The sequence below is a fragment of the Lacerta agilis genome, chromosome 4 (assembly GCF_009819535.1).
Source record: "Lacerta agilis isolate rLacAgi1 chromosome 4, rLacAgi1.pri, whole genome shotgun sequence".
NCBI lineage: Eukaryota > Metazoa > Chordata > Lepidosauria > Squamata > Lacertidae > Lacerta > Lacerta agilis.
In genome coordinates, this window is record NC_046315.1 from 45,089,956 (window position 1) to 45,234,134 (window position 144,179).

Sequence of the window (144,179 nt, forward strand, 5' to 3'; positions counted from 1 at the left end):
CATTAATATTTTCCCCAAGTGGAAAAGCAGAATTTGTTAAATGCACCCCACCCCTGGCAGATGTTTGTTGATATGGTTCAATCTGCATTGATTAATTTCAACCACTGATTTGGGGGAGAGGAGTTGCAGCAGCTATTCTTCTCACAGGAGCAGAAAAGTGGTGGTACATTTTCCCTCCATTCAAATATTAACTGAAAGCTTTCCTCGTTCAATTCCTACGTGGAGTTTTGTCACTTGCCCTCACAAATAAGCTATCAGTTTTTCCTTTTTCTAACACATTAGTATTTAGATTTTTTTAAAAAAAAATCACAGCACCATCTTTCCTTTTCGCTGGACTCTTTATTCTTCTTTTTGCTCAAACCCTCTCAGGCTAGGCATGAATACATTAAACACAGCAAGAGAAGGCAAAGCAAATGCACAGCTCTGCTTATATTCACGTTGCCCGTTCTGAGCTCTGCCGAACCTTCACAGTAGATTCTGAAATGAATACTTCTTTCCTTGGGCAAGCCTGGTGTAACACTTTAGCCTTTGGTTAGCTGTACCTCAACATGAAATTGACAGCCCTAAAACATATGGAACGGACACATGTACTCCCAATTCATTCAAACAAGAAAATACAGTGGTGTCCTCTTGCTTGTAGTTCCTGTTCCCTGCTCTCAAAGCAGGGATGGATTGTTCTGTTCTTCCGACGAGCCTTTCCTGTGATACCTCAGGAAAGGTATGATTTAACAGAATGTTCATCTGAATAAGAAGCCTTTTTGTGCTCAGGGGTGTTAAAATGTGAATAAAAGGTTCGTGTCTAGGGTCTAATCAATTGGTAGAAAGCAAGCATGCCTTTCAGTCACATGTTATTGGGTTCTCTTTTTCTTTCTTTATTTTTGCAAAGTTACAAAGACAACACATCCACCCCCCTTCCCACCCCCCAGCCAAGTCAACCCCACTACACACACATGAACACACTTACAAATGCATCAGCCAACATAATCTGATAGTATAGTTTTAAAAATACAATTAAGTTACTGCACTCTTAGAAAGCAGTAAAGCCCTTATTTTCTGGGCTTGATTGGTCATCTGAAGCTCAGAAATATCTCCATCCTGTGTGTCCAGTGTCCTCCTAGGAGGCCATGTAAATACATCTCTAGGGACACTATCCAGATGAACAATTGCACTAGAACAAGGACTTTTAGCTGTATGATGGAACTTCTCTGCCCTTCCCTCTCCCCATGTGACCCTTAGATCGTCTTTCGTGAAGGAAAGATGTTTAGGCATTGCTGTGAAATAGAATATTCTGTCCATCCAAAGCTTCCAGATTTGGGGAACATGCAAGGAGAGAAGACAGCAGGGAAGTTCCACTGCGCGGCTAAAAGTCCTTGCGCCACCCTATGTAACATATTGGAAAGTGGTAAGATCTGTGATGCAGTATTCCAGCAAAAACAGCAAAGAGTCTTTGTGGCATCTTAAAGACCAACAACATTTATTGACAAAAGCTTTTGTAGACTACAGTCCACTTCATCAGATGTTGTAGATCTGGACACTAGACTTCTGTTGATGCAGCCTAGAATAGCATTAGCTTTTGTTTTGCTGCTGCGTCACACTGTTGACTCATGTTAAGCTTCTGGTCTACTAATACCCCTAGATCCTTTTAACATGTACTACTACTGGTGCTGTGGTCTAACCCACGGAGCCTAGGGCTTGCCGATCAGAAGGTCGGCGGTTCGAATCCCTGCGACGGGGTGAGCTCCTGTTGTTCGGTCCCAGCTCCTGCCCACCTAGCAGTTCGAAAGCACGTCAAGTGCAAGTAGATAAATAGGTACTGCTCTGGCGGGAAGGTAAATGGCGTTTCCATGCGCTGCTCTGGTTTGCCAGAGGCGGCTTAGTCATGCTGGCCACATGGTCAGGGGTACCTTTACCTTTACCTTTACTACTGGCAATCCAGGCGTCCTCTATCTTATATTTGTGCAGCTGGTTCTTCCTGCCTAGAATCTGACATTTCTCCCTATTGAAATGTTTGTGCAGAACAGCTAAAAACAGTCAAAAATTAATATCTCATGGCATCATGTATAATTCAGTCCTATCAAATTCACCCTGGAACACAGTGAGATTATCAGTGCATAAAAATTTGCTTACACAGATTGGTTAATTGAACCAGAAACTTCTTCAATCAAAATTCATTTGGAAATTCATTATTTCAGTTCAGTCAACCTTTGAGTGCGCGTGTGGCTTATCAGGTGTCTATCTTTTTTATATCTGAACAATTTGAAAGTAATAAATTCATGACATACACGTTTCTTGTTTAAAAATCTTTCTAGCTTTTCTTTTAAAATATGAGGGAGCCCTCTAGTGGTGCATAACGCCTTCCTGATGTGTGAAATGTTAAAATGAAATTAACTGAGACTGGTTGAATCTTTCAGAATGGTGTAATAGCTTTACATGCAAAAGATCTCCCTTTCTCTGCCCCACTGTTCACCATACAGCTGAATGGTTTTCATTAATTTTGTTACATGCCTGCAGGCTTGCCAAATACAGATGCACCCAGAGTTCAGGAGCTTTGCTTTCTGCAAAACGTGTTTAAGAGCTCCTTTCAAACTGTTTGCAACTTTCATTTAGTAACAATAAAATATATTGATATACTTTATGCTATATAATCTGTAGTTTTGCAGTGCTCTTTACAATGTCGACCTGGCAATGAGATATTTGAAGCCCATTATCCAAACATTAGGCTGGGCAGAACCACACCATTGCTGAATGTCCAGAAGATGTCAGTGTTTGTCTGTAGAATAGACCTTTTACCTTTTGTATGATAGTGTGGAACTAAAGATCTACCAGGCATTAGCCAACTACAGTGGTACCTTGGGTTACAGATGCTTCAGGTTACAGACGCTTCAGGTTACAGGCTCTGCTAACCCAGAAATAGTATCTCGGGTTAAGAACTTTGCTTCAGGATGAGAACAGAAATTATGAGGTGGCGGGGCGGCGGCAGCGGGAGGCCCCATTAGCTAAAGTGGTACCTCAGGTTAAGAACAGTTTCAGGTTAAGAACGGACCTCCAGAACGAATTAAGTTCTTAACCCGAGGTACCACTGTAAATCATAGTTAGAGTAGATCCACTGAAACAAAGGAAAGTTACATTTCTACTCTGACATAGTCAATTGCCATCCAAGACATTTAGCCATTTTAAAATTCTCTATTTTTAAAACAATGGCCGCTGTGTCAGTTCCTGAAATTCTCCCGTCAAGTTTCAGAGAAACCCCATATACTTTAATGTTTAATATTTCTTTAATAACAGCTGCATTCGGAGATCTCCTTGGCTCATTCTATCAGGGCTAAAGACCCAGTGGACTCTAAATGATATCAGGTGGACACTTTTTACAATCTCCTGGCTCTGAACAAAAAGAAACATACCATGAGACCAGCCAACCCAGGTAAGAACAAATTGGTAAGAGTTGGTCAAATGCCATCTTATGCCATTGTAAAGTACAGGTGTGCCAAATCAGATCAGGGGTAAAACCTGAAGGACGAATAAGTGACTTCAGAAAAATCAGTTAAGGGATAGCAAGAACCATTATTAGTGGAGCAAGGTTTTGATCCATTCTATATAAAACCTTAATATACTGTGACTGAAAGCTGGTGGAAATATCTTGGGGCAGCATTCCCTACCTCTTAGAGCAGAGATAGGCAACTATTTTTTGTTGAAGGTCACAGTACCTCAGGAATAATCTGTCAAGGGCCACATGCCACACTGGGTCGAGTCAACATATTCATCAAGCTATCTATGACCCCAAGATCTTGCTCCTGATCCATCACCTCCAGTTTAGACCCAATGAGCACATATGTGAAATTAAGATTATTATTATTTTGTTCCAGCATGCATCTCTTTACACTGAATTGCACTTGCCATTTTACTGCCCGTTCACTCAGTTTTGAGGAGTTCTTTTGGAGCTCTTCGCAATCTTTTTCTTTTAACAGCCCTGAACAATTTAGTGTCATCAGCAAATCTGGCCACCTCACTGCTCACTCCTAACTCTAGATATATTATTAACCAATAGGTAAGTTAGAGAGAAGCCACATGACTTGGTAGAGTGCCCACAGTGAACCCTTGTTCATGTCAAGCGGAATTCCTGTTCTGAACCCCACTGCCATATAAAGCCAAACTGATGGTCACAAGAAGCAGAGCATTTGTACTGATAGTTGCCTCTATGGAACTTTCTCTTAACAAGAGCCAGCTTTCTCTTAGCATTTAAAGAGCAAATAAAAATGCCTCTTTTATTTTTCCAGAGGTTTGCTTACTGGTTTTCGGTCCTTTACAGTTCTAACTTCATGTTCCATTGTTTGTTTGTATCTGCAGTGTTTATACAGATTCCATCAATGGTGTTTCCGAAAAATTTTACACATCACTTGGGAAGACAGGCAAACTAATATCAGTGTACTGGAAGAAGCAAAGATCACCAGTGTTGAAGGCAATGATTCTACAACATCAACTTCGTTGGACTGGCCATGTTGTGCAGATGCCTGATCATCATCTTCCAAAGCAACTACTCTATTCTGAACTTAAAAATGGAAAGCATAATGCTGGGGGTCAACAAAAGAGGTTTGAAGACTGTCTCAAGGCAAATCTTAAAAAAAATGTAGTATAAACACTGACAACTGGGAAACACTGGCCTGCGAGCGCTCCAGTTGGAGCACACCCTTTACCCAAGGTGTCATGGGCTTTGAAGACACTCAGGACGCAAGGGAGAAACATGCTAAGAGGAAGGCACGCCTGGCAAATCCACACCGTGATCAACTTCCGCCTGGAAACCAATGTCCCCACTGTGTAAGGACATGTGGATCCAGAATTGGCGTCCACAGTCACTTACGGACTCATTGTTAAAACCGTGTTTATGCAAGACAATCTTACTCGGCTATGAGCATAGCTGTCAAGTTTCGGATTTGAAAATAAGGGATCAGCAGCCTCACCTATCCCGGGGACAGTCACATGGCAGTGGTGGGCGGAGCCAGAAGCAAAAGTGGGCGGCACTGGTGTGAACGCATGCAGTAGGCTTACTGTATTTTGGAAACGCTGCCCGTGGGCTACGACGCCTGTAAGCGCAGAAAATGGCTCCCGCTTGCTTTGAGGCTGCCAGGAGGTGAGGTCTTTCCAGTCCCTGGCCAGCAGGGGGAGGGAGAGGACCTGCTTCCTTTGAAAATACGGGAAATTAAAGGGATATAAAAAATAAGGGATAGCAGCAGGAAACTGCTTGAAATAAGGGAGATTCCCGGGGAAAACGGGATACTTGACAGCACTGGCTATGAGTGATCACCAAAGAAGAACTTCTTTTATGGGGAAAGGCCAATGATAGAGCATCTGCTTTGCACGCAAAATAACCCAGGCTCAATCCAGGTAGCATTTCCAGGTAGGGTTGGGAATATTCATTGTCTGAAAACCTGGGAAGCCATTGCCACTCAGTGTAGACAATACTGCGCTGGATGGACTAGCGGTGTAGATTAGTATAAGGCTATGTTCCTCTGTTTATGCAGTTTTGATGTTTTCTTTTTATTATTTGAGGACTGGAGCTAAGTTGAATGGAGAGATTTGAAATTTAAAAATAAATAATAAACAACAAACATTGTATAAGTATCTCCAGATGCTGGGTGCAGGACTTTATCTTTGATGGCACATTCACTCTCCCGGTAGAAAAGACCTGCCAGCTGTGCTGGTGTCTACTTACCAATCTTGTGGTCTAAATTGGGCCGAAAGTTACCAAAGCTGACAGAGCATTGAGTTTAGATTTCAGATAGTTCTGAGAAGGCCAAGGTTTATAAAAACAGAGATGTGAGAAGTGAATTACAGCATTCCTGATAGAAGGAGGTTAGGAATAGTTCAGCCTTTCCCAGAAACGCTAGTCCCAATGGGACTTCTATCAACTCTTCTTTGGTCAGACCTCGGTCCTACTATTTTTACATAGAAATGCAAAACACTTTACATTTGGTTTAGACTCTTAGATTATGTATGTGCCATAGAGGAAAAAGGCTTGAAGCGGGAGGGGGAATCTGATTTGACATTTGCTGCTTAGAACATACATGCAAACATGCAATATAGAGAAATATTCTTGCTAGAACAGACGCCTCAAGGAATTTGGAAGAAATGAGATCTAAGTAGTGCATAATATGACAGTGTATTTTTGTCAGCACTCAGGTATTTAGAACTTCAATGTTATGAAACTTAAACAGGTTATGAATCTGTGAGGCTCAAAGAAGTGATGAAAATGGATTTTAAAAAGGAATGTCCTGTCCCCAGGGGAGGCCCCTGCAAGGGATGGATGCTGAACAATAAGCTGCTGGACACTTTTTTGTTGCATTCTTAATACAAAAATACTGTGATTTTTCACACCATCCCTAATATAACAAAACAGTCTAAATAATCAAATCCAAGGGTAGCAGTAACTAAGAAAGGGTAAGAGATTGGGTAGGAAGGAGGAAAAGACAAGAGTGAACAAGAGTCTTCCTTCCATATTGATTTTTTTCCATTTTCCAACCTTCCCAAAAGATACCGCCATGTCATACAAAGTCAACAAAATACATATTGTAGCTTAGGATGCCCCCGCCCCCCCATTCCACATAAGTCAATGTTGTGTACCGAGAAGGGGAGGGCAAAGTGTAGGGGTGTGTGCACAGTGCAAATGCACCAGCTGAGCAATTCAGATGCTCCTGCTAGTGCATTTGCACCACACCGACTTTCCAGCTGTCTTACAGCTCTCCCTCCTGGTAAGCCATAGCAACTCATCTGCTAGGAAGCTAGCATAGCAGCCCCGCTCCACCCTGCAAACCACTTCTGATCGTTCCTTGGGGCAGCAGGCTAGTGAGTCAGACCTTTGGTTCAGCTAGTTCAGGACTGCCCTAGACTAACTGGCAGCTGCACTCCAGGGATCTCTCCCAATCCTACTTGGAGAAGCTTGGAATGAATCTTGGACCTTTTGCATGCAAAACAAACATGTTCTTTACCACTCGTCTTTCTGCAGATCTGCTTAGCTTCAGCAAAGTCTGAATTTTTAGCTTTCTGAATGAAAGATTTTTATCAGTAGACTAAATGCTACAGAAACACTCACAAATAATGCTGGCAGGCTCCCATCTCTATGCCACGTCTTCTATACAATTTCAGGAACTGTCTCTGAGAAGCTACATTTTTCAATTTCTATTATGGATTGCATATGTATTTGTTACCAAGAGCTTAGCCCATCTGCTGCAGAGCATCTGTGTGGACTTTGGAGGCAGGATTGCAACTGTCTCTGGTTAATTGCTTTGCTCCTATGCCTATTATTGTGCTGTAGAAATTGAGCAACTTTTTAAAAATAAGTTTTAACAAAGGTAAGGGAATGCAATGCTGCTCAAAGGAGAAATGCTGGTCAAAGCGGGTAAGCATACTTTTCTCTCTCTCCAGAGAATAATAGGCTCCTGCTTAGAATCAGGCTGTAGCTCAACAGTGCTCAAGAGGGTCAGTTGTGTATCTGACAACTGACACCTTCCTGCATCAGGAAAAGCAACCTTTGTAGATGAGGATGAGTCAGAGCAGCAGTGATATAAATGGAATATATACGCTATGTCTACCTACACTTGTTAGTGAAAAACTCATAAAGATCTTTATGTTGAAGAATTAACTAGCTCTATTTAGTTTTACAATTAATGGTCATAAATGCCATACTGAAATTTTACGTGTTTTGATTTTGTATATCCAATGTACCAGAGCAGATAGGAACTTGAATGCAAATATCAAGCTCCACCCAGTGACAGATCACAGTTCCCAAAGTTTGGGATCAGCACTTATTAGGCAGGAGGAGCTGCTGTCAGAAGGGAAAAAACCCATCTTCCATGGACATGCAAGACTCTGTACAGCCACACAGAAAGTGAAAACCACTGCTCTTTTTTTAGTTACCGTATATACTCGAGTATAAGTCGACCCAAATATAAGCCGAGGCACCTAATTTCCCTATAAAAATGTGGCAAAGCTTATTGACTCAAGTATAAGCCGGTTCACCTTTGCCACTGTGGTAGAGGAGGAACGAGCAGCCCAAAGCAGCCCTTTGGGCTGCTCCTTCCTCTTCCTCCTTTGCTGCTGTGGAGCTCACCCCGTCGCAGGGTTTCGAACCGCCATTCTTCTGATCGGCAAGCCCTAGGGCTCTGTGGTTTAACCCACAGCGCAATGTTCCCTTGTGTTATACAGAGAAGGCTGGGATCCTGTCCTGTTTAAGCAGGAGCCAGGGAAAGTGAGCACCTGTGGGGTTTTAATACTTCCTTAACTGATAGGCTTTCTGCCTTCTGGGTTCTAACGTTTGCATTTATGTGAGCAGTTCAGGAATGGAACAAGCTGCCTGGGGAGAGTAAAGAACCACCGTTCTTGTACACTTCTTAAGGAATGGTTGACTTGAGTATAAGCCGAGGGCAGCTTTTAAAGCACAAAAAGTGTGCTGAAAAACTAGGCTTATACTCAAGTATATACGGTACCTTTCAACCCTTGTGGTTAGAAATAGACATTACCAGTGCCATTTTCAGGGTCCACGAGTTGTATGCCTTTCTTGCAAGACATTGGTATCAATGGGTTTACACCAATACCACATTTGCAATGCTTTTTTATTATTTCATCCTTCTCTATGTGTTTCTTTTTTATGTATACATTGTCTACTAATGATTAATGGGTGGTACTGTATATAGGATGGCCACGTTTGCAGTTTGCAGAGGACAGTCTTCTGTTCAACAGAGTTTCTTATTTGATAGGCTGTCAAAAAATAAAGAACCCTCAATAGCTAGCACCTGGGCAGCAGATTGAACTGACACATCAAAAGCCACTATAATGAAATGTGATATATTTCTATATAAATCACAATAATTATTTCCGAATTTACATTGGTACATATAAATAGCATATATGGTAATGTGCTTCCTCCCCCTTTTTTTGGCAATGTTTAAGTGGCCACCCTACAGTTAGGCCTTAATAATAATAATAATAATAATAATAATAATAATAATAATAATAATTTATTATTTATACCCCGCCCATCTGGCTGGGTCTCCCCAGCCACTCTGGGCGGCCTCCAACAAATACCAAAATACAATACAAAGTCACAAATTAAAAACTTCCCTAAACAGGGAAGTTGCTCAATAAACAGTTAAATCTGCTTAATTTGGGCTGGTTTATCCCCTCTGTCACCATCTCTTGTGTTATTCCATTAATAAAACATGAAAACATTAAGCAGATTATCTAAGTGCAGAGCAAACATTACAGAGCTGCTAAAACATTGCTGAGTTTGGAATTCAGGCCCCATAAATGCTGTTCAGCCCTTCCAATTTTAACTTCACAATTACCATCAGGCATGAATCAGTGTGGTACAATCATAATTGGTCTCTGAACTAACAGCTATACTCATATATTGGCCCTTCTCTCAGATTAAGCATCCATTATGAACTATTTCAGAGATAACGCTTCAGTTTTTGACTGTTGTCAATGACTGGGATGTGCAAATAGCAATCATTGCTGAGACATTTATCACACAGTTTTGACAAGCATTACAATTTGATCTCATCCCATGCCATTGGAGCTGAGGTTTATGCAACGTGTCTCTGTTTTAAGTCTACTATTTCATCCCAGCTGTTCATGATTTAACATTTAAATACTTTGCTCCCACAAATCTAGGATGCCATACTAGTGAAGGTCAGTAAGCAGAGTTTACTCTTAGATAAATTACAGTTTGTGACTACAGCTGAGATAAAGACTCAGTGTGCCTATTAATGCTTTTAAGTTTAATGGAAAGCTATGTTGATGTATATACAGTTTTAAAATAAACCTAATAATACTAAATATGTATATAGTGTTTCAATGTGGTTTGCATACTAACTCAACAACCTTTATAATAATTCTGTGATTAGATCAGTATTACTACTCCAAAAGGCAGATTGAGGGCTGAGGTCATGAAATAAAATCCAACGAACGTGTGACAGAGACAGCCATGTTTGTTTATTTACGTACATGAGCTGGTCTCTTATATATACATATATTTGCCTTTCATGAAGAGATGTAGCACCACCCTGATGCTTTACTCCATTGTTTCAGGCTCGTTTTTGTCTATTCAGCTCACTTTTGGCATTATGCTAGTTTTTTTTGTATAAAAAAGTAGACTACCACCAACATACAAATGAAAAATTTTGTCTGATTCCATCATATCTAGCTTGACTCTGTTGCTTAATGCTTTTAAGGAATACTTGACTCATTTAAGAAATACTTGAGATTTCAATCAGTCCCTTCCTAACAGAGATGTCAGATAAATCCTCCAAATTAATATTTATGCAGGGTTCATTCTCATATACTGAAGTCTGCTCTGGAATGAACTATTCTGCCTGTTGAGTTTTCGTGACAAATTAATAAGGGACTTTGGCCCTGCCAAAAAATTAAAAATAAATGGTTGGGTTTGTGTGTGTTTTTTTTTAAAGTGTTACTTGTGCTGACTGTTTAAAATTAAAATGACACATCCGGAAATTAGTTACTGTGGCAACAAACCACCTGTATTTGCACAAATACAGAGAGTGTGGCAGACTAGCTACTTAACAACAGAAACTGGTGTTGAATGTGATTCCTTACATAACAAAAGCATAATAAATATGTCTAAATGTAAGCGTGGTAAACAGCACAAAACAACATATAATTTGTTGCAAAAAAGCAACAACAGAAAAAAACTGCTTTCATATGTAGGACGGTGCAGTGGGAGTATGTGCGGTTACTACAAAGCACGAATTCGCACACCCGGTTGCTACTTTACACACCATTACAGCTGCGAGGCCTCCCTTTCTCTTTCCTTCTGTATGCTGAAGGCCAATTGTTAGTGTAGCTCATATTGTTATATTATGTATTTCAAGCATTTTACAATGCTTAGGTCAATTACTTTCTCATTGTGAAGTAGATCTTTATTATTATCACTTGACAGGCGAAGCTTTCAAGCTGAGATAAGCCTCATTCAGGCATTCAGATCTCACATGATGGTCACTGTACGGGGAGAAGAGCAGGCCTGCATTTGCCAGCCCTGCTTCCACCATTGACTCTTCAACCCCTCGCCCAACGATCCACACATGGAAGTGGGGAGGGTTGAGAAGGCCTGGAGGCTCCTGGCACAACTTAGAACCCTGAACATACAGGTTTCTAAATCATGTAGGGAGCCTGAAACAACAGACTCTCCACTTCAGACCTTTCCCCAAAAACGTGGATGAAAGGTGGGAAGGAGAAGACAGGAGAGCTAGAGCCAGTAAGCATGGCCCCCTCCCACATGATTATTACTGTGGGAGATTTGAATACCTGAACAGAACTATAGTGGTTTGTTGGTGTTTCGGGGCATTACAACATTGTTCTGGGATTTACTAAGAATGAGTACAATCTAACCCTCCCCAGTCCACCACAGTGGTGTGTGTGTGGATGGGGTGGAGGTTTTCCTCAGTCCAGCCCAGGACAGCTCCACCAACCTCCATTTGCAGAATGCAGCAAGCAGAAGGACCACCAGTGGAAAGCCCTTGAATCGGGTGCTCCAGGGGAGGGGCTGAGCCACTCCAGGATCTGCTGGGCTGCTCGCTATACTAGCTCCAGGCTAGGAGCAGGCTCTCGCTTGCTTCCTGCCCTCCAGCCTGGCCACTGTAAGCAACATAACTACAGATATGGCAGTTGCTACATCACTTTGTCATGGGAAGTGGGTGGCGCTGTGGGTTAAACCACAGAGCCTAGGGCTTGCCGATCAGAAGGTTGGTGGTTCTAATCTCCGCAATGGAGTGAGCTCCCATTGCTCGGTCCCTGCTCCTGCCAACCTAGCAGTTTGAAAGCATGTCAAAGTGCAAGTAGATAAATAGGTACCGCTCTGGCGGGAAGGTAAATGGTGTTTCCGTGCACTGCTCTGGTTCGCCAGAAGCGGCTTAGTCATGCTGGGCACATGACCCACAAGCTGTACACCGGCTCCCTCGGCCAATAAAGCGAGATGAGCGCCGCAACCCCAGAGTCATCCGCGACTGGACCTAACGGTCAGGGGTCCCTTTACCTTTACCTTTACATCACTTTGTCATGCCCTTCCACTGCTCACTTGATGCTTGGATGGTAGAGTACCCCTTTGACGAACCTTGTGGGTGAAACCATGTGTAGTCCAGAGCAAGGCTGTAATCCTATGACAGAGTCGCATGACCGGTTCAGCCACACTGGGTGCCCTACTGCAGGGGGCGCCACAACAATGTTGCAGAACAGAGCATAAGAGGTGGGGATGCTGAATTTTAGCGCTGCTAAAATTCCAGGGCACTGCTGGAATTTGAGAGCCCAAAGTCCACCAGTGCTTATGCTGATTTACTTGTGAGTAACCCCTATTTATTTCCATGGGATTTTTGCTGGCACCTGTGTGTCTTGAGAGACCATGTAAGAGTGCACCATTGGGGGTAAAGTCAGACCATTGGAGAGTTACAGCGCCCGCTATGGCTTTGGAGGCTGATGTGGGAGAGACATGTTTTATTGCAGCTGGGGTAGATTAAGGTGTCCGGTTTCCCTGTTACAGATGCACTGCACCATGGCATTTCTTTTTCCTGCGCTCCACAGAATTTACTTCTAAATAAATATGCATATAGAGAATCAGGCTGAAGCATCAAATCAGATACAGATTGTACAAAAGAAAGCTGCTGACACAAAAACAACTAATTATATTAGTTGCCCGTGTCCTTCTCCAGCGCAATCCCTCCTACATTTAATTATATACACATTACTTAAAAATGTAGAATTCAAGTTTATTCCATTTTAAATGAACACAACATTTCTTCTCCCTGCACAGGTGGTAAAAAAAATCCTTTACTGAAATGCATAACTGAACTCTGATTTGCGATCACTGATTTACTGTCAATTAAAAGATGGGTACAAATAGCTTCATTGCCCTACACACCTACTCACTACTGTTCTCCTGGGAAATTAACACTTTCAGATGTAATAATTGGTGAAACTTTATTTTCATTCAAAAGAACTACTAAACACAATGGGTAAACAAATAGCATAGTTGGTATGCCATTTAATACTGAGCTTATGCAGTATTTTATTTCTGCATTATATGGTCAGATGCAGATGATGACTGTGTTTCCCCTGCCTGCACTCAAAATAAAACACTCCTAGCCAGAGCCTAAGCAAGTCTGAATGGAAGCAAGTCTCACTGAATTTAATGAGACTTAGGTCATAAATAGATTATACCATTGCCATGTGATCATCTAACGCAGGATTATTATTTTATTTTATTTTTGTAAAGAAATAGCCACAGGCTCCTCGAGAATGGGAGTGTGGAACATGGGGAAATGGTTGCTGATTTTTTCACTCATGTTGTTTTACCACTGAAGATCAGTTTCACCAAAGCTGTTATTTTGTCCTGTTGGTTCCATTGCATGAAATTCCGGGTCTTATTTTTGTGCAAGCATGCTTAGCGGTGTAGTCATTCAATTGCTGTTTAATAAAACAGTTGAAATTAATGCTGTAATGAAGAAGTTCCTGACTTGGCATTTCAAGAGGGCTGTCAGCCAATATATTTCCTAGCTGTATACTTGGTGAAGCATGAAACAGGAGATTAAGAAAGCGATGTGGTACTGCATTTGACACCCTGACTCAGAAGTCCCCTTATGCACAAAAGACAACTTTTAATTCTGACGTAAACCGTCTTCTGCACTTGTAGGCTACAACAGGATACATATTTTTCAGTAATTTCTAAATAGAAAATTGCATAAATACCATGATTGCCATGTGTGACAAACATCATACTTTTGCTCACTTGAGTGGACTTTTGCACGATGAGCTGATTACATTAATTATCCCTGTGTGATTATCCATCGCACAATCAGCTGCATGAGAAGAATTCATACACCTGATCATCAGATTTGTTCCTGTGGCAAACTGTTTGGGGCAGTACTATACATTACATAACCAATTCATCAGGCAAAATTTCTCATCTTACAGACCGCTAAGACACAGTTGCTTCCCTATTTAAATGTTTATTAGACACCTTAACCAAAAGCTGTTACCCAGAGGAATTTACAAGGTCTAGTTCAGCTCTGGTGTGTCTTGGTTTATAATCCTGATCTCTTGTCCTGACTCCTGGCTTGTTATTCTGCCCTGCTTTCTGGTTTGTGCTTCCACCCTGATTACCTTTCAGTACTGGCTTGATAGTTCCTGGCTTCTGACACAACCCTGATACCGTAAAACTTTAAGGACTCCTTCAAATTCCCTCACTGTTCTATCACTGAATTCTATGATTTGGGCCATGATGACATGCATGTTTATTATTATTGGCTTCATTGCTTTCTGATCTGTGGCTGCTGTGGCTGAATGCCAGGTCAGATCAGAGTAAGACTTCTGGCCTGCATCTCTGAGACTTGGGTGGGTGAGTAGGTTGGGGTTGGTTTCACCCAGCTGTGCCCATCTAGGTACTCAGTGCAGCATTGGGACATGCTTGAGGCTCAGGCAAGGGGAGCTGCTGTGGTCTACAGAAATTCTCTCTCCAGGCTCTCTGTCCAGTTGGGGGGGGGGGTGATCTAGGGTGTGTGTTCCTGGCACTGGACAATCGGGACAGATTATGGATTCTGCTGGTTTACCACTCACCTCGTTGCCTAGTAGTCTCCCTGCCTGAGCTGACAGAGCTGGTCTCAGAGGTGATGTTGAAGATTCCCAGACTGCTGATTTTGGGGAACTTCAACATCCATGCAAGAGGCTCTGGGGTAGTTCAGGACTTCATGGCTGCCACGATGGCATGTCATTGACCCAATGCATCGTCATTGTGCTATCCAGCAGAGCTTTTCCAAATAGTGTGCTGGCTTCTATAGTTTGATCCAATGGAGGTGACAAAACCAACAGTAGCTTGCTGTCATTTGTTTTTAAAACACATTGAGGATAAAATTACTTGCATCCACTGGAACCTTGACTCCACTGTTACACCAGATGAAACTTGGGAGTTTTAGTTAGTAAGGTTCAAAGAGGTGAATAAGGTGCTTGGATCTGTAAGGGCCATCAGCTTCAGCTGGTGGGGCAAGCTGTGCTGTTATCTGGACAGGGATAGCCTAACTTCTTTCATCTATGCTCTGGTAACCTCTAGGTTAGATTTCTGCAATGTGTTATATGTGGGGCTGCTTCTGAAAACGGTACAGAAACTTCAGCTCATGCAGAATTCAGCAGCCAGGTCGCTCACTGGGACAAGATGGTTTGAGCATATAACACCAATCTTGGCTCAACTGCACTGACTGCCTACTCAAAATGCTGGTTTTGACTGATAAAGCCTTAAACAGCTCAAGACCACAATACCTCAAGGATCACTTCTCCCCATATGAACTGATGCAGACCCTGCGATCATCATCTGAGGCCCTTCTTCATGTGCCTCCTTCATGAAAGGGCAGCAACACAAGAATGGGTCTTTCTGTGGTGGCTGTCCGCTTGTGGAATGGTCTCAAGGAGGCTCTCCTGGTACCTTCGTCACATATCTTCAGGCTCCAAGCAAAACCACCCATCTTTTCCCAGGCCTTTGGCTAATTAAAAAATTCAAGGCATTTTAAACTGTGCATGTTGGGTTACTGTTTTTGTTTGTTACTATGGCGCTGTGGTCTAAACCACAGAGCCTAGGGTTTGCTGATCAGAAGGTCGGTGGTTCGAATCCCCGCGAAGGGGTAAGCTCCCGTTGTTTGGTCCCAGCTCCTGCCCACCTAGCAGTTCGAAAGCACGTCAAAGTGCAAGTAGATAAATAGGTACCGCTCTGGCGGGAAGGTAAATGGTGTTTCTGTGCGCTGCTCTGGTTCACCAGAAGTGGCTTAGTCATGCTGGCCACATGACCCGGAAGCTGTCTGCAGACAAACGCCGGCTCCCTCGGCCTATAGAGCAAGATGAGCGCCACAACCCCAGAGTCGTCCGCGACTGGACCTAATGGTCAGGGGTACCTTTACCTTTATAGTATGTATTTTTGTGTTCTTGTAAATTACCCTGTGATCCTTGGAGGAAGCGTGGTATAGAAATGCAATTAATAATAATAATAATGTTAAAATGTATTAATGTGTTAATGATATCTGAAATGTGAAAACTGCTTTTGAGGGGGCCGTTAATACCTTTCATGTGGTTCTCACTGTAGTTCACTTAATCTGCAACATGCTCTTTCTCTCTGCCAAATTCAGACTGAGAGAGAGGATAGACAAAGGCTATAACCACATGCATTGCACTTATCTAGGAGTACCGGTAAGTCTTGCTGAACTCAGGCAGGACTGCTTCTGAGTAAATACACATAGGATTGTATATGGAACTACCATTGAAAACAGTTAGGGAACTCCCATTAGTCCAAGACCGAGCTAACTGCTCTATATTACATTAGCTTTTGTTTCAGGTGAGCTGGTTTCCAATCCAGATTCAAAATTCTGCTTTTAATCTTTAAAGCCTACACTTCACTCACAAACACCATCCCATTCCCCAATGCTTTAGGCTAGAATCTCTGGGTGCCTTAGGCTAGAGAAGTGTGGCAAAGGACAGTATCCTGATGGTAGAACATCCTTCCTGAAGAGGTTCATGTGCTATGAATAATTTAAACAAAATAAAAAATAAAAAAATCCTTCCAGTAGCACCTTAGAGATCAACTAAGTTAGTTCTTGGTATGAGTTTTCGTGTGCATGCATACGATGCATGGTATGATACACATACCAAGAACTAACTTAGTTGGTCTCTAAGGTGCTACTGGAAGGATTTTTGTATTTTATATTTTGTTTTGACTATGGCAGACCGACACAGCTACCTACCTGTAACTGGAACTATGAATTATTTGTATTCTTTCTGGCAGTAGGGGAAGACATTCATTCTCTCTGATTTTTTAAGGTTTTCCAAAGGTTTTATAGGATCTCAGAAGTCTGGTAATTAAGATCTGTCTGTGCAATGCAAAGTCTACCTGAATTATTCTCAGTTGTCCAAGGCTCTTTATGTTGTATTTTTATGGTTTAAATCGTTTATAATATTTTAAATATTTTTGGAAGGTGACAAGATAACCTTTGGTTATGGGGCAGCACAGAAATATTAATTAAAAAAACAAACCAGTTGATGTCAGTAATACGTGTTTATTGATTTCATTAGGTGTACCCTGAGCATAACTTCACTGAATATCATGCATTGTTTATTTTTAACCTGCTTTTTGGTCCAAAGTGATGCACATTACAACGTATTAAAAATGATTAAACCCATCATACCACAGAGCCAACCCACTGATAAAAAACCAGCAGTATAATAGCAGCAAAAACCACAGTACAAGGGGGCAAAAATAACAGCCTGTCACATGAGACACTACAGAAAACCATAGCTTTTACCGACTGTCAAAAAGAAAACAGGAAGTGACACCATGGAGATGAATTCAAGAGCCTGGGAGCCAATGTGGAGAAGGCCCTGCCCCACCTATTCATAAAATTAATCTCAGAAACAGGATGTGAAGCAGAAGCCCTCTCAGGAGGAAGGTGGAATTATATGGAAGCAAGTAATCCTTCTAGTACCCAAACCGTTCAGAGCTTTCTGGTATTAGCAAAGTTTCCAAACCTTTCCAAGTCCCAGGGGCTACTGCACCTCCAGAACTTCCTGGAGTGTCTTCACCTGGATAGAAGCACCCATGCATTATTCTCGAATTGTTTCTTGCTAGCCTGGAGGACAGAAAGGGGCGTGGGAGTCCGCTGCAGCCAACCGGTCCCACTATGGTAAAACTTGCAGGGATGACTCGGCCTGCTTTAACCGCTCAACCCGCCCGCCGCCGGTACGCGCTCTTCCCCGGCCCTTGTTCAGAAAGGAAGGTCGCCGTGGAGCTAAAAGGGATCCCCAGAGGCTTTGCAAGCTGGACGGCCGCCGCAGGATAAGAGCGGGAAGAGGAGAAGTTCCTGCTTCCCGTTCAGTCGCCTTTCTCCGGTAGCGGCGGCAGCTGGACGGCGTATTCCCTTCCTCACTTGCCCTCTCGCAGCTCAGGCTGCAAGCCCTGCGCGCCCGCGCTTAGCCGGAACCAACACGGCCAGACTTACTTCCGAGTAGGGAGCGCGCAGGGCTGCGCCGCCAAGGAGGGAGGCGCGGCAGGGGAAGGGGAGGAGCCCAAGCACATTCCTGGGCTGGGCATGTTTGGTTGAGGCGGCGGCGCGTATACTCCTAGCAAACGGCAGGCGCACCGCCGGGCCTGAGCGCGCCCCGCTCCTTTCCAGGGCTGCCACTTGCCGGGACAGGCGCGTCGCGTCACGGCTGCGTGGACCCCGAGCCGCGGCCTCCCCACGACGCGCTCCTCTCCCTCGCCTTCCTCCTCCGGCGGCCCGTCCACTCCGGCCCGGCCTTGCCGTTGCTCCCTCCCCACCCTCGGCTAGCGCCTTCTCCTGCTGCTGCTGCACCTCCTCAGGCCGGCGGGGAGGGAAGCCGGAGTCGGGCCGGGGCCATGACCGTGGAGCAGAATGTGCTGCAGCAGAGCAACTCGCAGAAGGTGAGGGGCGACCTGGCCCACGGGGAGGAGGAGGAGGCGCGGGGTTGGGGAGAGGTACCCTGTACTCAGGCCCAGGCAGGAAGCCCTTGGGCAGGCTGCTGGGCTACGCGAGGGCCTGGCTTTTTGGAGCCGAGTCGGCTCGGCGCCTTCCCTCCAGGGTTCCCTCTCTGTGACCTTTGCGTCTAGCGAGGCAGAGGCGAGAGCGGGTTGGGAGGCTCCTCCAGGCCTGGGACAGGGGGTCGTGGTGGTGGTGGTGGTGGGGCGCTGAGATCCTGGAAGCGACACTGCCTTTCTGTCAGTATTACTTCTCCACCCCGCCCGCGCTTTGAGTTCCTGGAAGCGTGTTCCTCCTCTCGCATTTGCCCTGCTTTCCCCTCCTTACCTTGCCAGAGAAGTGCCCACGGGGGTTGGTATATTAGGGGGACGGAGGAGGAGCCCGGCGTTTCGATCCGCAATTCGCCCTTCCTTCCCTGCCCCCCCCCATCCTCTCACAAAAGTGCCACTTTATTTTTAAATAGAGGGATTGACGTTTTCATCCTCCCCCGATTCTGGCGCCCTGAGAAGCATCTCGGTTCTGTTCATGCCAGCTCTTCCAACCGGTTCTGTAATACTCAGAGGTGTAGGAAGTATAGGCGGGTTTCCTGCTTCAACTATGTTTCATGTACATAATGTAAAGCTTTGGAATGAGTCGGTAAATGTGTATCCCGTGAGGGGTGGTGAAGCATGCTACTGCTTCTGTTTTTGCCCTGAGCCAGGGAATCTGGTTGTTAGCTAAAAGTATAGTGTGGTTGGTAGTGTGAATGCTTTACTTGAATTTTGCAGATTATAATGAAGGTGTTTTGTTAACTATTAATAACAGTGGCCTATGTTAGTAGCTTCTGAGTTGTATGTATGTTTCTTTCGAGGTTATGTCTTTCCTTTGGAGATTTGTCTTGCTATTTCATGGGATACAGGACCCAAAGGATCTAACTCTGGAGAAAGTTTGTGGTACTTTGTCCCAAGGAAAGTTGTCCTTTCTATAACACTTTGGACATTTTGATATAAATAAAGAGTAAGACTGATATCCTTGAATTTATGTGAAGTACATAATCTGTTGGAATGTGTAAATAATCCTACTCCAAAGAAGGCTGCTATACATCGCCCTCATTGCTCTTTTTTTACTTCTGTTTTGTCTTTCCAAAATCCTTGTGTGGCAGGTTAACCTGAGAGGTACTGCCTGATCCAAGGTTATCCAATGAGCTTCAAGGCTTAGCAAAAATTTGAAAGCCTGGTCTAAGCCTAATATTCTCTCAGATAATTTGAAACCATTTATTCACATTTTTGAACAAGTCTTTTTTATAGACTTGTTTCAAGTGCAGATTCTTGTAAGTTAAATAGGTAAAAAATAGATAAATGATCCTTGGACGGTTAAGTCCATCAAAGACGACTATGGGTTTATGGCGCTCATCTCACTTTCAGGCCGAGGGAGCCACAGACAGCTTTCCGGGTCATGTGGCCAGCATGACTAGACTGCTTCTGGTGCAAGAAGCCAGAGCGCACGGAAACACCGTTTATGTTCCCGCTGCAGCAGTATCTTGCACTGGTATGCTTTCGAATTGCTAGGTTGGCAGAAGTTGGGACAGAGCAACGGGGGCTCACCCGTTGCACGGATTCGAACTGCCAACCTTCCGATCAGCAAGCCAAGGAGGCTCAGTGCTTTAGACCACAGTGCCACCCACATCCCTATAAGTTAAATATGGTCATTTTTTGATAGAGTATGTTTATAACTTATCCATTAGAGAGGTGTGTGGCCACTAAATAAAATTGTACTTTTTGTTTTTGACTATCGTGAAATGAAGAGGGACATTCTAAATGCATAGCAAAGGCTTGCAAAGATGCTATGCATTCTTTTACTACAGTGTGTGTCAAAAAATAACTACGGTACTCATTTCTGTTTCCATGTTTACCTCTTTCCACTTGCCTGCTCATTTCTTTTGCATTTTGCATCCTTTTATATCTGCTTCTAACTCCTTCAGAAATGTCTCATAAAATACGTACAAGGTTTAAAGTAAGCAGTACCTGTGTGTTCTTAACATGCTGTTGGTTTATAACAGTTTTTACAGTGATGTTTGAAACAGCTGGGTTCATTTAACAGCAAACAACTGCTTGGTACCCCATAGTGGTGTTTCTCTTTGGTTCCAAACAGCTCAAATGAGTTCTCTAAACTTAAGTGTCTATTATTTTGGGAAGCGCTGTAGCTCAGTGGAAGAGCATCTACTTTGCATGCAGAAGGTCCCAGGTTGAAACCCCAGCATATCCAGGTAGGGCAGGGTCAGGAGAGAACTCCATCAGTATAGACAATTTTGAGCTAGATAGACCAATAATCCAGCTCAATATAACTGTTTCCTATGTGAAAATAATATTTGTGCTTGTGTTGCTGAATGAACCTTTAAATATGCCTCTTGGGATAGATGGATAAATAACCTGTGTGTGTTGAAATAAGAAAGATAAAGTGAAATTATTAAATTAATATTGGGTAAGCAGGATATGTTCTATATTCTTGTGTTTATTCTGAGAGTAAAAGGTCCTGTTACTAGAACAAAGCAGAGCTCTGCAATTTCCAATTATAGTTTCTCATGTTAGTTTTGTCTGTTTTTAAGTGTCTGCCTTTAGTGTGAGAATATAAACATATAGTGCTTGGGAACCATGCCCTTCCGGCTTGACTAATTCTTTCCCATAGTGAACTCCCACAAAAGAATGTTGTCAGATATGTATTGCTACTAGTAGCTGTCAGTATATCTTTTCCTAAAAAAATAATACTTGTTGCCTGTAGTTTACATTAAACAGTAGATTATTAGATGATGGGTGTTGTTACCATGACAGTGACAATTTAAAAGGATAGGCCTTTCCTATGTCTGTATAACACAAGCATAAACAAAAGCATCTCACTAATATAGTTGTCCCCATGGGATTTGCAGTTCCTATGCAACAATTTTGTATGGAATGCTTGATGCAAATAGCAAGTTTTGTCCCTGCTATTCAAGCAGAAGACCCCTAGCTAGCATATCACTAGTGCCTGAAGAGTTTCTGTACTACAGATTTGAAGAAGCTTTGTTCTGTAAGTTTGTAGCACAGAAATTTTTCAGAACTTGATGATATGCAATCCTAGCCATTTCTACTCAGAAATAGGTCCTATTGAAGCCAGGATTCAATAGAACTGCAGACCAAGTGATCTTCTAATTCTATAATTGGGGCAAAACATAGAAAAATGCTGTGTGTGTACTGAACTTAGCATGCAAAACATTCCATATAAAGTTTTCCCATAGGAAAACTGCAAATCCCATGGGGATGAGCTGTTTTTGTTCCAACAGGTCATGATATGGTGAGAGCTTTGAACATTAGGCTTATGTTTTTTCTTTCCCAATACATATGTTTTGTGGTAGCGCCTAGAAACATACTAAGGAGTATCTTCTTGCTAGTACTGTGGCCCGTTAAAATGTATGGAGACTCTTATTGTGTGTAGCACTGGTGGAAGTAGAACTAAGTCGCATAAACAGCTAGAGCGAAATAGTACATTAGTGGTAGGATATTGGTGTAAAATAGCTTGTTATTTGATATGTTTAGGTTTTTAAAATGTCACTTTCTGCACTCATCTACAGTCAAGGGTATTAGAAAAATGTATGAAATGTTATCTTTCTGGTTTTTGCTCCATAGGTCACTTAAGGACAGTTTGCACTTCATTCTTACCAGAAATCACACATGCAGGATGCCCTGTTGAGAAATGTATGGATTGCTAGGTTTGGCTCTTGTACACAAGAAATTCCACTGGCTGCACTTGAGTCCATGTGAGCAACTGGCTTCAGGTGCTGGAGGTGGAGAAGTCTGCTCTTTCCAGACTTCCAGTCTCTTTCCTTGCTACAGCAAAGGCAGTTGTCACTGAAAACACACTTTCAACAGATCTATGTGTTATGTGCGTCTATTTTGTGTATGTTTCATTTTTTCATTCATAGAGATATGTACACCTAATTGGTACTTATGAACTATGACACACTTCTTTAATGTATACTTAGTGGCTTTAATTATTGTTATAATTACTGGTCTTTTTAAGTATATGTCTTGGTATACACAGCTGGTAGAATATGGTTGAATAAGTAAAATGTTTTGACATATGAAGGATTTAAAAATTGTATTATATTAAGTACCAAACAATTGTCATTTTTGAAACTTCATTTTTTGTTATATCTGAATTGATCTTGTATCATAACACAATGATTTTGCTTATAGCTGTCATCTCTTCTTTTTGATTGCAAGTACCAAGAGGTGAATAAAACACGATCTATGGCCAGTTAAGAACACACAAGCAGCAGTCAGAAGCATGATTAAAATGTGCTAAATATATTTTCTAATAGCTCAGTTGGTAGAGCATGAGACTCTTAACCTCAGGGCTGCGGGTTTGAGCCCCACATTAGGCAAAAAGATTAATTCATTACAGAGGTTTGGACTGGATGACCCTCTTGGTTCCTTCGGCTCTACAATCCTATGATTCTAAGTCCTGCATAAAGTGATAATTTTGTAAAAAATCTATAGTGAACTAGTATATTTAAATAATGGAAGTGGGCTGCTGTAATTATGTACTAACCATCTTTGTACTAAATTCATTCAGAAATAGGGATAAATTATTGAAATTCTCCAAAGAGAGGTAAGCGGACATTCTATTTTTCTTGGAACAGTCGTTGAAAGAACTGAAGAGGCTTTGCTCTGCTAGTAAAATCTGTTACTTTGGCTCCTTTAAGCTTTTTTGGGGGGGTGTAGCTCATTGATTGCAGAGAAGAGGGCATGCCTAATAGGAGCCCTTCCCTACAATTTCCTGCCTTAACTCCAGCTTCCTTCATATCTTCAGCATTTTACTAAGCCTTGAGTCTGAAAGGGCGTTCCAATTTTGTCACCCTTTTCAAGCTCTGTGTGTGTAGTGCATTTCAGCAGGTTTGTGAACTAGGACAGCTGTGAACAAGGGCCCTTCTTGGTGCCAGTAGTGCATGTATTTTTGTGTTACTGTGAAGCAGGGAAACCACCACAGTTTACATCTAGTATACACAGTTCATGAAAGCTAAATACACTCATGCATAAAATTTAATTGTTCTCTAGCAGAGATTGCATTTTAGATTCTGGTATCACTGAGCAAGAGGCATTACAAACCTGTGAGATGTTTGTTTTTCAATGAATTTTTCTGTTTGCTTGGAGAAGAGATGCTCATGAATAATGACAATTTATGGAAACTTATCCTGAGGGGCAGGAGAAGTGTGGAGATGCAATGCTTCTTGCTCCAGAAGTGGGGTTTTAAAATATCTGCTGGTTCTTCAATCTCAGTGGAGAAAACATTGAACTTACAATGTAAGTTTAATGTACTAACTACAAAGTATACTTATTCAGGAGTCCAACAGAGCAGAGTGCAATAGTCAGAAATGAAATGTTTCGGCTTCATTCAAGTATGAATTTCAAAATTATGTCCCCTTTGACAGTATACTGGGAACCCCAGTATACTGGGGTTTGGTTTCTCCTCGTTCAGCATCTCTTTTGTAGTCTCATGGTTCCTGCCAGCCTTCTACTGTGGTTGTGTTATATTAGTGGAAGAAGCCCAGGAAAGCCAGGGCAAAAGCTTCTGCCTTGGATGCTGCAGCTTTCCATCATTTCTTTAACCACATAGTTCTGTAAGCAAATTATGTCTCAGTCTCTCTTTAATGTTTAAATAAACTAACTTGGGATAAAATAAATGTTTGGCATTTCTGAACTTGAAAGTCATTCAGCTCTACTCTTTCCCCCTCAAAACCTGTGGAACCTCTGGATCTACACAAGCCATATTCTGCCAGCTTTTTTCTATATTTTTGGAGAGGTCAGAGAGGTAGAACCACAGCTTTTCTGTCTTGCCTATACAACAAAATATGATTCACTAGGAGGTCATTATCACCATCAAGGTCACTTCCTCTAGTAACAAACGTGAATGCTGAGCCAAAACTGTGACATTGAGAAACAACAGGGAAATAATTATATGCTCAGGGGAACCGTAAGATTTGCAGTTGCACACACATTTAAAAAGGAGGCAGCACAGAACAGGCCAGTGGGTATTGAACTTGAGTTTAGTGGCCTCAGAGAGTCATGCACTATTGTCAGTCGGAAAAGAAATGTGGGTAGGGAGTAAGGTACACAGCTTCCATTCATTACAGTTTAATAGTGTTCTGGAATGAGGAGCATGGCTGGCTGGCTGGAACCCACTCCTGTTTGGAAGTGAGGAAGATACACAACAACACTTGCAGTTTCCATTTATTCCTTCTAATAGTGAGATTGAGTGGTGAGGACCCTTTCCCCCCAACTCCCACCCTGAGCAGGCTGCTGATATGCTGACATTTTGTTGCCTACTTATATCCTGTACCCAAATTTTGTTAATTTACTGATCGAATGCAGATAAAAGCAAAGGCACTTGTCCTCCTTTTTACAAAATCTTTATGTAAGGTTTGCGTGATGGTGCCTCACGAGTAATGGAGCAGGAGCCCAAACAGTCTTTTGCAGTTTTATTGTGCAAACTATTTACAGTGCAGAGCTACAAAAGCACGTCTGTCTCAGTCACTGGCAGAATCCGGGAGTGGCCCCTTCCTGCTTCTCCCCCAGCATAATAACTTCGGCACCCCAAGTCTCCTCCTGCCCCCCTTGCGTTTTATCCCTCTGCACAACTGGGGTTCTGGAAATGGCGTGCCTCCCTCCTGACCAGCTGGGCGAGGTTAGCGTAGGGTCTCGGCAACATCCCCAAGCCCTCTCCCCACCAGGCTCCCTGTTTGTGGCTCCTGGCTAGAAGAGGCGCTGGGGCTCTCGGTGGCATCCCTAAGCCCTCTCCATGCCAGGCTGGTTCCTTCCCTCTCCTCCCTACTGGAGGTGTGGTGGCTTTCCCCCCTGGAAGAGGTGCTGCTGCTCATTTGGCATCGGGGCTCTCTGTATGCTAATGGACCCTACCCTCCGTTCCCCTCAATGGGCCAGGAGGCAGTTCCCTGACACTTTAGCAGCAGTAGGTTTGCTCTTTCTCACCTGATGTCTTCCCAGCTTTCTCTTAAAAGTAAGTTTAATGTTTGATTAGGAATGTTTTTCCACTAGCAACTTTTTCTGTTGGGCCTTGACATACTTTCTTTTATCTAATTGTACTAGGGGATCTTCAGGCTCCCCCTGCAAAGTATGCTTATAATTTGTCTCGCATTGGTCACATTTGTGCTTTGGAAAGACTCATAGGAGTCTTCTCTTTCTAAAGTGGACAGTTTTCACTAGTTGTATGGAGAAGGAGCTAGTGTGGCAGTCCATTTGATTGTGTTCACTGTTTCTTTTAAACCTTCCTGATGTGAAACTGTTACTAATTGCAGATAGGTAGCCATATTGGTCTGCCATAGTCGAAACAAAATTTTAAAAAAATCCTTTCAGTAGCACCTTAGAGACCAGCTAAGTTTGTTATTGGTATGAGCTTTTGTGTGCATGCACACGAAAGCACATACAGTACCAATAACAAACTTAGTTGATCTCTAAGGTGCTCCTGGAAGGAATTTTTTTATTTTGTTACTAATTGCTATTGTGATATTTGTAGACAAATCTGTAACAGATCTGTAATCTTTGATCACCATCTAATTTCATAGTATCTACATGAGTGTTTCTTTTTCATAGAGGTATGTTATTTGTTCATGGCAGTATTTATAAACTTGAAAAAGTTTATTTGCTGTTTTCTACATTATTGATACTTTTGCTGGAGAATAGGAGGCCTCATATTGCGACTTGCTTATGTCTGTAAACGCAATGGGATGCAGAGGTGACTATTGAGATGGCATTTAAAAGTGAAGTGGTTGCAAGGTTACAAATGATTTATAGTACTTGGGGTGATTTTTTTTCAATACCTACTTTTTATTGTGTTTTCATATTACAACAAAAATAGAGCAACAATAGTTCATAGTTTTCTCTTTCCTTTTTATGCATTCTCCTATCAGTTTGTGTTCCCGGGGTTACTGGTTTTTATGCCGGTTGTTTTATGCTGCTAGTTGATGGAATCTTTCGAGGAGTTGGAGATGGTGTTTATAAGTGGTCCATATTTCACAAGTATACAGTAAGGTTGGTAGTACAATAGCTTTGTAAGCAAGCATTTTGGTTTCCCTGCGAATGTCCCAGTCCTCAAATACTCTGCACTTCAGTTGGGAGAAAGTTGCACTCGCAGAGTGCAGACGATGCTGGATTTTGGCATCAATGTCGGCCCTTGTGGAAAGATAACTGACCAGGTAGGAGAAGTGAGCAACACCGTCCAATGTTACACCATTCAGTTGGATTTGTGGCGCTGCAGAAGGGTTGTTTTGTGCTTGTTGGTGCAGCACTTTGGTTTTTGGGATGTTGAGCAATAGGCCAAGCTTTTCGTAAGCTTCTGTGAAGATATTTAGGATGATTTGAAGGTCACCCTCTGAGTGTGCACACACTACATTGTCAACAGCATACTGAAGCTCTATGGCGGAAGTTATGGTAACCTTACTCTTTGCTTTCAGCCTACTCAGATTAAAGAGCTTTCCATCTGTTCAATATATAATTTCTACTCCTGTGGGGAGTTTTCCTTCAACAAAGTGTAGGATCATGGCGATAGTTTGTTCACATGCTGCAGTAATGGATATCTTTTAGCTTGGTCCCATGTTCCTCGATGTTATCGGGGAACTCCAAAAGCAGATGGTCCTTAAGAGTCATTTGGAAAAATCCCACTTAATAGGATCTTGAAGGGCTTGAGTTTTCATTTTGCGCCTTGGTTTTCTTCCTTGAGGCCTGCATTGAGGTATACTCTTGAAAGCCATTGTAGTACTCTTGAAAGCCATTGTAGAACGTAATTAAATTTATCAGTGATCTGTCCAGCAGTCTTTGGTACTTGTCATAGCTCTGGTAAGAAGCACACCATAGCGATCTTCTGCTTGGACAATTACATAGTCTAAGAGATGCCAATGGTTCAACTGAGGGTGCCTCCATGATGTTTTACATTTATATTTTTGTGAAAAGGGTGTGTTGGTAATAACAAGGTTATGCACTGCACATATAGTCAAAGGTATGATTCCATTCTGGTTGCTGTTGCCAATTCCTTCTTTCCCAATACTCCCAGCCTCAGATTGGAATCTTGCCCAACTTGCATTAAAATCACCCAGGAGGTTAATTTTACCTTTCTCGTGTGTCTCTGATAGGATGGCATCCAGCTTTTCGGGTTGAGCAGAGTGGATCCTAAATAGGACTGCTCAGTCATGGATACAGCTGCTGAGCTACTCAACTGCCTCATTCCTTGAGTCATAATGACTGAATCTGTATTCACCATCCATGTGCCGGTCCATGACTAGGGGCTTCCAGATTTCATGGAACTGCCCCTATTACAATTTGCTGATTGCCATGGGACTTTTGGGGGTTTGGGTTTAGGATGGGTTTTTGGAAGATGTCTGTTTGTTTTATGGGTGTAGATCAGTGCACGCTGACCAACACAAGGTCTTCACAGTAAGGCTCTATTCTGATGGCACGAGTATCACGATGACCAGTAGATTCTTATCAAGGAGAGGGGTTCAACAGTAAATTTGCTGAATGAATTTAGGTAGGCTACCAGCACTCAGTCTCAGCCCCACTGTTTGGCAGAGTGCGCAGAGAATGTTTCTGAAGCACTTTAAGCCAGGAAAAGTACTATTTAAACCCTAAAGATTATAATATATTCTGAACATTATTTTAAAGTGTTGATAACAATGAGAATAATTCAGGCCTAATTCACAATGCCATGCTAATAAGCCATCTTTTAAAACAAACTATGTTTTAATGTGAATAAGCAGTGTGCGGGTGCCTGCTGCTCAAATGTTCCTGTGCTGTTCCTCCTCCACTTCTACCGCTGTCGTACCACAAGTAAAACAAGCCTAGTTTGGCTTGTTCCATTGTCCAAACCTAGCAGGGTAAGTGGCGCTGGTGGTGGGGTGACATTTTAAATCGGTTTGGTGAATACATGGTTTAAAAAATCATGTTTAATTTAATTTCCTTAGCAGATGCCTATTCTCTGTTCTTCCACTATCTATAATAAATATACTATAGTTATTTTACTGTAATGGAAAAGTTGTCTCAGCATCCCACACAGCCTTGGTGTAGTACATATTGTAGATTTTCAAGATATACCGTATTTCATTATCTATTCTGCATAGTCTAAAATAGCCCTGCAGTGGTCGTGAGTGAAGTGAAATAAAATGTGGATGGGCCTCTCTCTCTCTCTCTCTCTCTCTCTCTCTCTCTCTCTCACACACAGGCTTCCTCTTTATCTCACAATTGTGCATTTCTTTGTTGTTAGTTGTAAAGGGTTATTAGTCACACAGCTCCAGAGAAACATTGTTACTAAGTCTTTTAAAAAATACCGTATATACCCGAATATAAGCCGACCCGAATATAAACCGAGGCACCTAATTTTCCCACAAAAACCTGGGAAAGCTTATTGACTCGAGTATAAGCCGGTTCACCTTTGCCGCTGTGGAGGAGGAGGAGGAGGAACGAGCAGCCCGAAAGCAGCCCTTTGGGCTGCTCCTTCCTCTTCCTCCTTTGGCAAGTTTGCATTTATGCGAGCAGTTCAGGAATGGAACAAGCTGCCTGGGGAGAGTAAAGAACCGCTGTTCTTGTATGCTTCTTAAGGAATGGTTGACTGGGGAGAGCGGGTGGCAGCACAAGCGGAGAGAAAGGGCTTCTTTCTCGCCGCCCCCACCGCCTGCCTCACTCAAGTATAAGCCGAGGGCAGCTTTTTCAGCACAAAAAATGTGCTGAAAAACTAGGCTTATACTCAAGTATATATGGTAAATCCATCTCTAAATGCGCAAATATTTTGGAATCTGGGGAATCAAAGATCTGTTGAGCACTGGTCTTGAATTAAATCACCCTGCTTTGTATATTAAAACATTAGGTATGTTAATAGAAATATTCCATTTGTAAGCAGTTTAAAATCGGCAGCCCACCCTTGCTTTCAATAAGTTAATTTTGATTAATTAACTTTCAAGAATTAGCTTTCAAGAAGTTAATTTTGATTAGTGTAGAGTCAGTATTCTGTATCACTTGTGTTGGGTCGTTATATGATGAGAAGGGGTTGCCTCCCCATCTGCACACTTCCTGCATTTCGGTGTGTGCTTTGACGTGATCAAGTCATGAGGTTACCCCTGCCTGTTTACATGTGTAAAGAACAAGAAAAGGAGCACAAATGACAAGATGCTTCCTTTTTTGTATTTGTTTACACATGTGGAACTGACCAGAAGCATGGAATTAAAAAAGCACAACATGTAAATGATAGTCTTGCCTTCCAGTATGGTGAGCCACTAGAAGAAATATCTACAGATAGAGAGCCAGCATGGTATAGTGATTAGAGTGTTGGACAAGACCTGGGAGACAACAGTCAGACATGAAGCTCACTGGGTGACTTTGGGCCAAGCACTGCCTCTTGGCCTAACTTACCTCACAGGGTTGTTGCGAGGATAAAAATTCAGAGAGGAGAACCATGTATATCACCATGAGCTCTTTGGAGGAAAAGTGGAATATAAACAAATAATTGAAAAAAGAGGTCCATAGATTTAAAGGCTGTCCTAGCAGCCACATATTTCATTACTATTTCGGGTCTTGAATAATAAGGAACTGCAACTCCCTTTCATTGGCAAGTGGAGGAATATGTGAATGGCTCCTTTCAAATCATTGTGCATTGGATACGTGTTTTGTCACTACACTGCACACTTTTCCATTATAATAAGATAACTATAGCTTAACCTTGGGGGTCATTTTGCCCATGAAAAAAATGGTGATAGCTGTATTCCATTTGACTCTTAAGGTGGCTTTTGTAGGTGTACAGACATTGAAAATTGATTCACCAAGATTAGTTTAATGAGGTGATTGAAGCAATTAAACTCTGTTTTGGTTAACAAGAGATAAACAAAAGATGTTTGTCAGTGAGCTGAGAATATTCTATATACTAAGGTTCAAAAGGGCTTCTTCTATAATACAAAGAATACCAACAATTCTTCACATTTTACATGCCAGTACAGTTTAAATTATATATATTAAAAGCTACATATAAAAACATGTTTACTAATTCACAATCTAAGTACACATTTTTAGAGTGCATGGGAAAGGTTTTTATAGATAAAGTTTATAATTTTGTCCAAATTTAACACTACAGGGAACAGTTCCTGACCCCCACATGCGTTGGTGGAGCGCATGAAAACACATGCCACCCCATTACGGCCCTGCCCTGCCCCTGTTCTGCTATCCATTTTGGACCCGTTCTTTTGGGTCCAAAAGGACCTGCACATCAGCATTCACACATAAATTGTACTCACCTGTAATGGTCACTGCCTGTAATAGTATACTGACTAGCATCCATAGTGAATTTGTCTTAATCCTATTGCTTCATATGCTTTAAATGCTTTACCATCTATCTGCCTGAAAATACAGATTCTTAAAGTGATTCTATGAAAAAAGTACAAATTAATGTTTGGTCACTTTACTGTACAATTTATTTTACAATTTTTATTGGCTTGTAAAATTCATAGTGAGGAATCTAATCATTTTGGCAAGAATGCTGCGACATCCTCCAACCCTAGCAGTTTGAAAAGAAATGGCCGAGTGTGAATGACACTAATCTTTACAATTCTGTAGATAGACAAATAGTATTGCATTCTATAATTTTATTTGCACGTCAGACTAGGTTGCCCAAGAGAGTGAAATTTTGTATAAGCCTTGTAATGCCAAAATTGTTCACTGTTTGCTTAGAGTCCTGCTGTAACATGGGATATGTCATTTTATTTCAAACTGTATAAATCTGAATTGCTCTTATGGTAGATTATTATATCTGCTAGAGTTGTCATCCAGCAGTTAAAGATGGAATTTGGCAGTGTTTGATGTGAAGAAGATTTTATATGCAGGTAACTAAAATACAACATGAATACTACAGTAGTGTGACTGCTTGATATAGGTTCATTAGAAGCATTGTTGACTTGAGGATGGTTGTTGTCAGAATTGTAGAAATGTTTTCAGTTGGTTAAGATATTTGGCAGCATTCAAATGTGTGACTGGAAGTGCCCTTCCACGCATACAAGGAAAAATGTATTCTGGTGATTTCCCCATCTGACCGCAGGCAATCCAGGTGTTCCACATCTTATATTTGTGCAGCTGGTTCTTTCTGCCTAACTGTATGTGTAGAACTTTACATTTGTCTCTGTTTAAATTCATTTTCTTAGTTTTGGCCCAGTTCTCCAATCTTTTAAGGTCATCTTGAATTCCAGTTCTGTCTTCAGTGGTTTTGGCTACCCCTCTGAGTTTGGTGTCATCTGCAAATTTGATGAGCACCCCCTCAATACCTTCATCCAAATTATTTATAAAGATGTTGAACAGCAGTTCCAGGACAGAACCCTGTGGTACCCCTCTTGTCACCCCCCCCCGAGTGATGAGGAACCATTAATGAGCACTTTTGGGGTTCAGTCAGTCAACCAGCTACAAATCCCCCTAACAGTTACCTCATGCAGACTGCATTTTACCAGCTTCTTCTTAAGAATATTCTGGGGGACTTTGTCAAAAGCCTTACTGAAATCAAGATACACTATGTGCACAGCATCCCCCTGATCCACCAAGCTTGTAATTGTATGAAAAAAGAAATGAGATTTGTCTGGCATGACTTGTTTATGAGAAACCCATACTGGGTCTTAGTAATCACAGCATTCTTTTCTAAGTGCTCACAGGTGCTTAAGCAACTCATGTGAAGCCCCATATCTTGGGAGCTTTGTGTTCCATGTAGTATTTCTGCATGTTAGGGCAGGAATTGTATTTAGATTGACATATTGTATAGTCATTACTGTAGAAATGGATATAATTCCAATAATCTCAACAAGAAAATAGCAAATTGCTAACCACATATTTAAAAAGTAACTGAAAAGGTACCGGTATGTGCTGATATACTTTAAATCATGGCGTAATAGTTGCAATAATGAAATTTATGTATCTGTGAAAGCTTATATTGTCATTAACAATAAATAATGACATTTGTTTAATCCAAGAAAACGTATATACATTTAAATAAATAAGCATGTTAAGAGCCATGCTGCAAAAAACTAAAAGCCTATAGAGTGCAAAATCCTGTTTCTCACAGAGCTCAGCCAGGAGCCTACAGCAGGACATGAGCACAATATTGCACTCTTCTGCTATTCCTCAGAAGCTGGTGTTCTCTCTGTTTTCAGAGCCCGAACATATTGTAATGTTTTCTGTCACTTCTCTGACCCTGCTTCATGCTGCGTCCAAATGAAAATAGTTAGCATCTAATGAGTCTCTTTTGGCAGCCTATGTGGGAACATTGGTGATTCTCCAGTTCTGAAGGGATAAATGTCCACTTAACACAGTTGACATCCACAGTCTGGGGTTTTGGCAGTCAAAAGTGCAGAATGAGAATTAGCTTGGAAAGGTAAATGCCATAGGGCACCCTCATGCTGTATCGGCACTTTACCTGGCTATATTTATTTATCAGTTCAGATGCTGATTAGTACTGCCTTTGTATAAAGTGCACCCTTTAATAGATTAAGTTTAAAAGGGAGAAATTGGATTTCCATTGTATGCTGTAAGGTCTTTGGTTAGTTGCTCATGAGTAAGCAGGCAAAACTCCGAGTTCTCCTTTAAGAGTTTTATTGTGCATACTATGTACAGTGCAGAGCTAACAGGTTCGTGTCTGTATCAAGCGTCAGCAGAATCCAGGAATGGCTTCTTTCGGTTCTGACCCCAACAAAAGAGTTTCGGTATACGAAAACCCCACCTTCCATCCTTTCGTTTCACCCCTTGACGCCTTTGGGGCGACGGAAATTGCGTGCCTCCTTCATCGCCCCTTGGGCTAGGGCAGTGCAGGGTCTCTCCGACATCCCCAGAGCCTCGACCCTCCGTCTCCTGAGACCCATTCCCCTCCCCGCTAGAAGCCTCACTGCTCCCTCCGCTGCCAGGGGAGGTGCTGCTGTTCAGGTGGGGCCGGGGCTCTCTGTAGCATCCTGAGAGCCCTTCCACCACCTCGCGCTGCGCTGGGGACAGTTCCCTGACATATGCTAAGGCTTGATGGGGGGAAATGTAAATCTGTAAGCTAGATGTAAAGCCGTAAAATTGGGGAAGCTGTAGAGTTCATTCCAGGTACTTCATAATTTTGTTTATGCAAGCCTGCATGCCGGGAAATTCTTTACTAACAATTAGTTCCTGAGGAACTAATAATTTAAACAAGGCACAGGAAGCAGTTACGTACACAGCAAACAGAAGTAACTGTGACATGAGGTGCATAAACAAGACACCACAGCGACACTTTGAGGGCTTTTAATGTATGCCTTTGTTTCTGATTCCATAATGATTGAGTAGCCTTAAACAGATAACACTGCTCATTTCCCAAACATTAGTACAAAATAAGGTCAGGGAAAAGGACAATTCTTCTTAAAAGATAAAAGGCTTGTTTGTTTATAATACATGCTCACATTGCCACCATAACTCAAAAACCTCTCCCACTGCAAAACGTGTGAATTGGAGAAGGTAGCTGTCAGATTCTAAGTTTGTATGGTCAGCAGCCATGCTAATAGCATGGCAGTAGGTTTTAAGCATTACCTTATCTAAGCACTTAAGCCAGGTTCCACAGAGTCATAGAAAATGGTTCTCTGAGCCCAATGAGGCAGTAAGCTTTTTATTTTACTTTTATTTTTAACAGCAGCCCCCTTTCCCACAGAGGAAAACTGCTTTTGAGATTGATGGGATTTCTACTAAATGAAAAAACCTAAAAATCCCACTTGCTTGTCTGCAATCCGTTGTGTGACCTGAAGCAACTCTTGGGATCTGGACTTAGATTGTAGCTAAGCCCTGCTATTATGTTAGTGAACTTCTTCTTTGCTGGTTATGCTGTGGCCAGATAAGCTTTGGGTAAGAGCCTAACACTGAGTACTTCATATAATTCTTTAAGTGTATTTGTGTAAGGGTCTGCCCGCTCCCCAAAGAACTGTAATAAATTTTGCACACATATTCGTGCTTTGTTATCTGGTGACATCAGCAGTGATTTTTGACATGTTCAGCACATGAGGTTTTAAAATACAGTATAAAATTTCAGGCACTAAAGCCAGTAGGATAGATTTTTTTAAAACTCAGTTTTCAGTGTTTTCATATCAGCCTTTCTTTTGTGCAGACATATTATGCAATCGCTGTTTTAGGCACATGGATAGTGGACATCTTGTATTGCATATAACAGTGTCCAAAACCATTGTGTGTGTTGGTAATTATATACTGTCCACATCACTGTTTCACAACTTGCAGCTTGTATTTTATTCATGCAACATTTTTCAAATGTATTTTTTATCAGTACCTGTGTATTGCCATCTGATCAGTTCAGCATGCTCAGTGCCACTGTTTTTGCATTCTGTGAAGCTAAAGGGAACTGTGCTTCACAACTTTTAGGTGTGGGGTTCTTTTTAATGTTGTGAGCCATCCTGAACATTGCTTTTATAGTGGAAAGGTGGTATATAGTATTGAATAAACACCGCAACCCCAGAGTCGTTCACGACTAGACTTAACTGTCAAGGATCCCTTTACCTTTAACCTTATATGGATAGTTTTTCTTGCAAGGAATTTGCCAATACGATTTGATATTATTTTATTTACTGTATTATGTCATGTTTGAATTTGAAATATATGAACCAAAATTAAAGCTCCTGTTTGTTTGTTTTTACAGTCACTTTCCAGGGCTGTTTCATAAGACTTTCTAGTAACTCGACAACATCAGTTCATTTCTAGATGGTTGCCTATGATATTAAAATACTTGACATACATGGTTAGACTGGGGGTACCAACCACCCCCACTCCCAAGATGCTGTTTGACTTCTAATTCCCATCAGCCAGCATGACAAATAGCCAGGGTCCAGCATTCTGTATTGCAGTATTTACAATATTGAGATCCCGAGATAACAATGATTGCTGTTATTGGCTTAGCCCGTGCTTTCACAGTAGTACACTTTGTGGTATTTTTGTATTTAGGGCACTATTATGCTTTGAAGGCTCACTTTCTAATAGGGTATAATGACATGGGAAGATCGAATTGAACCCTTTTCTGTCCCCTAATTCTTTTGTTCTCACAGAAGTATTTTTTTTTTTATAAGATTTTATTATTTTCTATTAAGACAAATGAAAAACATAACATAAACAACAACATTAGCAATACAAAAATACAATGCATAAACACAACACAAAAACACAATCAAACATTTACAATAAAAAGAGACATATACAAACCTTTAAACTAACACTTATCCTCTTATTTTTCTTGTTACTATCTTCTCTGTTTTGGGGGACTTCCCCCATTCCCTCCACTGTCTTCAAAATCATATATACCTTCTAGGTAGCTTTGTATCTTATTCTGTTCACATTTGCTCAATTTTTAATGTGCTTTACTTTACTTAATCATATCTTAACTTAAACACCAAATCTTAACATATTTTCTAACAATTAAATCTTTCACATAAAAATATCTTACTGACAATTTTATCTAACATATACCTGCTAAAGCCGCTATTCTATTTAATTCTGCTCAAATATTCAATTTTACTGACTTAACCAAATAGTCTTTAAATTTCTTCCAATCTCGTGACACCTTCTCCTCCCTCTGGTCCCGGATTCTGGCGGTCAGTTCTGCGAGTTCCATATATTCCATCATCTTCATCTGCCATTCTTCCACCGTTGGTATCTCTTCGCCTTTCCATGTTCTTGCCAATAAAATTCTCGCTGCTGTTGTGGCATACATAAAAAACACTCTATCCTGACTGGGTATCTCTTCATTAGTTATGCTCAGGAGAAATGCCTCTGGTTTCTTACAAAAGGTAACCTTCATTACCTTCTTGAGTTCGTTATAGATCTTATCCCAGAAAGCATTTACCACTGGGCACAACCACCACATATGAAAAAAGGTACCTTTCGCATGTTTACATTTCCAACATACATCTGACATTTTGGTATTCATCCTAGCTATCTTAACTGGTGTCAAATACCATCTGTAAACCATTTTCATTATATTTTCTCTTAGACTATGACAAGCAGTGAATTTAATACCTTTTTGCCACAATCCCTCCCAGTCATCCATCATAATATTGTGTCCTATATCTTTCGCCCAATTTATCATTGACGATTTAACCAATTCATCTTTCGTATGCCACTCTAGCAATAGATTGTACATTTTGGAAAGGTTTTTAAAGTTCGATTCTATTAATTCTGTTTCCAGTTTTGATTTTTCTACTTGAAAACCAACTTTTTTGTCCATTTTGAATGTTTCATATACCTGATGATAATGCAGCCAGTCGGGGACCTGACTTTTCACTTGATCGTAGCTTTTAAGCTTAAAAGAATCCCCTTCTTGCTGCAATATGTCCATGTATCTTAACCAGTTTGCAGACATGTTCGGTCTCTTATAGGCCTTGGCCTCCACTGGAGAGATCCATCTAGGGGTCTTTCTCTCTAACAAGTCTTTATATCTAATCCAGACCTGATACAAGGATTTTCTGACTATATGCGTCTTAAAAGTTCTGTGGATCTTAGCCTTGTCATACCACAGGTATGCATGCCAACCGAACATATTATCATATCCTTCCAAGTCCAATACATCAACGTTCTCTAGTTTGAACCAATCCTTTAGCCAGCAAAAGGCCGCTGCTTCAAAGTAGAGTCTTAAATCCGGCAGGGCAAAGCCTCCTCTATCTTTAGAGTCTGTTAAAATCTTAAACTTGATTCTTGGCTTTTTGCCCTGCCATATAAACCTTGATAAGTCCTTTTGCCATTTCTTAAAGCAATCCAGTTTGTCCAGAATTGGTATGGCTTGGAATAAAAACAGCATCCTTGGTAGGACATTCATTTTTATCACGGCAATTCTTCCCATTAACGACAATTTCAGTCTAGTCCATATCTCCATGTCTTTCTTTATTTCCATCCACAGTCTTTCGTAGTTGTCCTTGTACAGGTTCAGATTCTTGGTTGTGAGATTGATACCTAGATATTTTACTGTTTTGACAAAATTGAGGCCAGTGCCTTCCTGTATTCTTTGGATTTGTTCTGCACTCATATTTTTTCCTAAAACTTTGGTTTTCTGCTTGTTTAATTTGAAACCAGCTACAAGTCCAAATTGTTCGATTATTTCCAAGGCTCTGGGGACACTGCTTTCCGGTTCCTGCAGGGATAGCATTAAATCGTCTGCAAAGGCGCGTAGTTTGTATTCCTTCTCTCCCACACGAATTCCTTTTATCTGTTTGTCCTTTCGTATCATGTTTAGGAGGACTTCCAGGACCGTGATAAAAAGTAAAGGGGAGATAGGGCACCCTTGTCTTGTTCCCTTTTCAACTTCAAACTCCTCCGATATCACACTGTTTACAATTACTTTGGCTCTTTGTTCTGTATAGATGGCATTAATTCCATTCAAAAACTTTTCACCAACTCCCATCCTTTCCAAATTCTTTTTCATAAATGTCCAAGAAACTTTATCAAATGCTTTCTCTGCATCGACAAACAATAGTGCCGCATCTGTATTTATGTTTCTCTCCAGTTTTTCTAAAATGTCCACAATAATTCTCGTATTATTACTAATTTGTCTTCCTGGCAAGAAACCTGCTTGGTCTCTATGTATATAGTCTTTCAACACTCTTTTCAGCCTTGTAGCCAATATATTTGCAAAAATCTTATAGTCCACATTCAAAAGGGATATTGGACGATAATTTTTCATTTGAGTCACATCCATATCTGGTTTTGGAATCAGTGTGATAAAGGCTTCCTTCCACGTCTCTGGTGCCCTATCTCCTTCTAATATCTTGTTGCAAACTTCTCTTAGTGGCTGCGATAGCCAGTCTTTCAATGTCTTATAATATTTTGCTGTTAATCCATCCGGTCCTGGAGCCTTCCCCAATTGCATGTTATTTATTGCATCTTCTATTTCCTGCGTCGTTATTGGGTGGTTGAGAGTAACTAATTTTTCCTCTGGGACCTTTTGCAATCCGTTTTTTTCCAGAAATCGGTCTATTTCTGCTTCATCTATCTTCTCCTCCTTGTACAGTTGCTTGTAAAATCTTTGAAAACACCATCTGATTTCCTCTGGTTTCTCCACGTTTTTTCCGTTTACTACCAAGGTATTGATGACATTTACCTTTTGTCTTTTCTTCAATTGCCAAGCTAGTAATTTTCCACATTTATTAGCCGATTCAAATGTTCTTTGCTTCATCATTTTCACTTTCCATTCAATATCCTGGTTCATTATATTGGCATATTGGGATTGCAAGTATTTAATTTCTTTTTGAATTTTAACACATCTGGGATGTCCTCTTAGTTCTTTTTCCTTTTCTTTGATTAATTTCAACAATCTCTCCATCTCTGCATTTTGTTGTCTCTTCTTTTTTGCTTTTTCACTAATGAGAAATCCTCTCATTACAGCTTTACTTGCATCCCAAGCAATTCTTTTCTCCACTTCGGAGCTCCAATTTATCTGAAAATATTCTTTCATCTTTTTCGCCGCTCTTTCCACTAGCTTGGTGTTTCTCATCAAAGCGTCATCCATTCTCCATCTAAAAGAATCCTTGGAAATCATTTTTAAATTTAACTGTACAGGATTATGGTCTGAAAGAGTTTTGGGGCCAATTTCTGCCTTTTGTATTTTTGGAGCCAATTCATTCGAAATCCAAATATAATCTATCCTCGACCATGACTGCTGAGGTTCGCTGAAGTATGTTGCCTCTGTATCTGTGGGATTTTTTAATCTCCAAGAGTCCACCAAATTCAAATTGTCCACCATTTCGAAAAAGGTCTTTGGGAGTTTCCCATCATTCGTTAATTTAGTTCTTTGAGATCTGTCCATTAATGTGGAAACTGCACCGTTAAAATCTCCAAGGCAAACTAATTTGTAATCCAAATAGTCCAACAGCAAGTCATGTATTTTCTTATAAAAGATTGACTTTCCATCGTTTGGTGCGTAAAGTCCCAGAATCAAAAATTTTTCGCCTTGTATGTTAATTTCAATTGCGATGTATCTCCCTTCTTCATCTTTAAAAAGCTGTCTTGGGCTATATTTCTCCTTTGCGTATATCACTACTCCTCTCTTCTTGACCTTATCCGATGATATAAACTCTTGGCCTAATTTTTTATTCTGTAATAATCTTCTGTGACGTCGGGCTATGTGGGTTTCCTGTAAGCATATTATATCCAAATTCTTCTTTTCTATGCTGTAAAACACTCTGCGTCTCTTTGGTCTCTGGTTCAATCCCCGGACATTCCATGTCATTAACTTGAGCGCCATTTTCCTTTCTCTAGTCTTCTCCTCCAGTTGCTTCTCCTTTCTTGTCTTCCTCTGGATCCTTGCCTGGACTTGGTAGACTTGGTGGTGGTCCCGGCGGTGGTGGGAATACCTCTGGGAACCTGTAGAATTGTGCTGGGTCGAGTGGTGTGCCTTTAAATTGTTCCAGATGCTTGTCCAAAAACTTCTGCTTCTCCGCCAGGGACCTTATTCTTATCTTTTTTCCTTCAAACGTAAATGCCAGGCCTTCTGGAAATTCCCAACTGAAGGGGATTTTCCTTTTTCTAAGCTCAGTTGCCAAATCGTTGTAAGGAACTCTTTTGTCAAGGAAAAATCTGGGGATATCCTTATAAAAAATTACTTTATTCTGCTCTACCACCAGGTTGTTTCTATAATGCCAGTCCAGAAAGAAGTCCCTATCGTGTCGATCGTGACACACAATCAAACAGTCACTAACTGTTTTGTTACTTTTCTTTCCTCTGGAACCTCTTGGACCAAATCTGAAGGCCTTCACTATGCGCGCTGAGACGTTGATTTCTTCTATCTCCCAAAATCCTGAAAATAACTTCACTATGTAGTCTTTTAGGTCTTCCCCTTCCACTTCTGGAAGATTTCTTAGGCGGATGTTGCCCTCTCTTTGATGTAGTTGCAGAAACGCAAGAGACTCTTCCACAGACCTCTGTCGTGTTCCAATATTCTCTATCTGTTCCAAATCTAAATTATCCAATTTTTCCTCCACCTTTTTTATTTTTTCCTTGACCACTTTAATTTCCTCTGAGTCCTTTTTCAAGGTGGTCACCTCTTGCCCAATCCTATTGATCTCTTCTCTGTTCTTCCTTACATTCTCCTCAATTTGCCCAATTGATTTTTCTAGGGTCTGCGTAGAATTTTTAATATCAGCTTTTATATCCGCTTGAAGTTTTTCTATCGCTGAATTCACTGCTGTATTTCCTGATGAGACTTGATCTTGTGTTTGCTTCAGCCCATCAGTAACGCTTTTCAGTCCTGCTGCAATTTCTGCCACACTAGCAACCAATTTCTCCATTTGTTCCTGTAGAGTTAGGGAAACAGAGCCTTTTCTTTTCTCAGAGCCAGTTCCTTTAGATCTAGTTTCCATTCCCTGTGGGCTCTGCAACTGTAATCTCAAGGTCACTCCAGTTGCTGTGGTAACAATCTCAGACATTCACAGTAGAAGGCCAACAGTCCCAAAAGTAAACACCAGGTGGCCAGCAGATCAGTTCTGAGAACAAAGAGACTGCTGAGCCAGGAGCCCACACCAGTCCCAAAAGTCCAACTTTTAGGCAAAGAGTTTAAATTCCAAAGTATAAATTCCTTAAAGCCAAGAAGGGTCCACTTTCATGTAGCCCAAGTCAGTAACAGTTCTTGGCTTGCAGTGTTACCACCAAAGTCTATAGAGTAGCTTGTATCTGGTTACAAAGAAGTCAAAATGTCTCCACTGGTAAACAGTCACTGAGACACCAACAAAGAAAAAATGGCAACAATATATCACAGCCCGCTACTGACCCGGAATCCTAATCCAGAGGGTGAGGGGCGTCTTCTTTTGCCATATCAACTGTTTTTAAGTCTTAAAACAAACTTTAAGCAACTTTTAAACCACTTTTAAGAAGTTTGGCAGAGTTCGCAAAACTTTTCCGTTAGTCGCGGCTTTGATCTTTTAGCGCTACCAAGCTCGCGCAAACAGTACAAAGGGAACAGGCTTCCTTTTGCAGTTTCCTCTGCAAGCAGTGCTCTTTAAACTTGTAAAAATAATCCAATTCTTTAACTTACAGAGTTTCTTTGGAGATTTCTATGCAGGAAGTGCCGGGTGCTCGAGTCTGGCGGGATCGCTGCTTTGATCCTCCGCAGGCAGACGCTTCTTCAGTCCCGTGCCGGCGCTCCGCTCGCCCGATTTTCCCCCTTACGAGGGTCAATCGGGAACGGAGACGGCACGTCTGGGACCCACGAAGCTCAGGTCCACGGGACGCTCTTCCCGTGGCTTTAAGGGACCCGTGGCGCAGGCACGGAAGTCCCTAAAGCCTAGCGGAGGACGGAGCCGTCGGACTCCCGTCCGCCATTGACCGGCACCTAACCGGAAGTTCCTCACAGAAGTATTTTCTTTCATATTAAGCAAATATGTGTTCTCCGGGATTTCCCGTAGTACATGGTTTCAAAGACAAATAAAAATATCACAACAAATCTTTTCTTTCCACAAGCTGAAAGGGTTTTGTTGCCATAATTTCTCTTCGGTGTTTGACCAGCTTTTTTATTTTTCAGCACCAGCAGACGTTTCTGAATCAGCTAAGAGAGATCACTGGCATCAATGACACCCAAGTACTGCAGCAAGCCTTGAAGGTATGGTGGTTTTCAAAGATGATTCTGTGTTTATATCTGTCTGCATCTAAATAAGGTTCCTTCTGATGGACAGAAAGTTTTTAATAGAGTTGCTTTAAAATTATTTAAGTGAGGAATTCAGATAATGTAGAGTATGGCAAAGGCTGGTTTAAAAAACACATACAGTGGTGCCCCGCTAGTCGAAAATAATTCGTTCTGCGAAAATTTTCGTCTAGCGGGTTTTTCGTCTAGCGAAGCGGCAATGACAGCCGCGCTTTCGCTAGACGAAAAGAAAAGGCAGCCCCATAGACAAATTCGTCTTGCGGGGCAGCCTTCCACTAGACGAATGCCTTCGTCTTGCGAGTTTTTCGTCTTGCGAGGCATTCGTCTAGCGGGGCACCACTGTACCTGTATATACTTGAGTATAAGCAGACCTGAATATAAGCTGAGGCACCTAATTTTCCTACAAAAACTGGGAAAGCTTATTGACTCAAGTATGAGCTGTGTGTGCGTATGCCGGTGCCGGCGGCAGAGGAAGGAGCAGCCGAAAAGGAACCATTTTGGGCTGCTCCCTCCTCTGCCGCCTTTGCCGCTGTTGGGACTCCTGTGCCTGTCCCTTGCAAGAGGCGGGTGGCGGCTGCTTGTCCCTCACCCGCCGCTCTCAAGAGCAGGCATAGGAGCCACGATTGGTAGAGGCTCAGCGCAGCACCTCTCCCAAACACGGCTCCTGTTCCTGCCCCTTGCGAGAGGCGGGTGGTGGCAGAGAGGAGCGGTGAGAAAGGTCCGCTTGTCCCTTGCCCGCCGGTCGCAAGAGCAGGCATAGGAGCTGTCGCCCGCCTCACTCAAGTATAAGCCGAGGGCGGCTTTTTCAGCACAAAAAATGTGCTGAAGAACTCGGCTTATACTCGAGTGTATACAGTACCTTCCTTTTGTATCTTGCCTTTGTTTTTTCATCTGGTGAATGCCTATATGTACTAGACATACAGGTATTCACCAGATATAGACTGCCTTAGTTTCAGCAAGGTGGTGGCCTTTTGTACCATCAGACCATTCCCTGGGGACTAGGAAATATAAGGGCTTTCCGAAAAGGTTTATGTAAATAATACTCCTGATGAAAAATGCCTGTAAAATACTTTATTTAACTAAGAAATACTGTGTATGTGGAGCATACCATGCTGAAAACCTTTCTGACATCTGTCTGAGATGCTGACCTTTGACTCCATGCTGCTAGTTCACCAATGCACAATGCAAACAAGAAAAGATCTCTGGTTAAGGTTCAACCTGCAGAAGACCCTGCAGCCTCTTGCTGTTCAGTTGGGAAAAAGTATATTTTATTACAGTCTCTACTGAACTTTAGAGCAGGGAAAAGGCGTGTCTCAAGACCACATAGATGAACACGAAATCTTACCTGCTTTCTCTGTTCTGTTCAGCTTTTATCAATTGTAAGCTGTTTTACTCTTAGATTTGCTACTTGAGAATGTCTGTAACAGAAAAGTGGATTCATCTCAAAATATTTTAAGCCAAATATGTAAAAGAAAGTATGGGCTTCTTTCAGAAATAGCAATCTTGTTGGACTTTTTGTTCTGCTAGTTCACCAAATACTTGTAGTATGGCATGTATGCTTTGAGCTTTTGCATTAGTGTTATCAAATTATTATCCTTGGGGCTGGCAAAATGTTTTTAATTCCAAGTCATCAGAATAAATTTTAAGCAATAAATTTTAATAAATTTTAAGAATAAATTGGAAGACGTGGGTGTGTGTCAACATTCTTAGGCACCTGCATTAGACATCATTGGATGACTAGAATTTTTCTACTTTGCTTAGCTGATTGCTTATTTCAAATATTTTTTATTTTAAATTCTTCTTGGAATCAGCTTAGCCAAGGAACTAAACACTATGAGTATCATCCAACAAGAAGTCAAGCACTTTTAATTTCTGTTGGTTTTCCAGTCATGGAGAGTTCTTCTGCTGAAACTAGTGGGACTGTACACAAATCTATCACCTTCTTTAGTGCGACTTAATTTACATGTAAATAATTTTATGGTAAGTTTCTAATCATGAAATTGTATGCATTGTGTGCAGGTGTAAAGTAATTCGGGTTAGTGTTGGAAGCTAGCTCTGCCCAAATTGGTTGGTTATAAGATGGCATACCAATACGTTTATTCTGTTACATTTAAAGGATAGCAATGGGAATTTGGAGTTAGCGGTTGCTTTCCTTACTGCAAAGAATGCTAAGATTCCTCAGCAAGAAGAGACAACGTACTATCAAACAGCACTCTCTGGCAATGACAGATACATCAGCGTAGGCAGCCAAGCAGATACAAGTAAGTGGTTTTTTTCCCTGTGTTACTGAAGTACCAACCAAATTAAATGCTTGGTCAGACAATCTTCTTGTCACTCCAGTCTGATATTTTATATTAAGTATTTCCTTTATGCCTACAGACATGGGTGGTGCTGTGGTCTAAACCACAGAGCCTAGGGCTTGCCGATCGGAAGGTTGGCGGTTCAAATCCCCGTGACGGGTGAGCTCCCGTTGCTCAGTCCCAGCTCCTGCCAACCTAGCAGTTCAAAAGCACATCAAGTGCAAGTAGATAAATAGGTACTGCTCTGGCAGGAAGGTAAACAGTGTTTCCGTGCGCTGCTCTGGTTCGCCAGAAGCGGCTTAGTCATGCTGGCCACATAACCCAGAAGCTGTATGCCAGCTCCCTCGGCCAATAAAGCGAGGTGAGTGTCGCAACCCCATAGTCGTTCATGACTGGACCTAATGGTCAAGGGTCCCTTTACCTTTACCTTTATGCCTATAGATCTTGGAGGTTTTGGTTAAAGTGATATATTTTTCAAGAAGTTTGTCTTTATTGAAAACACAATAATATAATAATATGACAGAAAATGAAAGGGAAACCACGAGGGTACATCTAGTGCACTTAGCTTTCACCATTTGTATCTGAAAAACAACATTAATATCTGGTAATTATGATTTCACTGCCCTGGAAAATTGCTGACCTAGTATCTTTATACCTCCATCTGTGTACTTTTAGAAATGCCTCAAAATAGGTAATTACTTCAAAATATGCAGCAAGAAAAAATTACTCTGATTAGTGAAGCTTAGCAGTAAAATATCAATCCATATCAAAAAAACCATGTGATAACTATTTGTGTTTGGAATCCATATGTCCCAGTGCAAGCACATTTAACTTGAGAATGTTACAGAATCCCAGAAAACTCAAAATTTGGCCAAATAACAGCACATAGATTGGAAATTAAAAGATAATATATTCTATGATTAACAAAAGTATAATAGTGTTGAGTAAGAGTAGTGTAACAGTAAATTAGTCTGATCTGTAACATTCATATTTAATGCTAGGTGAACCTGAAGCACCTCACACTGTAGATTTCTAAGCATTACAGCCAACCCTTTTGTTAATCTAGACTTGCATTTCATTTTTGTGTTCTGTCATGATTGTGACAGGTATGAGAACTCTGGATGCTTTTTTTCCTACTAGTTGGCAGAAAAACTTGCTGTTCAGGAACAAGGAAAGGGAAAAGTGTATAAGCTTTGGAAGGCCAATAGGGTTTGTCCTTGGCACATTTTGAAGTTTCTCAACATTTAGCAATGGATAGTATTGTCTGAATTGTAATGATAGCGTTCTTGTTAAAATAAAGGAAATGAAAGACTTATTTCCTTGGAACACACCTAGGAGAGAAGTAGACAAACTCCAAACAGTGTGACGGCAGCTGCTTAAAGCTACCTTGTTTTCCATCTCTAAATATATGAAGCATTCTGTGTGGAAAGCTGATGGTCTGCAGCCTCTAGTTTTTTAGCAACCTAACCATTAGCACATATTTTTGAGCAGTTTTGTGGGCATGACGCTGTTCAGATCACCAGAACCTGCAGATGACCGGCTTTCCTATGTTATTAGAACAACCACCTTGACCTTTACTGACCACTGTATAATATGATCTGGTCATACATGCACATCCCAGCTTATTAGACCAAGATATGCATGAGCATTATACCTGCACATTACATCCTGGTACCGTCCCCTTCCTTCCTTGAGTACTGCAGGTGTTTATAGGATAATAAACTATAGTTTCCCATTATTTCCAAACCACAAATCTATGGTTACCAGGTTCTGAACAAACCTGGTAGTTTGAAATTCGTTTCAGCTAATAAGCTGAGCTGCAGCCCAAATTGGATTTATTACCTGGTTAGATTTTTTTTTAAATGTCAGAAATTGATGTATTTATACACTCTAGGGAAATATTATTTCACTGGTTGTATTGGATAATCAACTGAGGTTTCACAAGCCATTGTTTATGAAGTCGTGGCCACATGCTCCTCCTCTGGTCCTCCCCTTTTCCTTTCTTCCATTGTGTACTGGTTTTCCTTGTGGAGATCCTGGCTTGGATTGTCAGGGACAGTAAACCCAGATTCACCCAAGCCTGTACCATGGTTCCGAAACCAGCATGAGATAAGATGAGGGAGGAGCATACCATCACACCACTCACTAATTCATAGCTTCATAAGTCATGGATGATAACTACATGGATGATTGTCCACATATGGCCAATCTTTAATGCTAGTGTAGAATAGAATGTTCAGAGAATGAAGCTACCCTGTTTCTCCTAAAATAAGACATAGCCATAAAATAAGACATAGCAGGATTTCTATGCATTTGCGAAATATAAGCCGTTCCCCAAAAATAAGCCATACCCCGAAAATAAGCCATAGTGACGTGGTACCTCCCATTAAAACAGCCTGGAGAGGCGTGGCTATGCAGCGTACCGATGCGACACGGTTAAAATAAGACATCCCCTGAAAATAAGCCATACTGTGTTTTGTTGAGCGAAAAAAAATATAAGACGGTGTCTTATTTTAGGAGAAACACGGTAGCAAATGTTGGTATAAACTAGCTTTGAGTTATCTGTAGTGGGTTTGCTTTTCATTCTGTTGCATTTTTAATTTTGAGAAATGCATTTTTGCATTTCAGATGTGATTGATCTCACAGGGGATGATAAAGATGATCTTCAGAGAGCAATTGCTCTCAGTTTGGAGGAATCAAACAGGGCATTCAGGGAGACTGGCATAACAGATGAGGAACAAGCCATTAGCAGGTAAGCAAATAAGAATCAAATATTAATTTTCTTTATGTATGATAGTTTCTTTGTTGCGGTGTGCTCTAGATATTAAAAATCACTCTCCATACGTGTGAATTTGTTAGATCTACCTATTTTTGTAATTCTTCAGAGAAGAGTTTGTGAAGGTGAATTTGACATTAAACTTTATCTGAGATATTTCAGTATTAAAATTTATTATGGCTCTGTGTGTGACAGCCACATCCAGCAATTTGCTGTTTTGGCACTGGTTGCTGCTGCAAGCTTCCACTTATATTATGGTCTTCAAAATTAGTATACCATAGTATACCACATGTGGAATTATTTATAATGCTTGTAATATACCTCAGGCACCAGCAATGTATCTTTCAGTCAGGGATGCCTAACTTTTAACCTTCCAGCTATTGCATCATGCTGGCTGATAAGAGTTATAGTTAAGCAACATCTGGAGAACCACATGTCAGCCACTCCTGCTTTAAGTGGAGGCTGCCCACTCCCTACTTCTTCTTCATGCTTGGTTCTGTTTTCTTCCCCTTCCTCCATATGCTTCTGTGCCCTTAAAAGACAGACCCATTCAGTCACTTAGATGTCACCTAAAAATGCTCCATATTTTGCATGGTTTCAAATTGTAATTAAAATTGGAATTGGGCAAATTCCTGCGCTATCAATGACTAATACCTAAATAACATCTCCCATGTTCAGATGCAGTATGCACCTGTGGACTAGTTGCTTGAGACAAAAGCATGTAGGGGCTGCTGCCTTAATTCCCTGCTGGCAGACCTTCTTGAAGCATCTGTTTTACTTTTATGGGAAACAGGATGCTGGATTAGATGAACATCTGGTCTGGATGTCAACATCAATTAGCCTTTGGTTCCTGTAAAGAATAAATAGCTAAAACAAATATATAAACATTGAAATGATGACATTAATAACATTAAAACTTATAATAAAACATTTGCAGAGTATCATTGTTGCTATACTGAACAACAAAGCAACATGTGTGAAATTTTCATGTCTTTGAGTATTATATGCACAAAGTTTCTGACATAACTTACTATTACTTTTGCCATGATGTGCGTGCTGTCTGCTTACATTTGTTATTTCTGGATGTCCTTTGTATCTTTGTTCCAAGTGAGTAGTATTCAACTAGGACTTGCCTTGTCTTGGGGTTTTAAAGTATGCTTCCTGAGTACTGATGTATACCTCTTGGGAATTCCATTGTATATTTTCTTAAAGGACACTAGATGGTATTCTAGGGAAGAAGTAAGTTCTATGAAAAGAAACGTAGGCTTTAGAAAATTCAATTTGCAACTACAGTGGCGCCCCGCTAGACGAATGCCTCGCTAGACGAAAAACTCGCTAGACGAATGGCATTCGCTAGCGGAAGGCTGCCCCGCAAGATGAAAATGTCAATGGGGCTGCCTCGCAAGACGGAATTTTTTTCCCCTTTTGTCGCGAAAACCTCTGCTCTGCATTGGCGCTTCGCTAGACGAAAAATTCGCTCTACGAAGACACTCGTAGAACGAATTATTTTCGTCTAACGGGGCACCACTGTATATGTTATGGTAATCCTATGGTAGGGAGCTATGTGCTAGTTTTAAAGTCAAAGTAAACCAGGTTGTCACCATCACATTTTATAGTTTTATTTATTTTATAAAATATATATGCCACTTGTATGTAAAAAACAAAAAAAATTCCTCACAGCAGTTTACAAAGCAGTGATGGTATCTCCTTATAAAATGTTAACACAATTCTCCTTCATGATTCTTTACTACAGAAGGTTTAATTCAAGCTTTATAACACGGAGATAGGTCTAAATATTGTAGAAATGCAGTGCTCTGGTTCAAATCAAAAATGGTTTTTTAAATATACTTGAATAAGAGGTGATAGTTGTATTAAGCCTATATGCCACTAGATAGCAACTTTAACAAGAAAACAGCCTTATCTGTGGCTAAATTCCTCTTCCTGGCGCTCAAGTGTCGGAAGCCTAAAATCAAATGCCTTGATGTGGGTTATCTGTATAAGGTTTACTAGTGCTGTCCTATTTTATTTGTGTATTCTTCTGATTTTTTTTTTTTTAGTTGTATAGTTTTGTATTGAGAAATGTGTCTTCTGACTATCGGTCAAATAAAGGATATGTATGTATTTAACAAGAAAGTCTTATCGCAGCTGAAAGGCCAACAAATTTATTATTGCATAAGGGCCTCATTCACCCTTGGCTAACCTTCCAGGGGCCACTTGGTAGCAGTGGGTGTGGCCAGCCCACATTCTTACGCACAGAACATATGCATGCAGATCAGATGACGTATAGAAATTTAATAAATAAATAAATAAAATAAAATTGCTCAATATAAGCCCAGTTGCATAATCATTATTTGTTGGAAAAATCTGTACTGATGTATCCTAAGTTTCTGAGCTGTTGTGTTTCCCGTTATGACATGATCTTAATATATTGTTGCTTACTTTCCATTTTCTCATTATTTCCATTGATTTCTAAGAGTTTTAGAAGCCAGCATAGCAGAAAACAAAGCAACTCTGAAAAGGACACATCCGGAAGTGTGGAGTGACTCTCCAAATCCGTATGATAGAAAACGTCAAGATAATTGTCCGGTGGGATTGAAAAACGTTGGCAATACATGCTGGTTCAGTGCAGTTATACAGGTAGAGGATTTATACACTTAAGTAAAAAATTGAACAATGGTATGTACTAAGCACCAATGTATACTGGAGATACACGTAACTGATTTAACACACAAAGAACATGCTGTGCAGAAACATAAGACGAAGCATCAGAAAATGTTCAGTATTATCTACACTTCAATTTGCCATTAGATTTATCACTACAGTACGTGATTTATGCTAAATAAATATTGACTATTAAAAGGATAAGCATGTGATGATGATGATGAAGAAGAAGGAGAAGAATACCCTGTCCATCTGGCTGGGTTTCCTTCGCCTCTCTGGGCGGCTTACAGCACATCTAAAAACATAATAAAGCATCAAGCATTAAAATGAATAAGTTAATGAATTAGTTCGGCTTCATCCAAACTGTTGGCTTGACTTAGTGTGGTATAGTGGTTAAGAGCGGTGGACTCGTAATCTGGTGAACTGGGTTTGTGTCCCTGCTCCTCCACATGCAGCTGCTGGGTGACCTTGGGCTAGTCACACTTCTCTGAAGTCTCTCAGCCCCACTCACCTCACCGAGTGTTTGCTGTGGGGGAGGAAGGGAAAGGAGAATGTTAGCCGATTTGAGACTCCTTAGGGTAGTGATAAAGTGGGATACCAAATCCAAATTCTTCTTCTTCTTCTTCATCATCATCATCATCATCTTCATCATCTTCTTCGCTTTGTGAAACGCATGTGGCACTCCTGTATGGACACTAGGAAGGCCCCTGGAACAATACAAGTTTTATGACACACAGCATGGAGGCAGGTTCCACCCCGTATGGGACAGCTGCATTTTCCTGCATTGCAGGGGGTTGAACTAGATGTTCCTCAGGGTCCTTTCCAATTCTACAATTCCATGAAACCCTGTGATAAAACCACAGTATGTGCTGGAGTATCTCCTTGTAGACATTTGGGTGATCCTTTTCACCTTTATGTAGTCCTTCTTTTCTACTCCTCTGTGATGGTGTTACGCCAATCAAATAGAGGACGAATGAACTTTTCAAATCCTAGTTTTCCTTAATGCTTACAATAGACCATATTTCCAGTAGTTGTGCATGTCCAAGTAGTGGAAATTTAATCTCGTCAAGAGGCTTGAAAACTGACCTTAGTCTTGTGATCTCATATTAATGTCACCCATATGCAACTTTATACCTCTTAGTCATATTATATTGGCTGCTATCTACCACATACATGGAACAAATTTGAAATAAGATGATTGCCTTAAAATTGCTATCAAAATGCTAGGTTTGATACATTACAATTTTGTAGTGACAGAAATACAGATTCTTAAGTTTATCTGTTTTGTTTGACAACCAAAACAGATTATGTTTCAAGTTAGCATCCTCGTTGACTTCATGTGGGATAAATTTGGACATTACCTACTACAGTATTTATTTAACCACAGGATTGATAGGCTCCTTAGATTGCATCCACTGTGGGACAATATTTCATGCTTTCCCTAGGGGTCTTTTGAAATCTGACACATTTTAATAAGAGGTCAACAATGTGCAATGTTGCTTTCATTAATCAATGACGTGCTGCTGTGTGGTATAGTACTACGGTGAAACGAAAACAGATCTTACACTGCTGTAGCAAATTTCCCTTTCAATACTAGTTCTAATAAAAGTTTGGCTATATTGATATTGTCTTTTTATGGATCATTTCTTTGGTTTCCACCATTTGCATCTTAAGCCAAAAGTTTATTTTTGTTCAGTCAGTATCATTTGCCAGAAAAGCAAAGTTGTTTTGAACGTTCTTTTTGACCGTGTGGTAACACAAATCTCTTTGTGGATACAATATTTTCTGGAAACTTAAATTCCATACAACTTCCATGCATGCTAGCTTCAGCACTGAAGGTGATTTTTAAAATATATTTCAGCAGTGCATCTATAAGTGAGCATACTAAATATGAAGACCCCAAGACCCCCACTCAAAGCCATAATAAAATCTGCTTCTTAAAGTTTGTAGAATAGAATATCTATATCCCGAGATTTATTTAGCCCTTTTATTTTTTTCTAGTACTTTTCATCCTTTTTTTGTCCTGCATAGTTCTAAAATCAATAACAGTAACACATCTTCAGTTAACAGCATGTTCATTAATCAGAATATAAAAATATCTGGCATGAATCTCCTTGGTTCTTTTCTAATCATTTGCCACCCTTTTAAGCAGTGCATAGACTCCCATGAAGCTCTCCCACCGTCTCAGCTGTAACATATTGTAGAACGTGCTTTTTGTGTGGTCTGTGCCCTTCCCTTTAATGCCATAGTTTTTGTGAAAGCTAAGTATGATTCAGCCAGCAGCAGTAGTATTGATGCCAAATGTTACATTGCCATTGACTCTTTTATGTGTTGTATCCCTGAATCCGTTATAACCCCCCAAACAAGGAAGAAGCATGAGCACCTCCAGCCTTCTTTCACCTTGCCTCTTCAGTAGTATCTAAAATGCTATTTGTAGGGTTGACCCAAATCGAGATTCAGAAACCATTTGGGTCTCAGCTAGTTAGTCCTGCACTCTGTGCAATGGTAGAAAGTGGAAGAGGGAGAACTGCAAGACTTTGTAATGTTTGAAGTGGCTCTGAGTACTGCTGCCACTTAATTCAGATGCCTTTAAGGCTGCTGTCCTTTGCACAATTACCCAAGAGTGAGTACACTTGGGCATAGCGTGATTTGGTTCTTAGTAAATTTGCAGGCGTTTGAGTTGTATGTCTAACTTCTTTAAATGACTCCCCCCCCCCCCCATGGACCTTTCCCCCGTCAGCTGTGAGCTAGAACTGGTGTGTTGCTAGGAAGCTGCTATTCGTAAAGGTTTTTATGTATAGCTCGTTACCATGGCACTTGATGTCAGTGTAGACTTGGCAGAAAGCAGCAGTCTCAAACCAGAACAGTGAGACATTTGAAATTAGTTTTGAAAAGCTGGGAGCTTGTATAAATGTGTTCAGAAAAAAGGAACAACACTTAAGGTTTGATATGTTAAATATTCCGAAGAGCTTGGGCATATGAAGATTGTTAAGCATAGTATATGACCAGAGGGTATGTTGAAGCTGCATTTGCAATGCCCTCCAACTATCTTTTAAAATACAGTATGGGTAGGATTTCCCCTCCTCATGTCCACAGCTGTACTCCAACAGGGTGAGACAGGATCTCTAACTGGACAAGTAAAAATCTCTACTGTTGGTTAACTCTTGTCAGCAACCTGCAGGTTCTGATACTGGCTATCTTACAGTTCCCAGAGAATGCATGTATTGTTTATACAGTACAATGAACCATTTACATTCCACATTTTGAATACCTTCATCCATTCCTTTTAAGAGAAAAAAACTCTCAGAAAATACAGTTGGAGAAAAGTGATTTCTTCACAGAGCTTTTCAGAATAAAGCAAAAAGCATACAAGGCACTCCATATGGGCTACAACCCACAAACCAGTTCCGTACTTCTGCTAAATTTTTAAGTATGTTAAAGTGTAAATACCAAACACATTAAATGATCTGCAATTTTAAAAGGTTATATAAAATGCCTTTTCTTTTTCAGTCGTTATTTAATCTTCTGGATTTCCGAAGGCTAGTCTTGAATTATAGTCCTCCTGCCGGCGCTCAAGATCTGCCCCGAAACCAAAAGGTATAAGTAGAAATATGCATTATCAATAGACTAACATAATGCTTTTCCTAATGCATAATACCCCACTGTGTTTTGTCCCAGTTTGGGAAAATTCAGATGTGGTATTGAAATAATTGTGTGGAAAGGGTCATATTCAGCAGTGTACAACATTAGCACTGTAGGCAATGAAAACTATTATTTATTAGTTTTCTTACCTGCCCTTAACTGTGAGATCTCAATGTGGTTTACAACAATTCAAAAATGCATTACTAAAATCAGTTAAAACAAATTACAGCCATGAGAATATGGTGGGACCTAATCGATAATTATCTTGGTTGTCAAAGGCCAGCATAAAGGAGTACATCTTCAGCATACAACATAATATGAAGATGCCTGATGCACATCTGTGGGGAGGAAATTCAACCTCTTAGGGACTGCTATAGAGGCTCTCCCAGGCTGCCACCTCCTGAACTTCTGAGGACTTCCCTCTGCCAATCTTAATGCCCAAGAGGTCTGTAGGGAAGGAGGCAGGGGTGTTTTTTTCAGTACATTCTAAGGCCTACAGAGAGGCATCTAAGTTCTTGATAATGCTGCAGACTTTCAGCAAAGCGAATTTTACTTTGCATTTAAAGGCAAGCAAGTAAAACTAGCTTTGTTGCAGATAATAGAATTGAACTTCAAGGGTTGAGGGAAGTCTTCATTTTCATTTCCATCACTTCTAGTGACTTGTGGTGCCATGCTGTGCAGATCATTGGTGACCTTTCCAGGGGTTTAAGATACCAATATATGTGTAACTATTACCTATTTAATGCATGGGAATCCTGGGATAGTTAAAGGGAAGATAGGGGTTTGCCTCATGGCAGAGGACTAGCTCTTATAATGTATCATTTGACAGTAGTATAACTGGTGCCTTGGTTTATCTAGGCCATCAATCCCCTTTCTGTGGAACGGTACAACTGTTATTGGATTTTTGGTAGTAGTAGTCATTCATTGAGCTGTCCCCCCCCCCCTCCGAGAATATGTTTAGTCATTTTTTGAGAGACAAGGTTATGATTGTTATTGCAGTAATTCAGAAATTATAATAAAAGGCAATATAAAGTATAAAAAACCAACCTGCTAACTTTTTGTTTATTTTGTACACAGGAAAATAGAAATTTGCCTTTTATGCGTGAGCTAAGATACTTATTTGCACTTCTTTTTGGCTCCAAAAGAAAATATGTTGATCCATCAAGAGCTGTGGAAATCCTTAAAGATGCATTCAAATCTAATGACTCTCAGCAGGTAATGTTAATATTCTATCTTATTTTGAATAGAAATAACCATACAAATTATAGTTGAACCAAGCATACAAACATGGTGTGTGTAATTTCTGCTACTTCACTATGAGACAAACCACACTTAACCTGCTGTGATCAAATATTATGCATTCTGATAATTGCACGGTCTTTGTACCTATTAATACATCCTGGACTTCATATACACTTTTTAATTTTATTTCAATTTTATGTTCTGGGGTTTTCAAATAGTAAGTAATAATTTTCTTACTGGATGCACATCTGTACCAAGGATAGAAGTTCAGTTATTCAACTGCTGAAGTCCCTCATTTATATAAATTGGTATTTATCTTGGGTTATATTAGAATAATGGAATCTCTAGGAAATAGGTAACAGAAAACATCTTGCCATGCTATAAGTGCATCTGAAGGACTGGCACTGTGTTTGCTATTCACTGAAGCTGCTATGGTTTCACTCTTAATAGACACAGAGCCCTACAGAAGATGGAGAAGTCAATAACGGTTGCAGCAGGCTATTATTTCTGCCTACAGAGCTAAATTTGTAAAGCAAAATATCAGTTTGTAATATAGTAGTGGAATTGAATCTGATTCTTCGGGCTATATTCAACCTAACTTACTCAGAAATGAATGAACCTAAGTTTGCCGTTTCCATTAACTTAAATGGGCATACTCTGAGTAGGACTATTTTATTTATATATATATTCATTTATTTCAGAAAATGTATGTATCACTTGATTTGTAAAAATAATCTCAATGCTGATTTGCCAATCGCCACCCTTTACAATTCATTTATTTATTTAATAAAATATTACATACCACTTGATTGTAAATCGCAGCAGTTTACAATTTTATTTTATTTTTAATATCAATAAGCTGTTGAAAAGTAAGCTAGTACAGTATTATCTCAGGCCTAAGTTTCTTTGGTGGTAATAGGCCACACTACTTAACTAATCTCTCTGTTGTGACCACACTACTTAACCAATCTCTCTGTTGTGAGGTATAGGTATGCCTTCTTAAAAGCCAGATTTAATGTTTTCCCATCAAATGTTTTGAGCAATAGACTTTCCAATGGTCAAATCTCCCCCCTTTGCGACTGTAATACTGGTTCCACAGAATCCTTACAGCATATATTTTTTTGCTGTCCAATTCATTCGGCAGCTCGGTCCAAATTTTTGGTTCCACTTTTGAAGAAAACCCAAGATGGAACTCAGGATGCTAAATTAATCTACTTATTAAATGATGAGGAACCAAATAGAACCCATATGGTTGCTAGGTTTTTGACTAATGTGCTATTTACAAAGAAGAGGAATGGTTCTCTTCCGATTTATGACAATGCAGAAAATAATTAAGACCTATTATTGGGGCGATCCCCTTCATGGATCACTGCCTTGTCGTGGCGAAGGGGCTTGAATTACTCAGGGAAGCTATGAGCTATGCCGTGCAGGGCCACCCAAGATGGACAGGTCATAGTGGAGAGTTTGGACCAAATGTGATCCACCTGGAGGAGGAACTGGCAACCCACTCCAGTATCCCTGCCAAGAAAACTCCATGGACAAAGACAACAGGCATATAAAAGATATGACGCTGGAAGATGAGCCCCTCAGGTCGGAAGGCGTCCAACATGCTACTGGGGAAGAGCGGAGGACAAGTACAAGTAGATCCAAAGCTGATGAAGCGGCTGGGCCAAAGCCGAAAGGACACTCAGTTGCGGATATGCCTGGAAGCGAAAGGAAAGTCCAATGCTGTAAAGAAAAGTATTGCATAGGAACCTGGAATGTAAGAACCATGAACCTTGGTAAGCTGGATGTGGTCAAAAATGAGATGGCAAGAATAAACATTGACATCCTAGGCATCAGTGAACTAAAATGGACGGGAATGGGCGAATTCAGTTCAGATGACTATCATATCTACTACTGCGGGCAGGAATCCCGTAAAAGAAATGGAGTGGCCCTCATAGTCAACAAAAGAGTGGCGAAAGCTGTACTGGGATGCAATTTCAAAAATGATAGATTGATCTCGATACGAATCCAAGGCAGTCCTTTTAACATCACAGTAATCCAAGTTTATGCACCAACTTCCAGTGCTGAAGAAACTGAAATTGACCAATTCTATGAAGACTTACAACACCTTATAGAAATGACACCAAAGAAGGATGTTCTTCTCATTATAGGGGATTGGAATGCTAAAGTAGGGAGTCAAGAGATAAAAGGAACAACTGGCAAGTTTGGCCTTGGAGTTCAAAATGAAGCAGGGCAAAGGCTAATAGAGTTCTGTCAGGAGAACAAGCTGGTCATCACAAACACTCTTTTCCAACAACACAAGAGACGACTCTACACATGGACATCACCAGATGGGCGACATCGAAATCAGATTGATTATATTCTCTGCAGCCAAAGATGGAGAAGCTCTATACACTCAGCAAAAACAAGACCTGGAGCTGACTGTGGCTCTGATCATCAGCTTCTTATAGCAAAATTCCAGCTTAAACTGAAGAAAGTAGGAAAAACCACTGGGCCAGTAAGATACAATCTAAATCAAATTCCTTATGAATACACAGTTGAAGTGAAAAACAGGTTTAAGGACTTAGATTTGGTGGATAGAGTGCCTGAAGAACTGTGGATGGAGGCTCGTAACATTATACAGGAGGCAGCAACGAAAACCATCCCAATGAAAAAGAAATGCAAGAAAGCAAAGTGGCTGTCCAATGAGGCCTTAAAAATAGCGGGGGAGAGAAGGCAAGCAAAATGCGAGGGAGATAGTGAAAGATACAGGAAATTGAATGCAGATTTCCAAAGAATAGCAAGGAGAGACAAGAGGGCCTTTTTAAACGAGCAATGCAAAGAAATAGAGGAAAATAACAGAATGGGAAAAACCAGAGATCTGTTCAAGAAAATTGGAGATATGAAAGGAACATTTCGTACAAAGATTACCACAATTAAGGACAAAAGTGGAAAGGACCTAACAGAAGCAGAAGACATCAAGAAGAGGTGGCAAGAATACACAGAGGAACTATACCAGAAAGATATAGATGTCTCATACACCCCAGGTAGTGTGGTTGCTGACCTTGAGCCAGACATCCTGGAGAGTGAAGTCAAATGGGCCTTAGAAAGCCTCGCTAACAACAAGGCCAGTGGAAGTGATGATATTCCAGCTGAACTATTTAAAATCCTAAAAGATGATGCTGTTAAGGTGCTACACTCAATATGCCAACAAGTTTGGAAAACTCAGCAGTGGCCAGAGGATTGGAGAAGATCAGTTTACATCCCAATCCCAAAGAAGGGCAGTGCCAAAGAATGCTCTAACTACCGCACAATTGCACTCATTTCACACGCTAGCAAGGTTATGCTTAAAATTCTACAAGGCAGGCTTAAGCAGTACGTGGACCGAGAACTCCCAGAAGTGCAAGCTGGATTTCGAAGGGGCAGAGGAACCAGAGACCAAATTGCAAACATGCGCTGGATTATGGAGAAAGCTAGAGAGTTCCAGAAAAACATCTACTTCTGCTTCATTGACTACGCAAAAGCATTTGACTGTGTGGACCACAGCAAACTATGGAAAGTTCTTAAAGAAATGGGAGTGCCTGATCACCTCATCCGTCTCCTGAGAAATCTGTATGTGGGACAAGAAGCTACAGTTAGAACTGGATATGGAATAACTGATTGGTTCAAAATTGGGAAAGGAGTACGACAAGGCTGTATATTGTCTCCCGGCTTATTTAACTTATATGCAGAATTCATCATGCGAAAGGCTGGGCTGGATGAATCCCAAACCGGAATTAAGATTGCCGGAAAAAATATCAACAACCTCAGATATGCTGATGATACAACCTTGATGGCAGAAAGTGAGGAGGAATTGAAGAACCTTTTAATGAGGGTAAAAGAGGAGAGCGCAAAATATGGTCTGAAGCTCAACATCAAAAAAACTAAGATCATGGCCACTGGTCCCATCACCTCCTGGCAAATAGAAGGGGAAGAAATGGAGGCAGTAAGAGATTTCACTTTCTTGGGTTCCATGATCACTGCAGATGGTGACAGCAGTCACGAAATTAGAAGACGCCTGCTTCTTGGGAGAAAAGCAATGACAAACCTAGACAGCATCTTAAAAAGCAAAGACATCACCTTGCCAACAAAGGTCCGTATAGTTAAAGCTATGGTTTTCCCAGTAGTAATGTACGGAAGTGAGAGCTGGACCATCAAGAAGGCTGATCGCCGAAGAATTGATGCTTTTGAATTATGGTGCTGGAGGAGACTCTTGAGAGTCCCATGGACTGCAAGAAGATCAAACCTATCCATTCTCAAGGAAATCGGCCCTGAGTGCTCACTAGAAGGACAGATCCTGAAGTTGAGGCTCCAGTACTTTGGCCACCTCATGAGAAGAGAAGACTCCCTGGAAAAGACCCTGATGTTGGGAAAGATGGAGGGCACAAGGAGAAGGGGACGACAAAGGATGAGATGGTTGGACAGTATTCTCGAAGCTACTAACATGAGTTTGGCCAAACTGCGGGAGGCAGTGAAGGATAGGCGTGCCTGGCGTGCTCTGGTCCATGGGGTCACGAAGAGTCGGACACGACTGAACGACTGAACAACAACAATTGGGGCGATAAAATAGCTGATAAATTAATTTTTAACAGATTTTTATTTTAATTTTAAAAAAACTAGTTCAGTTGGACTACTCAGATCTCAGTGTGATTTAGATGGAAGGGTGCAAATGGGTTGTTTTAAAATTGTTTTCGTACTGTATTGTTTAAGTTTGTTAAACTGTTTTACTCTGTGTGTATTATGATGAATGTGTTTTATGATGTGATATGGGCCACATGGCCGAAATAAACCTACCTACCTACCTACCTCAGGTTAAGAACTTAATTTGTTCTGGAGGTCTGTTCTTATCCTGAAACTGTTCTTAACCTGAGGTACCACTTTAGCTAATGGGGCCTCCCGCTGCTGCCACCACACCGCCAGAGCATGATTTCTGTTCTCATCCTGATGCAAAGTTCTTAACCCGAGGTACTATTTCTGGGTTAGCGGAGTCTGTAACCTGAAGCGTCTGTAACCCGAGGTACCACTGTATGGGAAAATGCCAACTACTTTAATACTGCTTAATAGCCAAAAGCCCTTTGGAAGGTATTTGGACCCACTGCTGTCCTGTGTTTGCACAGCAGTTTACACAATACAGTGAGCTTCCCATTATTTTAGCCATAGGAAAATTAATATGTACAAGTATCATAGCTGATGAATACAATATTTTCTTGACTACTAGATTTGAATGTGTATTTGTTTGCTCTCTCAACAGCAAGATGTCAGTGAATTCACACACAAATTATTAGACTGGTTAGAGGATGCCTTCCAAATAAAAGCTGAAGAGGAACAGTAAGTAGTCATTTTAAGAAACCAGCAGTATCTTCTGATTTCCTGTAGGACAAGTTTTGTTACTTGAAGAAGAAGGAGTTTGCTCAAAATTTTACCCTCGGGAATCTAAATGTGCTTCTCATTTATTCTTAGAAAAATAAATTTAAAATAATTTCCAATAGTGGCAGTACAGATTAAATGTGATTACAGCAGCCATGTAATATCAAGAAAGAGAGAGAGGAGGGCAAGCAAAGATGGCATCACCTATTTTCTTTTTGCCCCCTCCCCACAAGTCAGCCATGTGAAGAACTGCCCTGTGACAGAGCTGGGGGTAGAGGAAGGAGATGAGGAAAGAACCATCATCCACCAGCCCCTGGGTCAGCTTGGCATTGTCCCTTGTTCTGCTTCCCTGTATTTAGAGGAACTGTGCATCCTCCATGTGTAAATTTTGGCTTTTTGCTTGCTTTAAGTGTAATATCTATAGCGAAGCTGTTGTAATTTATTATTATCAGCCACTTTGTGGACTCTGCTTGAAAAATCAGGATACACACCAAATAAATTAATAACAATACATTTTATTTTAAAAAATCACACACCTCAGATTCTCCTGGTTCTTTTAAAAGCATATGGGTCAATAAAATAGGGTCAATAAAATAAGTGTTGGCTCTGTTGAATGCAGACTTTTTACATTTTCTTGAAGCAGATTACTCTTAACAAAATCGAAAATTCTTTCCAGTAGCACCTTAGAGACCAACTGAGTTTGTTCCTGGTATGAGCTTTCGTGTGCATGCACACTTCTTCAGATACACTGAAACAGAAGTCTCTTGTAATTCTTGTGTGTTTTTTTAATCATTGTATTTTTAGGGATGGAGAAAAGCCAAAGAACCCGATGGTAGAGCTGTTTTATGGGCGGTTTCTAGCAGTTGGAGTTCTTGAAGGTACTGCTCTTGAGTGGGAACAGTCTTAAGTTTAATAATAATAATAATAATAATAATAATAATAATAATAATAATAATAATAATAATAAATTTATTTATTTCTATCCCACCCAACTGGCTGGGTTTCCCCAGCCACTCTGGACGGCTTATCTTCTCTCTAATCAAAATGTTAATGATGAACAAAAATAGTGCGTACGAGTCTCTCTGTGTATAGAAGCAGTGAAGTGAAAATATAGGGAAAACATTCTAAATACTCCAGATAATGGTGTGTAAGTGCAGCAGAATTTTGTTGGGCAGTATCTCGTTCAAACTGAAAGCTAAAAGGTGGTGCATCTGTTTACAAGGCATCAGGCTTAGTATCGGTGCTGGGTAGGTCTGCCAACATACTCCCATACTTCCAGAGCTACCCTTGCCACTTGAGATCAGTGGGGAAGTCCTCCTATATATGGGGCTTCATGATGTAACAATAGTGGACTGCTGTGGGTGGGGGACTGGAGTTAGGGAGAAGAGGAAGAGGAAATTGGCCTGCTCGGCCCCTAACCACTAGGAGTAGGTAACCTGGAAAAAGTGGGGAGTGATTAGGGTTGAGGGGAAGTGTGCTGTAAGGCTTAAATGCGCTCCTCCTCTCTGCACAGTGTCAGGATGTTTTAGGGGGATAAAAAGGAGGTTTTCCTTCTTGCTTTTCCACTCTCCAGAGCACAGCCTCCTGCTGCATAGCTCACAACAGACATTTCACATAGCATGCAGATAAGTGAGTTCGTTTTATAAGCAACTTTAAGAGCTGCTATAAAATAAAATGCATCTTCATAGTGTATATGATGATAAATGTTCGTTGTTGAAATCTTAACTCATCCCTCTTCTGATAAGGAAAGAAATTTGAAAATACAGAGATGTTTGGCCAGTACCCACTTCAGGTTAATGGCTTCAAAGATCTACATGAGTGCCTAGAAGCTGCCATGATAGAAGGGGAAATTGAATCCTTGCACTCAGAAAATTCTGGGAAGTCCGGCCAGGAGGTGAGTGATATGCTTGGACTTCTAGAGACGTTGGTAACAGTTTCCATGAAGCTGACCTAGTTTAAAATATAGATGGCACAAATGCAAGTCATTTTGGCAGGTCATTTATTTACGCTGATAAGACTTGCCCACTTTCATCTCAGATATTTTTTTGGATAACCACCAGTTCAGAAAATATTTAGACATGGTAGCTCAAGAGAGGAAATGTTTGGCTGGAAACATTTTAATTATTTCAATAAATGAGTTGATCTAAATTAGTACATTCCAACTGGTTCTACAGTTTATCTTTTGCCACAGAACTGGAAAGGCGATCTGGATTTAGATTATGCTTGCTCTTGGCAACCCAGTAAACTTTATGCTTGAGTGATTCATTGCATCAAACTATGTCAATTAAATTATGCAATACATCTCCTATCCAGGAGGTAGGAAATACGGCTTATTCTTTTCTATGGACTCAGAGTGTCATCTTCAGGTAGTGGTTCTTACACCACAAAATTTCCATATTGCCCTGGTAGAAATATGAGAGTAAATATTTCTGGTGTGTAACAGGATCTTCCACTTGTCAACAGTATGAGAAATAGGACTGGATCATTGGCTATCTAGGGCAGTGTTTTTCAACCACTGTTCCGCGGCACACTAGTGTGCCGCGAGATGTTGCCTGGTGTGCCGTGGGAAAAATTGAAAAATCCAAGAGAATTACTTTATATATAGTCAATATAGGCACAGAGTTAAATTTTTTAACATTTTCTAATGGTGGTGTGCCTCGTGATTTTTTTCATGAAACAAGTGTGCCTTTGCCCAAAAAAGGTTGAAAAACACTGATCTAGGGATGTTCATACATTTATGCTTTGCAGATGGTGGATTTATGTCCTGTTAATATATGGTCCTAAACATTCTAAAATTTTAGAATGTGTGTCAAATTGACAGCAAGGCAGAGTTTGGGTAAAGATTTCACACCTTTGCATGTATTCAGATAAAGAAACATCTCTTGCACTTGACTTTTAAGTTTTAGAAGATACAATTCTCTGCTACAAAACCAAATTCTAGCATTTTAAAATGGAATGGAAAACACTTTCACTTTTAATGAAGGAAGATAAAATAATAATAATAATTGTATCTTCTCACTCAACCTTATACTTATAAAGCTTTCTTACTTGGAGAAGATGTGCAAATCAATTTTATAAAATGAGTTTTCCTTGTGAATAGGAGGTAATTTCTCAGGTATGTCTAGAAATCTTTCCAGAACTATTGGGCTTTCTTTGTAGATAACATCATTTTGTGTTTTTCATTTTTTATTTTTTGTCCTGATCTTCTCTAAGGTTCTAGGATAACATCTTTTCCAAAGAGTTTCTCAATGCAAAGTTCAGCCTAGTGAGTTGGAATAAAGAGAGCAGATCTGTTCATTTTCTAGAAAAGCAGACACTACAAAATTATATGCATCTGACACATTTTGATTATTATATGCCAAGGTCAGTAGTTTGGATTAAATACATGAATAAAGCAAAGATAGTGTGCAATGCTTTTCCAAATTTTCAAATAGGAAAGTAAGCTATTTTTGGATTTTAATCTACTTAATTTTTTGCACTACATCTCAATTCACAGAATTATCAGTGGTAGTAAATAAACTTTAAAAAGAAAGTAATTATGATGTTGGAATACATTGCTGTACAGTTACCAATTACCAGCAATAAAAGATGCCATCAGATTTTAAATCAAAGGAAAACATTTAATTAAATGTGAATGTAGTGATAGCACTATTACAGTGCTTATAAAGTGAGCCCTAAAAAAATACTTAGCTTGAAGAAGGGAAGAAAGAAAGATTATTTTAGAAGAAAGCCTAACAGCAGCGTGTTTGTCTCAGTGGTTGATGTAGTGGGTGCACAAGCCTTAATGTAACTAAACTTGTGTGGTTTCAATTTCTATAGATCTTTTTGATCCCCCACAGCTGCATTGTTTTCAGCATATGCTGAACAGACCTCTTGGCATTATAGAATACTGGAACCTGATAATATATATTTATTGTTTGACCTAAAGCAAATATTTTATTTATTTTTTAGATACAAAACTCTAAAAGATGCGCCATGGAAAGTTTACTTTGATTTGTTCCCTAAAATAGCCCCCCCCCCCACTTGAATGATTAGAGTCGAAAGGCATATTCCTTAACAATTCACTCTTTTTGTGTGTTTTTCCCCCCTCAGCACTGGTTTACTGAACTTCCTCCTGTCTTAACCTTTGAGCTTTCAAGATTTGAATTCAACCAGGCTTTGGGAAGACCAGAGAAGATACACAACAAATTAGAATTCCCTCAAGTTCTATACCTAGACAGGTACAGAAGCTTGTGTAATAGTATATTGCAAAAGATAACGGACAATAATTATAACGTGTAGATAGTAGCAGCCAATTATCTGACATGTTAACTTTTTAGTTTCTACACAGTGAAAAGTTTTTACAGCTCCCCATGTGGAAATGATAGAAGTCAATCCTATGCATGTTTTGTCAGAACTAAATCCTATTGTGTCCAATGGAGCTTCCCGCAGATAATTTTCCATAGGGTTACACTATATATGTGAACCAAAGCCACTGCTTTGAGACTTTTGTAAGTGCAGGAGTTGAATATATTAAATAAACGCAGCTGAATATCAGCTGTATAATAAAATGCACTTCCAGAATCAGCGAGGTGGAAACATTTATATTGTTTTCTTTTCCTCAGAGTGAGCTTTAACTCATATTTTGTTCTCAAATGGCATTTAATGTTTTTATAACAGGTTTTTTAATGGCAGTAATATATTTCTTCATCTGCAAATAGATGAATATTGTAAATATGCTGCCATTAATACAAATATTTCCATCCTCCATCTGCTGTGGCTTCTAATTACATTGCTTGTACTGTTAATATCATTCTTGGACTCGAATTCATAAAACTTTCTGATTCACTTCAGTGCAAGCTGTGTGCCTCAGGGGAACAAATAGATTCAAGGTACAGGAAGCTGATGCTCGAGATAGAGGTTGGTGATACAAAATTGTGGCATCTGGCTTGCCTAACAGACTTCACTACACTCAGAGTGCGTCTCAGGGCAAGACTCAGCATCACACAAGCAGACACAGTGGGACTTCCCCTCCCTTTCTACCCCCTTTAGACCTTGCCTTCCCCAAATCTTCCCCAGAGGGTTGGGACACATTCCAGAAAATATTTGCAAAGGGCATCAGAGAAGGGGGAGAGACAGGGAAAGACCCATTATTTCCACTGGCCTCGAGGCTCACCCAGAATGTGCATGTCAGAAATAGTTGTGATATCTTCTTCAGATAAGGTATAGTAGATGATGACAAGTGCATGATGGTTCTGAGCCTATTGTCTACTCTGCATCTCTCTACACTTGGTAGAATTAAGCAGTATCGTTGGCTATCTTGAACCTTCAGGATAAAATAGAATGGTAGATCATAGCACAATTCTCTGCATAGGTGCTTGGAAATAAGCCACAAAGAGTACAAGAAGGTTTACTCCCAGGTCAGTGTGAATAGGATTGCAGCTTGTGGTAACATTCCTAATGCCAGGGGAAGGAGGGACCTTCCTAAAGTTTTTAAAAATTTGCTTTCCGATAACAGTTCTAGACAAAACAAAATAGAAAATTCTTTCCAGTAGCACCTTAGAGACCAACTGAGTTTGTTCTTGGTATGAGCTTTCGTGTGCATGCACACGAAAGCTCATACCAAGAACAAACTCAGTTGGTCTCTAAGGTGCTACTGGAAAGAATTTTCTATTTTGTTTCGACTATGGCAGACCAGCACGGCTACCCACCTGTAACTAGTTCTAGACAATTAAGTTAGAATCTGACAATGGAAAATAGTTTAGAAATATATACTGTATCTGTATGTGTACATAACTTTTTCCCATGATCAGTAGCCAGTTGATGTATTCACCTGTTTTTCATGCAACAAGAAAACAGTCTTGAATCTCTTTCTATGAAAGTCTGCAATATCAAAATATTGTTAAATTATTACAAGAAAGTGTTCAGATGCTATGTGCTCCTGTTACAGAAATGTAAAACTGAGAAATTTGTCCTCTGTTGACAGATATATGCACAAAAACAGAGAAATTACACGAATAAAGCGGGAAGAAATAAAAAGACTTAAAGAATACCTCACAATATTGCAGCAGAGACTAGAACGGTAATATGTTTTTTTAAATTCTGATATTAATAGTCATGATAAATTTCAGATGTACAAATTCGAACCTGTTTTGCCCTTATATTATTATTTCCCCAGAATTTCTTTCATTTTGCCTTTATTCTACTTTTTTTCTAGAGTCATAAGAAATAGGTAAAGTGGTCTTTTATTGAAATTGGTTTTTCCCCATAGTAGTGAAACCACAGGAAACTGCATTATACCAAGTCAGATCACTGTCCAATCTGTCTCAACATTCTGTAGGATGCATAGGTATTTGTGTGCACTGACTTCCAAGTGTTCCAGGCCTATTGCAACCATGGTAGACAGAAGAGTTTGCTGGCATAAAAATAAGCCAGAATTACTCTCAAATCACTATATACACTTGGTGGCCGGACAGCACACAATCACCCAAATTAGACTCGTGCATGGCAGAGAGCCTAAAAGCTCTTTTCGCACCGGGGTTTTCCCTCACAGAAGGAGTTTTGAACCTCTCCATCCTGTGTGTGGCATAAGGCCCGCTTGGCCCGCCAGCTCCAGAAAGGTACTAATAGTCACAAAACGGCGATTCTGGGGTCATTCTAGCTATATGCAATTTCAGCTTTACGCACAGTGCGCAGAACCTAACCCTGTGCAAGCTGCAAGTCATCCATAGCAGATGAAATAACTTAAAACTTTTTCCTACAATCACACGTGTCAGTGTAGAATATGAGTAAACAAACAAACCCCTGTATTGCAAAATGTGAGTCAGCAGTGACTACATAATTGCATGAACTCTGTTCCAGAGTATTTTTCATTTTCATGTATATTATATCTATTCGAAAAAAGATTGGTTAGTGAAGAAATTACATATCTTTCTACTAACAAGTGTTGAACTAATTCGCTGATGAAGAATTCAGCGAAACAGTACTTGTTACCTGGAAACACTGTTCAGAGTTGGACATTAGTATTGGACATTTGCTGATTATACAAAGCTTCACAGCTTGTTCTCCACCGGGTAAAGTCTGGCACCGTGATTCATTTAAGGACTTTCAGGGACTTTAGTTTGTTAGTTTTGAATGATTCCATAAAGTTTTTCATAGTGTAGAATATGAAGCATGTGTTTTGGAGATAATTTGAGCATGTAATGAGGGTATTAATATGTTTTGGCAGATATTTAAGCTACGGTTCCGGTCCTAAGAGATTTCCCCTGGTAGATGTCTTACAGTATGCTCTGGAGTTTGCATCAAGTAAGCCAGTTTGTACGTCTCCTATTGAGGACCTTAATGCTAGTGCTCTCCCTAGTGGTACTTTGTCAACACAGGCAATACCAAGGTAAAAAATAAAAAAGGATCATATGTGTTCACTCTTTCTAATTATGATTTGCTTAGTTGCAGTTAATTAATCAATTAATGACCAAATAACTATTTTAAAAAAATACTTGAAATTATTTATTTATGCTCCTGCATTTAAATTTTACCTCTCATCTGTCATGAAACCAGTGTAGTTCCCATTCAGTCACCTATCCAGGCACTGACCAGACCCAAACCTGCTTAGCTTCTGCAGGTGATGCTGACTGTTTTAGACCTTGTATGGAGCCATTTGGGAAAATGCTCTGTGGTTTGCACAGCTTTGTATCACAAAGCCATTTAAGATACCTAGAATCTCACTTTAAGCAACTTAATTGTGTACAAATGAGGTGGTTTTACACTGCTTTTGTTATTTGCCTTGTATCTTGCTTGGCAGGGGGTTGGACTGGATGGCCCTTGTGGTCTCTTCCAACTATATGATTCTATGATCTTTTCTTAAATGCTATCTAAGAAAAATGTATTTATTAACATGTATTCCAGAAAATAGTTCATTAGTGAAAAATAAAAGATATTTGCACAATCGATGAGATTTGATATCAAAAGCTCTGAAGACTAGGAGTGGTCCCAAGTCCCACATACTACTTACTCTAGAGGAGTTGATGTGGGAGGTGGTAGTCTGCTTTATAGGCATAATTGGGGGTATTGGAGAACAAAATGTATAAGTTCTTGTGTTCATACCACCAGATTTCTGTCAGATGCAAGGCCCTTTCCACCTGGCCTAGGGAGCAGGGCCCACACTCACCAGCCCTACTATGTTAAATATGTATTCTGTAGTTGACCTCCTTTGTAATGTTTTATTTTGAAATCTTTAAGATAATATTTTAGTTTTCTGTTATGTTGCTTTGACTGTATACTCTACTTTCTTCAGATTGTTTTATCTATGTATTATTGATTTAATATGCTGTAAACCGCTTTGATATTTTTCTTTAAAATATAAAGCGGTATATAATTATTATTTTTTAAAATAATAATAAGACATTGTGTTCTGTGAGGGACATCTTTTAAAGATGGCTTGGAACTGCATTAATTTCAGAACCCAAAGGCCTTTTTGTCTGTGTAGTATCTTTTGAGATAATACATTGATTCAGTTGCTTAGATTGAATGTTTCATATTTTGCAACAAATGTAGCACAACAGAACAACAGGGGCCTTCTACAGATACACAAAATCCATCACCTGCACAGCGGTCGGTAATACACAAGCCATTCACACAATCTCGGATTCCACAAGACCTGCCAATGCACCCAGCACCAAGACACATAACTGAAGAGGAGCTTTCAGTCTTTGAGGGATGTTTACATCGTTGGAGGACGGAAGTAGAAAATGACACTAGAGGTACAGGCTGGGAAGTTTGGCCAAGGCCAAGGGCTTACCATGGTCTTCACTCTTTTCTGGAGCTTAGACGATGCCTTATCCAAAGCACTTGCTTTAGAGAAGCTCAGGTTGGCAGGCCAGAGCCATTGCTCTCCTCTGTCTAGCTTAGAGCATGACAGGGGCTTGAGCTTAAGCCCCATAGTCTAGTTGATGCTCAGTATTATATTGAATGTGACATTCCACTCCTCCCGTCTCTGAAAGGGGATAGAGTTGGCAAGTGTCATTTGGGTTGCTTGCCAAGGCAGGCAAAATTTGCTGGCAGTAGCTGTAACATCCAGCAATTTTCTGTTTTTTTCTTCTGACTTGGTACTTGGCAAAGTATAGGTAGTTTTGATTACATGGAAGCAATTTTTATGTTTAAGCTATGCAGTCTCTCCTGCACAATTGGGGAAGGCAAGCAGTCAGTAAATGGTTGTCAGGTAAACCACTGTCCATCTAAGTCTTATGGGTGATCTGTAAAGCTCTAACCAGTAGATCTCATTTTTATATGTGGGATGTTTGACGTTGTTGGGAGATTTGTGCAAAGCTCTCAAGAGGGAGAGAATATATTTCATGGTCAGTACCTGAATGAATTAAAATTTCTTTTAAAATGCAGGAGGAAGTGATGATTCATAATTATTTGGCATGTAAATGCTTCTCTGGGACTCCTACAGAAGGAAGGATGGAATATTAATTTTAGTAGTAGTAGTAGTAGTAGTAGTAGTAGTAGCCAGTAGTGGAATAATTGTGTTTATCTGTAGAAATGTGAATTTTAATATTGGAGGGAATAACTTCATTTTCCTTTCATCTTAGATTTGCAAGAAAGCATAGCTAGAATACAGCGGACAATTGAGTTAATGTACACTGACAAATCAATGGTGCAGGTAAGTATCATTTCCATATGAAAGAGAATCTGTTACCATAATATAGCAATAATACTGACCAATTGTGTATTTTATGAGAGTTTACATCAGGTTCTCAGCCACCTTTGCACTATATAACATTTTGGAGGTCCAGGGTCTCAAGGAGGTTGGACTGGTCTCGACCAGAGCCAGGGCCTTTTTGGCCCTGGCCACAGTCTGGTGGAACACTCTGTTGCAAGAGACCAGGGCCCTGCGGGACTTCACATCTTTCCACGGGGCCTGCAAGACAGAGCTGTTCCGCCAGGCTTTTGGTCGGGGCTCAGTCTGACCCCTCTCCTTTTACAAGACCCTACATATAAGTGGCATATAAGTGGCCTCTCTAACTCTTCTCACCGGCTCATACAAATAGCTGAGCCTGGTGAGTACTTAAGGTTCCCAACCCCTAGAGTTATAGTTATAATTTGCGGGTAGCCATCTGATCTTATTTAATCCGATTTTAAGCTGTATTTCAATCGATTGCTGAATTTTATGTCTTAATGTATTATATATATTTTCATGTTAGCCGCCCGGTTCTGGCCGGGGAGGGCGGGATATAAATAAAATTTTATTACTATTATTATTATTATTATTATTATTCAAAGTTTTTTTCTAAGGTTTTTACCAATTTCTACAATCCCAGATATGAAAATGCCTAGACAAGTTGTATCCATTCATGCTTTTTCATTATTAGACAGGACCTACTCTCTTATGATCGGTTAACATGAAAAGTTGTACAGTGGTACCCCGTGTTACGTATGCGATCCGTTCCTGGTCGCGGTACGTAATGCGGGCATGCGTATCACGAACGCACGGGGGGGGGGGGGAACCCGGAAGAAGCACGATTTGAGTGCTTTTGCACATCTGGGGATTGCGCACGCTCCGGAAACACTTCCAGGTTGCGGGCATTCACAACTCGAACGTCCGCAACATGGGGGGGTGCATAACCCGGGGTACACTGTATACATAAGCCTGAGACTTGAAACTTTTCTCGGTTGAGCATACAGCCTGCATCCTGGAGCCATATGTAAACTGGTCTAGCCATTAAAGATGCATTGAACAGGAACTGTATTTCACACAGCCCTTTTGCTTTGTAGTCTAAATTGCTTCTTCACCCTTGTTTTAGGTAGATCACAACAGTTGTCTTGAAGCGGAAGATCAGCAATCTGTTTCAGTTCCTTTGAATCACTGTCATGCCCATTCTTTTTCTTTACTTTCCCCTTGAAATTGGCTATTTTAGATACAGAAAGCATAACAGGGAGAACTTGAGACCTACAAAGCTTGCAATTTGTGGAGGTGGGGAGCAAGTTAATGCATTCACACATTTTAGTTGACCCATGTTAAACAACCTTTCAGTTGAGCGTAACTGCAGCTCAAACTCGAACAACTTGCTTTCCTGTAACATACATACTTTATCATTTATATACTCAAATGCAGAATTTTAAAGTGATGGTGTGGGGCTGCTGTCCTATGCATACTTAACTACTTGAGTAGCTGTGAATGTGGAAACGTTTCTGTTAAACTGTGACAAAGTTCAGAACCACACTGGAAGAAACTAGCTACTCATATTTCCTTTACTCCAGAGCAGGTAGAACTGTGCAGGTAAAGCTGGATGCCAAGTACTTTATGGAATTGATGCGAAGAAACAATTTTTACACGAGCATTGTTTTTCTGTTTGATAAGCCTCTGATTAAATCCTTATTCCTGTCTGTTTTTTATTCTTCATCCTTTTTGCTAATTATTGTGACCTAACTTCCCTATTTCCTGTTGATTTTATGTTACTTAGGTTCCGTATCGGTTACATGCAGTATTAGTTCATGAAGGACAGGCTAATGCAGGACACTACTGGGCATATATCTATGACAGTTACCAAAGGAGGTGGATGAAGTACAATGATATTTCTGTTACAAAGTCTACGTGGGAAGAGCTTGAACGTGACTCATTTGGTGGATACCGGAACGCAAGTGCTTACTGCTTAATGTATATCAATGATAAAGAACCATTTTTGATACAAGGTAATATTATGGTGATATGAAATGCAGAATTTGAGTTTTGTTGAATATGTTTAATGTCTCAGTGACTTTAGTTGTTCCTTACACCCAAGGAGGTGTGACACCCCCCAATACATTCTGCTTTGCAAATTGGACACATAAATGTAATTAGTTGGCTGGGTTGGAATTTCTCTTCTTGAGTTTTAACAGGCCTACTATAAAGTAAATACCAAAGGAAGTGGTAAGCGATTTTTAGTGGTGGGTGAGGAGGGGTGTTGGAAACTTCCCACATCCATCTGCAGTTCTCTTCCCCTTTCCCACCACTTCTATCTACGTGACCAGCAAATAAACCTAAGAACCATCAGCTGGGATAAAAGTAGCTGGAGAAAATAAGTTTTTAAACAAAGAGCCAAAACTTGTTTTACTAAAGATCCTGAGCTAACTCCTTTGTGAAACTGATTGAAATACTTGGTTTTAAATGTTTTGTAAAAGAATTTGTGCATGCTTTCATGGTTTTATTTGGTGCATGAAACACATCATATGCTATTACAGAGGAATTCAACAAGGAAACAGGGCTTATGGTTGTTGGAATGGATACGTTACCTCCTGATCTAAGAGATTATGTCAAAGAAGACAATAAGCGTTTTGAAAAAGAGCTGGAAGATTGGGATGCACAGATTGCTGTGAAAGCACAACAGGACAAAACATTAACATCCCCAACACCCGGGGTGCCTATGCCTTCCACTACCCCAGGTCAGTAAAGAAAGCAGCTTCTGTAATGCTTTCTCTTCTGTTAGGGGGTTAAATTATTGATTATTCAAGACCTGCAAAGGGACTACAGCTCATAAGCAACCAGCAACTCCCCAAACCTGTAGATGGAAAGAAAGCAGATACATCAGTTGGACTATGAGCAAACAGACAAATATAGATAAAGGCACTTAATTATTTAGCAAGAAAAATTAACAAATACCCTTCTCACACACCTTAAGGAGCTTAAAAACCTCTCACAAGGTTGGTAAATTAAAAAGCTAATTTAAATTTACACTTCCCTTTCTCCTCCCAGCAAGTAGAATCAGAGAGTGAGAGCATACATAAACCTGTTAAACAAAGAATATCCAGTGCAAGAGTCCTAAACAGTTCTAGAAGTGTCCTCATTTATCCAGATGTATTGCTGCTATTTATCGCCTCTTCTCAGTAGCTGCTTAAGCTTCTGTTGTGAGAGGTAAACATCATGCTGATAACATTAATGTAGGATATTATTCCTTTTTGTTTTTGTCAAGTTTGCAATACAGTTAATCATACAATTAGTATTGGCCCATTGAAAGCAGTAAACTTAACCTAATCAGAAAGGAGTGGACTTAAGTAACATTGTACCTAATTGTAACATTGTAACGTTGTGATATATTGTGTATGTATTTATAACACAAAATATTTACCTCGCCCCTCCCCTTCCCACCACTCAAGGAGAAGAACCTGAATATTTGGAACAACCCTCAAGGACTGATGTCTCAAAGCAATTGAAAGAAGATTCTGTACGAGCAATCACAAAAGCATTCACTGAACAAGAGGATAAGAATCCTGAAGCTATTATGCATTTGGTAAGAAAGGCAAAATATGTGCCTCCTTTATATGCAAAAGATTTATACCTGACTTTGGTAAACTGAAACAAAATAGGAAATTCTTTCCAGTAGCACCTTAGAGACCAACTGAGTTTGTTCTTGGTATGAGCTTTCGTGTGCATGCACACTTCTTGGTAAACTGCTTAGAGGGTTTTTTTTACAATCAAGTCGTAGAGAAACTTTGTTAAATAAGACTGTACTCCTGTACCCATTTGTCTGACAATTAGGATTTAGCTAAAGGTCTTTGTGTTCACTTTTCTGTCCAAAAAGTTTCAGTGTTGTGATACATTGTGCATAAGTCCATCCCTTATATGTTCTGTGTTGAAAGAGTATTCCATTTCAGGAGATGAGTGCTTTATCTGCAGAAGCCTATGCAAACTACTTTTCCAGAAGGAAACATGTGATATCAGGGGAAACTGTTACGCATTAATAACTTTAAGTGTCATCAAAATATTTCTTCCACTTACTGGAAAAACAAGAAATTGCCTTATGTATCCAAGTTTCACCCTAATTTTATTTGACTTGCGGTATAATTCATTACTTTTTAACAGAACACTTTCTTGCTTAGCAGTAAACCAATTATTTCACTGTTACACTTTTCATGCTCTCATACTTTAAGTGTATTTACAATTTACTGAGGGCATAGCAGTTTACAATTTCTTATGATCAAGAACGTGGGTAGGCAAACTAAGGCCCCGGGGCTAGATCCGACCCAATCGCCTTCCAAATCTGGCCCATGGACGGTCTGGGAATCAGTGTGTTTTTACATGAATGGAATGCATCTCTGGGTTATTTGTGGGGCATAGGAATTCGTTCATTTCCCCCCCCCCCCCTCAAAAAAAATATAGTCTGGCTCCCCACAAGGTCTGAGGGACAGTAGACTGGCCCACTGCTGAAAAAGTTTGCTGACCCCTGATCAAGAAGCTTCTGAGACAGTGAAAAATACTGTTGTTTCGACTGACAAATTTCTGACATTTTCCTAGTCAAGCATCCACCTCTGAACATCCATTTAAAATGATATCTCCAGTCCAAAAGGAATGTCATTTTGATGTTTCAGAACTTAAGAGGTGGCCGTTTTAACTTACGGTACACCAATCTAAGGTCAATCTTGACAGCTCCTGCAGCCTCGCTGCTTGCTACATTATACACCAAGGCAACTTGTTTTTAATAAGTATATGCTTGTCCTGCTACAGACCATGAGTGACTTGAAACGTAAATGTTTTTATGCAGACATTAATTTTGTGTTTGGAGAAAATGTGTGTAGCTGTTTGTAAAGTGCAGCCTGCATTCATTTTGCTGCAAATAGGCAGCCAGAAATAAACACACTTGTTGTACTCCACGAGTGACAGTTGTATATACTTTTTAATGCCCTCGCCCCTCATTTGAAGGCTACCTTTGTAATAAGAAAAACAGTGTATAATCAAACTGTTTAAACTTTCTACATGTATTGGGTATTAATCCCTGGGCTATAATTCAGTTTAGATTTTAGATTTTGTTCCATGAACTCAGTGGGAATTTAATTGACCAAAGTTTATGGGGAATAGAATAAGATGCAATATGCCCATATGGGGAAATCGGGCCCAAATCTTCATGCATCTTTTGTTGCAAGCTTACAACTTGAATTAGGGCTTTCTCGCCATTCTGTTTGAATTGGGTGTGGCTGTGCGGGTGCTAAACCAGCTCTTCGAGACAGTAATGGGCTGGATGAGGGCCATTAAACTGTGATTGAATCCCTACAAAATGACGGCACTGTTAGGGGGGCAGTTCCCATGTCTGGGAAGTGGGGAGAAATCCTGAATCCAGTATAGCACCCCATTTATGGAACTCCTTACCTGTAGAGATGTGATAAGTGTCAACAGTTGATCAGTTTCAGTGCCCTCTTAAAACACACCTTTTTCCCAGATGCTTTAAGACACCCTGAAACCCTTTCACCCAATAATTTCTATTTTTTTACGCTTACATGGTGTTTGACTTGTTTTATCCTCGGCTATATTTTGTATTCTGCTTACAGTTGTGTATTATGTGGGTTTTAATTACAATTGTTAAATTGCTTTTACTGTACGTTTTGCTGTGTAAAAAACTCTAGGGATTTTATGAAAAGCAGTATATAAATAATTATTTTTTATAAATTACCTCACCTGATTGTTTCCAGGCTAAGAGAGAAAGCATTGAAATCTAAAGTTACCGAATAATAAGGCTGTCCATGTAAATGAGCGTAAAGTATATGTAACCTACTGTGTTGGCCTTAACTTTTAGTTTTAAACTGTTTACTTGCAATTATAAGAGCAGTGATTTAAAAAATATATATATATTTAAAAAGGAAAGATTTTGCTAGTATTCTCAGAGCAATCTAAAGCCTGTCATGTTTTCATTTCCCCCCTCACAGAATTCTGATAGTGCCCCAGATCCAACAGCTTCTAAACAGAAAGTTGTAGAGGTGCCGATTCCTGATGTAGGGACTTATGTGATTGAGTCAGAGGAGGGAGGTTATGACGATGAGGTACCACCTTCACCGTAATCACATATTTCTGCACCTTTCATGTGCTGCAGACAGCGCCTGATGAGTGGTCTTTGGCATGCTTGCACATGGTTGCACTTACCCAAGTCTCAGCTGATTTCACTGCAATTTGTCAAATCATCGAGAATTGATAAATGCTGCTTTTCTCTTGTTTTTGCACGGTGTGAAATAGATAAATTTGACGAAGATCGTTTGTTCTGAGCGTTTTTAAGCATCATGTTTAGATTCTTCATAGTAACTGAAGACAAAGAAAAGTAATCTTGGTGGCAGACCTGTGGCCCTCCAGATGCCACAAGACTACATCTCTCATCCCCGATCATGGACCATGCTGGCTGGGGATGATGGGAGTTGGAGTCCAGCCACATCCAGTGGGCCACAGGTTAGCCATCACTGCTTTGATTTTTATAAAAGGGATGCCCTGATCGGAAGTGCCCTATGAGTTTAAGCTGATCTTACTGTGAATAATTTATTGGGAATTTACTTAGCACTGTACACATGTTAAAAAGAATACAGTTGCTGCTTGTGGGCCTACAATCTAAAAGACATGGCACAAAGGAAAAGGAGAAGGGTAGGAAAGCAAATGCATTCAGGTCCCAGTTCTTAAATGTTGTGCAGTGTTTTTAATGAGCAGTTCAAATGGAAAGAGTTCAGGGAGAGAAACTAAAGTGGGAGCTGGTCTTGGCAGAGCTGATGCAGTAGCCCTGCAGTTCCCATTGAAAGGCCTAGAAACCAGTCCTCACTGTTTTATATGCCACAGTTTAAATGATGGGTATATTCCGTGACATGACCCCAGGGCATCCATAGAGGCACCAGGCAAGAACAGGCCCTGGCAGGAGGCAGCCACATTCTGGGCAGCCACCACCTGGTTGGTGTTTTGTTTTTTTGTTTTTTGCCTTTTGGATCCATAGAGCTACTAGTCAGCAGGGTGGCAAGTAGTCATTTTAGATCCAAAGATTATAGCAGAAGTTCTCTGATGTGCCCATGTAGGTATGTGTTTTCAGAGTGCAGTCTTCCCTTTAATGTAACTGGGCCCAGGGGAGAATGTGTGGATTCAAATGTGGATCCCTATACACATTGTCTATGTGAACTGCATTACTTGCAGAAGAACATCTATATGCATGTTCCATTGAAAACTATGTACAGTGGTACCCCGCAAGACGAATGCCTCGCACAACGAAAAACTCGCAAAACGAAAGGGTTTTGCGAGTTTTTAGTTGACTCGCGAGACGAATTCGTCTATGGCGGTTTTTCGCAAGACGAATTCGTCTGGCGAGGTACCACTGTGAGCTGCCGGAGCCGCGTTTTAAGGCTGCAGCGAGCGCTGCAGCTTTAAAACGCGGCATCGCGCCATAGCTAAAAAGGCTTACCTTTTGGCTCCGGTGTGTGGGGGGGTGTTTTCCGCGTCGCGTCCGCCATTTTGGATCGACTCAGACATGCGCAGTCGATCCAAAATGGCGGGCGCGACGCGGAAAACACCCCCCCACACACCGGAGCCAAAAGGTAAGCCCTCCCGACCGGCACGGCACTGCGTTTTAAGGCTCCAGCGAGCGCTGCAGCTTTAAAACGCGGCGTCGCGCCGCAGCTAAAAAGGCTTACCTTTTGGCTCCGGTGTGGGGGGGTGTTTTCCGCGTCGCGCCCGCCATTTTGGATCGACTGCGCATGTCTGAGTCGATCCAAAATGGCGGACACGATGCGGAAAACACCCCCCCCCCCACACCGGAGCCAAAAGGTAAGCCCTCCCGACCGGCACGGCACTGCGTTTTAAGGCTCCAGCGAGCGCTGCAGCTTTAAAACGCGGCGTCGCGCCGCAGCTAAAAAGGCTTACCTTTTGGCTCCGGTGTGTGGGGGGGGGTGTTTTCCGCGTCGCGCCCGCCATTTTGGATCGACTGCGCATGTCTGATCCACATCCCTATCAAAAATATTGGCAAGGGAGAAATAATGGTGTAGATAGGTGCCTTTATGTCTTACTAGTGGAGATACGGTAACTGGCTGCTTCCTTGTGTTGGAGACTAGATTCTGAACTAGGCAGCTCTGATCCAGGGGATTTTTGCTGTGTTCTTACGATATACTTAGATTTTCACCCAATTAAAAAAAACTTAGTTGATTAGTCACATGGATTTTAATTGATCAATCATAAGTTAGAAAATGAATAAACAAATGGTAAAAGCATCCATTATTTTTAAGATAGCATGTGTTACAGCAGGTTGCAACATAATTTAATGTTCAAATATTGCAACCTGAGAACATGGAGCTGAAACTTGATATTATTACAAATAGGATTGCAAATTCTCCAAAAGTGAATACCTGTATATATTTGGGCACAGTTGTGTGTGATTTCTACTGTATAATTGCCAATAATAAAAATTAATATGTGGGATATCAATAGTCCTTGACAAAGAAATAACAGTGGGGAAGAGAGCAGTATTAAACATATATAGCATTCTGTGCTTTTAGTCTACTGCTTTAGCATAGGGCCTGAAGTCTCTTTAGAAAAGACCTCCAAGTGCCACCCCCCTCCAGGAATACAGCACATTGGCCCCACTAAGGCAGCCATGCAGATTATACAGGCCCCTTCCAAAGCCACATGCCTCACAGAAATGATTGCAATACTGGTTTGACTTGAAAAAAATAACTTGTGACATACAATGATCTTCGCATGAAATACGTGTGTTCATGCCTTGGAAGCACTTGATAAATCTGTAACAAAGGACAGTTTTTTCTTTCCATTCATCTGTGAAAATGTGGATTTACAGAAAATAACATCTCCTCTCCCTTTCCCTTCTTGACTGCAAGCCTCTGCTGTTGCAGTCCCTTCCATGAACGGAAAGAAACCCTGCTGTTGGCATTATGTATTCCCAGTTTGAAAATATGAATGATTTTTAGAGGGATTTCCCATTTTGCTTCTATCACATGCTTCTAATAGCCATGTTCTGATTGCCTTTAGTTCTATAATGGAAGGCATGCATATTAAAAATATCTGCACAAATAAGTATTAATTTTATTATTAACTTTACAGCAAAAGAAACCCTCCCTCAGCAACTATGATGCAACACAGACTACAGCTATAATGTCCTATAATGCACCAAAAAATAGAGAGACTCTAGATTATCATATACAATAAAAGAAAAATAGCACAATATCATAAATCAAACCAGCCAAAAGATTTTATGTGCTGTAGGAAGTCTGCTGTTCATATGTGTAATAAAACAGTACAATTCTGCCATAAATTTGTCTGTGGCATTTTTAGTTTCTTTTTTACCCTTTGCCATTTTTAGCTTATCTTCAAATGTTTCATTTAAAGCAGTCTGCCACACCTTTTGGTATCATGCTGTCAGAATTGTCTTTTATAGGCATTGGATGCTAATTTCACAGAACTCTGCAAAGTTGAAATGCCAAAATACAGAGACTTTGTTGCATTCCCACCGTAGGAAGGCTCCCTTAACTTTGTGTCCCTCCCAGTACCATATATAAGAATTATGTCATTATGTTTAACTGAAAATAGACTGCTTTGTACCTTACTGGAGAAGCTAGAATCTCTTACATCAACTCAGTCTGCTAAAGCTCATCTTTAAGAGACTAAGTCTGCATGTACATGAAGCTTTGAGCTCTTTTTTCCTCTTAAATGCCATAAGTATTTCTTATTAATCTAGCGTTACTAGTTATATATTTACTACCTTGGAAATGGACAAGAATGTTGTGAATGCCACAGATACAACTCTGAAATGCTTGCCATTGCAATGGGTGCATGCAGTTGCATGAGTATGTAAAGGCACATACTGAGTTGCGTTGTTCACACTTTTCTTCATTCAAAATATAAATGTTAAATCTCCTATAACAGGTCATGCTGACCCCGAACATGCAAGGTATTATCATGGCTATAGGTAAAGCCACGAATGTTTATGACAGGTGTGGGCCAGAAGCAGGGTTCTTTAAGGTACACCTAACACTTTCAACTTTCCTTTTTTCTTACTGTCTTTGAATTCTAATTAAAAGTTGTACTTTTCCTGGAGTTTTCATTTATTTCTACATTTAACTGTGTTCTCTCGAAAGAAAAAGCTAAGGATTAACACAGCATCATCCAATATTTTTGAGGGAATTCTTAATAATAAATTGAACCAATAAAGCTAATAAAAGTGTAACATACCAGTGCTACAGTTGGCAACCCCTACTTAAGGAATACCTTCAGTAGACTTTGCTCCAGTTTTGTGCACATACTAAGATTTATTACTTAAGTGCTGTTTATTTCAGTTGGTATTTTAAAAGTAAAAGTAGGCTTGGTGGTTGCCATACTAGTCTAGTAACCTCTTTGCAAGGAATAATGCATAGTTAGCACATCAGTGCTACCTTAACCATGTGAAACAATTACAGCAACTAAGTTATGCTGTTCATAACAGGGCATGGCTGTATGCCATGCTCCCTGCCTAGCTTCTTCCTCCTCTCTTTTGAAGAAGACATACTTTGATTTTCCAATTCAGCACTTACTAACTGATATAAATAATGTTTCTGATCCTCATGTTTTCTTTCTAGACAACACCATGCTTTACTGACAAATGGGTCAAAGATCTAAACTTTATTGCTTGGAGGCAGGTCATGATTTTCTTGTGGTGTATTGGTAGATTGCCAGCTTTCCTGATATCAGGGGAAAGTAATGATCTGTATTTTGTTACTTAAGACGTGCAATAATTAAAGGGGAAGGACAACTAACTAATAGAAGTTGGCAATATCATGGCAAAATCAGTATTTTTGTGCTATGACTTTATAACTTGTCAGAATTTAAATTGCATTTGTTTTTAAGGAACCAAGATCCCAGGAATGATCTTAAGTACATTCCAAGATAAGTTAACTTAAGGAAGTTGTTCATAGATGGAAAGCTTCCCGACTGATGCCTGTGAACTCAAAAAGTTTCTTTGGAAGGTTTGAGTAGGACTCTGGAACAGTGTGAAATCAGACATGGAGAGCTGCTAGAAGAGAGGAGAAACTTTTCTTCCACAACATTGCAAAATTTAACACCCTAGAATCCAATTCATGCACTTTGTTTTAGAGATGCTCTACCATAGAAGCTACAAAGTAGAGCAGACTTCCCAAACCTTGTGCTTGCCATATGTTTTGGGCTACAAGTCTGATCAGCAGTGGTAGTTGTAGTACAAAACCATCAGGGGGCACTGCATTGGAGAAGGCTAAGAAGTCAGTGAACAGCCTCAATTTAAATTGCTTTCTCTTTTGTATGTATCCTATATTTTTACTGAGTTCAGGCTCATATTTGACCTAAAGTATATTAAAGGGGATGCACTAAACATTGCACACTTGCTGTTGAAATACAGCTGTAAGATGGAAATATAGCTTAGAGGAGGATAGTATTTTTCCATATTGCCTTTTCCCTGCTGTGTTTTCAATAAGATGTTGCCAACCTTGCTTGGATTCCAAGTCTCCGATTATCTGCAGGCCTAATAGATGTGTGTATGTATTTTGTGTTTATACTTTCAAAAATCATGTAATATATAGATATCTCAAAGCTATAACGTTCCATTCACTTTTGAAATCTTTTAGAGGCCAGAACTGATACTTGTTTTGAAAGTGTGCTTTTATTACAAGAATTAAATTGCATGTGAATTTCAGATGTTACTTTATTTGATTAATAAGGACTTTCGCTTGTTGTTGTATCTGTTTGGTTCTCCCATGTGGTAGCTTGTGAAAGAGATATTTTTAGATGGAGCAGTGTTGGAGCTCTAAGCAGTGTGATGAGTAAACAGCGTCAGCCAGATAAACTGCATACTCTGTTATTGCAGTAGCATTCTGAGTTCTGTGGATCACATGTCGTAAGAAAATACAGAAATTGTGATATGCCCTGTTTATAAGCAGTAGTCTTCTTCAAAAGAATTCTTTTGAAGAATTTAATATTTTTAAAAATATCGCGAATGTATGACATTATTATCAAAGTGCTCTTGAATATTTTCTGCCCAGAGTTAATGCTGCCATTGCCCTTAAATACCATGAAAATAGAGCCTTGTGTTAATGTATAACTATAGAGTGAGTTTTGTTGTTGATGGTTAATACAAGGAGGGGTGGGGAAATAGCATGTATCCTAAGCCAGGCCTGTTAATTTTGAATGGGTCTACTCCAAGTAGCATTAAGTTTGATAGAGCCCTTTCATCTGATGTCTTGCCACTTAAAATATTTTCTGTTTTCCTTTAGAAGCTGAATGTTTGCTTGATACTTACTGCAGCAGCACTTTTGCCATATTGCTGAAATGATGTTTTAAAGTTTTATTTCTGTTTTCATCCAGGATAAAGTGTCATTGGAAAAGAGAATCATGGCTTTGGAATTAAATATTCCTGTTTCTTATTAGTGATGCCGATATTTAAATTGTATAGAGCTTTTAACGTAGTTTAAATTTTTCATTTTAAAAAAACTGCCCTGTTAAAAATGGCTGTCATTTTTTTTATGTTTAGGCAATAAAATTGGAATACGCACGATTACTCAAACTTGCCCAACAAGAAACGTCACCTGAGTGTGATTACCGTTTGCATCATGCAATTGTATACTTCATCCAAAACCAGGCTCCAAACAAAATAATTGAGAGAACGTTGCTGGAACAGTTTGCAGATCACAATTTGAGTTTTGATGAAAGGTAATGTATGCATGTGTGTCTGGTCCAACATACTTCAAGCAAAGCTTCTGTAGAATGTTGGGGTTGTTTTTTTTAAAGGAAATAAGGTGTAAATTATTTAGCTTTCTTTCTGCAAATGCAGTTAAGCAGAATGAGTGCTTTTCAAAAAAAACCCTCCCGGTTCTATGAGAAAATACTACATATGTAGCAAAAGTGTTATAGCTCCACCTTGTGACACTTAGAGATAGTTGCTGGCATACACTTGAGCAAAACATGTCTGCACCGTAATCAACAGAAGAAACCAGAGAAAAGTACATGCTGTATATGTTATAATTTAAATGCATTCTAAGGCTGGCTTTGTCTAGTGCAGCAAGTAACACTGCAACATGAAGGCTTCTAAAATGAGAGATTAATAACAAACTGAAGAATTTAAAAAGTGCCCAAAAAAATGAAACCAAAGATGAGTCCTGTGACCCTGCCATTTTTGTAGCAGCACTTTCAGGCAATGCATTAGGCTAGTTCATAAAGCCAAGCCGCCTAAAATAAATCAGCCAGTCCTAATTGAAGTCACAGAAATAATATCTAGTATGTCTCATACCTGAGAAGACATGCAAGATCCAGGTTAAAATACTATCTTCCAAGGAAGCCTGCTCTGAAGAAGAAATAGAAGTGCTATGCCTTTTTAATTTTTTTTAAAAAATGGCAGCCTTACCAAACCTCCCATCTTTCTGCCCATTCTGCATGAACACAGAAACAGTCCCAATTCAGTTTGCAACTGATACAAGAGGGTGTTTTGCAACACATACTCACATGCACCCCAACCCTGAGAGGGCAGGCCCTCGTAAAGTAGGTGTCTGGACAGTGGCAGTTCCCTCTTTTTGTCTGGAACAAAAGGTCACATTCCTGCTCCGAAATGGCTGCAAAACAGGATTTAGAAAGTCAGTAACAACCTTTTCCTTTTTAAAGGTGCCGTAACATAATGAAAGTGGCCCGAGCCAAAATTGAAATGATAAAGCCAAATGAAGTAAAAATGGAAGATTATGAGGTTAGTCTTGTCAGAAACATTTCCTCTTACTCATCCTAAGGTAAAATGAATTTATTTGTGTTTGTTTTAATGTAAGTCCTAAAAAAACAGCAGGTGACAAGTATTGAGCTCAAAAGCTAAGAATTTTCAGGGAAGTGTGGCCTTCTAGTCTGGATTTTAAATGGACTTGCAAGCAGTTTGCATGTAATAGGCAGTGACTGCGCAGAAATGGGGGGGGGGGAGTCAGAAAATTAGTCAGCAGGCAGAGTGCATTGTTCTTAATGACATGTTGAATCTCCATATCCAGAGTTACTCAAGATTTTCTCATTGGCATGGCCATCTAAAGGAGGCAAAAAAGTATTTTGAACTCATAATTTGACAGCACTGAAATTGTATGTTTAGTATTTCAACATAAAAAACTTATGCACACATATATTTATTTTTACATGCAGTGGTGGCACCAAGAGTACAGAAACTTCAGAGATACAACTGTGTACCTCATGGTGGGATTGGAATGTTTCCAGAACAAGAAGTAAGGGAATCTACCTCTTAAAATCTACAAAGAAAGTACTGCAGTGCATTTGCAATTGAATGGTTATATAGGGCACCATATACAGTTGAAAAGCAGTAAATTATACAGATGTGTAAGGATGACTGGGCATGGAAATTCTTTTGTCGGTTGTGCAATCTGTACAATATGCCCACCTCCCCAAAATATTGTTAGTGACATTAAAGTATCTATCTGTAACCCTTAAGGTCCTTAAGGTATTGTGGTCCTGAGCCTTTTAAAGGTCAAAACCAGCACTTTGAATTGGGCCCAGAAGTGTAGCCAGGCCAGGATTGCTGTTATATATACACTTGAACCATCTTGCTCCAGTGAGCAACCAGGTCTGCACTAGATTTGAATTTGATTTTTATTTGAGACTTTATTTTTAAGCTGCTTTGAGTGCCTCTTGGCTCTCACATAAAGCAAGATAAAAGTATTATAAATGCATATGCATTCTGCAATTAGCAGAATTGTCTGCATGGAGGCATTTCCATAACAGGAATAAATTGTTTCTATATTAAGCTGGTTTATCTGTGGCGTAGCTGCTACTGCTTTAACAGAACCATAGGATTGGGCTGGCCCCACTAAATATTTTCTTGCAATGTAGGCAATCTAAATATTTACTGTTCGAGACAGGATTTGATACAATATGTTTTTGAATTTAGATACAATATTGTGTGCCATTAAGATACCATTTCAAGAATCAGATTAAAATGCCTTTCTAGTGCCTTTTTAAAATAATAATAATAATAATAATAATAATAATAATTCATTTTATTGTAGTTTTAAGAATGCCTTGCTGTACCTTCTCTGTGCTTACCATAAGAACAAAGAACTCTTAGCAAAAGGCTTAAACAGAGGTCATGATGAAGAACTGATATCCCATTATAGAAGAGAATGTTTACTAGTAAGTGGAATCCAATTGAATGCCTTTCTAGCAATGCCATTGTTATTTCTTCACTATTCAGTTAGTGTACAATGTTTTATTTTTTGAGGAAAAACTGCAGATTACTTTTTTAAACATGTTGTCCTAATCAGTTTCATTATTATATTTAGTTTCAGGTCTGTGGCTAAGGACTGTTCTGTGCTTTTAGTTATTCTTATGCATCATACTTTAGCATACATTAATGTGTATCCTGTGCAGCTTGTTTCATATGACAAGTGGGTGACATTTGCAGTGGTGAGCAACCTTGGTGCCATATGGCTTAGCAAAACCAGTTGTATCATGGAACGGATGTAAATTGTTTATTTTGTGATTCTGGAAAAAGACTCCCAGAATGCAAATTGAAGTACCAAGGATTTAAAATAACTAGGTTCTAGGAGCTGTTCCAATAAATGATATGTGATAGAAGTTGCATATGGTTCACATGAATATTTGATGGAATAGGGCTCTGTGATTGAAACTGCACAAACATCATTGTTAGCTTATATTAAAAACATTGTTTCACATGTTCTAACACATAGGTAACCTCACTAGAAGTAACTAGACTAACAGGAAAATACCACTGCATAAATCAGCAGTTACATGACATTTTAGAGATTACGCCATGCAAAAGTATTTTATTATACAGTGGTGCCCCGCTAGACGAATGCCTCGCTAGACGAAAAACTCGCTAGACGAAGACATTCGTCTAGCGGAAGGCAGCCCCGCAAGATGAAAAAGTCTATAGGGCTGCCTCACAAGATGAAAATTTTTCATCTTTTTTTTTGTCTAGCGAAAGCGCGGCTTGCATTGCCGCTTCGCTAGACGAAAAACCCGCTAGACGAAAATTTTCGCAGGACGAATTATTTTCGTTGAGCGGGGCACCACTGTATAGGTTGCCCCTGGTTCTCAAATGCTTGGACTAGTAGCTTGGAGCTATTACACAATATGAACACTAACAGTTTGATTTTTCTCTTTATGGTATACATAGAAATTAAATGAGTGTGCTGCAGCACAGTTTGAATCTGGAGATGACCGAGAAGTGAATAAAGGACTGGAAATTATGAATGATCTTATTGTCCCATGTTTGCCTTTGTTACTGGTGGATGAAACAGAGGAAAAGGATATTGTTGCTGTAGAAGATATGAGAAATCGATGGTGTTCATACCTTGGACAAGAAATGGAACGTATGTTATTTACAATTGTACTTTTATACATATACAGCAATAAGGTGTGTTACTAGGAACTCTGAGTAAGTTTGTTTCCGCATATCAGTTATAATCTAAGTAAGGTGCATCTCAACTTTAGATTGGTAGGGTATGCCTGCATTGTTAAAGTTGGAAGAATTATATTGGAAGAGTAAACAAAATAAAAAAGTTGGACGAAAGGAAAGACAAGTTCAGCTCTGTTAGATTGTGATCAGTTTATTAATCTTTAAACACATTTTGAGATGCATAGTTCAGAAATCTGCAAGATAGAGCCTCCTTTACTATAAAAGCAATGCACCTTCTTCATAGATTTTAATCACTGCCCTCAGACCCAGAGTTGCTTCTCTTGGGTATAGTTACACTGGCTACATTTGAGCCTGTTCTTCGTCCAAGTTCTTTCAGTACTGTAGCCCAGAGCTTAAAAAAAATAAAATCAAAAATTCTGTGTAACATTTATGAATTATTACTAAGGGCTGGGTGTGAGTGATGCAATCGCATGTTTCTTTCTCTCACAGTATCCTTCTATTCAGCATGATTCTGATTGCAGTTGAAAGACTCAGTTTGCCCCTTCTTGTTACACAAGCCCCCAAATTAAGCAGTAAGACCTTTAAGCTGCAGTCACTGAGAATTTATGCCAGACAAGTTTAATTTCAGTCCTGTTTGAAATACTCATATAGCAACAACTTGAAACCGTGGAGAGTCCTAAAGTTCCATTGAGCCGCTTTTCTTGCTCCTGTTTAAGAGTAAAAATGTGGTTAAGAAAATAGCTAAGGGCTAAGAGAGTGCATGCTTCCTTTCCTTCTTAAGTGGGACCATGAGAAGGAAAGGAAATCTTTAAATAGAGAAATTTGCATGCAAAGGTAACTTGCAATGTAAGTCACTTGGCCAGTTACAAACAGATAAATATAAATATATACATCTTCTTTACAGCCAACCTGCAAGAAAAGCTGACAGACTTCCTGCCAAAATTGCTAGATTGTTCTACAGAAATTAAAGGTTTCAATGACCCACCAAAGTTACCTTCATATTCCACCCATGAACTGTGTGAACGATTTGCCCGAATCATGTCATCACTCAGTCGAACTCCAGCTGACGGAAGATAAACTCTGAAGACCCTCCTTAAGCACACTGTATAAACTATTTTTAGTTATTTAACCCTTGCCTTCCTGTCACAGGGTTTGCTTGTTGCTGCTATAGTTTTTAACTTTTCCATTTTAATAAATCACAAGGAAAGAAAGAGGACTGTACAGACATTAGCCAGACTGCAGGCAATAAAGCTGAGAATCGCATGGCACTCAGTTTTTGTTATCAGCAAGAACTCATACAACGTTACAAGTCTGATTTATTACGGCAAATCTGCTTTTTGCCATCTACCTGTTACAGTATTACTTTGCTTATGTCTTAAGATCCTTCACTTCATCAACAACAGCTTTCTGTTCAGTCTGGGCCATTCTGTGACTGCATCAATTTTAAAGTGACCATTGTAAAATACATGGTACCTGGTAGCTTGTAAATTACATCAAAGAATAAAAAAAGTTTTATTTATGGCTACTTTAGTTGCAAATGAACTGTATGTTTGTGAATCATAGAGGTCTATTTTACATGAACAGTAAGGCTTAGTGAACTACTGTGGAGAGAGGAGAGTAGGTATTGGCATGTTTTTATGTATACTTTGGGGACTTGGAGTATGTCAGCATGCTGAAAGCTTCCCTGGGCTCTTGTGCTTCTTCATCTGTTACTTATAGTGTTTATCGGCTCCTGCAATTTTCTGACATCATACATGCCATTTGGCATTTATTGCTGTAGAATGAAGCACCTGATGTTTATTTTGAGACTACATATATGACCCATATAGACAATGCAGAAACTATGCAGACTAATAGACTAGGATAATGCTAATTGATCAGGCGGAGTGTTCTGACCTGTAGATGTTTCTGAAGTCTATGCTTCTTTGCTCAGTTTTTGACAGATATCTTGCATCCTGGCCCACAATTGGCACTTTAGGGCAAAGCACAGGCAGGTGCTAGGGAGAAGTGAACACTAGTGAATGTGGCTGGAGGAATATAATAACAGGTTTCTTTCTCTTGGGACAATGGGGGACGATTGCTTACTTTTACGTATTTTATTATGGAAAATAGTGTCTGATACAAGTCAGACATTTAAGGTGACATTTCCAATTATTCTATTTTGTAATGGTGCTGGATTGTGTGCTGCCTAGACACAAGGTACTGTGCTAGATAAGCCACTGGTTTCAGAGTGGCAATTCTACTTAAACACTAGGAAGCAGCTCACTGCATAAATGAGGCTGCAGCTAAATGACAAATTGATGAGGACAATTTCAGTGCCACTTAAAAACAGCAAGATTAGTAAGAAATTAATTTCCATTGACTGTTTTTAGTCCCAGCAATATCAAATTGACCAAAACCTGCTGATCATATTAGACAATAAACTTGTGATGTTCTAATGTGGGTAGGTAATCTTCAAACCTTACTTTGTTTTAGGAATTGTGCTTGATGGCCTACAGTTTGCTGCACTTGGTCAGAAATTGCACAATGAAATCACGTGGCTTCCCCAGCAAATGCTAAATATGTATTTAGAAAAATGCTTGACACTAATAATAAGAGCTCCACAAAACCATCTCCCTTACTAGCCAGAGAGTATCTGCTTGTATCTGCTCTTTTTGCATTTTCTCTGATATAATGGGACCACATTCTTTGTATATGACTTAGACTCTTCCCCTCTACAAATGTATGCTCCCAGCGAGGAAGAAGGCCCCACAGCCAATCCCGACAGCCTATATTTTTGATGCTCCTGCAGGCTGGTCCCTTTAAGAAGTATTTATGTTGGTGTGTAAAATGATTAGCAGTGCTTCGCCACAGGAATTTATTCTGGGTATGCCCCATGTTAAAATGTTGCCATTTCTCCCTCTTCACCTCTTTTGCCTTGCTTTTTGCGAGTGATGGCAGAAGGCTGGCGAGAACTCGGTTCTGGCACAACCAGTATGACTGACTGGCCATTGGACTTGGAGGAGCAAAGAGCTGCCCAATGGAGCTCTTTCACTTCCAGGGCAGCAAGAAGAACCATTCATAGTACTCCTTTTTAATAGGATCTGCTGACAGTCGTAGACTAGCGAGCTGGCAAAGGGTGGTTATACAGATAGCATGGTGGAATTTGGCAGGAGGGGGCAGGGTTCACATCCTTGATCAACCATCTGGCATGACTGCAGTTATAGGAGTAAGCTCCATAAAATGCAGTGTTGCATCATGACTGTATAGGTTTAGCTTTTAAAACACATGGAGCTTTAACAAACAATCTTCAGAAAGCAAAAAGCAAAATTCTTCAGTGGTTTCAGGTTTGGAAGTCTTTACTTATGAAATCCTGGAAAGATTTCCTGGAAGAATTACTCCTTAGCAGCCTATATGGTTAACAGGCTTCTAGCACTGCTTGTTTCCGATCTGTTGCCACACTGTTTTAATTCAATTTCAACAGCATATTTCATTTGCGAGACGGAGCAACATGCTTTCAGGATGGGGCTTGGTGTGTCCAGGCCCCAAAGCCTGAAGGAAAGGATGTTTCTGAGAGGCTGCTTTCCACTCCTGATGCAGCTTCACGGGGCTTGACAGAATTGTAACACGGCCTGTGTATCAAAGCAAAAGAAGCTAGTTAGCACCATTGTTTGGATACATGTATTCCCTCAGGATGAGTTCTTTCCTTTTGGGTTTGGGAGGGATCAGTAGAGAAATGGGGTCCACCCAAGGTTCAGCAACTTTCAGCTGCCTAAACTCACAAGTGTATTCAAAGTTTCCATGTGGCACAGGGAGCAGAGTTTACACTCCATCCCTGGTCCATTGTCTTGCAGCAGTCATAAAACATAATCCTGCAGCAACAACTAGAGCCCACAAATGCCAATAAAGACTGTGATGGGGCTGGACACTGAAAAGTGTTTTCTGAGGCCTTTCCTGTTTTTCCACCCATTTTTTACCTCAGGAATATTAGCAACAGTGTGCTTGCTCAGGCCTGCCTTTTCCTGTCAGTGCCTCACAGAGGCAGAGCAGGCATACAGGGGAAGGATAGTTCATCTAGGCCTTGCTTCTCCTGAAGCAAGAAGGTCCCAATTCCATCTATGTGCATGAGACGAGTTGAATAGCACCAGGCCTTTTTTCCCCCAGCTGGAACTTGCTGGAACTCAGTTCTGGCACCTCTCAGATGGGCGCCATTGCTGTTATAAGAGAACAAGTGATTTCCGGCACCTCTTTTTCTAGAAAAATAGCACTGAATAGCATTAATGAGGTCTATTGTGTATGAGCAGGCAATAGAGCTGATCAGAGTTAATATTTCAGGGAGGGACCATCTGCGTACTAGCGAAGTATGGGGAAAGGCCCCAGAATTCTGGGATTAAGTGTAAGAATACATTTGGGCCTCAATAGTTCAACAGCCAGAATAGTTCCAACAACTGGCTACCTTCCTAAGAAGCTGATGTCTCTCTTCTTTGGTAGCATCTAGGGACCCTCTAAAATTTCATTGCTGTGTTAACATTAAGAGAAATGGCAGTAGCCTCTCCCCTTTTCCCTTACGAGGTACAAGGTCGAAGGGCAAAAGGGCTAGTTCTCAAGATATAAGAACAAAATTGAGATGGAGGGAGCCATCTTCTCTCAGCAAGGTTATTCCCCGCTCATTCCCCTCAACATTTCTCTGAGGTTTCATCTGGCATTTGATGGTAAGACATTACTGGTAGGCTATGTGGCAGCAGTTGGAGAAAGGAAGACAAAACTGCAGCAGCACTTTATTGCTATCAGCTGGTTCTAGTTCTCAGCTGGCAACAATTAAAACATTTTCCAGAAATGTTTACCCTAAACATATATACAAGCAACACAAATTTTATATGTATTGTTTTATTTTACTCTTTTCTCTGAATTAAGCACAGCTAATTTCTTCCTATACTGTGGTGCCCCCCAGAGACCACAACATTAGAGAGTTGATAATAAAATTGAATTAGCCCTTTGTGTGGCAGTATTGATTTGAGAGATGTTACTCTCCGATCTAAAAAGATCCCATGCTTCAAAAACTGAGGAGACATTTTCAGAAGTCAAATCTTATGAAACAATTTACTCCCCAAAATGAGCAAATGCACTTAAGAAGTCTGGATAATCAGATTATCATGAGCCTCACCAGCTAAAAATGACCTGGTAGGACACCGCTCTATAACCCTTTTTAATGGGAGACTAAAACATGCAGCGAGAAGCAGAGCATCTACAATTAGTCTTTAAATTCTGGGCTCATCAGTGTCTTGGGACGGGCTGGTCTCCCAACAAGTGAGCTGGAACCCAGTCGAAGTTGGATTGCACCAGCAATATCTCCACCTTTTAAGCATTTCAAGAGAAGGAAGTGGAAGATAAGGGGGAAAGAGGTGAAATGGAAGAAGGATCGACATACAGTTACAGTATAAAAAAGGAAAAGTGGATCCCTAGTTGCAGGATGCAGCTAAAGGTGAGTCCTACATTTGAAAAGTTTGATGACTGTCCTGCAGGATGTTCAACTTCGATTGTTTTCCTTGCCTTCAAAGGAAAACAAAAGTAACATTTGTTTTTTCTTCAAGGCATTTGAAAATAAAGCCTGGACAGGATTATCACTTCAAAGTTATAGGCTGAAGCCTTCATACATACATACATACATACATACATGATTTTATTTGTATAAAATTAAAATAAAAAATAAAGCACATAACCAAACTGAACAATTTCCACATAAATGATAATAAACATACATAATAAGCATACAAAAATACCAAAAACAGCAACAAGCCACTCACCCCCCCCCAACAACCCTCCCCAGCAATACCCCAGGTCAAGTGTCTGTTTAGCAGCCTCAACTTGTATAGTTGGGGCCCAGCCTTCCTAGGTCAGGTGGACAAAGGCCTGCAAGACAGAGAGCAGATCTTCCAGAACTCACAGCCAAGATGGTTTCTCTTTTATAAGTGGGTTTTAAACTGCCCCAAGTGTGTTAGAACAGTCGGTTTTAAAATAAAACCACCAAGAGGACATTTATTTAAATAACTGTAAAATATAATAAGGCGTGAAAAAATTCTTGCTTGCCGTTCCTCAATTTAGACAATTTTTGGGACCTGTTCAGATACTGCTTTTCAAGAAGGAGTCAGTCATTTAAAACCTGGGGGTTGTGCTGTGTTGAAGACAATCCACCACCACTGGATGCTTTAGCTGAGATTCCTGCATTGCAGGGGGTTGGACTAGATTACCCTTGGGGTCCATTCAAACTCTACAAATTATGATTCTATGAGTTCATAAATAAGTTAACCCATGTAACTTCATGGAGATACACATTTGAATGGATTTTAATCAAACCATGTTAACTGTATAGACTATCCTCATACATTCATTTGGATCTCATCTCATTTATCTTAATGATAAATTCATCTACCAAGTATGCCAGCTTCTGAATTTGGAAGTGCTAGGATTGGGGAGTGACTGTGTCTATTTATGGTGGGGGAGAAAGCTTCATTTTATTTTATTTTATTTTGTCTGTGGAACAAGAGTGACATCCAGTGGCCACTAAGACAACTTCAAAAATTAGGATTTATCTGTAAGGAAAACACTGGGGCCTAATTTGATTAGTAGAATGTGTGTCATCTGGTGGGCGGGGCTTTGTGTTGTGCTCTGGAATTGGCCCCTCCCTTCAGGTGTTCAGTTAAGTTCAGTTAGATCAGGGGTCTGCAACCTTTAAGACCAAAAGAGCCACTTGGACCCGTTTCCGAAGGGGGAAAAAAAATCTGGGAGCCGCAAAACCATTGCGACATTTAAAACAAATATAACACTGCATTTTATTTTTAAAAATCCGATTTAAATTTTAAAAAAATCTGATTTAAATAAAAAAATCCGATTTAAAATCATTCATTTTTATCCACCCTGGGGACCACTACCAGGTCACAGCCTGATCCAAGGTGGGTTGCAACAGCATACAAATATTTGATTTGTTGTTGTTTTTTTTTTAAAAAATGAGTCCTCAACTGCACACTTGTGTTAAATGTTTGTCCCATGTCTTATTGAAGACTGCTGGCTTTTACAATAATCTTAGTGTCTTTTACCCTTAATATTCCAGACCAGAGGCTATGTTCACCTCTTCCAACCTCCTCTCTTGCTAAATAAAGCACAGAATTGCACCAGAGAAGCCTGTGATGTTTGTGCTGACTTGCATACAGGTGGCTGTAGTAGTTCGTAGTGTTCAAACCATTTTAGGGGAGTTCCCTGCCCCCTTAATGACAATGGCGATAGATTTTGCACATGAACACAGATCCAAGTTAGGACTCCTCTCTTCCACGCCAACAGGTGCTTTGTCAAGGCTCCCCTAACACACACTCAGGGCAGAGGAAAAACTGAAAAACGTCCCGGCCTTGCTCCGGGGCAGAGAGAGACACACGCCCGCAAGAGCACGGTCTGAGGCTGCGAGCGGAACCAGGAGCGAAGGAGGCAGCGGCAGGGAAACAGGCGCCGCTTCCTCGACCATTTTTAAAAAGAGGGCTTCCCCCCTCGCCCGCCACCCTCCGCCCCTGGCCCAGCCCGCAGCTGCCTACCTCGTCGTTGCCTCGACGCAGCAGCCAGCAGCCTTCCGAGAGGAACCGCGGCCAGCCCTCCCCCGCGGTCCCACGACCCAGCCGAGGAGTCCTGGCCTCCAGTGCCCGTGTGGGGACGCGTCTGAAGGCCCCCTTCCTGCCCCCATCCCGTCCCGCCTCCCAGCTGCCTCTGGATGCCGCGGGGTCCCACATACCCGCCGACCCCGGAGCTCCCCTGTCCGCCCCAAGGCCGCCTCCCACGCTAGGAAGACTCCCAGAGCTGGGCAGGGTTGGTCCCGCCAGGCAGGCTCGGGGGGCGGCCTCTCCCATGGGCGCCTGCTTCGGAGGCGGAGGCGGGGTCTTCAAAGTTCCCCCTCCCGCTCGCCCAGCTCCATCTCTTCCCGAAGGAGCGTGCGCGCCTCAGGCGCGCTCCCCGCCAGAGCCCTCGGCTGAGCTGCGCCACCTCTACTGCGTCCCCACCTCCTCCCAGCCCCGCTGCCCCACTGTTCAAGGCCAGGTGATCCTGGGTACACCCCTGAGCAGCGCCCTCAGCCTCCGGAGGGCGGGCCGCCGGCCAGCTGGAGGGCGGTCGCTGCCAGCTGGAGAAGTGGGCGGGCATATCCGCCCCGGAGTTCCGGAGCCGCGGCAGCCGTGTAAAAGAGCCGCATGCGGCTCCAGAGCCGCAGGTTGCTGACCCCCGAGTTAGATAGACCAACTGACATTCTTGTCTCATGTTGTAGTTTCTCTCAGACACTATGTTACTGTGTTGCAATTTTCTTTGACATAACGGGAGCTGCTTACTTTGCTGAAAGAAAAGAAACTCTACTGAAGAACGTTGGAATATCTTAAACTGGGTGAGTGAGGGGATATTCCCAGTCAGGAGGATTTATTTTATGAATTACCCCCACCCTCCACAACAATAGGGTTACAGGCCCAGTCTGACGAGAAAGAGAAAAATAATGGCAGCATATATAAAAGCTGTGAAAGCCCTACAGCTTGCTGTGCAAAACTTAGAATGGAAATTTAGAATGGAAATTTAGAATGGAAAATGAGCTCATGAAAACAGACTTGTAGGAAACAATGGAAAAATCTGCACCAGAAGAAGAGGCAGAGAAAGTAAAATGGAAAAAGCTAAGACAACTTCAAAAATTAAGATTTCTCCACATATGTTGTTTGTTTGTTTGTTGATAATTATAGTATTAATAATACTGCACCCATCTGGCTGGGTTTCCCCAGACACTCGACTTACAACATACATAAAACAATAAAATATCAAACATTTAAAACTTCCCAATACAGGGCTGCCTTCAGATGTCTTTGAATGTGTTCTACTACTGTACTAAGAAGGCCCTCTGCCTGGTTCCCTGTAACCTCACATCTTGCAGTGAGGGAACCACCAGAAGACCCTCAGTGCTGGACCTCAGTGTCTGGGCTGAATGATGGGAGTGGAGACACTCCTTTAGATCCTTGAGTCCGTTTAGGGCTTTAAAGGTCAGCACCAACACTTTGAATTGTGCTCGGAAACATACTGGGAGCCAGTGAAGATCCTTTAGGACCGGTGTTATATGGTCCCGGCGGCCGCTCCCAGTCACCAGTCTACTCTCCACAGTACATATAAAGGTGATATATTTCCATTCTTGTGAAATCTAGATCGATGTTCCACTAGACCAGATTTTACTGCTTAACTAGGCTGGATGCATTAGAAGCACTTAGTATGCTACAATGAAGAAAGGCTGCGCAAGATGCTAAAGGGACCATTTTATCCTCATCCACAGCTACCCTATGTGTGGGCCAGGCTACACAGGAGTGACTGGCCAGTAAGCTGTATGACCATCCAAGAAGCTTAATTGTGTTCACTGCCCCTCTGTAACTTATGAAGCACAAGTAGGAAGGCATTTCCTTCTTTTGACTTTCCTTTCAGGGTGAAATGGGCAGTTTGCAAAGTGCTGCACCTGTGAATTCCAGCTACCCACCATCTTAAACTTAATCCTACTCCACTCCCCACCCCACCCCAAAAGGAGAAGGGGCTAATTTGTAAAACAGCAGAAAACAATACACAACCAACACCTGACCCACTTTTCCTATGGGCCATTGATGTCTGAACTTCAGCAGAAATATGTTCACTCTGACTCCCACAGTATTTCATGCCCATCATTTATAAAGCGATGCCTGTTCAGTAAAAGAGGGGGGGGGGGAATCAATGGTGTGATATATACAGGAGAAGGCAAAAAGCTTTAGAAGACTGTCAATATGTTTTAAGCATTACCACATGGCGGTGGTTTGCAGTGTATTAGTTTGAGGTGCTGTCTCAGACTGCTAAGGCTTAATAGAATATTGCTCCATGCCCTTCGATGTGTGTGCATGTGGTTTTCTCCCAAAGAGCTCTCTGAGACATCAGGTTTGTTTGTTCTTTTATCCTTTATCATTACTATGCTTAAAGTTCTAATTGCAACCATAAATTTAAATTTTCATTAAAAGATAGGTTAAATGCTTAGTCAGTATGTTGATAAAATCCTACAATACATATTGTATGTATAGCTGAAAATGGTAATATTAGTTAAATTAGTTTTGGGGGGTCTTTTTACATGAAAGAATTTGTGCCAAAATTCAGCTGTTTTTATTCAGCTACCAATTTTGTCATTTGTTCAAAACGTTCTGGGTGTGTTTGTTTTAATAATTGTTTACATTGGCTGCAACCAATGCCCAATCTGCATATGGGCAAATCCCCAAATTTAAGTGATGTGCATATTTGTGTAAAAAACAAGCTATAATTATGAATACTGTTGGCAAGAGTATATAAAGGATCAGATGCAGAGTTGCAGAAGTGAGGAGTCAAAGGTTGACCTACAGGGTTTCTTAGGCCAGTTTGTAATATATATATCTCACGATATCTAGTACAAAAATCCTAAATCATCAAAAAAAACAGGCTTCAGGATGTTAATTATTTAAAGCTATTAATTATGAAGTTGCTATTAAATGTTCACATGCTTTTTATTGGTTCTTTACACATTTCTAAGTAAGAGTAAGTTAGGAGTTGCCCCTCTTCTGTGTCACCCCCACAGGGAAGTATTTAAATAACCTAATCATATGGAAGTGGTCAATTTATGTGGTCTTTCCTGCTTGATCACCTCCTGCCCATGTGTTTGAGCCATTTAAATTTTACTTACTTATGGATATTTTAATGTGTAAACTGCCCCAGTTTACTTAGAAAACAAAACGTAGACTTTCTCACTAAAGTTTTATTCTCCTGTATCCTGGAATGAGAACCACCTCAGGACACCAGTTCCTGCAGTAGTAGACGAAGTCGTCATGATTGTTAAACAAACTTATAGACCGCTTCACAGCACAAAGCCATCAGAGCAGTTCCTCCTGCCTACTACACGAGAGGTGTCAAAGACATGGCTAGCTCCAGAATTGAGACCCCTCGCCCACCCCCCAAAATGCCATCTGTCAGGTCCACCAGTGCCTGCATCCCAATTTGCCTGTGCTGGACAGCAGCAGTCCTGTAATCTTCAACGGCCGGCTGTAAAACAGGTATCATTTCAGAGTTGGAAGGGACCCTTAGGACCATCTAGTCCAACACCCTGCAATGCGGGAATATGCAGTTGTCTCATATGGGGATTGAACCTGCGACCTTGGTATGATCAGCATCATGCTCTAAGCAGCTGAGCTATCCAATCACTATTGGTCATTGCACTGCTCAAGGTAGAAACTGGTTGGGGCTAGGTCAGGAGGCAGGCAGATAGGTGGACGCAATCTGACACAGGTATCAGTACCCATGACCCCACAACACTTACTCAAGGGTGCTGCAATTGAGCTTCGTCACAAAGATAGCAAGTTGAGATTCATGCCTCCCTCCACCTCCAAGAAGAGGTATTAGGAAGATTTTGTTGCCAGAAAAATGTAGGAAGTTATTTCAGTTCTGTTTTCTTTTAATATAAATTGGCATTTAGCATGAAAATTACAGGATAATGTCACTGCATTGGTGGTTCTGGTGCAGTGTGTGGTATGCAACCATGTTAACAAATTCCTAGAGTCTTTATTTTTAGAGTGTAAAAAACTAAGGTAAATTTTGCCCATTGCTCAGATTTTCTAATTTCACTGGTATGTTTGGAGCTTTTGAAACTCCAAAGCACTGTAAGAACTAGGTAAGCATTAAACAGATAAGCATTAAGCTAGCTTCTACAACTTAAAAGAAGGAAATGATTTACTGCAATATACTTTAATTCAAAAATATCTTTATTACATTACTCTACCCACAGTTTAATGGATATGCCCATTTTAATAACTGTTTGCAGTTTCACTGCCAATATTTTATTGCTCTGTAATACATTTAAATATTGATTTTCTTTAGAAATGAGCACTTATGAAAGTGGAGGTGAAGTTTCATATGTCTTGTTAAATATTGACATTTTAAAGTCTCCACAAATTTGCCTTTAAGAGTGTGTGGGATTTTATCAAGTCTGATATGGAAATATTTTGCTGCATAAACTGTCTTTTCTTTGTCAGTTTATAATTTGGTGATTTTTATTATTTTGAGAAATGTTACATTCATTGCAGCCTGAAACATGGATATAGAACCAAGCCGTTTTCTTCCAACCTGTGCACTTGCACTCTAGGGAAAGAATGGGGGGGGGGGACCTTTTTAACCACGAAAGCCCCATTTCTGAGGGCTACACACAGTTGGTGGTTGGGACTACTCTTGATTGGGCTTATTTCTTTATTCCGCATTTGCATTCTTCCCTATGTAAAGGGTCTTTTATGCTAAGTAAGCTTCTTTTCATCCTTTGATGAAAGGGATTGTGACCCTGTACAGAACAGATATCCTTTCACACCAGGTAATATCTTTTCGCCAACAGTTTGCCATGTCAGGATTCAGCTTCAATGTATTCTTCATACTGCGCCCCAAACAGAGTGTAGATACTGACACTCAGGGATTGGCGCTATACCACAGTCACATTACAAAGTAAAACAAAGCTGGATGCCACCAGCATACTGATGACATCATCTTTGTGTACTAGGACATTATCTGAGTGTACATGGCGCAGTATCTTTGTTGAAGCTAAGAAGTGCTTGGTCTTGTCAATGGCTGGATGGGAAATCACCTGATGCCTTCTTGATTTCTACGATAGGTGTCGTAAACCAACCGTCCTGTAAAAATTGGATGATTAGTTGTATCAAAGGCTACTGAGAGATTCAGAAGAATTATCAAGGTCATGTTCCTATTCCACATCTCCAGACACAGGTTGTTGACCAGGGCCACTTAAGTAGGGTCTGACCCAAGACCGAGTCTGAATGCTTGATTGTTGCTCCCATGGATCTTTTCTAGTGACTTAAAAGGCTACTGTCTGATACCGCATGCATGGGACCTGAGTAAAATGCTGAACCTTTCAGTTTCAATGAGCTTTAACTTCATTATTGGAGTCTGGAGTAATTAGTTGAAAACTGGAATTCAATTTAATCTAAAGGATGGCTATTATAATGCTTTACCTCACCTATAGCTTTCCAAGGCTTTTAGCCTCTTGACAAGCAATCTGTCAAGGAGGAATGTTGAGTGCATTCATTTTTGACTTCCATTCTTCTCTTGCAGCAGCTCAAGTGACTCCAGTCGAACTCTGGCATTTATCACAGACAAAATTAGGTCAGAGAACATAGAGGTACAGAACTGAAAGGGGAATAAATTTGTCCTAAAATGGGAAATGGGAAGAAGCTCTCACATTGTTGTTTAAATCAGCTGCTGCTCACAGGTAAGAAGAGTTCTCTGAGGGAATTTTCAAGTGGAATTGTATTATGTGCTCTTTAAGTGTAGTTTAAAAGGTTTTATAAAGAGAATTCAGCCTGCTATGCAACAAACTTTCTAATCTGAGGTACCTTAAAATATAGCTTGGTCACTTCATGTATCTTGTGAATATGTGTAATTGTTGAGATAATTTAAATTATCTCTTCAGTGAAAGTATTGCACTTTCTTTTTGTTTAAGTGGTAAGAAGCAATTGGGGAAGTTGACAATATACTATTAAATAGGAGAGCATAAGGTTTGTTTTTCAAATTGTATGAATCTCTGTCCTTTATTAAGCATTTAACTATTCTTGTCTGGTGCTTGTTGCCTGCTTTCCAATTTCTGTTTGAGCAGATAATATTGATGCTTGTGCTTTATATGGAACATACTGCCTAACAAATTAGAGAAGCGGAAAGGTGGGATAGTTTCAGTATCTGTCCAGGAGCTGGTCAGTTTATTATCGGAATTACACTGAATAAATTCTTAAGTAGTTTGAAACAAAACTACTTTTGGGATGTGTGGAGCAGAATTGTGGCATATTAATGATTATATTGTGCCATGAGTTATGAAACATCTTAACTGTTTTGATGATGATGATGATGATGATGATTGTGTGTGGATTAGATAATGGTTTTAGACAGATGAGTAGATTAGGAAGGTGGTATACAATGTTATATACAGTGTGGTGTAGTGGTTAAGAGTGGTAGACTTGTAATCTGGTGAACAGGGTTCACATCTCTGCTCCTCCACATGCAGCTGCTGGGTGACCTTGGGCCAGTCACACTTCTTTGAAGTCTCTCAGCCCCACTCACCTCACAGGGTGTTTGTTGTGGGGGAGGAAGGGAAAGGAGAATGTTAGCTGCTTTGAGACTCCTTAGGGTAGTGATAAAGCAGGATATCAAATCCAAACTCTTCTTCTTCTTAACCTGAAATAGCCATACCAAATATGACACCACAGTTGTAGGTGTTGAAAAGGGGTAAGGTAAGTTAAAGGTAAAGGGTAGGAGGTTATTTTATCCAGTTTCTGGATAGCCCATTAAAATAACATTTGAGGAGGTCTAAAGGCCTACTGCCACCATTTTATATTCACCTGAGTGCCCCTAGAATGGCAAAACATTGGGAAATAGCAGAATTCTGAGGAGACATTTTTTTGTGTGCAGGGGTGACTGGCACCCATAGCATAATCTCAAAATTCAAAATGTGCCTACTTATCTTATAATATCTGATGATGTTTTCAGTGTGCAAGCTGGGTGCTTTTCATTTGTAACTTCATTATGAACACCATTTAAATGTGTACATGTTTTGCAGAAGCTGTACTTAGTTGATGGTGCCCATTTTTATCATGGAATCTGGTGCCTTTCCTACAACTCTGTCCTCATAAGTAGACTTTCATATAAACATGAGTGCAGCAATATGCATTAGTAGCTTCGGTATAAACTGTAGAGAGAGGGAGGTAAATATAAGACACAAATATTGGTACAACTTTTAATGGTTGTGTGTAAAACATAGATCTTCAAGGAGTGTCTACATCACTGAGTAAATATTTCAATGTTGTTTTGTTTTTATTTCACCATTGACAGTTTTAAAGTTATCTATGTTATGGGAGAGGATGTGATCTGAATTGTTGGTGACACCTTTGAAGGAAAACAGGAGGCGAATCTTTAGGCACATGCATGTGTTTATGTGCAATATATTATGGGGAAATGTAGGCCCTTCTCCTTGATCTCTAGTTTCTATGTGCTAAGAGAGTTCATGTGTGTATGTGTAAGGATACACACCTATAAATACACATGTAATGACCATTCATCAAAAAACTAAGATCATGGCCACTGGTCCCATCACCTCCTGGCAAATAGAAGGGGAAGAAATGGAGGCAGTGAGAGATTTTACTTTCTTGGGCTCCATGATCACTGCAGATGGTGACAGCAGTCACGAAATCAAAAGACGCCTGCTTCTTGGGAGGAAAGCAATGACAAGCCTAGACAGCATCTTAAAAAGCAGAGACATCACCTTGCCGACAAAGGTCCGTATAGTTAAAGCTATGGTTTTCCCAGTAGTAATGTATGGACGTGAGAGCTGGACCATAAAGAAGACTGATCGCTGAAGAATTGATGCTTTTGAATTATGGTGCTGGAGGAGACTCTTGAGAGTCCCATGGACTGCAAAAAGATCAAACTTATCCATCCTTAAAGAAATCAGCCCTGAGTGCTCACTGGAAGGACAGATCCTGAAGTTGAGGCTCCAGTACAGCAGTTTAGAAGGCCAGGAACACCTCTACCACCCCTTTGCTTTTTGTGTGAAATAGGCATGTGGGGAGCCTTACTGAAGCTCCAAGCTTTCCTGGATCTTCGCAGCATAATTTGGAGTGCTGTGTTGCAGCAGAATGGGAATTTTGGTAGAGCAAAATAAGTCCATCCAGTATTGTGACCTGTAAGCTGTATTCCTTAAACTGGATGAACTATTCTGGAAATGTAACAACTTTGGGCATTTTAAAAATTCACCTGAAACCATGAAACAGGCCCTTCAAAGTGTTAGAAGGACTCATCATAATGTGAGTTATGGTTCAGTGGAATAGCTGCTTCTGTGCTCCAGAACTGAGCCAGCTGCTAATATACATCTTATTTTATAATGTTACTATTAGGAGGACAAATGTTAGTGGTACAAGGTTTGCAAGCAGCAGTCATCTCAGGCAGGAATAAGTGAGATTTATTCTTTTGAAATGAGAAATAGTTTTAAAATGATCTTTCAGTGCTATGTAAAGTTCAGTCTTTCATCTGAGAAATTCAGCATGCTCTCAGCTTCTTAGGAAAACAGTGAACAGTAATGAGAAGAATTCCCGGTTAACTCTAGCCAAACCTTTAACTCTAAGAGAGGAGGAACTGTAGCCTAGTGGTAGACCACAAGCTTTGCATGCCGAAGACCCCGGGTTCAATCCCTAGCATCTCCTGTTAAAACGATCAGGTAGCGGCTGATATGAAGACCTCTGTTTGATATTCCAGGGAGCGGCTACCTGTCAGAATAGTTAGACAGTATCTGGCTTGATAGTTGCTGCTTTACTCTTCCTTTCTTTTCTCTCTGCAATAACCTCCCAGTCACCTTTTGCAACCTCATGCAGCATGCACAAACCTGAGGATCTTGTTACAGGTGGGTAGCCGTGTTACAGGTGGGTATCTGAAGAAGTGTGCATGCACACGAAAGCTCATACTAGGAACAAACTCAGTTGGTCTCTAAGGTGCTACTGGAAAGAATTTTTGATTTTGTTCTGAGGATCTTGTCTCCTTGAAAAGCATCTGCAGGTGACAAGAGGAAAAATAGGTGGGGAAAGGGTTAATCACATACCTCCACCTGCACATGGATTCCCTTGATTTTTTTTCTAGTCAAACCTGAGATATGAGGGGAAATGTGCAGACACTATTCAGCTCATTTGTTTTGCTACAGACTAGCCTGTTCCCAACCTTCAGTGTTTTTTAAATCAATGTATGAAGTCATAGCAATGACTGACACTTAGGAAAGCAGATCTAGTCCATCAGAGACAGAGCTGGCCATAGTGAAACATCCATTGCCTGTAGAATGTCTTGGTTCCTTTTTATGGCTTCTATACTGATCTTCTGTGGTAGAAGAGTGATTGCTGCTTCAGAGAAAACAATTCATGCATCCAGGGTTTTATTGTAGCTGTGATCGGCCAAAAGGTACCCTAAAATGGAAATTAGCAGCAAAAATGGGAGTTAACTGGAGTCTTGTTTCACAGCAAAAAAGGAGTGATTCCTCTGCCCTGAGCTTGTAAAGGTTTCCCTGCTATTGCCAATACAGATAAATTCCATCATCAGGCATAACTAGGAGATATTGTGGGTTCGGTTCCAGACCACCGACAATATCGCAATAAAGTGAGTCACACAATCTTTTTGGTTTTCCAGTGCATATAAAAGTTATGTTTACACAATACTGTAGCCTATAAAGCTGGTGCCCCCAGAGGCAGGAAGGGAAAAACCAAATTGCAGCTCTAGTTAGCTCCACTCCTGGGGTGTCAGCTGTGTGTGTGTGTGTGTGTGTGTGTGTGTGTGTGTGTGTGTGTGTGTGTGTGGCTTCTTTCCCCTGGAAGTGGCTGGGTTGCCTGCAGCTGTACTCATGTCCTCGTAAGGAGCAATATCTCTGAAGCACAATAAACTGAAGCACAATAAAATGAGGCATGCCTGTATTCTATCTGCATCACAGGGAGGAGGGCTGTGCATGGGTTACACAAGTCTTCCAAAGTAACCCAGTATTGTTATACCCATTTTGCTACAGGGACCAGAGAGCTAGAGTATGGCAGGTTGTCCAGTGCTGTTTATCCTGGGTTGTCGTCGTCCACCCCCCACCCCCCCTGTTTTTGGATCAGAAGGTGCAGTGTATAGATGTAAAGCTGATTGTAGTAGTGCTACATGATGGAAGAAGCCAGGGAAAGAACTGAAGGGCATAATTAGGAAAGCAGGTCTATCTGTAGATGAAGAACCAGACTATCCATTGAAAAATAAGGGAGGTGGAAACCTAGAATACTAGCTATTCTGAGGCCTGATCTACCTAGGCCTCATTGTCAATCTGTCACAAATACCAGATCCACACCAAATGGTACAGCAGTTCTCTGATGCTACTCACATATATTTGTTTACATAATTCAAATATTTACTTTGGCTCTCTGTTCCCCCAGGAAAAATTCTTGTCCTGTGCAAATTGTCCCTGCACCCATCTTTCAGTGGAGGAGCAGAAGCTTTCAAAATTTGAATATGCTGCTAAAAGTGTAGATTGTCCTAAAAGTTTATGTTAAATTTATGAGTTTAAAATTTGGTGAGATTTAGCTCTACGTATACAGTTTCTTATATATTTGAGGAATGTGCACAGACTGGTGGTACAACATGATGTCAACAGGCTCCATCCCAACATGTGCTCAGTTGTCCATTCAGAAAACTCTTCACAAATATTCTGAAGAAAACACACAGGCAGAGAGTGGAGCCTGCTGCCTCTATGTCATTCCCATCACCTTTTTTTTTTTAAAAAAAAAAATATCCCCAATGCATTTTGGCATGCTTGCCTTTACCAAGGGCTTATATTAAAAATACATTAATGCAACACTTGATCAAAAAACCTCTGCTACAAAAGAACTCGTTTAATGTGTGCATAAAATGTGTATAGGGCTTTTGCACTCACCTTTCTACTCGTTGGCCTGAGTCAGTTTTGATTGACTTAAGCGTGGCTCACTCTGTGTTAGATTTAGGCATTGATAATTATGGATATTAACATTAGCTCTGGTATTTTAGCAGGTATAGATTATATTATGTTTTATATATTCTGTTAGCTGCCCAGAGTGGATGGGGAAATTCAGCCAGATGGGTGGGGTATAAATAATGAAATTATTGTTATTACTACTACTACTACTACTACTCTACAGTGTGAATTGTATTATTATTACAGTGTGAATTGTATTATTATAAATTACTTTGTGTTTCAATTGTGTCAACTGAGGCTTTTTGATCCATCCTAATTGGCTGTAACTACGGTTTATGTAATATGAGTTGTCCTATGGTTTAGGGCTCACAGTTTGTCCATGAGAGTTAAACCATGATCCCAGGTTTGGATGGCATGGTAAGCAACACACAGAACTGGAGGGAGAGCAAATTGTTGTTACCCTCCTTTCCTGGAGCTTGCGCAGTTGTGCTAACTCATATTTTGGTTTGGTATGGCATGCAAATCAAGCAACTGAAAACAGAAAATAACAAATAGCATGTCATTAAGAAAAACATTCATTTTTCTGCCCAAAAGTCATTAAACATGGCAGTTATCATGGTTTTGCTCACCAAAGTAATTCTAAAGGGCTCTTCACATATATGCTTTCCTTTGTTAAGAGTAGACAGTGAGGTAGAGAGGAAAAGTCTCGTGTGCACCCTCATGTGTGAAAATTCTGCACATGTGTTGATTGTGTGTATACTCTGAGCTGGAGGAGGTCCCAAACCAGTTTATGTGGGGTAAAGCTGATCTATGCAATAATCACTAATAATGGTGTACAAATGTGGGGGTCTTTTCCTTTATTATACCTTTGTAGGAAAAACACACACATCATGAGTGAAGTGGTCCTAACTTGTGCCGCGTTTATCAGTGACAAGCCATTATTGTTCATCAGCTTGCTGTCTTTTACTATTTTGTGCCTCCCCCTCAAGAATAATTGAACAATGTCAGTCTGTGGCCTCTTCTTGAACTCTCTAAAATGGTGGCACTTCTTTGAACTCCCTGCTTTCAGTTGCTCTGACCTTGTTGCTCGTTTATAACTCATGTGCCATTTATCACTCCCAGACTTACAAATATTGTTGGGTGGGGGGAAGAGACCTGAGTGCAATCATTCACACTATAGCCTCTTTGTATTTGAGCTTCATGTCTTCCATATCATGTAACCGATAGGGAGAGATTAGTTAGAAAGCTGTAATTCTTCTGAGGGATTGTGATGATACTGTACCATAAACTGTGAAATGATGCTCAAGAGGTTTGAGATCATCAAAGCCATGAGATTATATTACAGCGTCGACAATCCATCTCTGTCAATATCCATTTTATAATAGTTTTCCTGCAACCTAGGTGTGAAATATTGGTCATTCTATAGGCTATGAAACTCCCAGTTGTATCAAACCTTTCATTGCTATGCTTGTCACCTAGGCTATGACGGAAACCAGGTGTGACACAAATGTGGATGGATGTGCGCTGAGTAATGTTCTATGGAAATCTTCTGTTCTTTCAACATATCCAAGCACATTGTCATAGGCTGCTTGTGGAATGGCACTATTTAAAACATGAACTCTTGCTGAGGCATACATGACAATAATTTTCAAGAGCCAGTCTAATAAGGGAGCATAATAGTACAGCATTTCCTAGAGGTTTAATATCTGAGGCACAAGGTGGTGTTTTTCTTTCTAGATAGATTTTCAGGAGGCACACTTCACTTAGGTTCAAAAAGATTCATATCAATATGAATGAATATGAGTCAGCACTCAGAACAATGGACAGATGCCTTCCTTGCAAACAGTGTAGAAACATTGCCTCCTGTGTTCCACCCACTCTTTCCCCATCTCAGCTCAACATCGTGGGTGGTGTCACACTTTCAAGGCAATGGTAATGCTTCTTGGGAGCCAGTGTGGTGTAGTGGTTAAGAGTGATGGATTCGTAATCTGATGAACCGGGTTCGCATCCCCGCTCCTCCACATGCAGCTGCTGGATCTCACAGAGTGTTTGTTGTGGGGAAAGAAGGGAAAGGAGATTGTGAGCCACTTTGAGACTCCTTAGGGTAGTGATAAAGCGGGTTATCAAATCCAAACTCCTTCTACTTCTTCTTCTCGGATTCCCCTGTTCTTCTCAACTGTATTGAGGGCTACATCACGAAATCCAAGTACATTCTTATTTAATCATTCAAAATGATCTCGTCATCCATATATTGGCAGAGATGCAAGGAGAACAGAAAAGGTCACTTTTGGAACTTCTTAGTGCTCAATATGACTTCACACTGGGTTTATCCACACTTATGGTTTGCCCCACTTTTTTAGGTCTGCACTTTAAAGCTCTGTGTAATTCAGGTTTTCCACAGATTTGCTCCAATTCAGTTTTAAAGTATGGGTTATCGTGGGGAAAGCTCTAAATTAAAAAAGAAAAAAGGGTGGAGGAGGCTAAGCTAGTCCTGTGGTATTTGGAAGTGGGGTGTCCCGCTCATTCTTCTGAGTGGATGCCATTTGAAAAGTCCTGCTCTGAATGCACCACTGTAAAGTGGTTTTCAGATATTCCTTGTAACTCCTACAGTGTCAAGAGAAATAGTGCCATGATCTTTTCTCCTGTGGCACTTGTAAGTGCAGAGCTAAGACCCAAAGTCAAGGTAAGTTTAAATAATGAAAGGCAAGGGCATACAACACAATAATGAGCAGGTCTTGAGCTCCATGACCAGTGCAGTAGTGTAAATGTTTCTGCAGCATGGCTTGGTTAAAGGTAGAGCCCAGTAAGCAAGGGTTTCCTACCATTTCTATTTGATTGGCAGTCTGCATAAAGCTACACTCACCTACATAAAATTCGCCTAAAGCTGCAATCATGTATGTAAAATCCACATAGATTGTGGTCTTTTGTACATATAAAGATGATTTATAAACATACACACTTAAGCTGTATTTGACCAGTAAGAATTTTAACATAGTTTTAAAACCGGGTCTTATAGTACTGTTTAAGGTCTACCATTTTTCAGCTAGTCATTTTGGATACTAATATTTAAGACTGCTCCTCGATATCAATAAATTCAATGGTTTTTGCAGATTCTTTACTTTTTTGCAAGTCCACATACTGGCCAGCAGAGGGCAGAGCAGTATCGGAGCATGAACAAAATTATGGCAAGTAGATGGTAAAACCTTCAACGTTTTCCATTAGAGCTGCATGCAAAACATCTGAGCCTTTTCTTAAAAACACAGCCAAACCATTGTATAATTCTTGTCCCTGTCAGGTTTTATCAGCTGCTTTGTAAAGTCCGATGACAGAGCTGTCAGGTTTCTTACTTGAGAAATTGTGCAAATAAGGGGAAAGGGTGACCCTGAAGAAAATAGCAGTGTCCTGGATTGGTATGTCTCTTGTATAGTTCAATATGTCACAGCTGCATACTTGCATCTCTACATTTCAAGGGGCTCACAAAGCTATTTGGTTTTTTAGCACTTACATTTTCACTTGCAGAGGAATTGCTGATGTTACAGAGGTGAGAGAAATGTTGGAGAGCTATGAATGTGGTGTATATATCGGTGGCCCCTTGCACTTGAAAAGGCAGGCATAGTCTAGCCAAAGCTAAACACCTTTCAGATCCATTGATTTCAATATTAAGAGTTCCTTAATTCCCTCTCTCCTGCTTTTTAAAAATGTGATTTATAGCCCAGTCCATGTTATTTGCCATTAACCTAGCCATGGCCATGCTATTCCAAACTGTAATTCTGCTGTACTTTCTGGTTTTTGTACATTAATTTGTATATTGCATATGAAAGGCAGTGCAGAAATATTGAATCAATACATGTTTTCCTCAGAATTGGGCCCTACTGAGTTCAGTAGGGTCTATTCCTTAGCAAGTGTGGTTAGGATTTCAGCTTTAACTCTGGGCTACTCTATTAATGGAAATGTAAAAACAATCACATGACACCTCTGTTGATGGTTACAAGGACAGTCATTACCAGGATTTGAGGGATAAAGGAAAGGGGAATGAGATGGAGGAAGGAATGTGGAGATACAATTTTTCCAAGAATGTATTGGAAAGTATGTATATGAGAGTCTACTGTGTTGTATCTGAAGAAGTGTGCATGCACACGAAAGCTCATACCAGGAACAAACTCAGTTGGTCTCTAAGGTGCTACTAGAAAGAATTTTCGATTTTGTTTTGACTATGGCAGACCAACACGGCTACCCACCTGTTACTGTGTTGTAAACATTCAAACTAACATAAGTCAATGCAAAGGGATTTGACAGGAAGTCGGAATGGAGGAATTAGAAGTGTGTGAAGAATAAACAGAACAGAATTATTTTTTTCTTTTTCTTTTCTTTTCTTTCCCCCCTTTCTCTCTTCTCTTTATTTATTAATTGATTTAGTTTGCTTCTTAATGTAATTTATGTAAATTTGTTAAATCGAAACACAAACATCCAAAATATTATTGCATGTAACTTTATTTATTTTTTCAAATGTATTGGTTAATGGTTGGATTAAGATAATTTCTTTTTTCTTTTTTTCTTCTTTTGTAAATCAAAATTATGCAATATTTTTTTTTAAAAAAAGGAAATGTAAAAACAATCACATGACACCACACCTCTGTTGATGGTTACAAGGACAATCATTACCAGGATTTCACAGGTGGCACCTACAACAAAATGTTGCAGTATGGCATGCCGCTGTTCTAGATCCAGGTCATGCCCTTGTCAAGGAAATTCCATATTATGCTTCCCCTCCCCCCGTGATATTTTGTCCTCCCACCCTGCTAAAAAACCCAACAATAACAAAACGCAGCATTCTCTGTCCACTGAGCATGCTCAGTCTCAATTTGGTGTTGTTTTTAAAAATAATTTCCATAGGCTTTTGTTAATGTACTTCTGCAAACCTTGGTGTTCCTCCAAGCCTCCTGATGGTCCTTCCTAGTGGGTGGGTGGTGCTGGTTTGGCAACAGAAGAATCCATGCTAAGAAAATGATTTCACTCTTGGTTTGTAGCAGGGCTGGGTGGGGAACTGGTGGCCCTTCAGATATTGTCAGACCCCAGGCCCCTCAGTTTTGATTTATAGGATTGTACACAGAATGAAAGGGGCAAAGTGTTAAATGTATGGGAACACTGCTGCAAAAAACAATGGAAACACTACATTGATTCATAATCTAATCTGCCTCCAAATGCCTGAAGCTTATATTACAGTAATTTTTATGTTAAAGGGTTAGGTGCAAGGGACAACTAGAGGAGATATCAAAAAAATTGTGACCGGGTCTCTTTTGTATGTCATTTTTTATATTTAAAGCCACATGGTGTGGAGGGGGTTGGGTCGGGACCACAGAGGGGCCATTTTTCCCATGAGGAACAGCATTCATCCTTAATGCTCTTTCTATCCTACCCATAGCTGCATTTGCCATTTTAAAAAAGTGGCACTCCTGATATATCCTAGATTGGACCTGCAACTATTTCTAGTTTGAATTTCTTTGGGGGGAAGCATAGGCATTGAAAGTGGTATGATACTGCTTTAAATGTGTGCTGCAGGCGAGGCCCTGACCTGACTTAATTTTAGCATGGACAAGTGACTTTCATGTAACAGTAAAACCTGAGTAGAGGAGATAGGAAATTCATGCACAAGATTGAGACGCAGAGCAAGAGAGGATGCAATGGTGTAGTCCAGTACAGATTCCTATGTGCTGGCTAAGTATTCATTGTGAACCAGGTCTCAGTACTTGCGTGTTTAGACCTTTAAACCACCCCTTAAATAAATTCAGAAAAGGCGAAAGATTTATACGATCTGAAGAGAAACCAGGTGTTCTAATATACTGGCCCAAAGAGGAAGCTCTGGGTCACATGCATGGGCATATATAGGTTGCTCGATCCGTTTGGCTAGTGTCCCATTGGCCTGATCATACCCAGCATCTATGGACCAATAGGGTGTTGTGGCTATCCATTCGTACCCACCCACAACACAGGGTTTGGTTGCCAGGTCACACCTCTTTGAGGAAGGACACGATTTATAGCGACACCTTTTTTTTTGCATTTGTTTGCATAGGTTTCAGTGTGAATGACTTTGTTAGCTTGTTGCACAGCTAATTTATTCATTTTAAATTTTGTTCATTATTGACTATGCTAAGTTTCTGCTAATGCCAGTTTATCTCCACTGTGTATCATTAATACATTACATAAATTAGAAATAATTTTTTCCAGCAATTATATAATTAAAATTTAGTTTAAATGAGGCAGATCAGCAGTAATTACACATTTTATATTGGTGAGAAATACAATTAACTTGCTTATTACCTAACACAAAAGTTAAATATTTTAGTTTTGCGCTTTAATAAGTGGATGGGTACTCTAATTGCTAACTAAAATGTACAATCAGTTGGCAAGCCCCTTCATTGTAACTAATGTGTGAGGAATTTTGTGTGGCTATAGATTTGTCAGTCAATAAATACATAAGGTAATATTCGAACGTCACTGAAAATATTTGCTGTTGTTGTCTGGCCAGTAAATGTGTAGGGCTGCAATCAAATAGTGTAATGTGAGTAGCTTGACCCTGCAACAGTTTTATGTTCTGCTATATTAATTAGCTAACAATTTATAACAAAATATCAGCTTGTGAAAGTTGCAAAATAAATACTGCAAGTGATTAGATTATGAGAAATCTATTATGCATTTTCAGGTGTCATCTTTTCAGAGGCTACTTTAACAACCTGTTAGATATTACTGCTCTGCTTACTAAATGGTTTAATAATATAAGTGCAATCAGAAAAAACTAATTTCAGTAGGAAGAATGGTCAAAGGCATTCCTTACTATCTTTTTTTTGGCTACTTTGGAAAGTAGCTTAAGGAGGCCAGATTTTTTTTTTAAATGTCTGCATTTCAGTTCTGACCATAAAATAATGGAGATGATGGCATTACATTGCATCCCACACAAAACATATTGACTATTTTACTGTACAACTTTTAAATTAATCACATACATAAATGCTTCTGTTTTGCGTGTCGAGGTTATCGGGCAACTCCCCTTATCCCAAATAATTTCAGACATCACACTTAATTTTGGTTTTGGTTTTTGGCATAATTTTGGCCACAACTTTATTTAAATACAGCCAATGTGAGTGGTTGTTTAGGCATTGGTTACGACTACTGTCCCCCGCCGTGGGACAGCTGACTCTCGCTATTGAGCGAAGTCAGTAAGGGTAAACACCTAAGGGAGAACCGGAGCTGGGCTACAAACACACGGTTCTCCCCCAAATGCTCCCAGGGACTCTAGCATGGCCCAATCCCCCCCAAATGAGGTGGGGGTACTGACAAAGCAAGTTGAGTCCCTGGATTCTTTTAACAGAATACCCTTTCTGCAGGGGTAGGCCCAGCCAATCCATACCCCTGCCCAGCGTATTCAGGGGCAGGCCCAGCCAATCCATACCCCTGAAGCAGCAATTTTCTAGGGGCAGGCCCAGCCTATCCTGACCCCTAGACCAACCAATTTAATAACCAATGCCTAACCGCCACACGAGCTACCCCAGCTCGCCGCCAACCACTCACCAACCCAAACCAACCTTCAAACCCACAGCAATATCCTCCAGCCAGATATCGCTCCCCAGGGAAGAAAGGTGGACCCCATCAGCTCTATAGAGCTGGACAGCCTTAAACGAAATCCTCGGGTGCCCAATCAGGTACCCACCCCGCTCCCTAACCAATTTGGAAGCCGCAAAATTAACACGCTTTCTGGCCTTTTCAGTGCCAGCTGGGCGGAGGCTACCCCGCCATTCCCTTCTCTGCAACCATTGAGACCAAAAAAGCTTGGTCCCAGGTACAATGGACAGTAGGTCACCCAGATCCCGTTGAATTGTGGAACGCAAAGAAAAACAGTCCATAACCGGCAAATCATTTTCCCCCAAGTGAATCACTATTGCCTCAGGCCGGCGATCCCAGCTTAAGCGGTGCCGCAGCAGTGGGAGAAGTTCACCCCACCGCATCCCACGCCTGGCCAACCAGTACACCTGGACGTGAGGGGGAAAGCCAAGCCCGGCGCCGAGTCCCGATTCCCTTGCTCGGACGCCAGCCCAATGGACAATGCTGTGTCCCACAATCCATATTCGGGTCACCGCCACACCTGAAGGATCAAACAAAAAAGCATAAGTACCACATTAAAGCCGCTTCCGCACGTACGCTTTGTAGGCGTCCGACCTCCACCGCCCCATGTTCTTAATCCTGTCAACAGACAACCCCCAATGAGCGGCCGTGGTTGCTGCCCCGATCCTAAAAGAATGGGGGGCGAAATTGGATGCCGAAACCCCACAGGCTGCTATCGCCTTACGCATCACCCTGGTGAACTGCTGCCGTGTCAAGGGAGCCCCATCACCGTGAATTAACAAAGGGCCGCCACCCCCAGGTCTGACCGCTAGAAACTTCGCCATGTCCTTGACAGGACACGGACCTGGTAGCCCCGTGGCTGGCAAGGAAATGGCCGTACCCCTACCCAACTGGTCGGTCTTAGAACTTCTAATGATTAGGGTCAATTCCGATGCAGCTAAGCTGACATCCTGCAACAACAAACCCCTGGAGAATGCGGCACTAGTGGTTTCAAAAACCACTTCACCAATCCGTAAAGCGCCAAAAAACGCCACGGAAAAAGCCGCCGAAAAGAGCCTAGCCTCGTAACGGGACCAACAAATGACCCGCAACCTGGAGCGCATGTTGGCCAATAACTCAAATGAGATAGGAGACCTAGTGGCCCCACGGGGAGCGCGAAGCCTGCCCCAACCCTCCATAGCCCTTCGGACTAAGAATGTGGCGCAGGGATCCTCGTCAAAAAGGGACTTACAGAAAAAGGAGATAGCAGCCGACTGAAGCTTAATCGTTTTTGCAGCCCTGCCCAATTGAAAAAGGTGCGCAAGGTACTGCAACACCTGGGATGAAGAGGGGCGCGGCCCCATCTCGGGGGACAAGGACCCCCGATGAAAAGCCAGGAAATCCTTCCAGGCCTTATCGTAAGACCTAAGTGTGGAAGGAGATACCGAAGCAGCTACTCCCTGCCAAACTATATGCTGCCAAGATTCCACAGATGAACTGGAAATGGTTCCGGGAGAAGCTGCGCGTCCGGGGCAAGAGACCTGAATCGCTCCATCTGAAAACGGGATAGGGCGTCAGCAATCTCGTTAGTAACCCCCGGCACAAAGCGAGCCGAAAACACAATGTTAGAACGCAAACAATGCAACACAAAAGCCCGCAAGAGGGCTGAAACCCGGGGTGAACGAGAGGACTGCTTGGCAAGAATAGTCACCACCGCTTGGTTGTCTGTCCAGAAACACACGCGGCGGTCCTTGAAGTCCTCAACCCAAATGTGGACAGCTGCTGCTATAGGGAAAAACTCTAAAAAGGTTAAATCCCGTGTCACAGCCTCCCCCTGCCAGGCCGGCGGCCAATGCTGGGCACACCAACGCCCATCCCAGTACAAGCCAAAGCCTAAAGAACCTGCAGCGTCCGAATGGACTTGAAAGTCATTGTGCAGGTTCTTTACATCCTGCCACAAGGACACCCCGTTAAACTCGTCCAGGAATAGCAGCCACATCCTAAGGTCATCTTTGTCCCCAGAGGTCAAACGAGACCTATGGTGCGGGCCGCGCAGGCCCGCGGTCCGCCGGAACAGCCTTGCACAAAACGGGCGCCCAGGGGCCACCACTCTGCACGCAAAATTTAAATGACCAAGCAATGACTGCAATTGCCGGAGAGTCACCTTCTTCAAGGGAAGAAAGTCCTCAATCACCTTCCGCAAGGCAGCTAACTTATCTTCAGGCAAACGCGAAGTTTGTGACCTCGTATCCAATTGGATACCCAGATAAGTCAGCTGAGTGGACGGGCCCTCAGTCTTCCCGGCAGCCAGAGGAACGCCCAGTTCCTCTGCCAAGGCCGTGAAAGCCTGCATCAAGGTCAAACAGTCCCCAGTATCACCAGATGAGACCAGCAGGAAGTCATCGAGATAATGGGTGACCCCCGACAGGCCAGTTTTATAGCGAAGGGCCCACTCTAGAAACGTGCTAAAGCACTCAAAGGCAGCACAGGCCACCGAGCAGCCCATTGGCATTGCCTTATCAAAATAATAAGCCCCATCAAAGCGAAACCCTAAGAGCCAGAAGTCATGGGGATGAATCGGTAACAACCGAAATGCCGACTCAATGTCGCACTTGGCTAACAAAGCACCCACACCAAATCTACGAATCAATTTTATGGCATAGTCCAAGGAGGCATACTTTACGGAGCAAAGCTCCCGAGGAATAACGTCATTTACTGACGTGCCTCTGGGATGAGAAAGATTATGGATGAGGCGAAACTCCCCAGGAGCCTTCTTGGGCACAATGCCCAAGGGCGACAAATGCAGGTTGGGAAAAGGAGGGGCCACAAACGGACCACCCATGCGATGCAAAGCCAGCTCCTTCTCAATCTTCCTCCTAGCCACATCCTGCATTTCCCGTACAGACTTCTGATTAAGGGGGTTCCGTGCCACGGGCAACGCGGCTACCGGAACCCTGAAACCATGAACAAAGCCGTCTCTCAAGAAGGCAGCCGCTTCAACATTGGGATAAAGCGTCAACCAATGTAGCAGCGCCGGAATCTTGATGGGAGAGAAGGCCAAGGAAAAAAGTACGCTATTTTCCGGCCCCGGCGGCTGATGGAGGGGGGGCGGGCTTGGTAGCCTGCGAGGCCCCCCCCCTCCCACCCCGAAAGGGCCGCTTTCCGCCAAAACAATTAGACGCAGGATGATTTCCTCCACATTTGGCGCACCCGTGAAGGAATTTGCAAGACTGCCGCTGGCAAGACCCCTTGTTGAAATCCCAACAAGTTAGCCTACGAGAAAATTTTGCCATCGCAGCCTTCGGCTTCGGCTGCTCTGTAGGCAACTTCTCAATGGACGGGGCGACATGGGTGGTCCAAATATCCAATTCCCTACGGTCCCACCGGGCCGTGTGGATCCGATGTGCCCTACGCCTAAACTTCTCATCATAAGTTATCGCCGCCGCCTCCCCCGCCATGGAAAAGGCAGAACGAACAATTGATTGATAGACAATCAGATGTAAAGCCCTCCGGGGATACGCAGCTGCTACCACACCTGCGAACACCTGAAAGCAATCCAACCAGCGTTCGAAAGTCTTTTCAACCTTAGAAGAACCAGCACGCTTTTTGGACGCCAAACCTTTTTTATCCTGACTGGGGGCATCATCCTCCGGGGGGGCCAATTTAAAAATGTCAACATAACGTCCATCCAAAATCCTGGCGCGCATTTTGGAAGAAAGGTGACACCCCGGAATTATGTCCCTAGCCCTATTAGTGGACACCGTTACGTCCGGCAGCAACACGCCATTGAGGCAGTCCTGCGTGGCGCCGTATCTCGCCCTGTGGGAATTGGCCCTCCGCTGCCAAGCCCATTTTGGCAAGCCTGGCACCGACTCCCCAAAGCCCCAATAGAGGCCCAATGGGGAATCGGACTCGTCACCTGAACTGTCAGACGACGTACCTGACGAAGATGACGAGGTGTCCCTCCTGCGCCGCTTAGCACGCTTCCCGGAACGTCTCCCGCGACGCCGCTTCCCTCCCAAGGAAACTTTTGATGGCACTGGCAGGCTGTCCTCCGCCGACGACTCGGAGGAGGGGTCCTGGGCCGACGTGCCTGGGAGAGACTGAGGAGAAACAACCGGTGAGATAACTAAACCGGGAGATGACGCCTGCACAACCTTTACCAGCCCGCCAGCACGAGAGGGGGTCGCTGTCCCCCGCTTCCCCTTGCGAAGCCTGGCAGCCGGCGACTGAGTCCCCCGTGCCGAAGCCCGCGTCAAAGGGCGCGCGGCCCCAGAAGACTGGACTTCTGAGACAGCAACCCCCTGAGAAGAGGATCCCTCGCCCTCCTCGCTGGACCCCGAAGAAGCAGGGGAGGTGGCTACCGCCCGACGAGAAGACCCCGCCCGGCCACTTGCACGAGGAGCCGGGCGCTGAAGCAGGCCATCTAGCCCAGACGCCAAGCGGGACAAGGCCTCAGGGTCACCCGCCAGGCTAGCAATGAATGACTCCACCCGGCCCACCGCACGGCCGGAGGGTTGCGAACGCAGCGACTGGGAAGGACCCCTGATCGCTCTCTTCGCCGGAGTGGAGGAGCGTGGCCGAGCCGACTTCTTACGAGGAGCCATCCCTAATGCAAAGATAAGAAAAGAATAAGCCCGAAATAAACCGACCCAAAGGCCGTGAAACCACCTTTAGGCGCCCGTAAAACACTTAATTCCAGACCAATGAAGTGTAGATGAAAATGCGACTAGCAACCCCTAGGGGACGCGCCCCACTTTGCCTCCCAAAAATGGCCAACACCAACAAATTGGCTGCAAAGCAAGAATTAAAATTAAATAAAATAAAATTAAGGAGTGCACCAACCACAAACGACCAGCAGAGGTCGCCTGCAGCCCCAAACCCCACCAAACTTGGAGGCTTGAGAATGAGCAGAGCCCTGGCTCGCCGACCACTAGGCCCAAATCGCCCCCAGACTAAATAAAAGAGGAAGCCCACAGGCCCTGGCTCGCCGACCACTAGGCCCAAATCGCCCCCAGACTAAATAAAAGAGGAAGCAGCCACCAGGGGCAGGCTGCGCCCCTGCTCACAGATGACTGCCACGGACAAAAAAGGCTTCCAGCCCAGGCAGGCCGAAGCCACCTGCCGGGCCTGAACCACCCCCAGAGGGAGGCCTAACCCTTGGGGCTGTCCCCACACCCCCACAAAAGCAGCCGCCACCCAGAAGAAACGCCACGGAAGGCGGGCCTCGCCCCGAAGCTCTGCTAGGGACTGCAGACGGGAGGGCGGGGAACGAGCGCACCAAGCAATCCCCGGAGAAGCCGGGAAGCCGCCGCGCCGGCTGAGGGGGCCCAGAGGCGAACAACCACCACCCGGCCTCGTACGGCGAAGAAAAAACGTGGGAGATCGCCCCAGGCAACGCGCGCCGCACACGCGGGCCGGGCGCCCGAGCGAAGCGAGCGGCAAGGCCAACAGGCCTCCCCACGCCCGCCGAGCTAACAGAAGAAGCGCCGATACGCCTGGCAGAAAGCCGGGTGCGTATCGGCTATAGCAGCAGGCGCGCGCGCTGCCGAAGGCTGCCCCGCTACGCCGCCGCCGCTTCGGAGAACCCAAGCCAAGCGTCCCTGACGAGGGCTCCCAGCCGCAGCAAAAAAGCCGCACCTGAACACGGCAGGCAGTGGCGGCAAGGTACAAAAAAGGGGGGGGGAAGCCAACGAAGCGAAGCCACGTCGGGGCTCGCTAAACCGCAATCAAACACCCCCCCGCCGCACGGACGGGAAACGATCCGCTGCAGCGCAATGGGGGGGGCAGGGGAGGGGTGGGGAAAGGAAGGATAGAGGGGCAAGGAACGGGAAAAACGGGGTTTCTTCTTTTTTTTTTTAAATATATTATTAGGGGGAGAACAATTAAAGAATCAGCTAAGGGATAAAATGGACAACGAATAAAAGAGGGAAACAGGGAATCAATACGACCGTATGCAAGACGATCCCACAGCAGTCTCAATGCGACAGCCACCCAGAACCGTTGCAAGGAGCAAAAGTACAACCAAATTCAAACCCCAACGATTTTAACCAAACCGCCTGTCAATCATTAAATGGCAACAAGCCCAACTCCCCAGCAACTAGCCCAACCAATCCCCAAGCTGTGGCCAAACCAATCTGCCCAGCAACCAAGAGTTCCCCTTTTAACCCTTCCGCAACCCGTGCTCTCCGTAATGGGAGAACCCGCTTTGTGAAGCCCTAATTGGTCATAGCATCTTAAAAAGCAAAGACATCACCTTGCCGACAAAAGTCCGTATAGTTAAAGCTATGGTTTTCCCAGTAGTAATGTACGGAAGTGAGAGCTGGACCATAAAGAAGGCTGATCGCCGTAGAATTGATGCTTTTGAATTATGGTGCTGGAGGAGACTCTTGAGAGTCCCGTGGACTGCAAGAAGATCAAACCTATCCATTCTCAAAGAAATCAGCCCTGAGTACTCACTAGAAGGACAGATCCTGAAGTTGAGGCTCCAGTACTTTGGCCACCTCATGAGAAGAGAAGAATCCCTAGAAAAGACCCTGATGTTGGGAAAGATGGAGGGCACAAGGAGAAGGGGACGACAGAGGATGAGATGGTTGGACAGTGTTCTTGAAGCTACTAACATGAGTTTGGCCAAACTGCGAGAGGCAGTGAAGGATAGGCGTGCCTGGCGTACTCTGGTCCATGGGGTCACGAAGAGTTGGACACGACTGAACGACTGAACAACAACAATTGGTCATAGATAACCTCTCTGTGAAATATTGGTAAATACATACTGATGTTGCTGTGTGCTCCCATTATTACCACTTGTAGGAAATCCAGAATGACCTTGCTATTGAGAAATTTGGTCTGATTTGCTTGCACAAAGCTTGTGTGGAGGTTATGCAATGCCCATTCTTTATTTAGCATTCTTTCTGATTTGTTTGTAGGGTGGTTATGCAACAATGAGCATTCACCCTTTATGCTTTGCAGGGAGGTTATTTCCTGCCAATCAGTTTGTTATCCTATACTTGTCTGCATTTCCCCATCACTTTCCAAATTGCAAAAAGTATATTTTTTCAGTGGTTTTGTTGCACTGGAGGAACAGAGTCATTTCCTTCACTATAATTGCACAAACCTACATTTCTGGTATGCAAGCCAATCCTTCTTGCAAAATAGCGACAGTCTGGAGGCAACCTGGTTTAGTATAGCACATGCAGGACTGAAGTCACAGCAACTGTAGATGCATGGTTTAGACATTGCTCCATTTGTTCCTGCAGCATGGTCTGTTTTGTAAATCACCTTCTTACCGGTATTTTAAAAACTTATGTATCACTTTCTGCTTATATGTTTATAATTTTTGCAGTATTTACCAAACTATTCAAACCAACAAATGCTAACAGTTAAAATGGTATTTAACTGTTTGCAAAAGCACCCCATCAGGTGCTCACCTGATCTTCATAGGGAGCACATTCTGCAAAATGGGCACTACAATTGTGTTATAGGAAAATTCCTGGCTCACTTGGATTTGCCAAACAAAGACCAGCCAAGAGCATTGGAGCAAAACAGCAGCCTGATCTTTATTCAAGGAACTGTTGCAACAGGACTTCCAACTACCACATGGAAGAAGCAGAAAGAAGCCCAGAACAAAGGATAGCTCATTTTTTATATAAGTTTCCCTTTTTACCCACAACACCCTTAGTGAAGCATCATACATAAATACATCATATATACATCACAGCTATGTCATAATCTGGGATGGGTCTTCTGGCAGAAACCTGAGCATCAGGTTTGTCCCCACCCCTCCCTTGACCTCCACTTCACACCCATTAAGTAAAACAAAAGGTGAGTATGTACACGGTCAAATTAATCATACCCCTTTGTCTTGACCAAGATCCTAAACAACTGAGGTTGGGTTTACTATTGTCTCTGGGACTCAGGGCCAGGATGCCAGCAATTATCTCCCATGCAAGAGGCTGCTGTGTACACGGTCTCAGGCGCTTCAGGGATTATGGCTGCCCCTGCCCACGTCTCAGGCTCCCTCCTTGGTAACCATTTCTTCCTGATCAGAACAAAGTTGGAATGGTGCAAATCTGATACTGGGGTGATTTTATATGACTTTCTAAAGTTTTCCTATTGAGCCAGTACATAGATGCATTTGGTAATGTGCAAAGGAGGTCCTTTGAGAAGAGATAGGAAAAAACTGTGTGATGGAGTGTTTTGTGGGGACATTTGCAGGAGTGATTGTGTTGATTTTGGTAGTTGGGAGGGGTATGTCCGCTGGAGGGGCAACCCCCCCAGCCTTTCCATAAATTCTGGTAACGGTAGCAAAGGTCAGCCTTTGAAGCCTGACTAGCTGAATATCAGTAGGTTGTGTTACAGTCAGGCCAGTCCCCATACACATTTAAAATGTTCACCTAACCTGTCTTTAGATATTGCCACCCACACTTAGGACTTATCAAGTTGACAAGGAGCAGGATCGTGTTATTTTGACCCTACCCCTGACACTGCTCATACCTGTTGTGATATTAGTACAAGCCGAGCTGCAAGAAGCGAGGTCACCTGACTAAGAGTCATGTTTCACCCTGTGGGAAATCCAACAGTCTTCCCACACATGTGATGTCATTGTAATTTACTGATGTACTTTACTTTCAGTTCTGCATCAGGAGATGCTGGACGCTTTTACAGACAGCTCTGCAATAATGAGCTACGCAGAGACAGACTCTGTACTTTATCTACAATAAAGTAGGTTTTAGCCTTACTGGCTTGTGCGTGTTGTTTTTCAAGCTGGGAAACAATCGCATATTATCTTTGTGCCCCTGGACTCCAGTAGCCAGAGGGCACGGAGGCTTCGTCTGCCTTGGGGGTCAGTCTCTCAACTTGCCCCCGCAGGAAGTTTTCATAACATTGGTAGCAGAGGATGGTTTCTCCCCCACCTCTAGATACCCACATTTTGAATGCAACTCTGTAAGGTCAAAATATGCGTACTGTTGGGAACTCTGTGCTAGTGTTGCATTCAATACATGGTAAGGGTAAGTGATGTGGAGAACAGAGCCATATTAGCTATTTGTGTGGAGGGAACATCCAAAGAGAGCTGTAGTTTCTGAGCAATTGGTGGGAGTTTCAACAACAGTAAACAGGTTAAAGTTAAAGAACTTCTGAGGACACCTCTATGAAGCAGCTGGTTATGAGGGCTTGGCCTGCTCACAGACAGCTGTTTTCTAGGCACACACTCAAACGTTCTTTACTGTTGACTGCTTTCATCTAGGGTAACTAAATGCTGACAATGTAAAATGAGTTGATAATTTCAATCTGAAGAAGAATTGTCGAGAGAAAAGGTCAGTTTAGTAATACAGCCAAGCATTATGAGTTGGACAAATTCATATACTGAACCGATATCATGCATTTTGATTCCATCATGCTATTAAAGATGCAGTAAAATTGAAGCACCAGTGGGAATTCTGGTGAGACTAACTTTGATTTGGTTTCATTTGAATATATAACAAATGATAGCTGGAATAAAAAGGAAATGGAACTTTGGAAGCTTTGCGGTTGGGATGGGGGGTATTTTTAAAAAGAAAGTTTAAGATGCTTTGGCATACCTTTAGGAAATACATTCAAGGCTGTCTGCAGTTTTCACATGTAACTTTACATAATTATGTTTTAAATTATGCAATGGGTTGGATGAGGTAATGACTGGATTATAGCCAATAAACTGAAGCTCAGTCCAGACAAGATAGATGTATTGTTAGCTGATGGGTTTTCTGCCTAGCTAAGTTTTGTGTGTTCAGCCTCTTCTAAAGGAGATTGCTCCCCTAAAAGTTCATGCCTTTAGTCAGGAGAGTGCTCATTGACCCACTTTTGTCACTGGAGACGCAAGTGGCCTCCATGACCTTGAACGCCTTTTGCCAGTTTTTGCTGGGATGTCATTTTATGACCTTCCCTGGACAGGCTTCAGTTACTCATGCCCTGGTAGCCTTCTGTTTGGGCTACGACAAAATGTCGTACATGGTACTGCCTTTGAAAAGTGTCTGAAAATTTCAGCTAGCTCAAAATATGACTGTGGGTCTGGGTGATGTGAGCGCATCACACCAGTTTGTCACCAGCTTCACTGACTCCCAGTAAGATTCCGGGTCCAATTCAAGGTGCTGGTTTTGGCCTTAAAGGTTTTTCATGCCTTGGGACCATGGTACCTTTAGGACCACTTCTTTCCATAACCAACTATGTAGTCTTTGATATCTTGGGAAGTCATTCTAAGAGTGTCCCCACCAAGTGAAGTGTTGTGGGTGGCTAAGGGAGAAAGGACCTTTTCATTGGTAGCACCCCAGCTGTGGAATATCAGGCCCAGATAGGCTCACTTGGCATGTCATTTCACCACCCTTCAGGTTTTTCCAATTGTTTTAATCTGTTTTAGCTTTCAGTTGTTTTTACTCTCTGCCATAGTTTTTATGCTGTTTTCCACTCTTTCTTTCTTTCTTTCTTCTTCCCAGCACCACTCAACGATGAGTACAAAAATTGTCTTTGCCGCTTCCTCCCTTCCCAGCTCCAGCTAGAGCTTGGTGCATGAGTGTCCATTGCCTGCCAACGGCACATTCCCACCTACAGAATTCATTGGAGTACATGTGTCTCTGTGTGTGGGAATTGTACAGTGGGCAGTGGGACAGAGCTTAGCATTTCAGTACCTGGTTACCCAAGATACAGTACATTTTAATTCCTGGCTTGATCAATCAACTAAGCATTTAAATAATAGCAGGCAAATATAAAAATCAATGTTGTATTTTTAAAGAAATGTCACAATTATTAGCTGCATTGTGGATCCATTATGGGTGGAAAACAGGGTATGTTTAAATAAAACCCTTTGAGCTGTTCAGTTATTGACTGGCTATTGTGGGCAACATAGTGGATCAGGGGTCAGCAAACTTTTCCAGCAGGGGGGCCAGTCCACTGTCCCTCAGACCTTGTGGGGGGCCGGACTATATTTTGAAAATATATATATGAATGAATGAATTCCTATGCCCCACAAATAACCCAGAGATGCATTTTAAATAAAAGCACACATTCTACTCATGTAAAAACACCAGGCAGGCTCCAAGAATAACCCAGAGATGCATTTTAAATAAAAGGACACATTCTACTCATGTAAAAACATGCTGATTCCCAGACCATCCGCAGGCTGCATTTAGAAGGCGATTGGGCTGCCTCCGGGCCTTAGTTTGAGGACCCCTGTAGTGGATATATAATCAAGCATAACAGCAACACTGCACACTAAATCTGTAGCTTTACGCAGTGTTTGCATTAACAAGGCTGTGACTTCTTATCCTGTGCTGTACACAGTTTAGCACGGTGGTAAAAAGTGTTGGTATACGAACCTTGTGTGGCTTCAGTCATTAGAAGGCTGGGCTGAAACTTCCAGATAGTGAGGAGAAATACACATTGGGGTTTCCCAGTAAACAGCTAAGCTCTGCCCCTTCCTCCTGCTTGCTCTTCTGCCTTCCCTCTTACGCTGCATGAGGCAGCCATGGAAACCTCCTTTCATTTTGTTAATTTAGAATCCAAAGCCGTCCTTGTGAATTTGAAGTACAGGTGAAACTCGAAAAATTAGAATATCGTGGAAAAGTCCATTTATGTAAGCAATTGTTTTCATTAGCTACTGGAGTTTAATATATGAGATAGACTCATGACATGCAAAGCGAGATATGTCAAGCCTTTGCTTGTTATAATTGTGATGATTATGGTGTACAGCTAATGAAAACCCCAAAGTTGAAATTGTTAATTTGGGGTTCTCATCAGCTGTACACCATAATCATCACAATTATAACAAATAAAGGCTTGACATAGCTCGCTTTGCATGTCATGCATCTATCTCATATATTAGTTTACCTTTTAAGTTGAATTACTGAAAGAAATGAACCTTTCCATGATATTCTAACTTTTCAAGTTTCACCTGTAACTGTAAGTACAGTAAAGGAACATTTTCTCTCTCTTTACCAGTGGGACTCCTGTGTATTTAACGTTACCCTTTTTTAAAGCGATGCTAGGGATATCTCTATGAGACAGATGATGGGTGGTGGGTTAAACTCCAGCTTCCAAGTTATTTTTACTCTGCTAAATATATATTAACTGCAAGCCAGCCAATATTATTTTTAAACCTTATTAGAAAGAAGCTCTCCCAGCTGGCTCTAGCTACTGATACAGTGAAGGTATTCAGACTCTTAGGCTGCAATCCTAAACCCATTTACCCAGGAATAAGCCCCATTGAATCCAATAGGGTTAACTTCTAAGTACTCATAGTTAGGAGTGCACTGTAGCATAAGGCCAAATCAGGTTCCATATGGTGTCATCGGTGACCAACAATATGCAGTGAATAGTTTAAAGCCAAATTCAGACACTGCAGGCCTCCTTTATGTTCTCAGGCTCAGCTGGTTTAAGTTACTTCTGCTTATGTAAGAGAAAAACCATTCCAGCTATTAAAACTGTCTGTGGTGTTTATTAGAAATGTAATCTTAATACTGCCACAAAATAACATCTGATTGTATTTCAAGCAATGGGGGATTTTCTGTTTCAGTTCTGAAGCCAATGTTGGCTTTGATGCATCTTTCTTTGCGATGCACATTCTCTCTTTAGTGCTAATGCATATTAAGGAGAGGTGGAAAACGTGGGCACTTGCGATGCATTCCACACTTGAGAGGATCCCAGAAAGCACCCTCATGGGATGTCCAGTATTTCTTCTGGCAACATAAATTTTGGCAGAAGGTACTGAAGAAGTGATTTGAAAAAAAATGTGCCATTTCTCTAGTCTTGTTCATGTCTTCCTTCAATCAACTGCTCTCCCATTAAAGTAGGTCAAGTGAAACCTCACCCCCTTTGTTTCAGAATAATAGAATCATAGAATTGTAAGAGTTGGAAGGTATCCAGAGGGTCATCTAGTCCAACCTCCTGCAATGCAGGAATCTCAGCTAAAGCATCCATGACAGATGGCCATCCAATCTCTGCTTTAAAACATCCAGTGAAAGAGAGCTCACCACCTCTTTCCACTGTTGAACAGCTGGTCCTTTAGTCAGAATCTCCTTTCTTGTAACTTGAATCCATTGCTTCAGGTCCTACATGCACCATGAGACAGCGCTCCAGACACCCCCCTCAAACTCTCCACTAAGTGCTCTTGCAAATGCCCCTGCTTACGAATCCTGTTCACGAGCTCCCATAAGCTTCAATCATCTAAGTAGAACTGCTGCTGGCTGCTAACTCCTCCCCAATTCTCTTGTAAAATGATACATTTTGCTATGAGTTTGCTGTTTATATGACCTTAGAAAATCACACTGCCACCACATCAGATTCACTGGGAGAAAGCCTTTGACCAATGATGGCGGAATTTTTTTTAAAAAAGTTTTTTGCCTGATGTTCCAGCTGCCACTTATAACTGCAGTGTAAGGTAGATCTTCTCTGCTGCAGAAACGTTGGCCTCTGGATATGTTGTATTTATGTAGGAATGTTTCATAATTGTTGCTTGTTGCTAATATGGTAGCATTTTGACAGCATAATGAGCCCATCATGCAATCATATTTTTAGGATTTTCTTTGCATTCATGCAAACTACTAATATTCTTTATTTAACATTTATTCTAACAAACATAAATGCTACAATTGAGTTTTATTCGGAAGCCTTTCAAGCACCCTCTTGCGTAATGACTATAAGGCCAAAAGTTGTGCTCATTTTCCAGAAACAAGCAAACTAAAATGCTGGCCTTCAGTGTGACTACATTTAAGAACCATCAAAACAATTGCTTGAGTAACTTGTTTGCTCAGAAATGCTGCAACATGCTGTTATTTCCATTTAAACAAATGCAGTTGGTTAAGGCTGCTCAAGGTATGATAGAATAGATGTAAAAGGAAGAGTGGACGCTCGGGTTGCAAACGTGATCCATGCGGGAGGCATGTTCACAAACCACAGCACCGCATCTGCGCACATGCGGGTCACAATTTGGTGCTTCTGCACACGCACAAAGCACAATTTAGTGCTTCTGTGCATGCACCGAAACCCAGAAGTAACCCGTTCTGGTACATCTCGGATCGGCGCGGAGTGCAACCCGGAAACAAGTAACCTGCAGCAAACGCAACCCGAGGTATGACTGTATCTAACTTTCAAATAGACTAGAGCATAGGTGAATAATCTACAGAATGGGTGCCACAGGTTGAACGGGAAGGCTTAGGACCTGGCAATGGCATTGAATAGGATTGTCATACCTGCTTGTCTCTCTAGTGTTGTTAAGGTTTCCTTGCAAACACAACAGTTCATATTATTCCTTCTTCTCTAGGCCCTCCTCATCTCCTCTTTATAGCACTCCTTCCTGGGTTTCCCTCTGAATTCCATCTGTTAACCCCTTTCCACCACAACTTCTGTATTGTCATCTGATCACCATCCCTTTTCACTCTGTACCTCCTAGTGATCTCTCTTTGCACCACTTCAGGTTAGAAGGTCAGCACTGCCACATCGTTAGCTCAAAAATTAGCTATTCACCCCCCACATTTCTCTGCATTTATATCTCTGATAATCTCTTCTCTCTCTCTCTCTCTCTCTCTCTCTCTCTCTCTCTCTCTATCTCTCTCTCCTTTCTCTGTTGTCTCTGTCTCCTCATCCTATGCATTTCTGCACCTCCAGGTTTTCCTTGAGTTTCTTTTTTTGGCAATAGCAACCAAGGGAACAGTACACAAGGCTTTCAGTTCACACACTGAAGGTAACTCAGGTGTAGGTGACCAACTACGTTTTTGTTTTATCCTTGGAATTTAATTTACGCATGGGGAAGGCTCTGTCTTAGTCATGAGATTTCCGAAGGACCATTCATTGTGAAGAGAATCCTGCATAGTTTTTTTGTTTTGTTTTTTAAGCCATGGAGGATTTGAACGCAAAGGTTTCTGCTGCTTATGTTCAGACATGCACCAAGAGCTGCATAGAAAATTATTTACTTGGAGCAACTGAGGAGCTCTCTTATAATACTCCTTAACTTGTTTAAACCAAACCACAGAGACTCTTGCAATAGTCTGTTTTTGAATAGGTAACACGAGAGCATCATTTGCTATCAGATGCATGGCAATAACTTGAGTCAGTCAAGAAGGTTGAGGACTGGCTGTGACAGGCTGCTTGTGCCTTTATCCTGGAGACCTAGACCAGCATGCTTTTCTTTCAACTTCTTATTAACCTTACATGTGCCCTGGGTGAAAGCGTAGGTAGAATATCAAATGTATTGTGTCTTACCATCAACAGTAAGGTGTACATTGCTAAGCAGCTAAATCTTTTAGCATCCCCTGCTGGTTCTTAGGGGCATCATGCAGCTAAATCCTTGTGTGTGATTTTCAATGTGCATTCATTAGGATTGCCCCTCTCCTGCCTTCTTCCAGCATGAGAGGTGAGCTGGGAAACGAGTAAGAGGAATCCAAGCACGAAACTTGTAATTATACAACCAGGGTAGCCCCTAAGTGGCTCTAGTTTCCAGTTAATGAGGTGGTGTTGCAATATATAATGCTACTAATTTAGCGGATAAGACAGTGATATCGTACATTAAGTGTGGCTGTTCTGTAAGGCAAAGCAGACATGTTAAGGTTTCCTTGGAAGAGTCAATAATATTTCTGGTTTTTTTCCACTGAGAAAACTTTAGCTGGATGTTCACTTTTACATTATGTCACTCTCACTTATCTAATGCATTTTCACAGGCTGGCAGCATTTTAAGGGCAAGTCATGTACTGGGATTTTGGATTCTTAGCTAATGTGGGTCAGTCATTTCCTAGTCCTGTGACACAGTCCACCACCCAATTGGTCTGCATACTTGGGGGGGGGGGGCTGGTCCTTGCTGAACTTTTGTACAGTAGAAGCATAATCATGGCTTTAGTCAATGTGTCCAGAATTTGAAGTTTATGAAGGAGACTAATTAGTGGAGGGATTAGTGAATCTAAATTCAGGCTATAAAACACAGATAATTTATTTGGATGGGGAATTTAAGAGTGTGCACATGTGTTTTTCTGTAACTGGGAAGTTGTCTGTCCTCCAATAATGTTAACTATTTGCTGGGGGTTTTTTGTTTTGTTTTTTTAATTGCTTAGTGTTGGATGAACTGGATTATTCGACTGATAGCTTAATAAAAATTACTAATGTGTTAATAAGTTGTTTATTAAAGTTAGTAAATTTCCTTGGACATCATCAGAGGAATCATTTATTACTTTCTCTCTAGACAGTGAGCCAAGAGTTTATTGGTTTTCTTGCTTTTGTCAGTAAATGCTTTACTTGCCTCAATTATATTTATTAAATCTAGCTGTCTTCTGTTTATGTTTAAATATTGTTCAATCTCCTGGTCCTGATCGTTTATGTTGAGTTTCTTTTTTCTTTGTAAAAGTCTCTTTCTTTCTTTCTTTCTTTCTTTCTTTCTTTCTTTCTTTGGTCTTTATTTACAATCCCTAGTTTTCCTTTAAACACTGTTGTACTATAAACATTTTCAGGGCCCTTCTGTTCAACAATTCCACATGTGCAGGCCAAGGGCAATTTATCAACACACATTTCTTTTAAGTCACAGCATCCACTTTCCTAAAACATGCATTGGTATACAGCTTAATTATTCTGTTCTCTGTGCTTTTTAAACTTCTTTATTTTTTAGTTTAAAAAAATACAAATAACAAACAATCCCCATATACTGATACCCAGTAAGAAACATTCAGTGCATATACAGTGGTGCCTCGCTAGACCAGTGTTTTTCAACCACTGTTCCGTGGCACACTAGTGTGCCGTGAGATGTTGCCTGGTGTGCCGTGGGAAAAATTGAAAAATTCAAGAGAATTACTTTATATATAGTCAACATAGGCACAGAGTTAAAATTTTTAACATTTTCTAATGGTGGTGTGCCTCGTGATTTTTTTCATGAAACAAGTGTGCCTTTGCCCAAAAAAGGTTGAAAAACACTGCGCTAGACGAATGCCTCGCTAGACGAAAAACTCGCTAGATGAAAGGCATTCACTAGCGGAAGGCTGCCCCGCAAGACGAAAAAGTCAATGGGCTTGCCTCGCAAGACGATTTTTTTATTTTAGCGAAAACCGCTATTCTGCCTTGGTGCTTCGCAAGACGAAAAATTCGCTATACGAAGACACTCGCAGAACGAATTATTTTCGTCTTGCGAGGCACCACTGTACAAAGTAAATGATACAGTCAAACAATAAGGGTCTTCTACTGTCTTCCTTAACAGATTGTCCCAGAGTGAGCTATGAATAGCTGCTGGTGAGGGGACAACATTGGGCTTTTCACACAATTGAAAATATCTGCACCATAGCATACCCACTCCTCCCAAACAAACTAAGAAAAATCCCCACAACACTTAACAGGTACACACAAACCATGTTCAAAACATGGAAAGCAGAAACAGGCAAACTATCCCCAACCCCATCCCCACTAATTCCCCTGACCTACCACCCACTATTTCACAATGCAGCACAAAACCTCCAAACCAAAACCTGGCAATCCAAAGGCCTATATCGCCTAATAGACTTTTATAAGAATTACAAACCTCCATCAACACAAGAAATACAGGACAAATTTGAAGACACCCAAATGCCCTGGTTAACACAACACCAATTACATGCCCTCTAAAATAATCCAATAGTAAAATCAGCAGCAACTAGACCCCTGACAACCTTCGAAAACCTCATCCTAGTGACAAAGGGATGCGGCAGAGGGCTGGTATCCGCAATATACAAAATACTACTCAAAAATCCCAGGAGCTCCCTAGACACAATCAAAAAACAATGGGAGGATGACATAGGATACGAAATCAGCCCCACCCAATGGACCAGAATGTGGTCTAAACCCCCCTTTAAATCCATATCAACAAAAAGAAGAGAACTCACCCTAAAACTAACCTACAGGTGGTATCTAATGCCTAGAAAATTAGTGCTAATACGCCCAGGAACCTCACCAAAATGCTGGAGAGGGTGCACCTCCACAGGCACATGCTTCCACATGTGGTGGGAGTGCCCCAAAATCCAAACATTCTGGACAACAACCACACGAGAAATATGTAAAATAACCAAGCAAGTGTTAGAAACCACCCCAGAATTGGTCTTACTAAACATCTTCCAAGACAATAATGCCCACTTACAACACAAAGAACTCATAATCCATCTACTCTCAGCATCCAGAAACATCATAACCAGACACTGGAAAGACCTTTCAGGAGTAAACATGGATCAATGGTACCAAGTAGTATGGGAAACAGCCCTACTAGAAAAACTAGCTAGTAAGCTGAAATTGACACGGGGACAAACAGAAGAAGACACCTTCACCCCGGTATAGTTCCCCTTCATCATACACACAGCCCAACAAGACAATGACAATATGGCTAACCTGACCCAAAACACCCACCAACCCCATTCACACAGGAAACCAAAGATCACCATAGCCAACCACAAATGAACAATCACACCCCATGCCCATGCCAACCCCAACCTCTCTCACCACCAAAGGAGCACAAGCAAACAACAGAGAACCTACATAAACAATGCTGACACCAAACCTACTCATATCAAGTAAAAAAGAAATATCGTCACCCCACCACACCTATCTCCCCATCCCACCCACCTCTCTCCCCCTTTTCTTCTTAATGTCTCAACAACAAACACTGATTTGTAAAAATGTTATATGGAAAAATACGAGAGAGACGTTGCACTACCTTTGAAAATCTTTAATAATAAAAAAAGAACATTGGGCTTTTCAGCATAGTGAATAAACATGTACCGTACCATTTCCCATTGAGGAAATACATTAGCAGGCGCAAGATGACTTGCCTCTTTCCACTTCCTCTATGAGTTAAAGTTGCAACATTTGGGACTTTTTAGAGGACAAGAGTCAGCAAGAGGGGAAATGACAGGTGTATAAAATTGTGCAAGGTGGATAGAGCGAGGAAATTCTCTCCCTCTCATAGCACTAGAACTGGGGACATCTGACAAACCTGAATATTGGAAGGTGCAAGGCAGACAAAAGAAAGTTCTGCTTTGCAGATTAGACAAATTCATGGAGGATAAGATTATATTCTCCTTCCACTGTTGTAGGCAGTATACCAGTGGCTGGGAATCACGGGTGGGAAGAGTGGTGAGGAGAGTATTGTTCTGCTCATGTTCTGCTTGTGTGTGTTTGGAGAAGAACAAACCACCAGTGTGTGAATTCACCTATAAGATGAGGCCAGCCTCTGGTTTGTTTGCATTTCTCTGGCATGGCAGCAGCAGGAGTGGGGAAGGAGCAAAATGAGGACCTTTGAGCAGCATGACCCTGCACTCTGCTCATTCACATTAAGCCACGGTTTATTTTTAACTATTGTTTATTTTTAACCATGATTTAATGTGATCCATGAACCTTTTTAATTTGAGCACTCTTAATTGTATAAACTAGAAGACCTGAAAACTCATCTGACTTGTGGAAACTGAATTATAACCATAACTGCTAGTCTTTATTATGCTACATTATGTATGAGATAATTCAATTATTTTTTTCAGTGTTATCTACCATATAGAATCTAATGGGCATGATCTAGATAGTTAGGCATCTATAACCCCCACTGATTTCAAGTGATCCATCCACACCTGGGCTGGATCTTGCCCTTCTATAGATGTCTGATTAAATCATTGGATACCAGCAGGTTGAAGGGACGTGGGTGGCGCTGTGGGTTAAACCTCAGGGCCTAGGGCTTGCCGATCAGAAGGTCGGTGGTTCAAATCCCTGTAATGGAGTGAGCTCCCATTGCTCAGTCCCAGCTCCTGCCAACCTAGCAGTTAGAAAGCACATCAAAGTGCAAGTAGATAAATAGGTACTGCTCTGGCGGGAAGGTAAACGGCGTTTCCGTGCGCTGTTCTGGTTCGCCAGAAGTGACTTAGTCATGCTGGCCACATGACCCGGAAGCTGTACGCCGGCTCCCTTGGCCAGTAAAGCGAGATGAGCGCCGCAACCCCAGAGTCGTCCGTGACTGGACCTAACCTTTACCTTTACCTTTACCTTTACAAGCAGGTCGATAACACACTTCCCGGCTGTTCTGTGTTTGTGACACACTATAATCCAGAAAACATGGCTTAATATATAGGGGCATATAGGGTGAAGAGTATCCGCTTTTGGTCATTGGTTGATCTAGAGACCTGCAGTGCCAACTGGTTACATGATTCTATTTAGAGCTAAATATATCAAGTTGCTTTCCCAGGAAGTTATCTGCACATGCTTTTCTATCCATGTTGTATGTCAGGCTGATTTTTAAAGGAAAAAAAATTAGTTCACTGCTCAGTTATTTTTCCTCCAGATTTCATTTATATTTTTTATTTTCATATTTGATTGTAATTGGTTTAAAGTAAGACTGCTAATGGAGCCGTGATCAGTAATTAGTTGGCAGTCATGCTATGGCAAGAATATAAAAAATGGAAAGATTAAAAAAAAGTGTGCATGCACACTTCTTCTATCTGAAGAAAAAAAAAAGTGTGCATGCACACTTCTTCTATCTGAAGAAGTGTGCATGCACACGAAAGCTCATACCAGGAACAAACTCAGTTGGTCTCTAAGGTGCTACTAGAAAGAATTTTCGATTTTGTTTTGACTATGGCAGACCAACACGGCTACCCACCTGTAACTGGAACTATGGAAGGCACCACATTGAGCCGCATGAAATGGAAGTCCATAAATCTCACAAAGAAACTGGCACAGATACAGACAGACATCTCCTTTCTAACCAAATGCAAAAACCTGGACAATTAGGTATCTGAAGAAGTGTGCATGCACACGAAAGCTCATACCAGGAACAAACTCAGTTGGTCTCTAAGGTGCTACTAGAAAGAATTTTCGATTTTGTTTTGACTATGGCAGACCAACACGGCTACCCACCTGTAACTAAAAAAAAGTGGGCGACCTTCAGATAGACCCATGAAAACCTATGCATAACAGATTTCACTGTTACCTAAATTATGGTTGAAGTAATTACTGTATATTCTGGCATATAAGACTACTTTTTAATCCAGGAAAATCTTCTCAAAAGTCGGGGGTCATCTTATACGCCAGGTGGAGAATCTGTGGTCGAGTATATCTCAAACTCTACATTTTAACTGGATAAGTTGGGGGTCGTCTTATACGCCCAGTTGTCTTATACGCCGGAAAATACGGTATTTGTCACTGCCTGCCTTGCAACATGTCTCATTTGCAAACTATAAAAAGCCAGATATGTTGCCTTTAGAACAAAGAAACAATATTTATATGAACTGAATTGTGCATCTTAAAATACAGATAAAATGTACTTCAGGTTATTCATTTAACACCTGCATTTGCAGAGAGAGGAAATGTGGATTCTTAGTAGCAATGCAGGAAACTGTCAATTTTGATTTCTCTTAGTTTCCTATTTTTCCAGACTTGGGTTAAGTTTGTCACATTTCTACAATCATTTGTGATTTTAAAAAAAGTTTTCAAGGGAATTCATCCATTTTATATTGTGTATATCTCCTAATGTGCATATTTTTGTAATTTCCCTTATGATGCATTTTCACTAATGTGTTTTTATGCACATTTTGCATACTTTCCCCAGATATATGCAATTTGTACACATGTTTTGTTGAAGAACTGCACCACAAAATTTGAAGATGTGCAAATTTTGAAGAATAGTTGTGTTTCTGTTTGCATATTATTTCAGGAAGTGCGAATTTTGAATTTTCGCTTGAAAATGAGTACCAAACTGATCCAACCCCCCCCCCCATGCTTAGTTGACAATCCATTTATGACAATCCATGCTATGGAACGAATTCATGTGTGTATGTATGTATGTATAAATAAATAAATAAATAAATAAATCTTAATTGCAATGTACAGTTCCTTGTACAAACCAGATCTAAAAATGGTTAATTTAACCAAGGGTGGGGTGGGACGGGACATGGAGAAGCGTTCCTCTGTTGTAAGCATTTTATGCATCTCCAATAAAATGCCATCTAACAATCCAGATTTGTATGCGTGTGTAATTTATAACAATGGACATGTGGAGCAAACGGGTCTAAGCAGTATTCTTTTCCTCCTGCTATCAGACAAAGGTAATTAATAATATAAATGCACCTTATGCCTATATTCAGAGGTTCGTAAACCATAGAAATCTTGAGGTTTGAATAAAAGCCAGACAGCTTCCTCTTCTTGTTGCCATATGCTACATCATTCACCTTCTTGGTGTGTGTGTGTGTGTGTGTGTGTGTGTGTGTGTGTGTATACAAGCAATCTGTATTCTGAAGAATTATGCTCTTTCTTTTCATTCTGCTCTGTTGGTGGTCATCACAGCTATTCTCTTCATGAATATGTAAATCCCATGCATAAAACCACAAAAATTAGCAAGACAGCTCTTCGCCCCCACCCGCCCCGAACGTGACCAATTATATTGAACTAATACATGAAAAGTGATGATTTAATCTTTTGGCCAGATGAATAGTTTCCGGGACGGCTTCAAGGGAGTCTATTAATTATCAGACCGTTGGATACGTACATATATAGCCACCCTATGCATCTAACGATCATCACACTTCTGTGGGTCTGTGATGGTGCATATGCAGATATATTTCCCAGGATCTAGTTAGGGGGTAATACTATGGCTTCGCCCTATCTATCTCCGCATTTGCCGACTTGAAGAATATTTGTCTTTTTGGTTTCTTAGCAGAAGGCTACAATGAAAAATGGGGAAGGGAAGGTTTAATAAATAAATAAATAGAGGGAGGGAGGGAGGTTTGAAAGCAGGTCCTGCATTCCCCCCATGTGTTCTCAATTCATTTAGTTGTTAAAGGATGGAAGCTTAGAAAGTGTATGGAGCACCGATGGGCGGTGTGGGTGAGAAGCATAAGCAATTGATGCATTTTATTATTTAAATCACCAGGCGTGTTCATGCACATTTATATTGGGTGACGTCAATGCGACCTTTTTTTTTTTTTTGGAACGGTGGTACTGCAGCTCATACACAGTAATTAGGCTGATGTAATTATAGTTAAAACAAAGGAGGATGCCGCTGCTGATGGCTTTTTTTTTTTTTTTTTTTTTTACAAAAAATTGAAATATTAAAGGCGGACGCATATTCCAGCACACGGTAAATGAACCTGAACTGCTGTCAGGGGCTAGGAGGACAGTGTGGGCAGTTGCACCTATTGTGTCACTGCTGTAGAAAGGAGCTTACTGATTGGCCACTGTCTGCAGCACATAATACTGACTGGTTATAAAAGACATGTCTGGAGGAGAAAGCCTGTAGGTACTCCATTGTCTGGCAAAGTTGATATCACTGCATCCCCCCCCCTTCTCCTTCCCAGAGAGTCAGACAGCTGAACTGTAAAAGCTGAACAGATTCCCCCCCCTCCTTTCTCTTACAATACAGATTTTTTGTTTTGTTTTGTTTTGTTTCATTTGGTATCATGGCCCCGCTTCAGTTTGCATACTTAAACAGAATACTAATTAAGATCCCTTGTCTTAAATAGAAAAATTACATGGATGCAAATAGGGGGGAAAAACCAGCACTTTAGCTCTTTTTTCCTTTTTCCTTAAAAAAAAATATATCAAAAGGGTTGGGTCTGTGCCAAGAAATCGGTCACAGTCCTTAGAGTGAAATGAAGAATTTTGTAATCAAGGTAAACAAAGAAGCGTCTTGCTTGCTTTTTCTTCCTGCCTTTATTTCTCAGAGAGCCAACGTTACTCTCATTTGCTATAGGTCACCTCCTGTATTTTAGAAAGTTTCTGAGCGACATAATTTCAAACTATACAAACCAGCTGCAATCGGGGGTTATTAATCCTTCTTAGGATGCAATGTGGTGAAAGAACTGCTTTTTTAAAAAAATGTCTTTTCTGTATTATAGACGGATCTAACAACGTAGTCTGGGCTCCGTGCCAAAGGCTGGTATTTCACAGCAGCGACCGCCTTACAGATGAGCTGTGGGAAGCAAGAGGGAGAATCTCTTAGGGTGCCACTACTATGGAGACACAGCTGGGCTGAACATGATTTGCTTCATACGACAACAAGAGAGGCAGAAAAGTGTCTGGTTCAAGCGCTGCCCAAGCAGGCAGTAACCAGAGGAGCTAGCAGCCAATCCGGCCAAGCTGCACTGTTCGAAACCAGCTCCACATCTCAGCCAATCAGTGACATCATTGGTGAGAAACTCATTTACATCATGCAGTAATGAACTTTATTTAATGTATCCTTTTTCTCCCCCCCTCCCTGAGATTAGGTCGCTCAATTAATTATTCTGCCAGCATAATTTGAGTCACTGTGCAAAATGGTGGCTGCATTTTCCCAGATGCTGTGAGGTGTGTGTGTGTGCGTGCTTTAACTCTCTGTTGTCTCAGGAGGAGGGAGGTGTTGATAACCATGGGCAATATTTCACTTGTGTTGGGGTTTTTTTTGGCCTTATGTAGCTTTTAAAACAGCTTTACTTCTCTAATAATAGGGATATATTGCTTCATATTGTGTGCCTCAAAAACCTTTCCTCCATTACAAGATTCTTTCAAGACTTGGGAAGGTAACATAGGTTAAAGAGGTTGCTGCAGCATAAGATCGCTCTGCACTTAAGCATTTCTCTGAATGCTTCCAGACTTATTATGCTGCAAAATCTCTTCACATTCTATTCTCTTTTCATGCAAGTATATGTCACATTGGAACCACTTTCGTGCTGCATTTAATTTTCTGCCACTTTTCTGCCTAGATGTGATTTTATTAATGAAAAGGATTGAGGTCATTTCTGAACAAATTTCATTCCCACTCCTCTCACCCCCTGCACAAAGCACCTGATTAGCATCCCTTTTGCCAGAATAACTGAATACAAGAGTCTGTGTGAAAAGAAGTTAAGATGAGAGCTGGCTTGAGGCTATTTTGAGCAAAGCAATATATAGACTCAGTCACTGGTTATAGTTTTTTGTGTTTAACACTTGCATATTAATCCCCCAAATAATAGCTCTTTCCCTGGATGAGACTTTTTCTGCAAGCAAACAATGGTGCTAAATACCTCCCTTCTTTCTCCTCCCTTCCTTTTTATGCATTGTTTCATGAACAGTGCTTCTTTATAAAAGGAAAACGCTGGGCAAGCCAATAATGTGTCAAACATGTGGGTTTAGTTCTTTGTGGGTAAAGTAATTTGTTGTGCAAGTGACTTAAAAACAGCCCAGAATACTGTGGAACGCAGAGATTTCAGACCACATAACCGAATGAAACAAGTTGTGTTCTACAGTATCCTAATCGCTGGAACAGGATCAGATAGGAGACGAATTTAATATTGTCTTATTGAATTATAGCTTCAAGTACTCAGTAAGAAGTACAGCTTTATTTCAAAATAAAAATACTGCAGGAACTTGTCTTTGATGTATTTTTTTTTTAAAATCACAAATAGGCATGATTAGTTTATTACGTTCATCTGTGTAATCATCAGTATAGCCACTTTGAAAAGAATACAGAGGATTTAAATGCTAAAACGATGCTTCTTTCAATGCATGACGGATTCCATCATGCCATCATCAGTATTCCGTGTGTGCTTGTCCTTATTCAGCCACTAGCTCCCCTGCTGCAGATCCTGTAATTTGAATCATGCGTAATAATATATTATCCTACTGGGGGCCTTCTTTCAGTAGGAGAGTAGTTTTATACATTCAGCTATGAGAGAACTCTTGGCACTATGCCAGCTCTGAGCCATTATTCACACAGGCAATCAAGATAGACTTCCTTAAGGAATAACATCTGCACAACTGCATGTGCCAGAAATCTGCAACCTCCTCCATGTTATAAATTAGGCTTTCTTGGAACCTTGAATACTTGCAAATATGAAAAGGATAAGGAATTCATCAAAAGTGGATTGGGTGTGCCACGTGATGAAAGCCAGGAAACAGAATGGATAATGGTGGTGGAGGGATTGAAAATAAAAACTGAGGGTTGCTCTTAACATTTCATCCTTAAGCTGTGCATATGCCAAATATTTATATATTTTAAAGTGAAAAGTGTTTTCTGCTGGCAGAGAGATTTTCCAGATAATATGACTGTAGAGTGTTGTCCGTTCGGATCTCGGGGGTAAATTTCAGAAGTTTGTAAGCGCCAATGGCTAACTCGAGGTATTCAGTGTGATACCCGGCACAATGAAGTAGGAAGGAAAACCAAGGAACAAAAGACAGAATATATTAGAAAACTCAGCTTGAAGAAGACAAATTGCATTTAACTAGGATCCTTAACTATTAAGGAAATGTAGATTTCTGTTACAATCCATCAGAAGCATATTTCATCACCAAAAAAAGAGGATGAGGATTGGCGTAATTTATCATTTATTTATTTAAAATATTTCTAGCTCCTTTCCATTCAAAAAAGAATTTCAAGGCTGGTTAAAATCACAATACATGATATGTATCAAAATCCAACAAAGCTAAAAGACCAGTAAAATATTAAAATATCGCAATAAACTCAATGATTACCAGTTCACCCAGAGGAGTGGGAAAATAAGTAGGTACAGTCAACTCGTGACTTTTGCTGTGGTTAGGTTCTGGGGATTATACCTAAAGTTAAAATTGCATGCAGCCAGAATAACCCCAAGTTGCAGCTTGACATGGCTTTCCCTCTCTTTCTGGAGCCAGCATGCCAAGTGGGTGTTGCCCCCCCTCCCAATCCCAAAGCAGAGAGCTCTTAAGCTATCCACCTTGCTTACTGGATTCTGGGAGCTCTCACACCAGCTCTGCGAGGGTCCTGTGAGATCCCAGAGCTGGTGTGAAGCCTTCCCAGAGCCTGGTAAGCAAGGCACAGAACTCAAAACTCTTTCCATGGCAGGAGGACTCTTTCTGTGCAAGTGGCTCTTCATTTAACCTGCAGGATTTCAACCAGTTGACCTTCAACTGCATATACTGGTAGTTAAATGTGCATAAGACATGGTCATACTGTACTGCAATGTTCTCTGTGCAGAACTGTCTTTGACGTGTGGAAGGTTCAACTGATCTAAACTTCTACCAGAAGGCTTGTAGGAACTTGGTGGATTGATCATATCATAACAATTTTCCATTAGTTACATTGGTTATCCATTTGTTTCCAGGCTCCGTTTGAAGTGCTGTTGTTAAACTTTTGAAGTGCTGAATGGTTTGGATGGAGGGCTACCTATACCCATATGAACCTGTCCAGGCCCTGAGTTCTGTCTCAGGAATCCTGAACTTGGGCCACCCACTAAAGTTGATCAGGTTGACTGCTACCAGGGACAATGAGTTTTTATTGGTGCCCACACACTTGTGAGGTTCCTGCTCCTGAGAAATCTGTTTGGCCCTTTCTCTTACAGGTTTTAAGTAGCCCTAAAGATTAAATACTTCTCTGTTCCACCAAGCTTTTTACTGGTTTTTCATTTTTTGCTTGCCTCTGGTATATAATCATCTGAGGCTATTTTATTTTATTATAAATTTTGTCAGTTGAATTGTTTCTCTTGTAAGCTGCCTTGTGAAGCTGTGCCCTGTGCAGCGGGGCGAAATATATTAAATAATCAAACAATGCATTTGGCAATATGCATTTTTATCAATTCAGGCAGTATAAAGAGAGATGGCATCTCTAAAATATTGTGTGTGTGTCATTTTCCCTTGGGACAAGTCGTGAACTTTCATCCACTCTGCTCATTGATGTGAGACTCATGTGGTTAGAGCCCAAATCTCAATAGTTGCAATCTGGAGATAAACTCAATACTCTCATCACACCGCCTGCTGGTAAGTTACTGTTAGCGGAGGACAATATGAGGTCATCAATGCTGCCAAAGTTGCTCATGTTCAGATGATATTCCCTATTGCTTTTGACTTGCCAACCTGCCCGATATGAAGAACACATCACTCTGAGCCTTTCCACTTCGTTTTTACTTTCCATTCCATTGCCCAAGGAAGCCAGGATCCTGGATCTGTCCTGATGCTTTTAAAATAATACCCGTTTCCAGCTCTGCATTTTTACTCTTTGGGAACAATTTGATCTACTTTTCTTTTATACTCTTTGTTCCCCTAACTGTATTAGGTGTAACCCATTGCTATTAATGTGGAGTCAAGCTCCCTTTATTAATCAGAACCTGAGACCCTAGCTTTATTTCACAGTTGTACTAAACAGATCTATAAAGCTGCTAGCTTTTTATTTTATTTTTAGCTTCCATAGAAAAATGCTTGCAAAAGACTTGGTTAAATATCTCCACTTTTCTGGACTGTTTGTGGGATTCTGGACACTGATTGAAAGGACCATAGGGTTGATAATAACTCTTGAGAAAAAGACAGATAAAGCTGGCATTTCAGGTTGGTTAACTGCGCTTCAAAGTTAAGTGAAACAGAAATAACAGTAGTTTACAAAAGGCATCTTAAGTTCAGGGCCCGGCCGAGAGTCCAGGGCAAAGATTTGGAGTCCAGGGATTGGGAAGAGCCGACAGGCGCTGCCGAGTGGAGCAGAGCCCGTCAGAGTGCCACAGCTCTTCTGCTGCGGGCGAGCGAGGCCCTGAAGCAGCTGGCCGGCTCCACCCTCTTGTGCACCTGGGATTGGCAGGCCACCGAGAGGCCCATCCAGCGCACGCTATTCACACAAGGTGTGCAGCTTTGCTCAGTCATCACTGCCTCGGGCCCGACAGTTGTTGCACTGGGCTCTGCTTGGCCCCCCCCAGCACCTGGCACCGACCTTGTTCTGCTGCTGCCACAGCCACCTCAGGCGCCTCTGCCATGCGCACCTTGTCGGCCTGCCCTAAGAAAAGGACAACTTTGGGGTTCTTCCCCAAAGAAAGGTCAACAACTCTGGGAAACCTGGGGGGCGGTGCTGGGTGGATCTTTGCACCCCAGCGCCACAGGTGCTTAAGACGGTCCTGCTTTAGTTGCTCAGTTTTTTGGGGGTGGTGTTTTGTTTTTGAAAGTATAACTAACAGCTAGTAGGAATTCAAACTCCAGCTTATAGGGTCCCTTAGAGCCCCATTGACGGCTGAAAGGTGAGGTTTAAATGGTTTTTTGAAATAAAGTATTGAAGCTGCAAAGACTAATCAGTTTAATAATAAGATAAAACAACTAAACTTTAACATGCATGGCAAATATGTTGCGTCTTCTTCATTGGCCACAGTATTCTTTCTAAAGGCCTTTGAGAAGGAAGAATGGTGGCGGCAGCAGTCAGAGCTTTTCTGTTACTCTGCCACTGAAGCCACTATCCACAGCTGGTTTTGTTTTTTTTCCTAACAGGAGGGAAAGAAGCAAAAGGTAAGAAGTTGTCCTCTGCTGGAATCTCAAGTCTTCTCTACCTCATCCAGAAACCACTTTGGAGGTAGAATCACAATGATCAAAATGGAGCTGTCCCCATTTTGCCACTTGTGAATGGGCATCACACACTAATCACGGGGGCTGAGGTGGTTGATAATTTGAGAAGGCCCTCTTTAAGATACCCATTGCACTGCTCCATGTACCAGCATGGCAGCTGCATTCTACACTAGCAGCATCTCCAGATCGTCTTCACGAGAAGTCGAGCATGCAGCACAATACTGAGACCATGCAGGAGGTCACCAGAATGTGAACAATTGATTGCAAACTATGGTTTTATCAAACCAGAAAGTAACTAACTGGAGTTGCAATTGTAAAGGGAATAGGAAGGAGGAGGGAGCAGACAACCAAAAGGATCACTACCATAGCACTAAACCATGGTTGTGATTACATGCAAAATGCCCACGGGCTTAGGGGCAGGGCAGGCAATGAAATCATTTTCTTTTCAGGCTTGCAGATCCCATTGGCTTCATTGGAACTTGAAAACATATTTAAAATTGTATCCTTTTAACACTATATTAAGAATATATACTTAAGAGAGTTTAGCAGAGTTTAGTGACACTCCCTGTAAGTGTACAATATATTACAGTTTCTGTCTTATACAGTAAAGTAATTTTATGCAAGTCAATTTTAAAATAATGTAAAGCACTTTCATAACAATTTGTACACTATTGAACATTATTTTGACTAGTTTGGAATGTTCTGTTTAACTGATAAATATCCTGATGACAGTGTGTTAAGCTGTACATTTAACATTTATATTGACAATGGCATCTAAGTCCGTGTTAATGTTAGAAATAAAATTTCATGACATTGGCAATCTGTTGCTGTTTAGCAATAGAATTTATTTCCATATGTAGAGTCACATGGCCTATCAATCAGTTCTATGCTTCCCCATAAAACACTCTCTTTATATTTGTGATGCTGTCAGTTATTATCAGACTGTTGTTCTGAAAAAAATCTTATTTATGAGTAATATTAAAAGTGGATCTCATTTTAAAATCAGGACAATCTGTTGTGAACAGATTAGTAACCCAATCTACATCCAGTTTGCCTAGTCTGATGTGCAAAATAAAATTTGATAGCCAAATATCATTTATATACATTGGTATCATTAGGGCTGGATTATGGGAGCTAGGTCTTCTTCTTCTTCTTCTTCTTCTTCTTCTTCTTCTTCTTCTTCTTCTTCTTCTTCTTATCGCTTGTAGCCGGGTAAGATTGTCTTCCATGAATATGGTTTTAACAGTGAGTTTGTAAGTGACTGTGGAGGTCAATTCTGGATCCATACATCCTTCCACAGTGGAGACATAGGTTTCCAGGTGGGAGTTGATCCTGGTGAGCGTTTGCCAAGCGTGCCTTCCTCTTAGCATATTTATCCCTTTCGTTCTGAGTTCGAGTGTCTTCAAAGCCCATGACACCTTTGGTAAAAGCTGTTATCCAATTGGAGCACCCGCATGTCAGTGTTTCCCAATTGTCAGTGTTTATACTACATTTTTAAAGATTTGATTTGAGAGACTCTTTAAACCTCTTTTGTTGACCACCAGCATCACACTTTCCATTTTTAAGTTCGGAATAGTTGCTTTGGAAGACGATAATCAGGCATCCAAACAACATGACCAGTCCAACAAAGTTGATGTTGAAGAATAATTACTTTAACACTGGTGATCTTTGCTTCTTCCAGTACACTGGCATTAGTTTGCTTGTCTTCCCAATTGATGTGTAAAAACTTTCAGAGACACCGTTGATGGAATTTTTCGAGGAGTTGGAGATGGTGTTTATAAGTGGTCCATGTTTCACAAGCATACAGTAAGATTGGTAGTACAATAGCTTTGTAAACAAGCATTTTTGTTTCCCTGCAAATGTCCCAGTCCTCAAACACTCTGCACTTCAATCAGGAGAAAGCTGGCTCACAAAGCTCAGGTGATGCTGGATTTCGGCATCAATGTCGGCCCTTGTGGAAAGATAACTGCCCAGGTAGGAGAAATGAACGACACCTTCCAGTGTCACACCATTGAGTTGGATTTGTGGCGCTGCAGAGGGGTTGTTTTGTGCACTTGTTTTTGGGATGTTGAGCAATAGGCCAAGCTTTTCGTAAGCTTCTGCGAAGATATTTAGGATGGTTTGGAGGTCACCCTCTGAGTGTCCACACACTACGTTGGGGAAACCCAGCCAGATGAATGGGGTATAAATGAATTATTTATTTATTTATTTATTTATTTATTTATTAGCATACTGAATCTCTATGACGGAAGTTATGGTAACCTTACTCTTTGCTTCCAGCCTACTCAGATTAAAGAGCTTTCCATCTGTTTGATATATGATTTCTAATCTGGTGGAGAGTTTCCCTTCAACGAAGTTTAGGATCCTGACAATGAAAATAATGAATAGAGTTGGAGTGATAACATTTATAAATAAATATCATTTACATACATTGGTACCATTAGGGCTGGTTATGGTACCTAAGTATGCAGTCTGGGAGGCTCCCACACAACTCCAGGGAGG

The 144,179-nt window shown here is 41.2% G+C and overlaps 1 protein-coding gene across 4 annotated transcripts; it reads left to right on the top strand.

Moving 5' to 3' along the window:
* Positions 1–18,113: 18,113 nt before the first annotated feature.
* On the top strand, positions 18,114–87,848 carry USP25 (ubiquitin specific peptidase 25). Of its 4 annotated transcripts, XM_033146851.1 has the most exons (26): positions 18,114–18,472; positions 42,075–42,152; positions 44,311–44,455; positions 47,123–47,246; positions 49,745–49,907; positions 53,442–53,528; positions 54,651–54,788; positions 60,091–60,167; positions 61,011–61,084; positions 61,952–62,100; positions 64,299–64,426; positions 66,172–66,267; positions 67,414–67,575; positions 68,739–68,944; positions 69,776–69,846; positions 71,648–71,876; positions 72,405–72,605; positions 73,317–73,450; positions 75,858–75,971; positions 79,828–79,923; positions 82,439–82,617; positions 83,563–83,641; positions 84,073–84,152; positions 84,951–85,074; positions 86,081–86,276; positions 87,228–87,848. In XM_033146851.1, the coding sequence occupies exons 1-26, from the start codon at positions 18,428–18,430 to the stop codon at positions 87,398–87,400; spliced, it is 3,348 nt and encodes a 1,115-aa protein (XP_033002742.1). In that variant the 5' UTR covers positions 18,114–18,427; the 3' UTR covers positions 87,401–87,848. The 4 variants fall into 4 exon arrangements, with proteins under 4 accessions (XP_033002742.1, XP_033002743.1, XP_033002744.1 ...); XM_033146852.1 differs by lacking the exon at positions 79,828–79,923; XM_033146853.1 differs by lacking the exon at positions 75,858–75,971 and having other exon boundaries at positions 18,115–18,472.
* The last annotated feature ends 56,331 nt before the right edge of the window (positions 87,849–144,179 follow it).

What these genes read in the sequence shown, in the direction of transcription:
- USP25 (XM_033146851.1), top strand. Translation starts at nt 18,428, where the DNA reads ATGACCGTGGAGCAGAATGTGCTGCAGCAGAGCAACTCGCAGAAG. An exon ending in CTGACAAATCAATGGTGCAG is followed by an intron (nt 69,847 to 71,647) that starts GTAAGTATCATT and finishes TATGTTACTTAG; the next exon opens with GTTCCGTATCGGTTACATGC. An exon ending in AATTTGAGTTTTGATGAAAG is followed by an intron (nt 82,618 to 83,562) that starts GTAATGTATGCA and finishes TCCTTTTTAAAG; the next exon opens with GTGCCGTAACATAATGAAAG.